This window comes from Parasteatoda tepidariorum, chromosome 7 (genome assembly GCF_982258835.1).
Source record: "Parasteatoda tepidariorum strain Cologne lab strain chromosome 7, Ptep-v5.0, whole genome shotgun sequence".
Classification (NCBI taxonomy): Eukaryota; Metazoa; Arthropoda; class Arachnida; order Araneae; family Theridiidae; genus Parasteatoda; species Parasteatoda tepidariorum.
In genome coordinates, this window is record NC_141761.1 from 4,452,164 (window position 1) to 4,596,342 (window position 144,179).

At 30.0% G+C, this 144,179-nt stretch overlaps 3 protein-coding genes, 1 long non-coding RNA gene and 2 pseudogenes across 8 annotated transcripts; 3 read left to right on the forward strand and 3 right to left on the reverse strand.

The window, feature by feature from the left end:
- Nucleotides 1–4,727: 4,727 nt before the first annotated feature.
- Nucleotides 4,728–43,587, reverse strand: LOC147806748 (uncharacterized). The gene is made up of 13 exons (XM_087168520.1): nucleotides 43,576–43,587; nucleotides 43,291–43,313; nucleotides 43,086–43,152; nucleotides 41,061–41,133; nucleotides 26,644–26,891; nucleotides 24,267–24,652; nucleotides 18,771–18,999; nucleotides 15,648–15,800; nucleotides 15,095–15,172; nucleotides 13,573–13,699; nucleotides 10,664–10,740; nucleotides 8,495–8,601; nucleotides 4,728–4,998 (listed from the first exon to the last, which is right to left on the reverse strand). Exons 1-5 carry the CDS (start codon nucleotides 43,585–43,587, stop codon nucleotides 26,695–26,697), a joined length of 372 nt encoding a protein of 123 aa, XP_087024646.1. The 3' UTR covers nucleotides 4,728–4,998; nucleotides 8,495–8,601; nucleotides 10,664–10,740; nucleotides 13,573–13,699; nucleotides 15,095–15,172; nucleotides 15,648–15,800; nucleotides 18,771–18,999; nucleotides 24,267–24,652; nucleotides 26,644–26,694.
- Nucleotides 30,447–35,163, forward strand: LOC147806749 (uncharacterized). Of its 3 annotated transcripts, XM_087167143.1 has the most exons (4): nucleotides 31,621–31,760; nucleotides 33,267–33,585; nucleotides 34,021–34,229; nucleotides 34,841–35,163. In XM_087167143.1, the coding sequence occupies exons 2-4, from the start codon at nucleotides 33,325–33,327 to the stop codon at nucleotides 34,848–34,850; spliced, it is 480 nt and encodes a 159-aa protein (XP_087023269.1). In that variant the 5' UTR covers nucleotides 31,621–31,760; nucleotides 33,267–33,324; the 3' UTR covers nucleotides 34,851–35,163. The 3 variants fall into 3 exon arrangements, with proteins under 3 accessions (XP_087023271.1, XP_087023269.1, XP_087023270.1); XM_087167145.1 differs by lacking the exon at nucleotides 33,267–33,585 and having other exon boundaries at nucleotides 30,447–31,760; XM_087167144.1 differs by lacking the exon at nucleotides 31,621–31,760 and having other exon boundaries at nucleotides 33,156–33,585.
- Nucleotides 43,400–65,993, reverse strand: LOC122272945 (uncharacterized). Its single transcript, XM_087168521.1, has 9 exons — nucleotides 65,952–65,993; nucleotides 63,369–63,400; nucleotides 62,209–62,284; nucleotides 55,863–55,915; nucleotides 54,681–54,765; nucleotides 50,393–50,436; nucleotides 49,316–49,421; nucleotides 45,689–45,757; nucleotides 43,400–43,744 (listed from the first exon to the last, which is right to left on the reverse strand). Exons 1-9 carry the CDS (start codon nucleotides 65,991–65,993, stop codon nucleotides 43,634–43,636), a joined length of 618 nt encoding a protein of 205 aa, XP_087024647.1. The 3' UTR covers nucleotides 43,400–43,633.
- A 160-nt stretch (nucleotides 65,994–66,153) lies between these two features.
- LOC147806750 (cuticle protein 14-like) lies at nucleotides 66,154–110,524 on the forward strand (annotated as a pseudogene). The gene is made up of 3 exons (XR_015435115.1): nucleotides 66,154–66,472; nucleotides 106,784–106,914; nucleotides 110,009–110,524. The product of XR_015435115.1 is annotated as a cuticle protein 14-like (transcript).
- LOC147806751 (uncharacterized) lies at nucleotides 71,413–99,794 on the forward strand (annotated as a pseudogene). Its single transcript, XR_015435687.1, has 3 exons — nucleotides 71,413–71,732; nucleotides 97,532–97,592; nucleotides 99,223–99,794. The product of XR_015435687.1 is annotated as an uncharacterized LOC147806751 (transcript).
- A 9,595-nt stretch (nucleotides 110,525–120,119) lies between the features above and the next one.
- LOC147806752 (uncharacterized) lies at nucleotides 120,120–127,342 on the reverse strand. Its single transcript, XR_015435121.1, has 4 exons — nucleotides 127,119–127,342; nucleotides 124,704–124,824; nucleotides 121,828–121,933; nucleotides 120,120–120,300 (listed from the first exon to the last, which is right to left on the reverse strand). It is a non-coding gene; the product is annotated as an uncharacterized LOC147806752 (long non-coding RNA).
- Between the last annotated feature and the right edge of the window lie 16,837 nt (nucleotides 127,343–144,179).

Sequence of the window (144,179 nt, forward strand, 5' to 3'; positions counted from 1 at the left end):
GCTTAGGAGTGTAATTGCATTCATCCCATTTTCCATGTTTAGTTTCCTTCTCACACATTTTGATTGTTTCGTATTTTTACATCTATTGAGTTTAAATGTTTTAAATATTCAACTAAAAAGACTTAGGGTTTTGGTTGCCCTTTATTCCATATTCTGTGTTGAAGGTTTATTCCATAGATTTCAAATGTTTCATATTTTCTTATCTTTTGGTATGAATATATGTATTGAAATATGGTGTATGGAAAAAAAAACGAAACCATCGAAATGAATGGAAAAAATACGAAACCATCGAAATGAATGGAAAAAATACGAAACCATCGAAATGAATGGAAAAATACGAAACCATCGAAATGAATGGAAAAAATACGAAACCATCGAAAGGAATAGAAAAAATACAAAACCATCGAAATGAATGGAAAAAATACGAAACCATAGAAATGAATGGAAAAAATACGAAACCATAGAAATGAATGGAAAAAATACGAAACCGTCGAAATGAATGGAAAAAATACGAAACCATCGAAATGAATGGAAAAAATACGAAACCATCGAAAGGAATGGAAAAAATACGAAACCATCCAAATGAATTCAAAAAATACGAAACCATCCAAATGAATTCAAAAATACGAAACCATCGAAATGAATGGAAAAAATACGAAGCCATCGAAAGGAATGGAAAAAATACGAAACCATCGAAATGAATGGAAAAAATACGAAACCATCGAAATGAATGGAAAAAATACGAAACCATCGAAATGAATGGAAAAAATACGAAACCATCGAAAGGAATAGAAAAAATACGAAACCATCGAAAGGAATAGAAAAAATACGAAACCATCGAAATGAATGGAAAAAATACGAAACCATCGAAATGAATGGAAAAAATACAAAACCATCGAAATGAATGGAAAAAATACGAAACCATCGAAATGAATGGAAAAAATGCGAAACAGTCGAAATGTATAGAAAAAAATTTGAAACCTTCAAAATGAATGGACAAAATACGAAGCCTTCAAAATGTATGGAAAAAATATGAAACCTTCAAAATGTATGAAAAATATACGAAACCTTCAAAATGAATGGAAAATATACGAAACCTTCAAAATGTATGAAAAATATACGAAACCTTCAAAATGAATGGAAAATATACGAAACCTTCAAAATGAATGGAAAATATACGAAACCTTCAAAATGAATGGAAAATATACGAAATCTTCAAAATTTATGAAAAAAAGAAGACTCCATGCAGAACACGAAATAAAATGCAACCAAAATCTTAAACCATATCAGTGGAAGGGTAAAAACATTCACACTCAAGGAATTAAAAAAAAAACATTCATTCAAAATTTAAAAAATAAAAATAAAACAGAAGTAAATGTGAAATATAGAATACAATGCAAAACAAAATTCTAAACTGTCTCAGTGGAAAGGTGGAAACATTCATACTCATAAGATTGAAAATGCGAAACATTCATAATCAATGGAAAAAACACTCAACACAGAAAATGGATTAAAGGGCAACCAAAATTCTAAGTCTTCTCAGCTGAATGGTGGAAACATTTAAATCAATAAATATAAAAATACGAAACAATCAAAATGTGTGGGAAGGAAACTAAACATGGAAAATGAGATAAATGCGATCCTAAACTTTAATAGTAATAGGGAAACAAGCAATCACATGGTTATGCAGTCTCATTGAACAGTCTGAAATATTTATGTTCAAGGATGGGTGGCATAAAGCACAGAATAAGATGTGGAAGCATGAGTCTTAGTCTTATAGTACCTTAACTTTCAGATCTCGTCCTCCAAATTTTTGGAAATATTTAGCGTTGAAAGAGACAAGATAACTGAAAGACTGGGAATATGGGATAAAATGCGACCAAACTCCTAAACTGACATATTGGTAGGGTGGAAACAAGTAATTCCATGCTTATGTAGTCTTTCTCAACAGGTGGAAATATCTATAGTTTGTCTAGGCTAAGAACTCCTCTCGCCACAAAGTCTAAGGCCGCTTGATGCTATGGAAACAAGAATGGTGCATTTCAGGGAGGGTAGCTTCCCTCTAGGAACAACCCAATAGACCGAAGAAAGAGATTCCCTTTCTCTCTCCGACCAGAGTCGAAACCACTCCAAAACAGTGACCCGGCAACCCTTCTTGAAATAGTCATACCTCGTTACCATGGTCACCGCCACAGGTCCAGATGAATGTCTGGGGGAGTTCTTATTTTAGACCAACTATATGTTCATGGGATGGGAGGTTTAAAACAAAGGATAAGAAGTAAAAACTCACCGGTAAATCTTCGGAAAACTCGTAACTTTTAAAATATTTAATATTGAAAGAGACATGACAAAAACGAGGATTTAAAAACAGTGACATCCAATGGATAAGAGGAAATCACTGATTTCAGTTTGTAGATTGTAAAAATTGCATGCCTGAGAAATAAATGTTTAATTTTTCTAAAATTGCAACGCAAGATTTTGTAGCATTTGTAAAGTTAAACAAATAGCTGTTGAAAGTTTTCTTATCATTATAGTTATTTATTAGAAATATATTCAGTTATTCTTTACTTTGTTACTTTAGTAAAATGTGATAGTGAAACTGTAATGAAAATTTAGTATTAATTAATAGTCTTAGGTAATAACTTTAATAATTAAAAAAAAATTTTTTTAATTCGTTTAGAGAATCAAAGTGTATTAATAATAATAATAAATAACTTTGAATGAAGTGTCTAATGAGCTTTTAGCAGTTTTGATTCTGTTTCTTTTTATGTAGTGGTTTTTTTCTTTTTATAAACATCGAAAATTTTAAACGCTCAATTTAAAAAAAATGAGAGTAAACTTTAAAATCTACCTGGTGTCTCATACATAAGCTAAATACAAAATGCATTTTAGCATTATGCATAACAAATTCAAAATGTTATTTTATTAATGGGTTGAGAATAATATAGGCCTTGGTTAGCTATCTCTATTGATTTGGTAACATGTGCACTGATATATTGGTAATTTTTGTGGAATAAAGCTGAAAATTTCAACAAGTTACTATTTTTTTTTTACTAAGTAATACATTTAAATTTATTTCATTATTTGAGAGGGGAAAATGTGATTGGAAATTCCAAACACTTGGCAGTAGATTTAAGAATTTCATATCAAACATGCCTTCAATACCAATAATGAAATAGGCCTGCCCACAGACTTTTTTTATTTTAACCAAATTTAAAAGCATATGAACTTTGTTGATATATATGAAAAATTTAAATAACTTTTACAATGAAAGTGTTTTATTTAAATGAAAAACAGCAAATTGAGAAAAAAAATTAGATTTCATCAAAAAACCAGTAAAAGTGCGCCATTTCTTGGCTTACCCCATATGATTCCACTACACCCCTCCCTATAAAAAAAACACGCCCTTTTTCAAATTAGGATTTCTTAAGATTCAAAAAATATCCCAAAATTTTTTGTGGCAAAAAACCGTAAAGTAATAATAAAGTTTAAAGAAAACGCCCAACCTCAATAAGTAAGCTTTGACGATTCGCGTTTCCTGATTTAAGAAACATGGTAGAATAATTACGAAAGTTGTGGGTATGTGATAAGGATTTTAACTACTCAGGAACCAAAATACCTTCCTCTGCCTTCTAATTTCTTCTAAATCGCCTTCCTCCTTCCTACAATGGTAATTCCAATTGGCATGGGCAACTTGATATGTTGAACAATTTTGTTATTTAAGTAGGCACCATGAATGGAATGTTAGGTAATCAGGATTACAATGTCTTCCAAGCCTATCTCACACATATTTAACAGGATTGGGATAGGGTGACTGGAAAGGGGCAGACTTGAGAAGAGTGGCGATCCCTCGCACTCTTCAAACCGACCATGTACAACACCAGCACTTGGACATGAGGTCTCTTCTTGCTGGATGTCATTGTCGATGTTAAGAAAAATTATGCACAAAGCAGGAAGAAACAGTTTAAGGACAATAGGCATTCATATGTTGATCAACATGAATCAAACAAACCAGATTATAGTAGGAACACCCCACCTAACTGTTATTTATCACCCAAAATACAGTATCAAACCCTAACTCCTACAGCACACCACCTATGCATAGAGAGATCAATACCGGGTCTTTGGTTGCATTTATTTAAAGCAGGCGATTCTTGAGCCAGGTGCCATTTTCAATTTAAATAGCATTTTTAATTTGCTGAAAAAAAATTGCTGTATCTTCTTTAATATGTTTAGTTCATTTCTGACTAAATTTTTTTCCCCTTTAACTGAGCGAATTATGCCAGCAAATTATGTTCATTTAAGGCTTTGTCATTTGATTGCAAGCAAAATTTAATTTATGACAATGGTTTGCAGATTAACTTAGAAAATTTTACATCTAAGCAAAGTATTTGTTGAAAACAATCCCTTTAGCTCTTATTTTAACCAAATTCAAGACTACAAGTTCTTCTGAGCTGTTTGCTCTAGTGAAAGTCTAAGTTCATTTTTCAACAGTTGAAACAACTTCAGTAAAAACTTCATAATTCTGCTAACAGTAAAACATTGTAACAGGCAGGATTTTAAGAAATTATTTAAAGTTTAAAAGAATGTATATAAAATTTAAATTCATTTCAAAAGGTTTGTTTTTAACCCCTTGATAACTTAGTTTTAGACATAACGTAATTAGTTTCATTCTCTATTTAAAGAGGAAAGTAGTGTATAATAGAGTTTTATTTACTATTATTATGTTTTTCATTTTGTTTATTAGGTAGTTAAAATTTGAACAAAAACTCGTGCATGAAATTATTATTTTTAGTCATGTAACATTATATTATATTATAGCCATTTAAAAAATAGTTATTATCAAACTGTTCTACAATTAAATTAATTATCAACTGGACTAATATTTTTTTTAAATTAAAAAACTCATAATTGGTATCAAATAACAAAATAAATGGACAAAAAGAAACGAACTTGTTCGGGCTGCACCCTGAAGGCATCTTGCATTTTGTTGCAACACTGAAAAGAAAAAATGATTTTAGTTACAATTATAAAGAAGAGAAATAATTTCATTTTAAAGAGAATTTTTTTTCTGCTCGCAACAACATATTTTCCTCAATTCTTATCCCAACTGTTTGGCAGTTGGGTTAGACCAGGGATGAGCAAACTTTTTTGGTCGAGGGCAAAAATCGAGAAAAAAAAAGTTTGGTGGGTCGAGTAAGAAATTCTAAAAAAAAAAAAACGATATACAAGTTTTAATTTAAATATTTAATGAGAGGAATGAAATTGCAATTTCCTTTTTAAAAGTATCTTATATTAAGGTTCGAAGTGAGATGTGCTTATTTTAAGGAACGAGGCTAAATGGTCTGTTAGTCTACTTCTGAAATGATTTTTTCTAAGGTTCATGTTTGAAAACACTTGTTCACATACATAAGATGAAGCAAACATAGCACTCATTTTCTGGGCATAAGATATTAAATTTTGAAACCTAGCTTTTGGTAATGATTTGCAAAACTCAAACTTTGGCATGTTTAGAAACAACAATAGTGGGCAATCTTTCCATACTCAATAAATAATGTTAGAAATCGCCCCGGCAGAAAAATCCGCTCGTTGGTGCTTAAAATGCTGCCACATGTAAAGCACAATTCACCTATGTTCGATTCCATATGTCTGATCCCGAGAAAGGTGCTAATCTGCAGCTATTCAATAAAGAACTTCTGCTTTCAACATTTTGCAAAAATTGAAGCTATCTGTGCTAACTATTTCCATCAATAGAGAAAGTAAAAACGTCATCATTAAATGAGTATGTAATAAACAAAATTATACTAGACAGTGTTTTCACTACAGCGCGAGAACGCGAGAATCTCGCATATTTTTTTCTTTTCTCGCATTAAAAAATTATTACGGCGAGAAATTCGCGCATTCTATAAACCAATTTCAAAATTCGCGAATTTCTCGCATTTTGAAAAAAATTTCTCATTGCGCCATTTAGAATAAAATGCGTTTCACTTTTCTTCCTGGATCTTTCATTATTTTCAACATCTGCCCCATTATCTAGCTTCCCTATTTACCAGTATTGTTCAGAACCTTTAAGAACAACAGAATATCATCCCTCCGAACCACGGAACCTCTTTCAGAACGCATTTCTCTGTAACCACATGTTTACCGTAGGTAAGGTTTCTCCATGTAAGAAATTCAAATTTTTTGCGCATTAATGTAAGATGGACAAATACCTTGAAAAGGCAAGATCTTCTCCGAAACGGACAAATGAAAATGAAACAAATGTGGGTAGAAACAATCAGAACGAAACAAACACGCATTTGATCAACCTAATGAGAACAGCTGTTGAAAAAGTAGATGTAGAACATTTTCCATATGATGCAACAAAAATATTAAATGCTTTAAAAATTAGAAGATATTAAAAACATATTATAATTAAAGAAATGATTTTTTTTCAAGTCTCTGTGTTTTTTTTGTTTTTTTTGTTTTTTTTTAAATTTTTAGAAATCTCACTTAACTTTTTGAAATCTCACCCTGTTTTTGAGAAAGGGTAAGAAATTCTCACCCATTTTTTTCTGCGATGAAAACACTGCTAGACCTTAAAATGACTGATTATCTCTTTCAATTTAAAGGGAAAAAAGACAATACTAAGCATTTCAGAAATGAAAGTATCCATTAAAATATATTTGTTAGACAGTTGGTTAAGTGATAACACTCCATGAATTTTCCTTAAAAATAAGAATTCTTTTAATTTATAAATCGAAAAGCTAAGAAACTTATAGTCTTTCAACAATGAGTTTTTACTTGTAAAAAAGTATTAGATTTCCTTATTAGATTTAAATTCATTGTAATAAAAATTGTTATCAAAATTACATAACATATATAATAATGAATTTATAGGTGCGCAGTAAAAAGAAATGTAAAAAATTTCATTTTATTACAAATTAACTTTTACTATTCAGATAACAGAATTTTTTACTAATACAGATGAAAGCAATGCTAGTGATTACCTAGTTACTATTAAATAAGGAGAGTGGTCTTGTTTAGTAATATTATTCAGACAAGATTAGACTGATTTAAACTATGGTTAAAACAAAACACATGAAAAAAAGCATAACTTTTTTAAATAACTTTTTTTCTTTTATTTAAGTAAATACCATCAGTTTAAAAATAACCAAATTTAAAAAAAAAAAAGAGTTTTTCAATAAAATCTTTCCGTTGGAGTCCTAATGTGATTACTTTAAATGAAATGTTTATAAATTATTTTGCTCTTCTAAAAAATAATTTTACGAAATAATTCATGCTAGTAAATGTAAAGTCATAATGCTACTAAAAACTCTTGAAAATAACATCACCTAATAATTCATGTTCTGATAATTTTCAAAATTACTTTAAAAATGCAATTTTCAGACAAGTTAAGAACGAAAGCTTCGAATCAGTATGTTAGACTAGGTTATGCCTGTTTTTGAAAGGCAATAGGATATTATGTAGAATATAATTATTCTTTTATAATATTAACACATTCTTTTATAATATTATTTTCACAATTATACTTTATAATACCTTAATCACTTTTAATTTAGAAGATTAAGTAATATTTAAAACTTTGCTGTAAATAATCCAAATAAAATCTAGTTTGGACCAAAAAAAAAAATTTTTTTTCGGTCAATTTGAAAAAAAAAAGAAGAAAAAAAACTTTTTTTACTTGCTTGCTTATGTATTTTTAGAGCATAATTAACTTTACTGTCTAGAATTATTATCAGGAATCCAGATTCTTTTCATGAAGCGAAATAATTTAGCTACAACATAAGCTCTAGCAAAATTAGCAATCATCCAATAAAGTGTGGTTGGGAGAAGACTTGCTTTTTTCTTACTCATAATCCTTGACAAACTTTTCAGAACATTTAAAAAAACTTATAATTGAATAGTTTTTTTTTAAAAAAAAATCTAATTTAGGTTTTGTATTTGTTTAGCTAATTAAACATACAAATTGTTTTGTAACAAATAAATTTACATAGAAAAAAAATCCTTTTTATATGTCATCACCTTACAAAACATTTTTTATATGGTAATTTATACTGTGTATAAGTAAGTTTTATACCTATTTCCTTTCGAAAATTTGAATCTATTTCCTATTCTCTTAAAAGCTTAGTTTAAAAAATAACCATAAGTAATTTTTTAAATATAATTCGTATCTTTAATAAAAATACTTTAATTATTCAGAGGAATATATTTTTGTAAATTTTTTAATAGCACTGGTAAGCTTTTCTTTAAAGATTTTAACTCTACTCTAGTCAGTAAAATAAATTCTAAAAAAGACCTGCATTAATAGATGTTAAAGCGTAATAAATTTACATTATTAATACTATGTTAATTCAAATAATATTTTCTTTCCTCAAAATATTAATGCAGTTACTTTGACACGAGAAATAGATGTGTTTTTTGGAAAGATACTTGTAATTAATCATGTAACAAGAGAAATATTTCACAAAATATGTAAAAATATCCTACTTACTGAAATCAATCAATACTTCTATGGATAGTTAATGTTATTCTAGATCATTTTGATAAATCATTCTCAATTCCAATTTCAATTTTCTGACCAGAAGATTTTTCTCTTTCCTGGAAAAAAAAGTAAACAAAATAAATACAAAAACTAAAATTTTACTTCGAATTAGACATTTTATGAAAGGGTGGATTTTTTAAATGTTTTTATAGCATGAATGATGTCTTAAAAATTTAAACATAAAGAAAAAGGGAGAAAATATTATAGATTTTTAAAACAAAAGATACAAAATAATCGGTGGTAGGGAGGCAAATTTTTTACCTCCATTTTATTTATCTGGGAATTCAATTGAGTTCAGAATTTCCTTAATCAAATAATTCTAAATTAAGGTATAAACAATCTCGAATTGAAAAGACAGTGAATATGCCATTTTCAATATCGTACACAAGTGATTTTAGTGGATGATCTCTCAAAAGATTATTTAAAATTCTATGATACTGCATTCATGATTGAAATCTATAAAATCACATGAAAGAGACTAGTCAATTGTGAAATTATAAGTTCACCCTAAAGATCTGTTACTGCATTAGCGTAAAATAATAATTATGCATAAAAATTTGATGATTTAAAATCGTTAATTTAGTTTCTTTTTTATAACAAATGACTGAATTCCCAAATTGGTTTAAGCAATAAAACATGAAGGTAAGGTTATATTTTTGAATATAATTTTAAAAAAAATTTCATGTATTTTACTGATTTATTTTGATTTATTGATTTATTTATTTTACTGGTCTTTCCTATTCTTTCTTATCCTTATTATTATTTTTTCTTATTTTACTTGTCTATCTTATTTTACTATTCTTTTGATTTATTTTACTGGTGAATTTTACAAATTTCATTGATAGTTGAGAATGTTTTCAAATAAGTTTGCTGCTAAGCATGGCATTACCTTAAAACAAATGGAAACAATTTTTCTGATGGGTATTAAAAAATAGGCATTAATGAATAAAAAGTAGAATGGACTAAGCCAGGAAAGTGGAAAAAAAATAAAACTGAGATTCAGCTAAAAACCTTAATGGGCGAAAATGCTACAATCAAATATTACTACTAAAAAGAAATTACAAACGGAAAAAATAAATGCATACTACTGTATTTTTATCTGACACTAAAATATGAAAAATGTTATAAAAATTTAACATCACTAAATACAAAGCAATGTAAAAATCACAAAATTTTAGGCTAAAACAAACTGAACACATATTAGAACAAGTCATTCTTCTAATTTATGTCGTACTTCTTTTTTTAAGCATTTTATTTAAAAGCTGAAAGGTCACAATGCATAAGAATTTTTATTCTAAAATATTTAAAAAAAATCAAAAGCTGAATTTTTATCAAAATTTGCAAGACAATTTTATGTATTTTATAAATTTTAGCATTATTTGCAGCAGAAATGGAATACAATTTCACAAAAACAATGTGTAAAAAAGCACTTGGCAAGGCAATAACAAAATTTGAAGCTTTCAAGGCAATAACAAAATTTGAAGCTTTCAAAGCAGATATTAAAATTGCATATTCTATGTCAAAGAATTTCAATAATATCTAAATATCTTTTGCTCAGAATTTATTCCTGGTAAGTCTAGCTTTATTATCTTGAAATAAAAGTTGTTTTATAAATTAAGAAGAGCAAAACTTTTCTAACCTGACCAACCTGTCTATCTTTTTTATTCACTAAAGTCAGATTTATCTTTGACTCTATTCTTAATTCTTCATTAGTTGTCGAAAGAAAACTTCTTAAAAGTTTTCAATGCTGCTATGTTTTATATTAGAATATTCATTAATAGGTATAATTGTCCTAAAAGCCAACTTTGAATGGATTCCAAAAGAAAACTTCAAATGGATTTTGTAAAATATAGGTTTGCAAGCATAATAAGAAATTTAAAAATGTTGAAATGAAAATCATTTTCTAATTGCATAGATGTTTTAGTGTACTGATACTATAAGATTTTATGATACTGATACACAACTACAAATATTGGTGTTTAGACAAATGACAGTCTTAAGTCCTTTACTCTGAGATAAATTCTTAAAATGCATAAAAACTAAGGAAAATGTAATGCAAGAAAAGGAATGACTCCATTATATTATACATAGCAATAATTAGATTTAAACGAAAATTACCTTTTACCATGTAATCTTTCACATCTATGTACAATTTTCCTTAAAACAGTTTCGTCCATTCCAATACAGAAAGAATTCTAAAAGAAATATTTAATATCCTATGAAAACTTAAAATTGCAATAATTTAAAAGTATGATATTTTTACTTAATTGCTCACAGTGTCTAAGATGTTACAAAACTTCAATAGTATCAATAATGCCTTCAGGAAATACTTTTATTTTCTCAATTAAACAGGTTTCTTTAGTTTCAGGTATAAACATTTTATTTTATAACCGCCGTTGAACAGCCGACCCAATTTTGAGCTAACCTCTACCAATGTTCAACACCATAGCCTTGTAATTTTGAACCCAATCCAGAAGACAAGGAAACTTCAGGATCAAGAATTGGGATTGGATTGAATGTAGAAGTTTTATGGCACAAGATCCAAAGGAGGATATGCTGCGCCAAACAATTTGGTGAGTTAGATCTAATGGTAAATTGCACACAATAGTTCCATTGTCATAAAATAAATGAAACTAATAAAATAGTTTATCTCAAGACACATATTTTTAAAAGTTCATAAAAATCAATAAAAAGCGTAATTTTATAAAATACACAGAAAAGGTAAAACGGTTCATGGGTAGGAAATAAGAGTGAATAAAATCAGGTATAACAGTTATATACAATATAAAATACCAATAGCTCGCAGAAATGCGAAAATGTTAGGATGATGAATATCATCTAACAAATCCTTCATACATAAAATCGAGCTATTAAAAAAGGTAAGACGATGTTGGTTAAAACAAGGACGAATGGTTAAAATGTGATGAACCATAAGTAAAGTATTGCAAGAGTCGCATTTGGGAGGAGATTCTCCAAACAACAGATGAAGATGCGTGAGTCGAGTGTGGCCGATTCTGAGGCGATTAAGCTTTACATCTGCATTACGTAAACGTAATGATCAAGAATTGGGAGAAATTTTGGGAGAATTTACTTCATTGGAAGGAAAGCGCTCTATCCCCTGACCAACCACAGTAACTGACATAGATCAATAGACTATTGAAAATTTCTTAAAAAGCTGTTCCAGAGAAGGTGCTTCGCAAAATCCCAGGATTCTACAGAAAAGTCCCAGGGGCACCGAAAAATAAACATTTTCTCAAAACTATTTAAGATTTTTGAAATCTGTAAATATATATTTAAATCCAATAAACAATCCATTATCTATTTAATATTTAGGTTATTCTTACTAAATTGTATAAATAAAATGTCAGTAAAAAAGAAATTCTTTCACAAGAATATTTATTTCTAATTACAACATATTGAATGAATGATGAAAAATATTAGCATTTATAAAAATATTTGCAGTAATATTTCTCAAGCGTTTCAAAATTCCACAATAAAGAAATGTGCTTCTTTAACAACCATTCTAAACATAGATATTTATTTAATGATCATTATTCATTAAAAAAAGCTATGATTTAGCTTATTTTATTCGTTTTAATCTAATTAATACACTAAACAAATTCAGAGCTAGACTATATCACGGCACTCCAGAGCTGCGAATTCAAATGTCTAAGCATAAAATCTAATTTAAAAAAATATTATTTATAAAACGATGAAAAGATTGATGTTAGAATTTCAAGAATATTAACAGTGTTTCTTTGATTAGGATTTCAATTGATTAGGATTCATTTGATTAGGATTCAAAGCCCTAAAGAAGTATATTAATTGAGAAATAGAATTATATATTGATTAGCAATAGGTATAAAGATTCCTTACATACATTTTAAGATGTTGGATTAATTTATTTAAATATTAAGATAATACATTAATGTATTATTAAGTTTTACATTAATATATATTTGAAATAAAACTTCTTCGAGGACACACTTCATTTAAGAAAAATGAAAATGCAATTTTTGAATTACTGCTTTTTAGTTGCTTATTTAAGATCAGATTGAACTAAAAACTCAAAATGTAAGTTAAAACATTGGCTCTTAATGTAAACAGAGACAATTAGTTTTGCTCTTCTTAAGAGACTTAATTTACAAGTGAGACATTCTGAAAGCTATTGTTCTCTTGTAGGCAGAAAAAGACTTCAGCGTTGTAAAATAGATGCTTCAACAAGACTTCAGACACCACATTAGCTCATAAGGCCAAAAAGACAAGAGTGGTGCGCATTTTCTGGACATGATTATATTTCGGAAGAATGGCCACCCTACTTGCCAGATCTCAATCCCATAGATTTCAGTGTATGGCCCATTCTAGGTTTTTCAGCTCATGGCTAGTCTAGAGTCTGCACTCAACCACACTAAAGTGTGTTATCTATTCATTATTAAGTCATATCAAAAATGTTAGTGCTGTTTTTTCAACATCCTTTATAAGAGGTATAGGATCTAAATTTCATAATTAACAAAAATGGATCAACGGCTATTCAAATAATAACTTAAAATAGGGAGAAGTTAAATAAACCTGATTGAACCTGAAACTAAATGCTTATACCAAATGAGACAAGTAGAAATAATTAAACAAACCCAATTTAAAATGATTATTTTAGAAATTATTTAGAAGAATCAACTGCAAAATTATCATGGTAATGTGGTAATCCATGGTAATTAACTTTTCAAACTGTTACTAAATTCGTCTTTTAGGTTTCAGATAGTAAAATATAAACATTTTTATTTGAAAAACAATAAGCACCTGCTCATAAAATAAACTTAAGTATTTATATAATAGAAAATTAAGTTATTTAAAATAATTTTTTTTTTTTAAAAAAAAAACCAAGCTTGATTAAAAAAAAAAGAAAAAAGGTTTAAGTAAACAGTGGTTTAAGCAAGTCGGCCCTGTACAAACTTATTGAAGATAATAACGTTTAGAAGATAATAAAAAAGTTTACAAATGTAATAAATCATTATGAAAAAAAAGCTTACCACCATCTTCACCATTATATAGACGAGAAATCGGCAGCAATTTTCAAAAGTCTGTTTCCAAATCATAAACAGAATTACATCAATGATTCAACAGCTTTGGAGTAATAGTTGATAAATCCATTGGTTGCTGCAAGTGAAAAAAAGTACTTAAATTAATATCTCCAATATTAAGAAAACATAAATTAAATCTATGAACATTAAAAGTCTAAATATCTGACTATGATGTGGACTTAATGTTAGATTCAACAAAATTAAATCTGAAAATATGTGATTGGTACAAAGTAAAAATCTATTATATCACAGCTAACTTTTTACGAGCAAACCCAGGGTTGCACTTATATCTGTAAAAAAAAATAAAAAATCCCCAGTGTTTTCCCTGAATATATGATAACCAATATATTAAGATGAAGTCCACAATCCCTGCACTCTTGTAAACTATATTAAGATAACAATGCTAGTTTTAATTGCTTGAAAAACTTTAAGAAATAAGAAACAGCTCAACATAAAACAAGTATACTATAATAAATTAAATATAATATAGTATAGCCGAGCTATCGTCTTTAAACATCCCATAGATTGCGCTTTGAGAGCTCAGCATATTTTAAAAGAAAAAAAATATATAAATAAAATTCCCTGTTTTCTCCCAGTTTGTAAGAAAAAATTCAAAATTCCCTGCATTTTCTCTGATATTTTGGCTGATTTTTAAATTCCCTGTATCTTCAAGGCTTTCCCTATTCTCCCTGCGGAGTGACAACCTTGTGTGATCAATTAAGAAAACTTCAAAAATTGATTAGAGAAGAATTTTTAAGTTATTGATCTAATGACACTGATGTTCACTTCTAAGAAACCTACTCTTGAGAATATTGAAGCTGAAAGTTAAGCTATAGCAAAGGAAAAAAATTAATAAATAATGAAAGCAATAACTACAGATGTGAAGAATTTCAAGTTAATTATGCACGATATATTAAAAAGAAACCCGAGCTCTTCTGTGAGCTATATTAGTCTAACTATACTAGTTTTAATTGCTGGAAAAACTTAAAGAAATAAGAAACAGCTTAACATTCTAAAAACAAATAATGCTACAATAAATGAAATAGTTTGGTACAGTAGAAATATCCCTTAGAATGTGCCTTGAGTGGTCACCAATTTTTAAAAAACAAGAAATAAGTTTGTAAGGAAAAACTCAAAATTCCCTGCCTTCCCCAATTATTTTTAGGAGATTTTTAAATTTACTCTTTTTTCCATATTCTCCCCGTGGAGTGGCAACTCCGACCTATAACTTAATAAGCATGCATGATCTCTAATGATTTTTTCACAAAACGAGCAAATATTGTGTTCCCTTTAATGATCGTTACAAGCAACCCTATAGAAATTAACATTAAATTATGAAGAGTACCACAATCTACAATTAAAATAAAAACTATAAGCACAAAAACCACAAGGGTACTTGAACAAATTATATTTAGGCAATAATACTCTAATCTCAATCAAACAGAAAGTTAAAAAATTAAAATGAACTTACGATTCCTTTCTTCTATCCGATGTTCTCTTTTTTCGCTTTAACATTACATCAATTGAACTTCTTGTCATGACCCAGGGTCTGAAATTAAAAAAAATAATGGAACACAAATTTACGTAAGCACAGAATAATAATTCTGCAGACCCATTTTTCCCTTAAAAACTACAATTCTAGCATAAAACAAATGTTTAAATTTTAAATAGGAACAAATTTTACAAATAATGCTGTTAAGTAATTTTTAGCAAGCAATTAAAGATTATGCTTTTAAACAAAAAAAATTTTTAAATTATTAAGAGATATATGAATAAAATATCTATTTTTCATAAGTATCCTACAATGATATTATTTATTTGGTGATGAACTAAATACTTATTTGCGAAGCAAATTGTTACTAAACAAAATGTTTGGAAGTAATAATCTGATCAAGCAAACATAAAAAGCAAACAGCAAACTACATACACATATGATCAAACCTTTTTTTTTTTTTTTAAAAATTGAATAACTTTTTTAAATAAAAATATGTTAACACAAAAAACCTTGTTTTCAATGTACTTACAAATTCCTTCTTTGATTCAGTTCAAAATTAAAATTATTATTGGCTATTATGTAATTTGTCAAATAATTTGTCTCCTCTCCTCTTAAGATTCTGAATTCCTCTTAAGATTCTGAATTCCTCTGTAATTCCTCTTAAGATATCTGAATCCATGTTCTGAAAAAAATAAAGAACAAACAAATAAATAAATGCAAAATCATGTGTAATGATAATTCATTCAGAATAAAATCAAATTTTTAAACAAAATTCCTAAAAATATATTTTTAAAAAAAATCTTTAATATTTGTTTATTTTTAACTTATCATCTCTAAAATACACCACTGTTTATTTACTCCTAAAATGTTAGTTATAATTTTAGCAAAGCTGAAAGCAAGTAGCTTTTCAGCCGTGTCAATGAAAATTTTTAAATTATTTTACCAGACTTCAACTCATTGGGAGTTAAAATATTTAGTTACATATTTGCAATTTTTGAGATAGATTGTTGTTACATATACTTGCAAAAAAAATCAAATTTTTAAAAGCAACTATGTTATCGTGACAGTATAGACAAAGAGATTAGAGTAAAATAGTTGTAACCTCATTCTTTCTTGAGCACTATTCCTAAACAAGCAATTTACAATTCTCAGTTATTTTCACTAGATGGAATCAAAATGAACAGAAACTTCATGAAAATCATGGTGTTTTTCACCGAAAATACTCATGAAGGAAAATTTTAAATCTGTGGCTTATCAAAGCACATAGCTGTCATCATGAATAGGAAATAATCCAGTAGATTTTACGAAATATAAATTTCATGATAATTGTTGCACAATGTACTAAATACACATAAGGAATTTTAGGGATTTTTATAGTCATCAAAATAGAAAAACTGCAATATTTTCCAGTTATGATTGACATTAAACATACTTGAAATGTTATGCATTAATAATACTCATAATTTTGAATTTCAATAGGCATTTAATTCACCAAAGATAGTTAAAAGATTTTTTAATTTAAAAGGAGAGTTCTGAATGAAAATGAACAGAAAATTTTAGAATAAAAAAGTTTTGAACTGATTTCTATAAATGAGGTTCCTGTCATTATGTATCAGAGTAATACTTATTTTAATATTCAAGCAAACAATAATCTGTTCAAAAATTCTATTTCAGTGGCGATTTTCTTAGGAAACTTACTCAATTTTAGAGAATTTTCTAAAATGTACAAAAACCAGGATTTTAACAATTTTAATTAAACCAGTAGACCAGGAAAAACTTTCAAAATCCTGTAGTCTAATGAAAATCCAGTAGAGTTTGCAGCTATGATTATATTAGCCATTCATAAGCACTCATCAAGAACGATTGGTTTCTTTTCAGGAAACCAATCGTTCAATCAATTTTTTTCTTTTGAATATAAATCTCAACTCAACTTATAGCAAGATCTGACTACATCCCTGCACAACAAATTGGTTTTTTACAACACATGTGGCTAAGCACTATTTGGCATGGAGATGTTTTAAACGCTTGCTGCATTCCTTCATTATAAATTTTTAATTCAAAGTTATCTTAATGCAAGGCATGGTTAGATAGAACATTTATCTACCAGTCCATACAAACTAGTGACTAAAGGATATTACTAGCTCATACACATTTACAATGGTTACACACTTACAATGGTTACACACTACAATGGTTGCTGCATTCCTTCATTATAAATTTTCAATTCAAAGTTATCTTACTGCAAGGCATGGTTAGATAGAACATTTATCTACCAGTCCATACAAACTAGTGACTAAAGGATATTACTAGCTCATACACATTTACAATGGTTACACACTTACAATGGTTACACACTACAATGGTTGCTGCATTCCTTCATTATAAATTTTCAATTCAAAGTTATCTTACTGCAAGGCATGGTTAGATAGAACATTTATCTACCAGTCCATACAAACTAGTGACTAAAGGATATTACTAGCTCATACACATTTACAATGGTTACACACTTACAATGGTTACACACTACAATGGTTGCTGCATTCCTTCATTATAAATTTTCAATTCAAAGTTATCTTACTGCAAGGCATGGTTAGATAGAACATTTATCTACCAGTCCATACAAACTAGTGACTAAAGGATATTACTAGCTCATACACATTTACAATGGTTACACACTTACAATGGTTACACACTACAATGGTTGCTGCATTCCTTCATTATAAATTTTCAATTCAAAGTTATCTTACTGCAAGGCATGGTTAGATAGAACATTTATCTACCAGTCCATACAAACTAGTGACTAAAGAGGATATTACTAGTTCATACACATTTACAATGGTTACACACTTACAATGGTTACACACTACAATGGTTGCTGCATTCCTTCATTATAAATTTTCAATTCAAAGTTATCTTACTGCAAGGCATGGTTAGATAGAACATTTATCTACCAGTCCATACAAACTAGTGACTAAAGGATATTACTAGCTCATACACATTTACAATGGTTACACACTTACAATGGTTACACACTACAATGGTTGCTGCATTCCTTCATTATAAATTTTCAATTCAAAGTTATCTTACTGCAAGGCATGGTTAGATAGAACATTTATCTACCAGTCCATACAAACTAGTGACTAAAGAGGATATTACTAGTTCATACACATTTACAATGGTTACACACTTACATACAACTATTTGAATTTCTGTTTACGCAAAAAGTTAATAAAGTGAATTTAAATGAAATATTACAATACAGAAAATGTGTAACGCTCACAGTTATTATTAAATATGATATTTTTGAGACAAGAACACAAACCAAAACATGAAACTGAAAATCAATCATCTAAAATAACATCCTTTGCATCATATCTTGTTGAATTGGGGGACATATCATATATGATTGTCCAAGTCAAATTTAGTTCCATACATAGTTTAATAAAACCATAAACTATCACAAAAATTATATTTCAATCGAATTGTAATTCGATCTATAAGCATAATGTTTTAAAATTTTAACAAATTTAACTGCAACTCAACATCTATGAAACTAACAAGCCTAGCAATTAAACTTTGTAGAATAGCAACAGAACAAACAGAACAAACAGAAAAAATACAGAGTGTGAATCAAGTTAAATTAATTTTGTACCTTCATGGTTTCTGCAGCATCATTTCCATCACATAGCATAAAAAAAGTGGCGCATAATAAGAGATTATGAATCCAAATCCCAAAAACTTGCAAACCAATATATATCTGTAAAAACTATTTTCTTGTAAACTGAAATGCTCCAAAAAACTATCCGTTGTATCTACCAATCCATCAGTCTTTTTAAAAAGTTCAAAGTCTGGTTCTCGCAATGGGCTCCCAATTCTCTTTTCTAAAAACAAAAATATATGTATACATAAATATATGTATGTATATTCACATAAATTACATGCGTTTTATTTAGAGCAGCTTCAATCAATCTGAGGTATTTCATAAAAATTTTTAAAAAAGTTAAAGCTTTAATTTTATACATTGCAAAACCTTATTTAATAGGATTGAAATATTTTAAACATTTTTTTAAACCATTGGGATTCATTTCCAAGATTTATACATCATTTGTGGAAAAAATTTCCCTTAATATCCAAAGGAATCATCGCAATAGCACACAGCTATCAAATATACCAGTTTTTTTAAAAAAATGAGGGGAAAAAATGGAAACACAAACACCAATGAAAATTTATCCATTTAAACCATGCAAAACTAAAAATCACATGCATCAATACAAAATTCATTATTCTTTCGAATTATAGTATGAAATCATTATCAGTTTAGAAAATGGGCAAAAATGCGAGAATGTTTCACCACGCTATCTTATAACAAGGAAAAACTGGTTTTGCAATGCAAGAAGGTCAAAATATGACTTTTTGCATGCCATCAGTGAGTTATACTATATTAGGATATACCGACTCATTAATATGCTTACAAACCAAACTCTTGAGTTAAAAGAATTCAACATTTTTAAGAATTTTTAACAAAAGACTGTTTATTGTAAACCAACCGTATACCTTGAAATAATTACTTTTAAAGGCTGTCGTCCACAAAATAAATCAAAATCCTCATTTAAATAATAATTGTCTCTTAAAAAATTATTAAAATATTATAATTGATAAGTTTTAATAAAATTCAACATCGTGAATTAAGGGAAACTTATACCACTTCCAAAAAATTACACATGCAATCGCTACAATGATTTTTAAGATTTTTTTATTTCCAATGCAGCAGGCGATATAGACATTATCCCAACGCCTGATTGTATGATTTTTAAGTTGATTATTATTTTTTAAATATAATCAATTATATGCTTATTGCTGTGTTAATAAATTTTAATTAGTAAGATAGCATTAATACTTGCAGTACTTTTTAAAATGTCATTTTAAAAATCTTATATTTCATTTGAATTTTTCAAAATACAAATAAAGAAAGTGGAATCTTTACACATGCATCAGCTGTAAAGAGTAGTTATTTAATATGGATTATTTTTTTTTCTTCAATAAACATGATAGTAAGGAATATACTATTTATTCCTTGCTCTAAAATACAATCTTAAAAACTACATTTTATTGCAAGTACATTAAATATAATTTTCAATGTTCAATAAACATCTTTAAAAAATAAAACAATAGTTAATTCATTCTGAAAATTTAATATTAAATTTACTCAGTCAATGCTTTAGAAACATACTTTCAATAAGTTGTATTAGTATAACATTAATGAACTTCGAAGTAGATTTTTCTCCAGGCTGAAAAATTATAACCGATGCCGCTATTTTGTCCAACTTTATGTTACTGCTGCACAAAAAGCTGTGATTCATAAATTTGGCACAATGGATATGTGTAGAAAAATATACAAGTGCAATGAAATTAAATATTCGATCAGTAATTTCTGAATTATTAATTTTTAAACCACAGGAAAAAACATCTTACAACTCTTCTGGCATCATGTATAAGAAACTTTCCTTTTACAGTTTGACGGAGAAGTTATAATGTTTGTCTGTGGAAGAAAATTTATGGAAGTTTCTTTACGTTCTAATTATTTGTATTTCACCATCTAAACATGGTGAGAAAAAATTAGCAAATCATTCAATAAAGATACTTAAGACGTAAATGTCCGAAATAGTATTTTTAATACTTGGAGAATTCAATTGCAAAGCTAAACTTCGTTTTTTAAAAGTTATAATTTTTATAAAATGCTCATCATAAGTAGAAAACGAATGCAAACCATAAAAAAAATTTATTAACATCTCTATCTGTTGATAAAAACCATAAGCGAGGCCACTGTTTTGGGTGAACATCTTTACTTCACATTTTGTTTTGCCGCGTTAAAACTATAAGACTTATAGAAACTTGTGAAACTTATAGAAAAAACTGAGGACGATAGAATAAAGAAAAAAAATAACATTCGATTATTAGTTTCAGATGGAATAACTGTTAAACTTGTAGTAAAAATATACCATGTAGACCACTTTTTAGATATAAAATTTCACTTGCTAATAGGACCATTTTTCTTAATGAACTTAGCTCTAGTTATATTTTGAATTTCTAATGTATTTGAAAGTTTTTGCAATTTTAAGTGCTTTTCTTTACACTTTTTAGTTTTAAATAATGAATATTTATACATTATTACACAAAAATTAGTTTCTCTCGAGGTCTTCATTTTATAAGCTCCATACAAAAAAAAATTTACAAATATGATGCAAAAAATAAGAATAAGGGAGTAGATATTGTAAGATCTTAAAATTTTTTCGAAGTTTTTAAAATATATAAAAACTTCCAGAGAGATAAAAAGCTCTTTCTAATATTACCAGTTATATGATAAAAGGGTATCGCTATATATTGTTAAAAATTAAATTGCTTCTCATTTATTACATTTTAATCGCATTTTATTGTGTCATACATACATTCTAGGTTCCTAAATGGAATTTATTTTTCAAGCGCCGTTGATTATTTTTCAAACGTTCATTTTGTTATGAATAGCAAAATGTTGTAACATAAAATTTAAATAATTGTGCATTTTATAAACAAAAGGATTTTTTAGAAAAAATATCGACTCTGTTGGAGGGAAAAAAAGTATGAAGCAGTAACTGGAGTGAAAAGAGCATGAGGTGTTCTAAAATTTAAAAGTATTTCCTCGGTCTTAATCTAGCCCCCCGAAATGCGTGTTTAAGAAAACGGACAACGAAAGAGGATGCAACAACTAAATGAGAAATTTCGTTCTTACTTTTCATTACTTATAGGCAAAGTCCAGGTCTTTAGGGGGAGGACCACCATTGCCGAGTGGTATCCCCCTAAACGGTGTGGAGCTAGTGGGTTCGAATTTCGCTGTTACCCTGGATGTATCTTCGTGCTCTGTATTGTGCTATCTGTTCATTTTACAGGTAATCAAGGTTGCAAAGGTTTATTATCCTAAATTGAGCATACAAGCCTGCAAATGTATATATAATTCCAATTTGGGGGTCAGGATCATCACAAATGTAATTTTTATGCGATGTCTTTGAATACAGATCTTTTATTGTAAAAGAGAATTTTAAAAATCAAAATACTTACAAAGTAAATTAATTACCAAGATTATAAATTTTTAGGTCCCATGGCAATCTTGTGAGGACAACTATTGACTCTTAAAATCTTTTCAAAAAAGATAAATTTAATAAGATGTTACAAGCGATTTATGCAAATGGGCAATATCACATTACAAATTTATGTGAATTCATTAGTTTATTCGTTAAAAAACCAGAACAATACTCAGTTTGAAAAAAAGATTCAAATGCTATGTCACTATATCTATTTTCTTCATAATGCCCATTCCCTGAAACATGCATTTCTAACTGTGTCCAGAAGAAAAAAAAATCTCATCGACGATTTGTTGTACATCCTGAAGAATGTATGTCTAACCCCCTGCTATTTACTAAAAAGTGAGATTTAATGATTTATTTACAGTAAATACATTCAAGCTTTCCTCATTAATTACTTTAAACTGAAGGCTTTTTAATTCAAGCTCAAGAAAATATTGAAGTCTCTTTGAAAGTTTTCACAGGAAAATCGCATTTTTTCATACAAGCCAATCTGGATTTCCTTTTTCGTTTATGCATCTTAATATTAATATTAAAGATGTTTTTGAAGTTCTTCCCGTCATAAAAGCCAACGCTAATAATATAATAAAAAATCAATGTGCTAATTTTATGACTTGTGATTTTATAACAGCTATTTTGCCCATTCCTTAACAGCGAAAATATCATTTTTAAGAAATGCCACAGTGTCTTAAAAATAAAAAGCATTTGTGACCTAATTTTTTCAATGTTTAAAAAGTTATTTCAACAATATATTCCCAGATAGTAGGCAACTTAACGGCAAACGCTGTATTTTTCATATTCATTTGGTTGTCATAGAAAGATTGACAAAGTAATCTCTTTTTAAACTTAATTGAAATATTAGTATACCAAGCTTGTTTCTCTTAAAGATTGAATAAAGGCATACTAAAAACTATTTAAAAATACACTCATCTTTCAGCTTTTATTATAAACCCTGTTTTTGCCTTTTTTCATTCTATCTTTGCCCAGGTTCTTAAATGCAGCATTTTGTTTTTGTTGAAAACTTAATGATAGAGTCAACCTACACGTTTAAAGTGCTAAAAAAAATAATATAGAAGAAAATGCAAATAAATCTACTTTTAGTGATTTTCATAAATTTTAAAATAAAACTTTAACGAGGTGAATTTATTGACGTTTTGTGAACGCTTTCTACTTTTGATTTACAAATGATGATTTATCCTTGATTTCAGAAAGTTTTTCTTTCCTAGTTTTAAAAAGTCAGGTTTAATCCCGAAATAAAAAGGCCTCGCATGTAAGCTTAATGCGAAACTCAGAGCAGATCAATTACCATTGTGAAATTAAACATTGCTTCAAGTTTGGAACGCTTAATTGCTAATCATTTATAAACCTTGTTGAGTTTTGTGATAAAAGTTGTTGCTGACATTAAAATCAACCTTACACTCATGTCTGGGTTGTTTTGAAATCACAAAATATATGAAAGAAAAAAAAATCACTTCAAATCACCAGATAGTACTTTCATATACAGTTTAAAATTAAAATAGACAAACTATTACAGTAAATAACTAGAAAACCATTTTTCTTCCAAATTTGTTATTCAAAATAACTTTTTCAGAATGATATAAAAAAATTTTTATAAAATATAATTTAAAATCTTTTGATCATTAATAAATTAAGTAATAAAAATTAATATTTGCATGAAATTATTTTCAAAAAAAAATTAGTTTAATAATGTGTGCAAAAAATATTGATTCTCAAATAATATTTCAAAAAATATTTTTAAAAAATGCAAAGAGTAAAATAAACATTAAAGGATTTAGGTTGAAACTTTTGACAACTCCTAAGTAAGCTATTAGGATCCCTTTTCTTTAGACTGCAACTTCTAGAAAAAAATATGATTCCATAGCTTGAATTATCGATAGCACTAACTAATAAGCATATTTATCTACATTCAGAATCTTAAAATGATGTGTGATCTGTAAAGGAAAAGTTATAGAGGTGTTCTTTTCTGTACTCATAATAGAATTCTATAAGACACTGAATAAAATAGAACTTACCATAACATGATCACTAATCATCATCAACAAGTTTCATCTGTCTGGCACATGAGGCTCGTTCTCTATCGTTTGCAGTCCAGTAGCATCTTTAGCTGAGCTCCACCTGAACCATTCAAGCACATCGTCCACTATCCTTCTTCACCACACAACCTGATCCATCAATCCAGTCTTTCCTGATTTTTTATCCATCCAATGTCCAGATGAGAGTTAATGGCCAGTATTTGCAGACACTTCAATCCTCGATTTTCTCGGTAATGGGTCTTGTTTTGGCTTCTCGGTATAGCACTCGGTACATAATCACTTCATCCAAAGAATAAAATGTTTTTCATTTCATTGATTTCAAACATTTGATCTAACTTCACAAAAAAAAATCAGCAAAAAAAAATCTGAAAACAATTTTTCACAAATTAATATTTTCAACATAGTACTTTATGTTTCTAAACAAAATTTTGAAACATAGTATGATAAAATTGAAAAATATGAAAACCTAAGGGAAATAAATAAAAATTATAGGAATATATTTCATAAAGAGAAGACTGCTTAGTGTGCAGCAAATTTTACAAAATTCTTTCACAAAGGAAAATAAGATTAGTTTCAGTTTAAGTGTCTCACACTTCAGGCAAAGCTATAATGTTAAACTATACAAACCATTTCGCTATAAAAAAGTTTCTGATCGTTAAAATGGACTAACAATTTAAATATTTTTTTATCTAGATAAAAATTATTCAATGTCACAAGTTTTGCCGATTTTTAAAGCCAACACAATGCAGCATTACAGTAACATTTTAAAAAATTTGAACACTTTTTAGTTTCACGAAACTGTGCTTTTTCTTAAAGTTTTATGCCATTTTCAGAATTAGCATAGGCTAAAGGTAGGGTAAACTCGACCATGAATAACACTTGCAAACTCGAAACTAAAAATAGCATATTGTTAACAAAAAAACTCCCTATTATTTCACGTGACTAAAAGCATTATTAAAAAAAGCCTAGCGTTTACAGCCTTAACTTTTTGTATAAATGCTATTTGAGACAGTTAAGAGTATCAAATTATCTTTATTATTTTAATTACCTGTAAGCTTACTTAACAAGAGGATAGATTTATTACTAATGTATTAACAGTTAAGAAAAAGTAGCATTCTAAAAGCATTCAAATTATCTTAGAGTAAAAAAATATTAGTAACTTAAATTTTTCATTTAATAATTTTAAATATCTATATAAAACTATCAATACAATTACGAAAGAATTAAGCAGTAAAACTGTCCAAAGAAACATTTGTTTCATTGATACAATATTTAAAATTTAGACGATAGTTATTTTCTTGACAAAATGTTTAGTACAGATAATGTTAAATGTTCAATACACAAAAAATAATCAGGATGATGACTGTTATGGGATATAAATAATTTTCACACAAAAAATTATTACAATGTGAACATAAACACTAAAAAAATTTCCATTTTTCAGATTCATTTTTATGAATTTCTCTAATTTTGTAACTGTTGGAATTAATTAATGCCTTATTTTTATGCATAAAAATAAAAAACAAAACGCTCATATTTGCCATTAGAGTTGAAAATAAGCAATTCTTTCTAAAAAATAATGTATGGCCATTTTTTTGGGTGGGGGAGGAATGTATTGGACCTTTAGGTACTTCAAACTTCCAACTAATATGCCCTTAACATTTTAGGCACTTTAGTCAGGATATATATATTTTTTTAATTTCCTGATAATTGGAAGTTGATAAAATTCTCAGCCTTTTCTCATTTCCCTGTTCCGATACATTCTTTCATTTAATAATAAAATGAGTCATTCCAACAGAACTTAATAAGGGCAGAGAAAAATGAGTTATATGATGGTTAAAATTAAAGTAGGTAATACAAAGAAGCATGTATACAAACGTCTAAATTATTTGCTTAATTATCTTATATTTTTACATATTTGGATTACTAACCCACAAAATAGGTAGAATGTTGAAGAGATTGAATCATAAATTGGAGGGGGGGGGCTAAGAAGCAATAGATATTTTGCGCTAGTCCCAAAAAACAGCCTAGCAAAATCGCACAGCAAAGGAATAATTTAAGATAATCCATAGACTAATTTAAGAGAGCTATACCTTATTTTACTCCGTTGCTAAGCAACCAAGTTCAGGCAAGGAAAAAAAATTTAATCATTGATATAATTGAATATATAAACCTAACAAGGAAAAAAACTTTAAGTGCTATTCATGATTGAAAGAAACACTATTTAAATAAATACTTAAAATAAATATTTTGCATAGACCTAAGTATTCAGAATTATTTTCAGGAATGAATAACTAAAACTAAATGAATTTTTTTGAAGAAAAAAAATCAAAACAAGAAACAAAACTTAACTCACCAGAGAAGAGATGGATGAGATGAGCACCAGGGTCAGACACCAGGTTCTCATTTAACACATCCCCTCATAGGAAATGTCCCTCCTGGGTCTTAACCTGGGCTTGGACTCGAGCATTCTTTTGGCAGAAATCTTAATGCCGATTTCCTTGGTGTATTTTCGAAGCCGCTCAGCTTCAGAAGTCCTGCGTCCTTTTCTGACCGACTTGACGGAGCTTTGGTAACTAGCAGATGAGGCAGTAGACTCTCTACCTATAAAAGAAAAATACAAAATTAAACGAGATGATAAATAACATAAGAGGGGAGAGTGGCAGAGTAAAACTGTTGAAATTAGTTCCGTTTTTAAGTAAACCATTTCATGGAGTCTGTGCAGATATTTTACTTTGTCGACTATCTAATGTTCTATTGTTTTTAAATTATCCTTTACAATTTTGCCACAGTCCTCGTAAGAAGGCTGTGGCAAACTTCAGACTATCAACAGGCCATGACTGCTTGGCAGAGCACCTCAACAGAATATCCTTCCATCTAGTGAGTGCCAAATCTGCAATTCGGGAACCATGAACTCAGACCACTTGCTTGCATGCCTTTTACTGGACAAACAATCTCAAGAGCGGGGTGATCTCTGTAAACTTTACTGGGATGCCAGAAATCACATGAACTCTCTGTAAAGACTACTCCTCATTCTCCCCTGTATATATATATATATTTTACCTTAATTTTATCTTTGTGTTCTTTTTGTGCTAATATGCGTTTGTCATATGTTTTCTTTGCTTGTTTTTGTAATTTTGTTCCTTTTTACTCCTTGTTTATGTCCATTTAAAGCTGAACATTGCATATGGATTAATATTTTCATTAAAGCCATATGTAACAACAAATTATCCTTTAGTATGGGGCATTACTGTAAAAATAATTATTTCAAGATCAGCTTATTATAGCCAGGTAGCAAAACGATATTATCTAACATTAGAAAGAGGTAATATAATACTGCCGTGATAGAAACTCATGAATCCTATCTTCTAATATTAGAGTTAATGTAATATAGCATTAAATTGTATTCAATCTAACATTCGAGCTTATGAAAGTATCATCTATTTCATTAATTTTGTCAGCGACACTTTTTGTGAAAGGACATCCCATATTAATAATAAACAAACATTTATTTATGAAGGAAAATGATTTACATATTACTTAAAATATCATTTTCAGCCTATGCAATTTTATGCCAGTAGACACAAGAAAATATTAGTTAAAGCAAATTCTGCCCTCGAACAATATAAAACTGGAAAAACTTTTACAACTGTTGAGTTGTAATTTCTTCACGGTTGTTTACTTCACATCACCATTTTTTTTGTGGTCGGCAAACTGGTATGAACCACTTCAACTTCTTAAGGTATTTATAATTTAGTAAACTTTATAAATTTCAACGACAGTTACTTAAAACCAGAAAGTAGTATCGTAGATATTTTTTTCACAAGTTGATAATCAGTGAGAAAAGTAATATAAAGCACAATATGTAAAAATGGAGATGCAATAGAAACATTCAGTGTGCTTAATAAACTTTACCGCTTAATCAAAACATTTAAGAATTAGTTTAATGATCATGTATCTAATAAAGTAAATATTATGAATTGTGATCATTATTGACATTGTGATCATTATAGTTCGTGCGTTGACTTCTTTGTTAAAACGTGTTGTCTTGCTTTAAATATTAGGTAGCTCAGAATATGCCAGTAAATCAACGTTAGCTTTATTAATCGTCTGTGACATAATTTTTCAGCTAAAATGAAAAAGATAAAAAAAATAATTGTCTGTTTAAACATTTAAAAATTAATAATCTGCCACTTTTAGCTCAGTTAAAACCGTTACATTGTAGAATGTTTAATGCAAACAATATTACTATACTAAAATTTCCATATTAAAATTCCATGTTTAAAATATTGTAAAACATTGAATTTAAACAATTTTATTTAAATTTCTTGAATATAGACTGATTTGCATGTTTTTGATGCTGTCTTATAGGTCTTGCCAAAAATTTTCTCCCCTACCTGAATAATTGATGGAGTGGGCAGAGGAGCTCTATTGAAAAAGCACACCTGGTCCTGCAGATCATTACTCGCCAAATCTTTATGATGCCAAAGACCATAAAGGCTCTCAAATGGAAAACCGATTAACCTCGGTTTTGAGCGACATAGTTGATTAATTCTTCCTTTAGTCGGAGAGTGAAACTTGGGAAATTTTTCGGAGGCGCAAGGGATTTTTAGGGAGAAAAGCTTTCTTTTTCAGCTCTTATTCTCACATGACAAGGGATAAATCAGTAAAAATTAAAGAAATTTAAGATTAAGATTTTAAAAGACGCAAGCTTTAAATTGCTCATTCAGTTGTCGTAAAATTATTCTCTCGACCACTCCATCTCTTTAACAAAATAATCTTATTTTCACTCTATAATTAAATTAATTGAGTTAAAACATTACACATAAAATTGAGTTAAAAACAAAAAATGGAGTGAAAACATTAAACAACGGTGCCGAGTGTTACTGTCATGGGTACGTTCAAATGACGAGGAGGGGGGAACTCCGATGCTTACTTTTTGAAGATTATCTATACATATCGTGTGTTTTTGTGCTTTAATTATTTTCAAATTTAAAGGGCATACTGCATTGCATTATCCGATTGAAAATGCTGGGAATAATCAAACTATAGCATTTGCTTTTTTCTTTAAGCCTTAAAATGATAGTGAAAAAAAATCAGTATACTACAATGATAGTTATTAATAACTATCACTGTGGTATACTGATTAAATTTATGGAATTCAAGTGAAGATGCTACTGTTCACAAAGATGCTTATGAATAGTAGCATGGTATTACTATAAAGATGCATTATGATTAAAATTTCCTTACAATGTAATATTCAAAAAACTCAAACATTAAAAGACTATTAAAAATTTTTTTTTACAAAATAATAAAAAAAAAAAAGATTAACAAAATTAAATATTTTTTGAAAAAGATATTCGTGGCACATAAGTTTTATAAAGGATTGCTTTCAATTTTTTTTAAAAAATAATGCTTTCATTGCTGTTGATTCATTTGTCGTCTTCGTCGTAAAGTGTAGGCGAAAAATTACAAAGGTAGCATATTAATAATCTTTTGACGCAGATTGGAGTGTCCGTTTTATAATTTATTTTCTGACGCTCCAATTATAAACAAAAATATATTTAGGTATTTTTTAATTATATAAAACACTCGAATAGTTACTAAAAATTCATTTAGATTATCAGGAAATAATTTTCTTTTTAAAGCGTTATTTGAAAGAATTTTTTTATAAAAGTGCATCAATAATTCTTATTCAAAAATATATCAATAATTAATTTTGTAATTTCAATAATGAATAACTGTTTGTCTTAATTTAAATCTAAATAAGTGCGTGCACATTTGAAGATTGTTCGGAAGTGTCATGTTTGGAAAATTTTAATGCAGGAAAGACAACGGTGTTTCATGTTGTATTTCGTAACCATAAATTATTAAAATGCTAAAAATAATATTTTCACTTATTTTGACTTCAATTATTATAAAATAATGAGAAAAATATAAAAATTCCAAGTAAAAAATTAACGATTTAAAATATTGTAGTGTAAAATAAGTGAAAGAGTAAGAGTGAATCAGTACAGGAATAAGAAGTATTAAAAATTAACAAAACAAAAAAATTTTCTTTTATGAGCACCTGTTATATTGGGTATGGGTAGATAAGGAGTTGAATTTCCAGTTTTGTTTGTAAAAGAGGGGAGAGATAACACCACTATATTTATCACTCTTTAAGGTTGGTCCCAAGATTTACATGCAAACAAAATGGCTCAGTTTGAGTATGTCGAATCAATTCGAGGTGGTAAATAAGTCTTATTTAATGAATTTTTATTTAGAATAAAGATGAAACACGGGACGAAAATCTATTATAAGTGTATTTCAGATGATTGCAAAGCTTCCTTAATTCCAGAAAATGATCATATAATATGTAATAAAGCTCAGCATAACCATGCGCCTGATAAGGGTAAAATTGTAAGGAAAAGTTTTTATAATGAACTGAAAAAAAGATGTTGGACAGAATTCTCAAGATCAGTGCCCAGTATATATAGGGAAGTTAAATTTACTCAATTTCATTTTTTTCTTACTTCTTTTTCTTTACTTAGTTTCATTTTTTTATTTTGAAAAAAAATTATACATATCTGTAAAAAGTATTTCATAGAATTACAATTACTGAATCAATTTAAGTTAAGGGTCAGAAATATACCTGCAACTTTCAAATTATTTATCTAAATACAAAATATTTTTTGTAGATAAAATTACATTATAATTAATTTTCCTATCATGTAGTTAGATGAAAGAACTCTCATAAAAATAAGTTTTTAACCTCAAAAGCACAAGACAGAACATATCTGACTCAGCTAGATTATATATATATATATATGTATGCATGTGTGTGTGTCTGTCTGTCTCTGTGTGTGTATGCATGTTTTTTTTAACAGTGAAAGTATTGGCTTTTTTCAAAGATGGACCTTCTTAATTTTTTTAGACTTAAACAAAAAAGGAAATGGTTAACATGCATATTAGTATAAATAATTTTATGTTACGAATTAGCATCTTTATAAATGAGAATTTACTGAAATTATTTAAGATTTAATCTCTCATGATGATCAGATAATAATAATGTTAGGTTTATTACAAAAACAGAGAATCCAATATTTTTCATTAGAAATAAAGATTTGAAAACAGTGAAAGACTGTGTTAGTAAAGAAAAAAATCTTTAAATATAGAATAGACAGAACATTAATTCATAAAGTTATGAGCTGTGGTCTCAGGCATACTCATAATCTCAAGTGAAAGATTGACAAAGTGACTTAATATTCCAGAGACACAGTAGCAAAATTTGCTTCATCCCTAGAGGTGGCATCATACCTGCCAAGTAAAAATACAGCAATGGCACCCATGTACCAGGCTAGATCAGATGCTTTGCCTCCAATGCCATCAACTCTGGAAGAAATTATTCTAATAGATGACTGGAGAGAAAGAAAAAGTGGGGAAGACTTCCTTTTAATTGATGAAATATATGGAGAAAACAGCAGAATACTGGTATGTATAATTTTCTTTGCACGAGACAAACCTCATATTATTTATATTTATTCTCTATTTCACAGCTCTGTTAAGTAATCTTATTGTTCTTATAAAATATACTTGAAATTTCATAAACTTTTAACAATATTCTTAAAGAAATGGAGATGTAATAGAATAATTCAATGAGTTATTTGTGCATCTTTTTGTTTCACAAAATATATTTTTAATTTTCATAAAAAGATTAAGTATCTTTTAAATTGTTTCATTTTACATATTTAAATAATTGCATTTCTAATTGCCCCACCGTTTAAAATGGAGTTTACAAAGAAAAAAACATTTTTGCTTGTGAATGTATATATTTCCTGTTTGCTTATGTTAGAGAAATATAGCTATACCTCCTCTGTTTGTTCAATAGTGATTAATTGTAGAAAAAGCGAATTTCAGTTTTTCTTTTTAATATATGAATAAGATATGACACATTAATTGATATCAGAGTATACAGCATGTGTGTCTGTCCTGGCCATAACTTTAATTAAAGGTTTGCTGTTAGCACATCCATTGGGTCAATCCAATTCATCATCACTAGATGTTGATACCATGGACCATGGTGCATCGCATCATAGCCGTATAACATCTCTGTTTTGTATTTGCATAATATCTAACTCCTTAATTCATATAAAACAAGTGATAATTAGTGTAACCCAAATGCAATTTTTCATAAATTAATATCTTTTTTATTTGCCAAATCAATATTAAAAACTGTTGCAGAATTTGACTTTAAAAAAAAATGAGTAATACAAAACTTTGTCACCTTTAGAAAAGTTTATTTTTCTGTTATTTTCTTTCAAATGAATCTTTCAAATATTATTTTTAAAAAAAAATAATTATTTTAGAGAACAATTTTTCATGAAAAGAAAAAGCAAGTGATACTTTAAATGAAAGTAAAAATTAAAGTTAAACAATATAATTTATTAAATGAACATTATAGGTTGATAAGTGTTTTCTGAATACCTATTGAAAGGTAAGAATACCATTTAAAAATTTCTTATCAATACTATGGAAATATTAATGAGATTAAATTTAAAAATATATGCTATATTAAATATGCAAATACAAACAATTTAAAAAAATAGTTTTTAAAAGATAGTAATTAATATATTTAGCTTTTCAAAAAATTGCTCTGATGTTAGGTGCATAGGGCAATATATAATTTAGGACCTCTCTTGGTTTAATATAAACTTTGATCACAAACTTAGTAAACCTTTACAATTTTAGCTGGAAAAAAATGAACAAATGGAAGTACCAATTGTTTAAAAAAAAATTTCACATTAAGAGTATATAGGTTACCGATCCATATCGAAGCATTTACTTTTTTAATTTTTTAGCCACAAATAACAAAATTATACTTTAATTTTTCAAAAAATTTTTGATATTATTTGCTATAATTAAAAAATTTTAATATTCCTATTATTATTAAAATATTACTTGCTAATTTGAATAAAGACAATTTTATTTATTTTTCAGGCATTTTGCACAATGGAGGGCCTAAATATTCTGTGTTCTTGTAATAAGATTTTTGTGGATGGGACATTTAAAATGGCCCCAAGAATATTTACTCAAATCTACACCATTCATGGGGCATAGGAGGGGAAAATTACTTTACAGCCTTTTACCAGATAAACAGAAAATCACATATAAGAGACTGTTTTTTGAAATAAAACTTAAGGCTGAGAGTAATGGATTGGTATTTTGCCCCTCATATGCAATGATGGACTTTGAATGCCTTAAAAGACCATCTGTAAAGATTAAAGGATGTCACTACTCGCAATCAATTTCGCCAAAAGTAAGTTTTGATTTTTCACTACTTTTTGCAGTCACAGAACAAATACGTATTTGGCAGTCAGGTGACTTAATCAAAAATGCTAGACCAATGGATCAATAAATTCAATGAAATTGACTGTAAAACACCACATTGTTTCTGACTTAGTTGCGTTATTACAAACAAGTTATGATTCATAAATAAATGGATGATATAATAAGGTTTAGAAACAAGTGTTGCACTAAACATAATTAAATGTAAGATTTATGGATGTACAACATATATGCTTACACTACAACATGAATGCATTTCAATTATAAGTATCTTATTTAGTGAAACGTAAAGAAATCACCATTAAGAAAAAAAATATATATGATTAATTAAAATATAAGCAATATTAGTAAGATAGATATAAAATTTATTGAAACTTTTAGAGTTGTTTAAAAGATTTCTTTCCAGGTACAAGAGTTGGGACTGGTATCTCATTACATTAACTGTGCAGAAATCAGGCAATTCATTTGTAGCTTAATGGCAATGCATTTTGTACCCATGGGCCAGGTGGATGAGGCATTTCTTATATCAATCGGAGAAGTAACCTGGACAGCTCCCATTACACATTTGATTTCCTATTACACTGATATTTGGTTAGAAGAGGCTTTCTTCAATGTGTGAGTTTTAATTTTAAAGTACTATGGTATAGTAAAGGAATTTTACCGTAAAACAGAGGCTTTTATTTTTATAAATTATGTGCATACAATTATAAATGGTATTTACGAAAATTATGTTACAAGCATAATGTTATTGTGTACAATTTATAAGAACATTACATTATGTTCTAATAAATTATGCATGGTATTTCAGATTTTAGAAATTAACTACTATAATTATTTAATAGTTAATTTCTACTAATTTTTTACACATAGAATTTTATTAAGTTCTAAAAAAAATGAAGTTTAAAAATTACGACAATATACTGGCAGTATTACACTTCTGATGAAGTCAAATTTAGATTTTTTCCTCCCTGACAGTAACATTAATGAATTTACTAATTTCAGTTGAGTAACTATGTTTTAAAACTATGTTAGGAATACAATAGTTTTAAAAAAGACATTGTAGCCAAGTCACAATGTATTTATAAATATCAGTGCACTTTAAGAAATATAGGTATTAATAGAAGTGTATAGAGAAAAAAAACATTGACAAAGATTTAAGTTTATGGTTAAGTTTATATAATCTAAATTTTTTTATCTTTCAATATATATTTTTTTTTTATTTTCAGAGATATTTGAAACCATTTTTCCACATAGGACAACATTTGCACAAATAACAAAGTTGAAGGATGGCATTCCAAGCTTCAAAAAAGTGTCACCCAAACCAAATATTTACATATTTGTAAATAAAATGAAAGAAATTGAGGAAGAAGAGAATATTGCAGAAAGAAGAATGTCTGAGAATCCTCCAACAGAAAGCTGTTTATAAGAAAGTTAATGAAAGATTATATTCCTTAAAACAAAGATTAATAAACCAAAATATATCTTTAAGAGCCTACATGGATGCTTATTGTGAAGAAAAAATAAAAAAAATTGATAACCATGTAATTATTATTATTTTTTATTAAAATAGAAATCTGATTTAAAAAATCATGAATTTTGCAAACACTGGGAATCATATAATTCCAATAAAAATTACAAATATAGAGTAATTAATTGATAATAATTCATAAACTACATAAAAAGTTTGCAGACGACCACAACTAGGAGAACTGCATTTTTGTCACAAGTGATACTACATACCATGGTATTACAGCAAAAATCTACATAAATGGTTGGTTTATTTTTGTGAATAGATGTAACACAACTCTAATAGCAAACATAATTTCAACTAGATATTTTTCGCGAAACATTGCTCATGAAAAATGCTTTTGTGTGTTCTTATAGATTTAATTTTCTTTCTAATTTCCTAATTTCTGTGTTAAAAAAATCGCCTTTTAAACAGACAACACACATTAAAGAATACCAGTGAGCTGCAACGTACAACACGCTTGCAGCTTACATATTTTTAAATGTTTTTTTTTTTTTTTTAATTACAAAACTCGGAACTTTTTTTAATCTATGAGTTTGGTTGCTGTTGTTATAGTTTATTTACGCCGCACTGGAGCTGCGCAATTGGCTATTGGCGACGGTCTGCGAAACATCCCTGAGGATGATCCGAAGTCATGCCATCACAATTTTGATCCTCTGCAGAGGGAATGGCGCCCCCGCTTCGGTAGCCCGATGACCTGCACGAGAAGTCGAGCACTTTACGGTAGAACAGTTTAACGAGGACCAATACCGCACACCCTCGGTCCCTACGCAGACTGATCCAAGTGGTCACCCACCCGCACACTGACCGTAGCCAGTGATGCTTGACTTCGATGATCTGCTGGGAACCGTGCCTTAACGATCAGTCCACTGCGGGACTAAAATTTTTTAATAAATACAATTATTTCATAAAATTATTGATAATTATTGTAAAAAATAGTTTCATCTAAAGTGACTGCTTTATAGTTAAAAAATGAGTTAATTTTAGTTAATTTTACTCCTTTCTACCTACCTTAACCTACATTTTTTAGTTAATTTTAAAGCGGTTTTGAAAATTGTTGTCATTCCCTGGGAAGGATAGCTACGAAGTCTTTTTCTTTTTATACCGCCAGATGGCGTTCTTTTTAAATTTGTATGTGTTTGTTTGCTTTTTGTTAATAAACTTTTACTTTCTGTCTGAATCTCGATCCACGGACTACAGTTGGCAGCACGGCTGTGGTTTTGAAAATTATGACGCAGTAAAAAGTTTCACTTAGTTTCGCCGTGATTTACATCGTTTGGATTCCAAAATCAAAATGAACAGGGATCTGCCGAGTATCCCACTGCTGAACAGTGAGAACTTTTATCAGTGGAGTATTAAAGTCAAGGCTTTGCTGACACTTAAGAAAATTGCTAATGTGCTAACTGAAGAAGCCCCCGTTGATCCAAAATTGCGGGAACAATGGACATTAAACAATGATGACGCAGTTGCATACATACAGCTATCGCTTTCTGACGACCAAAGTCTTCAGTTCGCAAACGAAACTAACGCAAAAACTCTATGGGAAAAAATTCAAAGCACATTTACTGGTAAAATCGAAGATCGAAAAATCGATGCAAGTAACGAAATAAAAAATCTTGAAATGAAAGAAAATGAAAATGTGTCAGACTATATTGCAAGATCACGTGGACTTAAAACGAAATGTTCATCACTTGGACTGCAAATTACTGAACGAGAACTTGTTTATTATACTGTTAGAGGATTAAGAGGAAAATTTGCAAAAATAAGAGAGATCCTGAAAACCCAACGTGAAAAGCCAATGGATGAGATTTTAGAAATACTGCGTGAAGAAGAAAACATCTTATCAAAATTAAAAAATGAAATTCCTAAACGAACAGAAGCATTCGGAGTAAAATATAAATATGAAAATAGAAGCAGGAAAAAATGTTTCATCTGCCATAAAACGAATCACCTAGCTAAAGACTGCTATTTCCGAAACAAGAACGAGGGAAATCAAGACCGAACATTTCAAGAAAAAAGAACATTTACGAACTATAAATCGGGTATGAACAAAACCAAAAACAATAACGCTCATTGTGCATTTGAAAATCAAGATAAACATTCTAGTGAAAATTTCGCACTTACCGCTGAACAAGAACAACACCAAATAAATTCTAGTGCTACTGATAAAAACAAATCCGTTTTCATTTTGGATTCTGGTGCTACTTCACACATGGTAAAAGATATAAACTTTTTTGAAAACTTAAATCATGTTAATGGGATAATACAATTAGCAGGTAAGAAATCAAATTTAATTTCAAAAGGAATTGGTATTGTAAAAGCTACAACAACAGTTGATAATTGCAGTAAAAATCTAACAATATATGATGTAATATATGTACCAGATTTACGAAACAATTTAATTTCAGTATCTAAACTAATTGATAAAGGTTATAAAATTAAATCTAATGGTAATGATATTTTGATTTTAACTAATGATAATCGCAGTGTTTTAAAAGCCGTAAAAGTAAACAATCGTTTTGAAATTTTAATGGAACCATGTAATAACATTTCACCTAAATGTTTTTGATTATAACGATGTAAATAATTCTGAGTTAGAATGTAATGAAGTAAGTAATTTGGATACTTATAATATTTGGCATAAAAGACTATGTCATTTAAATCCACAATACATGGTTAAAATGCAAAATGTTATTGGCATAAATTTTAAAGATTTTGAAAATTATCATTGTGAATCTTGTGATATAAGTAAAGTAACTCATAAAAGTCATCCAACAATTAATATTGCACAAAGTAATTCTGTATTAGAGTTAATTCATGCGGACCTAGCAGGCCCAATAAATTGTGATTCATTAGGAAATTCAAGATATTTTTTAGTTCTAGTGGATGATTTTTCTGGGATGTACTTTTCTTATTTTTTGAAACATAAAAATGAAGTATTTGAAATGTTTTGTATGTTTAAAGAAAGGTATGAAAATTTAATGAATAAGAAAATCAAAAGATTCAGAACAGATAATGGTCTAGAATTTGTTAATAACGAGATTGATAGTTTTCTAGAAAAATATGGGATCATACATGAAAAAACAGTACCGTATAATCCTTCGTCAAATGGACGTGCTGAGCGAGCCATAAGAGTATTAGTAGAAAGGGCTAGAACATTATTATATGAAAGTGAATTACCATTAAAATTCTGGGCTGAAGCGATAAATTTTAGCACTCACATTTCTAATCTAACACCGCGTAAAAATAAACAAAATCTTCCGATTGAAATATGGTCAGGAAAAGAACCTAAACTTAACTACTTAAAAGTATTTGGATGCGTCGTTTATTTTCATATATCTAAACAATTCCGAAATAAATTTGATGTTCCGGGAAAACGTGGAATTTTCGTCGGTTATTCTAGAGAAAGGCGCGCTTATAGAATATATGATGTCGATAAAAATATTGTAATTGAAGAGCGATCTATTAAATTTAACGAATCATTAAGGGGAAGTAAATTTCTTACAAACAAAAATGAATGTAGTATATGGAACATTGAGGATTTGACCCAGTTTAATATAACTCTACCACAGATCGAAACTGAAACCCAAAACTCCCCTCCAACTGAATCAAGCAGTGAACATTCTTTTTCTCATAAATCTTCTCAAGAAAGTGCTGATTCACAAAATGAAAATAATCAAAATACTCCTGCATTAAGACGTTCCGAAAGAATTAAAAATAAAATATCCGCAAACGCGAACGTAGCCTTGAAAGGATCATCTATTCCTCAAAATTATGACCAGGCGATAAATAGTAATAAATATTCCGAGTGGAAAACCGCAATGGAAAACGAACTTCTTTCGATGGAGAAACATAAGGTTTTTGAATTAATTGAGAGGCCTAAGAAGGAAAAAATAATAAAAAGTAAATGGGTGTATACAATTAAAAATAACGATAAAAACAAAATTTACAAAGCGCGACTGGTTGCAGCAGGGTTTAATCAAATTAAAAATGTTGATTATTCTGAATCATATTCACCTGTGGTAAATATTGAATCATTCAGGTTATTAATTGCTTTAGCAGCAAAATTGGATTTATTTGTTAAATTTTTTGACATTAAAACTGCATATTTATATGGTGATATTGATGAAACTCTGTATATGGAAATACCTCCAGGCTTTGAAGATAAATATGGTAAAAATAAAGTGTGTAAATTAAATAAAAGTATTTATGGTCTACCTCAATCTGGTAGAAATTGGCATATAAAGTTAAAAAATGAACTTAAAAAGATTGGTCTCACTCAACTTGCATCTGACAATTGCGTATTTACTAAAATTAATGATAATGACTTTTTCGCAATTTGTGTATACGTAGATGATTTGGCAATATTTTCTAATAATTCGAAATTATACAAGGAAATTATTTCAAAACTTAATCAAACATTTGAATTAAAAGAAACAACTAACGATTCAAAATTTTTAGGCATTGAGATTTCACAAAAAGAAAACGGAATTGGTTTATCTCAAACTCATTACATTGAAACTTTAATGAAAAAATATGGTTTGGAAAATTGCAAGAAAACAAATACTCCCATAACTAAAGGTGAAGATAGATGTTTTAACCCTACTGATAATTTAGTAGATCAGACTGATTATCAGGAAATCGTCGGTGAACTTTTATATTTAGCAAATAGAACCCGACCAGATATTGCTTTTGTAACTAGTTATTTATCACAATTTAATAAACGTCCTGAAAAAAGGCATTATGTTTTGGCCAAGAGAGTTTTGAAATATTTGAACGGTTCAAAAGATAGAGTCTTGTTTTATAGTAAAGAATTTGGTATTTTAAACTGTAGTGCGGATGCAAGTTGGGGCAATGCAGAAGGAGGAAAATCTTTTTCAGGTTGTGTAATTCTGTTAGGTAATTCTCTTATAACATGGAAAAGTAGAAAACAAAGATGTGTAGGACTTTCAACATGTGAAGCTGAATTATTTGCTGCAGCTGACACAGCTCGAGAACTTACTTGGATAATAAATATGTTAAATGAACTGAACTGTAAAAAATTTATTGATGCTCCTGTTACTATGTTTTCTGATAGCCAAGCAGCTATTGACTGGTTGAATAATGGTAAATCTTCTAACAAAACCAGGCATGTAAACCTGAAATTTCATTTTGTGAGAGATATGATTAAAGATAAAATTTTAAAAACTGTTTATAAGAATACTAATAATGATAATATTTCTGATTTTTTAACTAAAGCTGTAACTTTTGAGAAGTTAATTTTTTCTTTGGAAAAAATAAGTTTAATTTGAAATTTATGTTAAGAGAATTAATATTTTTTATGTGTATGTTGTTATATGTGTTAAAAAGTAAAATCCTTCTCGCAGGGGGAGATTGTTGTCATTCCCTGGGAAGGATAGCTACGAAGTCTTTTTCTTTTTATACCGCCAGATGGCGTTCTTTTTAAATTTGTATGTGTTTGTTTGCTTTTTGTTAATAAACTTTTACTTTCTGTCTGAATCTCGATCCACGGACTACAAAAATAGTAACTTGCGTATGTATTTTTTGTGTTATTAACTGTTACTGAACTTTGCATGAAAACTTTCAAAAAGGCATTTAATGTCTGCTTGGATATTGTGATTTTTTTTTAAATAAAATAAAATTATTTTGCTATGAAATAGATGTAATGTTTATCCTGTTTCTTTAAAATGTAATGTTTATCTTGTTTTGAATGAAATATTTTTTCTTTCTTTTGAAAAATGGTTCTATTCGAACACTTTTTCGGAATACAGTCTTAAATCTTCAAACGCGTTTTTTTTTTTTCTAAATTTTTCTTCTTTTTACACAAAACGCAATGTTGACGACTTACACTCTGCCACATTCGTTTTGTGAACACTATTGATGATGTTAATTGGCATATATAAAATAGCAACACTCACGTGCATTGACTGCAGAAAGTGACACGAGAATTGGAGATGGAGAAACTTGTCCAGCAGCTACTATTTGAGGAGCCTGTAAGGAAAATGAAAATTTCTAATTTACTGCTCTCAAAAGCATTCATTTATGACTAAACATATTTAATACAGCCAAATAGTATATTTTGTAATTGATAGTAAACACTTTGAGGGCTATTTTTTCTAGAAATGTGTTAAGTTTAAAATATTGTCTGGATTGATATTGATTTATAAAAAAAAAATCCATTCAGCATAAAATTTAAATAACACTTGAAATTAGATTTTTTTTTAAAGTAATTTTTTTTAATTGGAAATTTTACCTACTATAAAGAATTAACCAAGAAACCAAGCTTACAAATTGAACCTAGAATGAATTAAACTAAATTTATAAATGCTAGGTTTATAACTACAGATGAATTTGATGAGAGATGATTAAAAGATCGAGGCAGAAGAGAAAATAGTTTCAAAAACTACCTCATAATGCTAACTAGCTTCCTCTCGTTAAAATCTACTTTTTAAGAACATAATTCTTCGATTGTCTATAGTTCTTCTATTTCTTCTATGTTTTTAAGAAATTATAAAAGCTATAAGTAAGTCCAAATTCAAACCTTTGGTGAAAAATTTCTCCCACTCTACATTCAAAAACTACGAAAATGTGTGGGAAGTATATTTCACATGGCCTTATAAAGGAGTTAATCGGCTTATAAATGGTTAATCGGCTTATAAATGGTTAATCGGCTTATCAATGGTTAATCAGCTTATCAATGGTTAACCAGCTTATAAAGGGTTTAGTAAATATTTATAGAAATAAATATTTACTAAAACTTATTTTTTGCAGGGAATTTTCTTAAGAAAAACGAATTTTATACTTGAATGCAAATCACTTTCAATTCACTTAAAAAAGACGGAGAAAGTAAAATTACCAGATTTTTGACCATTCTCCTGATATTGGGAATATATTTTTCATATGGCGTCAGCTCCTAAATTTTGGGGATCAAAAATCCGCCAAAAGAAAGTCATGTTTATTCAGAGAAAGCAATTTTTGTGTATGATTTCATATTTTAAAATATTATTTACGCAAATTAATAAACATATTTGAAATCATCCCTCGAACCATTATGATTGAGTCCTAAAATCTGATAATTGGGGAAAGAAAGTTATTCTTTTCACTCAGTGCTTTGTGCTCATAAAATATTTAAGATTATTAAGAAGCTTGCGTAAACTCTCAATGAGACTAATTTTTGATTAAACTATTCTACTGTTGAAATAATTCAAAAGTAGTTTAAGATAAATTAAATACAATCTTGTTCTTCTCTCTCAAAGTTATTCGAATGTTGAAATTGCGGATCTACTTTTTTCCAGTTTCATTAGTTTTATAGGCAAATAATACTTCAATGCAAATTTTTCAGAATATTTCCGAACTAAAATAAGTTTTGTTAAGCAAATAGTTCGCTCAATGGTCAAGTAATCCGAAACCAGTTCCCGATGTTGCAATAAGGACAGCAAACTAGATCAGCTAAGTGTAGTTAATGGGAACAATCAGGTCGAACAGAGTCGCGATGGCTCAGGAGCGCTCGCCTTCCAATGAGGTGAACCGAGTTTCGATCCTGGCTGGTCGATTCGAATTCCGCATCCAGCTTGCACCGACCACAGTGCTGATGTGAAATATCCTCAGTGGTAGACGGATCATGGGTTAGAGTCCCTTTGTCATCAGGCTAACAGTGGGAGGTTCTTGTGGTCTTCCTCTCCAAGTAACGCAAAGTTCCATCAAAAAGCCTTCCACGAAGGCAAATTTCTCATAATACTTGATCCCTAGTCTTCTGGATTGGATTCAAAATTACAAGGCTAAGGAGTTGAACATTAGTAGTCGTTCCCTGGATGCTTCCTTAGTTATAAACAACTCAAAGATATCGATCGGTCAGAGATGGAAAACTGAAACTACTGATTAAAACCTACAAAAAACATGCTAAACAGAATAGAAAATAATAAAAGTTAGAAGAATGAACTCACGTTTTCAGATGATGCTTCGCTCAACGAGCACAGCCTGCGGTATTGAGAAAGTCCGACTGGACGGATGCTAAAAGAAGAAAATTTAAACAAAATAAGTAAAATAGTTTCCAAATCATGAAATTTCAAAAATTGTGTTTTTAAATTTTCGTTCCTCAAAAACTGATTGATTTTTCCTACAAATAGGTATTTTGTAATTTTAAATTACCCAGTTAAAAATGGTGTCAAAATCTGTATGACTCACAACTCAATAATTTTCAACTTATACAACGTAATAAGTAATATTTCACATGGGATATATAGGGAAAAATAAATTTTATAATTGTATTTGCAAATACACATAAAATTAAATCAACATGAAAGATTCTACCGAAGTCGAAAATCCAAATATATTAATTAAGAGCAGAAAGACAAAATAATATTTTAACTGTTTGAAACTGTTAACTATTTAATAAATATTCACCAAAATATGTAATAAATTACAATATTTGACTATAAGTCCCATTTTACCCTATGAAGAACTGCGTAATTAAAGTCGAGTAAAAGCTTATTTACATTTCATGTTCTACAGATGAATCATCAGCAGCATCATCATCTTCATCATCAAGAGCATCATCATCTTCATCATCATCATCAGCAGCCTCATCATCCTCATCGTCATCCTGAAAGTAGAAAAATAAATAAATGCACAATCCTTCGAAGTAAACAAGTGGAAAACTATTTTAAAACCAAACGAAAAATTTTTTACTCACAATTAGGACTGGGCGATGTAAGAAATTTTAAATCGTGAAACACTGTCTGTTAGACAACGCGATATCGCGGTGTATCGCGAATCAGCATATGTGCAAAACTTTTCTATTAGAAATCTTTAAATCAATCAAAAATAGATAAAAGGAATAAATCTATTACGAAAAAAAGTTTTAATTCTAAAAAAATGTTTCCTCTGAAAATGTTTAATTCTAAAAAAAGCATTAAAAGCATTGTTTAATTTTTTTCAATCAAAATAATAAAGATGTCTTAAAGTAATAACAAGCACAAGCTTTATTTTAATCTTTTTTTAAATTAAAAATGACTTCAAATTTATTGGTTTAAAAATAATAATAAAACTGTAACAAAATATTTTACAATCATGCATTATAATTAATTGAAAAAAAAAACGAAAGTAAAAAACAAACCAAAGAAATCTTCGTTTAGTAAAAAAAAATTAAAATTATTTCTGAAAAAAAAACAAGGTGTTTTTGAATCCTTTTACCTTGTTTTATTTATTTACTTAAAATAATAAAGTTGTATTAACCAATGGTCAAATTCAATACTTAATAAAGTGTAAAAATAAATGTAAGTTTTTTATTTATGAAAGATTATTTTCTTTTTTGAAAATAAAATCGACTAAAGATTTATTTGCTTAAAAATGATGCTGACTATCTAGCAAATTATGAAAAAAACAAGTATTGAAAGAATTTTAAGAAAAATTAAAAGAAAATTTTTTAAAAAAATACTTTAATTACAATTGTTAAATTATCAAAACGAGTCAAAACATTTCTTAATTTTTTATTTAATGAATAAAAATTATTTGTTTTAACTAATAGCCAATTTTTTTAACAAAAGATAACGCAAAATTTGTTTTAATTTTCTCAAAAATTGAAGCAAATTAAGTAAATTTAGACTCAGCTTTATTTTTTTTCATAATTAAAAACGACTGAAGATTTATTGGTTTAAAAATAATCAAATTTTATCAAATAAATTTTAAAAAAAAAACTTTTTATAACAAAGCTAAATACAAATTACCCATTTTAAATTGTAACCCTTAAAATGAAAAACAATAATTAAAAAAATCAATGAAAAATCTTTTTCTTTTTTTGATTGAGTTCAGAACGAAAAGTAACAGTAGGTCTAGTAAAAATAATTGACAAGAATCGTTAAATTCCGACAGATAAAAAATCGGAAAAAGAACGGAGAAAAATGTAATGCTTTTACCATAAGGAAGTTATTCTTAATTTAAAAAGTTAGACACATTCTCATTCTCGGATTCCTTTCAAAAATTGTAAACAAAAAGTTTGTGTTCTCTAACATTTGAGACTTATTGTAATATTTAATTATTTCTTTTGTTATATTATAATGCTTTTATTTTTTAAAATTAAATATTGAACAAAGAGAAGATTTTTTCCATTGCAACTTTTATCGAAATGAGTGATTATGTTTTGCAATTGCATTTTCAAGTTTGTAAATTAGCTAAGTTGTGAAGTATTTGAAAGTTAAATGAAGATAAGTCAAATTCTCTTATGAATATAATCTTATGAAATTTAGATTATTGGTTTGATAGGTTACTTTTCTAATAATAATTATCTTATATTATTTGGTCCGGGCCTGACTGTAGCATGATCACCGAAGCACTCGCCAGAATTAATAGGAAAATTCCCAAGTTCACACCTGCATAAATGATAAAAAGCTCCTTTCTGCTTTTTTTTTTTCAGATTTATTGATTTGCTTTTTGTTCTCGAAAGTAATAGAAACAATAATAATTAATTCTCATTAAACAAAAAAAAAAGAGTTGTTATTAGGAAGTTAAATAAAGTAGTATAAAAAGGCAAGTGGCTTATGATACTTACAAGATCTGCTAGAGAGATGGATACTCTCCGTTGAGGAACAAAGGGAGGGGCATCTTCCTGGAATTCAGCCTAAAAAGTTTTTTTTAAGAAAATACATAAAAGATAATAATAAAAGCTGTATATATAGTGGTATTTATATTACTGCAATTATTTAATTACAATTCACTAAGACATGCTAACTCATATCTTGAGGTAACTTTTGATAGCCATTAGATTTTGATAGACAATGTTGACATTACCGGCAGCCGACGATTGGTGAATAACCAGATGTTATTTGAACACACCGACAGAAGCACCCGCTTCGATTTAAGTAAGCCTATTTCGATAGATGGTCTATTGGTGACATTGACCACCTCCACATGCTGTTACTACTCAATCTAGATCTCATGCAACGTAGGCCTGTATGCATTCGACTGCTAATGGCAACACAGAAGCGACCATGACCGTCGTGAACTTAATGGATCTCGCATGATGAGCACTCAAAATCCGGTGATCTTAATACAGCTCTCCCGGCTTCTCTCAAAACAGCAATGAATCAACTGGCGGTATCCATTCATCGAATTATCGGTAAATTCCTGGTGGGGGAGTGCTATAACTTGTCTACCACGACAATTATTTTACTCAAATTCGTTAATATATAAGACACGATAACTCGACTGTATGTCGGGGTACTTTTTCATAGAAGAAGGTTGAAGTTGGCCATATATTTCCCCCACATTAGCAATGTAGCGTATCCACCACCACTATTATTCATTTCACTAGTATAAAATACATGTTAGCTCGATATCATGTTGAGGTACCTTTTCTATGCCAGGATATCTTGACTCTATATCGGGGTACTTTTTCATATAAGAAGGTTGATGTTGGCCATACAACTTTGCCACATTAGTAATTGGCGTACCGCCATTTTCCAATTCTCTTGTATAAAATGCATGTTAACTCGATACTATGTTGAGGTACCTTTTTATAGATGAAGGATGACATTGTCTAATATCATCCTCAGAACAAGTCAATATTTATCATGTAGATCAATATGTAAATCAATATCAACTCAAGAAATATCTACCCCATTCTGTTCACTTTTTGCCAGTTTAAAATTAGGTAAATATTTGTATTCCTTTCAATACGAAAATTTTTTGCGAAATATGTAACAGACAACGAAAAAAAATCAAAACATTTCAGCCTAAGGAATTATGGGAATTGAGCCTTAATCAAATTTAAAAGCGGGAGTATTTTTCTAACCATTTCTTAAGAACAATTCAATCAACTTTACTTATTTACTTATTTTTGAATTTTTTTCAATTAAATTTCCTTAGATTAAAATGGCAGAAAAATACGTATACCTTACAATTCAAAATTTTTATTTCATTAATATTTCATGAATAAAAAAAAAAAACATAATTAAGAAAATTTAACGTGGGTGTTCGGTAAAATGAATTTTGCACAATTGCGTATAAAAATTTTTCAATTAACACTAAACATACCCAACACTTAATACATACCTACTTCTACCATAGCCATAACAAAATATTAAAAAAAATAATGTGCAATAATGAAAAGATAAAAAAAATTTATAAAAAACTCCTTTTTTAGGACGAATTTTAACTAGAAAACTTCCTTATTGGCACTACAGCCCAGGGTGTGCCTCAGCCTGTCGCACAATAATTCTCCAGGCAGCTCTTTCCCTGAATTTGGTCTTCCAATTGGAAATTTTTAAATCATTCCAGACACCATCCATCCACCTTTTCTTTAGTCTGCATCTCGCCCTATTGCAATGCAGGATCTTTACCACTCGAGGTAATCTGTCAATGTGACATGAAATACTCGGTGCTTTGGTGAATTTTACAATATTTCTATGCTTAATAAGAGCTTTCAGCTCATCATTAGTTCTGATTTATTAATAATTAATAGTTAGCTGTAATTGTATTGGGCCATAAATTTTACTTTTAAGGATATTTAGTTCAGAAATTAGTAAGTCTTTTTGTGTCACAGTTCAAATCTCGCAGGCCTATGTTACCACGGGACGGATGATTACTACGTAAATGTTTAGTTTAATTGCTCTTAGGATCAATTTTATTTCTTTTTTACGTATGCTGTTAAAAAAGTGCTTTGGTTCCCCCTTTCTGAATTCTAAGAAATTTCGTCTGAAATTGTATTTGAAGTGTTTATTACTGAGCCTAGATATGCAAGACTATCCACGGTAGCACATTTAAAATTATCAACATTAAGAAATTGATTCACTGTAGTTCCTCGTAATATTAGTTTTTCTTCTTCATAAATATTATTTTTTGTTCTTTAAGTAAAAGGTCGGCTAAGCTTGCTACTTCTATTAGTTTTTGTTGATGCAATTAAATCATTTATAATTTCCACCCAGTATTGTGTCATCAGCAGAGGCACAAATTAAGAGTTGTTTTACTGGTAATTAAGCCTCTGATATCTACTTTTCTAATATCGGATTCAAGTACTATATCATCAAAGGCACTAATTGGAATCGTTTTAGTGGTAATCAAGTCTCTGAAATACGATTTCTTAACGGCGGATTCAAGTATTAAATTAAAAAGTAGAGGCTATAATGAACACCCATATTGATGTCGAAAGTTTCTGAAAAATCATTCTGCGCAGGAAGGATGGCTTTAGATTCTATTTAATAAGATGCTTAGATCCAAATTGATTTGAAATTTTGTGTGAGGTTAATATACCTATCAGGGCCGAGGACAGGCGCACGTCCGCCTGTCCTCGGCGGTCAAAAATTCCTTGCGGACAACAAATTTCTCGAATCCAACGTCCGCGCGGACGGCCATTTTTCCGTCAATGTTCGTGATACACTTTCAATTTTTGTTATCTTACAAGAGTCTAGCGCCTCACTTCTAAAATGACCCTCTAATCTAGAAATACAGCAACATACTGTGCGTGGTGGAATTAATGTTTTCTGGGAGCACTGCAGCGATTGAAAGAGGCTTTTCAGCAATGAACTTACAAAAAAAAAACACATTACGTACTGGTCTTAAACAAGAGTTAAATGCAATTATGAACATCTACCTAAATGGAAAACCCCTTTCAGATTTCTGTGCAGAAGCCTCTGTAAACCATTGGCTTGATTGTGGAACTGGCAAACGTCATATTTGATTCATTTAAAAAAAGCAGTACCCTCGAATAAATTGACATTCCAGATAACTTGACCTTTGTCATTTAAATTATTTCCTAAAAAAATAAATTATTTCATAAAAGAAATACTAGGTTTTGCGGTTTTGCTATTAGTAACCTAGTATTTCTTTTATTACTGTATAATGTAATCCTAGTAACTACTAATTCATTGTGCAATTTATATAAATGTTAGTAATAAATAAGAGAAAATAATATTTTTATTTATTTAGAAGCTACGGGTTAGTTTCAAAGGAGGACGGGTACATTGTTGGACAAGCCGTCCTCGGGGACGGGTAAAATTTCTGAGTTTTTTCGAGCCCTGATACCTATCAAATTAAGCAAACTAATCCAAATTACTGAAGAGAAAATTTACTAATTAAATTTAATACTTATGCAGCGTTTTCCGCGGCTCATTTGTGGGGCGCGTCCAATGGACTGTGAACATTTATTAAAAAAGTTAAAAAAACAAACAAAAAAACTTACAGCTAGCCGTCTTCTTTCTTCTTCAATAGCTTCAAGGATTGCTGACCTTTGACCTCCAATTCCCTGATGTTGTTGAACATATTGCATGTGGATGCCGAAAGCACCCCTGAAAAGAGATCACATCATGTTTTGTTAAAATCCATGCTCAAGATTGTGACGTTTCAATAATAAATAAAATTTAAAAATATCATGCTCGAGTATTATAAAATTGAATAAAATTGAAGCAACTCTCAATAGGTGTGAAAAGTTTCAAGTCAAAACACAAATGGTCTCATTTTATACAAAAGATTAAAGCTCTTCAAATATGACAATCAGGGGTCTGTCCAGACATTTTGTGAAAGGTCCGTTTTTCGTGAAATTGTGAAAAAATTACTCGCATTCTTTCAACCAGGGTCCGCTTTTATGAATTTGTGCAAATAGGGTTCGTTATTGCAAAAAAAAACTTTTTCAAGGAGTTTTTAAATTGTAAAGATATACAAGATTATGCTCAACACTGTAAAATTATAATTAAAAAAATTAAATTTTAAAAAATAAACAACAATTGCTGCTTCTAAATTAGAGATGCAACATACAAATATTTGGTATTTAGCCTATACTGCTGAACGCAGAATAATAATTTCGGACGAATAATGGAAGAATCGTCTGCCGAAGACAAGACTTAATTCGTTTACATCTATCACTCTTGTTTTCTGCCCTGGAAAGGGTTTATTCGATTAACAAAATAACAATGAAGATAAACAAATTTGTGAAGGGTCCGATTAAAAGAAAAATCATTTTGTGAAGGGTTCGTTTTTAAGTTAAAATATTTTGTGAAGGATCCTTTAACGAACCCAAATTTCTTCTAAACAGACCCCTGACAATGGCACCTGAACTCCAAAAAATTTAAGTCTGAAAATAAAAAATCTCCAGAAAAATATTAACTTTTTAAGCTTATCACACTTTATAAGAGTTTTGAAGTAAATGTACAGTGCGAATCAGTTTTAAAAACAGAGATTTATGTCTGTTGAAAAGAGTTAATTTGAGCAATTAAGAATTTCAATATTTCCAGTATTAATAATAAATCAGTTGAATACTTACAGGTGGCGGTGCTCTCTCTTACTGTGCTTGATTTTTTGAGCCTCCTAAAAATTAAATTGAGATTATATTAGAAAATTATGTAAATAGATTATTTTTTACTGCTGTAAAAGAAAACGAAAATTAAACACACTGCTTTTGAGAAATTAAGTTAATTTTATTTATATTGCTATTCACGTGCGCTTGAATAAAATTTACCAGTTATTACAAAATTATTTTTGGTAGAATCACAGTGGAATAGATAGTAATCAATGTATATGTAGATGAAGGGGAAGAATGGTTTATGCACATGAAAGCTGATTCGAAGAAAAAAAACCAAACCTCAGCACGGCCCATCTTAAATTTGTAATAACTCTCGGAGAGAACCACTTTTCCGCGTTATAGATTTGAGTAAAAGAATGCTAGCCAGAGTTGTAAGCGAAACAATTCTTTCAAAGCCAACGATAATTTGGAAGCCTCTTTTTCAAATTAAATATAATTTAATAAATAACGCGAGGTTGTAAAGAATATTGCAAATAATAATAATAATGCTGTTTAAGAACTACATTTAAAACCATATAAAACTATATTGGTGCACTATATTTTGCAACCATTTTTCAAATAGTTGTAGAGTTTATAGATAAAAATTAATAAATTTGTGGAAAAAAAGAGCTAATAATATTTTGCATGAAAGTTTCAAAAATTTAGTTTTCTCACTGGCGTAAAGTTATTTAAAACTATTATAAACCATAACTACAAAAAAGGTATTCATCCCCTATTTCGTTGAAAATAAAAGCAAATTCAACACATTTTAAATTAAGAAACTTAAAATACACGAACAAACCAAAACAAAATTTAAAAAATATATCGAATAACTAAGTTTTCGTTTTAAATTTGCAGAAATGTCATGCAATTTTTTCTTAAAACTTATACATAGAAAAGTCTCAACTTTCAATTAGTTTTTTCTATTTCCATCTTTATTCAAAAAATACTTTTAATGTTGAGCGTCAGTTTTCATGATTTTAAGTGCATTTCTGTCGGTAAATTGAGATCCCTCAAGAGCCTTTGAGGTAATTAAACGCAGATCATTTGTTATGATTATTATTTTATATCAAATTGCATTCTGATTTACATGAAGGAAGTTTCATTCAAATTAAAGGAAGAGATAATTTTTAAGCCATCTCGAAAATACAAGAGATACTGCTATAACTCTTTCTTTTAAAATTCCTCAAACCATTATAAGTTCCCATAATTATTTTGCTTTATGGAGCAAGAAATAAAGGAATTTAAACGGAACATAAAAAATTTCTATACTGTGGAAACAATTCAAGTACCATTCTGATAGTGAGTGGTTTTATTAAAGAAAAGTATAATTTTGCTCTGACATTTCTATTTAGTTAAATGAGGTATTTATTGTATTCTATGGACAGTTGTGCTTTCATTAGAATTGAGGTTAAACATGATTCATTGGAAGTTACAGTTTAATATTTGCAAGAATTTTTATGTAAAAATGGGGCAATTTAGCCTTTTTTTAAAAACATTTTTTTGACTAGTAATTAACCAGTTCCCGGTCAGCAAAATGGACCAGCTAAGTTTTGATAATGAGAACATTCGCTTAGGATGCTTTCACAGAATAAAATTGGGATAATAAAAAAAAAATCTGAATTTCAATAATTAAATTAATAAAATTCGCATAATTAATCATCGAATATTTACGAATTTGGGATATTCTTTCCTGAACTCTAATGAGAGAATTATTATCTAATTTAATATCCATTTAGTTTCTGTAACTAACAGCTCTTGGTCTTTTTGAAAGATGTATTTCAAGGACAAAATTTCTAGGATCACTAAACAAACAGCATGTTTGAAGAGACATTGCATTCCGGTCGTTTACAAGGCAAGAAAAGATTTCAGGGCATTGTTTCCAATTTGTGTTGACTTATTTTTTAAAAGTCTGTCTTCACAATTTCCTTACAAATAAAAACAATTCTAAGATATCGATTTAATATAGAAAGTGACTTTGAAAGCAAAAACTCATTGAGACACTTAATTACAATTCTATAAACCGCTTTCCTGATCATTCCGAGTTAACTCGGGAATGTATATGTCACGGGCAATGTAAATAATTGGGCATTGTTTATAATGCCCGGGCAATTTAAAAAGTGCCCACAAGGATATGACAAAATGATAAATTATGTTGTAATTATTACATTGCCCGGTCATTATGTATAATGCTAAAAGTTAAGTGGGCAATTTGTGTCACACACAGCCACAGGGTGTCTTGGGATATTCATCCACTTTTAGATGCACCTGGATAATTTTTTTTTAATTTTTTCCCATACATGCACTGTATAAAGCTACTACTTCAATTACTCTTATCTGGCGCAGTTTTTATTATTATTTTTTTAATTTTAAAGGTTTCAGATTAAAATTGATTCAAACGCTTTGTTTAATTTTTTTTAAATATTTAAGCTATAGCGAAAGTGGCACTAGACCTAGTATATATTTCGGGCATTTACCAAAGGTCTAGTCATACTAGGTCTGGTTTAGTGCCATCGCCCGGTATACATTTGCCCGGTATACCCTACACTGAGGGTTTTTTAAGGTTCAGTGCCACTGCCCGGTATACATTTGCCCGGTATACCCTACACTGATGGTTTTTTAAGGTTCAGTGCCACTGCCCGTTATACATTTGCCCGGTATACTCTACACTGATGTTTTTTTAAGGTCAAGTGCCACTGCCCGATATACCCTACTCTGATATTTTTTTAAAGTCAAGTGCCATTGCCCGGTATATATTTGCCCGATACTCCAAACACTGATGTTTGTTCTAATCTATCGTCAGTAAGTATTAAAATATCGAATAAATGTAATTATATCCACGAATAAATTAGTATCAAATTGGATGTAATAAATATTTCGGACATTCACCAAAGCGACTAATTTGATTGTCAACATTCACCGGTGAACATTGGCCAGCCAGAATCACACCACACGCACGTGGTTGTCCCATTGCTGTCAATTAATCAAAGTGCCCAAAGAAATAATAGCGGTATTTATAATGACCGGGCAATGTGAGAAATTATTGTAAAGTAATTCAAATTTATCAAATTGCCCAATTTTAATGGTCATTATTCATAATAACTAAGCATTATGAATACTGACCAAAATAATTACATTGCCCGTAACATATATATTGCGAATATATATTATGCCGAGAAAACTCGGGCATAGCAGAATTTGTTAGTACGGTTTGTTTTCTCACGTTTTTTTCTCACATAAGAAAAAAAAAAGAAAAATAATAATCAGCTGTGATTTGATCTTTGTCAAAATTTTTTTTGGTGTTTTATTGTTGAACTAGGAGGCTTCGCCCCCTGCTCGCTGGCGCTCGCCAACTCCCGGAACTGCTTTCGCAGTTCATTTCGGATTGCTTCGCAATCCGATGCTCGCTTTGCTTGCGCATTGGATACGTTCCTTAACGCTTAGCTCTTGTATACTTTTTTGAACGCTGAAGTTTCGAAAACTTTAACTGTAGAAAATTCTAAACCCGTGCATTTCAATATTAATTTGAAATTGCAACAGTTTACATATTTTTCTTAATAATATAAATTCAGTTGTTGAGAAAAGTAAGTTTTGTTTTAAAGTCTCTCCCACCAGAGCTAAAACCATGTGTTGTAAAACAATATGAAATAGTACTGAAAGCATCGGCTTCGATGAAGATAATTTTGTGAGAATTTTTTTTGATAATTCGGTGAGAATTCACCCGATTAGACATATGATATGCTCACTACGTGCTCTTGCGCGCCGAAGCCTATCAAATAAAAATGAAAACTGTTGCCAACGCGAGAAAAGAAATATCATCGGTTTTATTGATACATACGTATTAGCGTTTTATATAATATAGATCGATAGATTATGGGACAGCACACGTCTTTGTTTCTATTGTGTTTACGATGGTTGCTGAATTTACAAAGAAAAAAAAATAGTAAAAAAAAATGACGTATTACTTCACTGGCGTTTGCCCCTTTTTTTTTAAAAAAAAACTATCATACAAAGATTAACTTTTTTTTCATTCGTCCTAGATAACTCGGAATAGATAGTAAATTAAATGCTTTTTACACATAAAAAAATTTAAATTTTAACTTAAGACTTGTGCATTAATTTTGTTTCTTTACATTTATTAATAAAATGAAGAAAAAAAAATATGTTGATTTTTGATTTTATTTTCAAAAAAATTTATAAGGGAAGGGGTTAAACAAAAGTGCAGAAAATATTAAAAGGGATCCATTACAATTCAGAAGAATGAACTCACTTCGTCCGAGTCTTCGGTGGATGAAGAACTTGACCTTTTGCGTTTTACCGAAGTACAACAAGGGCATCTCGGAAGAAGTGGCTCGCTAAAAGAACAAAAATATTAATATAAAAATCATGCATACCAATCAGTAGAGTAGCTTTAAAAGTGACCATGAAGTTTCAGAAGGCATAAAATTTCATTCGCCATTTTTTTAATAAAATAAACAAAGTGCATTTTTTTGTACAGATTTATATGCACACATGCTGCCAACAAACCTCTTACGATATCTAAACATCTTTAGACTAAAGATATTAAAGAACAATTAAAACTCTTCTATCTTGATGAAGGTAGAGATAAGTAACAGTTTTAAGGGATTTTGGAATATCAGACGGAAGATTATTTTTAAATGTAACTATGAATTTTCTTCCACTGAAATGACAAAGGACTTAACTTGAAATGAATAAAGTTTTAGAAAAATGTTGCAAGGAAGACGGAAAAAAAATATTATTTGAATTTTTATTTTTTTACTTAAAGCTAGTCATATCTGAACATGCAATTTGTGAGAAAATAATCAAAATTTTAAATACTTTTTTTGTGATTTTTTTTTTAAGTATTGACTATCCATTGTTGTAAAATTTTTTCTTCTTTGCCTCGATTTCTCTCTTACTTAATCGCAATTTAGTTGATTCCAAAAGTAATAAAATATTACCAGTTATAAAACTAAGCATTTTAGTGAAGTTTTTAAGAATAAAAAAAAAAACTTAACATAGCCGTTCTTTGTTGTATGCTTTATGTATATAATTGATAATTTTTTTTTTCTTATTCACTCAACTTTTACCTCTCGCTTACTTTTCTATTGACTAAAGTTGCATTTTAAGGGAATGTCAGACTAACGATCATTTTTGAAGATTAAATGGAATTTTCTTCCACTGAAATGGCAAGAATTCTCTTGAAATAAAGCATACAAAAGTGTACAAATCAGGCAGACGATTATTTGTGGGAGTATAGAAATGTCAAATACTTAGAAAAATATAAACTTTAGTTTATTAAACTTGACCTGTAGTTTTTATGCTTAATAGACTTATAAAATATATTTCGGAAATCAGCAATAAAAGCAAAAAAATACATTCATACTTTCTTGCATTAAAATAATAATCATAAATCTTACAATAATAATAATAATTATAAATGACTACTTACTCTAATCGTGATGGGCCTGCACCATCGTTTACAGCCCTCCTCACACCCCTCTTCTGAAAATTAAATTGAGCTTTTATTAGAAAATTATGCACATTTTTTAAATGGATTATTCTTCACTACTGAAAAAAGAAAACTAAAATTAATCATGTTTTTGAGAAATTAAGCAAATTTTATTCATTTGTTACACGTTGCAACCATATGTTGCTCTCCACTTGCACTTGAATAAAATTTACAAGTTATTATAAAATTATTTTGTTAGAATTAGTTGATTAAATATTATAACCGTAGTTGAACAACCGAGCCATTTGGGTTTACGACTACTAATATTTTACTCAGTAGCATTGTAATTTTGAATCCAATCCAGAAGACAAGGGAACACTTGGATCAAATATCGGGAGAAATTTTGCTTTGGGGAGGTTTTTTTTTATTGAACTAACCTGCATTTGTGTTACATAGGGAGGAAAACCACGATAACATTCCACGGTTAGCCTGACTGCAAGGGAAGTCCTGATCTTCTGAGCTACAACGGCTCGACTTGATTAATAATAAAAAATGGTTGCTTATTAAAAATAATTTCATGGAGATAATGGTGAACATTAAGCTGGAACATTTTCGTGGCTTTCATTTTCGTGTATCTCTAAATTTGATAATCTTGATTTCAATTTAATTTGGTTTAAATAAATTATTTATATCACTATTATAAATATTGTTTTACACTGATACTTAAATTGCGAGATACTTTGATTTTTGGGTTGAGTTAAAAATTGCAAAAAATATGAAGAGCATCTCGTTATATTCACAAAAATGATTGACTGTCTGTCGAAGAGGCTAAAAAAGGCAAGGGAACTCAAACCCATGATCCGTCTACCTCAGAGGATATTTTTCGTCAGCATTATGGTCGGTGAGAGGCGGGTGCGGGATTCAAACCCGATTCACCTCAGTGGAAGGCAAATGCTCCATCCCATGAGCCACTACGGCTGTAACTGTAATTTATTAAATAATAATAATAATAAACAAGGTGAGGAATGAACGAAAATAATGGAAATACTTATCGAAAAATTCCCTAAAACAGGGGTGGCGAACCTTTGTACACCAACGTGTCATTTTTTTCTAAAAAATTGTTTAATTTGGTCAAACAGTTTTGACTTCGTGATTATTGGGAAAATAATAACACTAAATACTATCAACTCTAAACTCTTCATTTACTATGAAAAAGAATACATTTAGCAATGTCTCAGTTATACGCGTAATTCAACTTAAAGTAACATCAGTGTGACCTCTGTTGTTGCAGATTAGATGACAAATAACTTATATTAGGTTGTAAGATGTTATTTTAAGCAGGTCTGTTGATTTCTTTTTTGCTAGTTATTTAGTGTTAGCTTGTTTTTTATGTTAATTGTTTTTTGGCATTAATTCGTAATTTTTTGTTAATAATTGTTTATTTTTTTATGTTTGTTTTTGTGAATTTTAATTTAATTGGTAAATTGCTTCACAGTGAACTTCGTGATCGGTGGCGTGCCCAAAATATTATGTGGCGTGCCATTGGTTCGCCATCCCTGCTAAAAAGATATCGAGTTATAAGAAAAAACTTTTAATTTTCACCCTCCCCTATTCACCCACCCGAGAGACATTATCTCCACTTGTTTACCGCAGCAACTCAAATCTGGAAGAAAAAATATTCCCTGTGTTTTCCAGTACATATTATACACAATATATTAAGAGGAATTACAGTGTGAGCTATATTGGGTTAACTATAAAAGTTTCAATTGCTGAAAAAAAACAGATGAACATATTTAAATAATGCTATAGTGAGTGAAATAGTTTAGTATAGCTGAAATATCACGGTTAAATATCCCATAGATTACGCTTTGAGTAGTCGTCATTTTTTAAGAGACAATATTCCCTGTATATTCCCAGTTTGTAAAGAAGGAAAAAAAATCTAAATTCCCAGTTATTTGAGGTGATTTTTAAATTTCCTGTATTTTTCAGGTTCGAGTGACAACCCTGGTAACCTGATAATACTTTTGTAACACACAATTTTTACAGAACCCTCGAATAAATAAATAAAAATTTACGATTATTTTTTCCTATTTAATTTATTTACTTTTAAAGGTCAAAAGAAATATTCAGTTGGGCACTTTAAACAGCGCGACATCAAAACATCGACCATGAATGAAACAACAAAAGAGCCCTTCAATCTTATCTTCCATTTCAAATATTGCAATTTTCTCTGCAACAGTTCTGTCTTATTGAGTCCCTTTCTTTCGAGGAACCTATTTTTTTTCTAGATTCCTAGGCGACGACGGGGCAACAGGATCAGCAAAAATAGTGGGATCATCCGTTTCACAGGGTTGCCACAGTAAAAAATGAACAAAAATAGTTGCTTTTAGTAGCCTCAAGCATGAAAATAGTTGCCTAAAACTATGAAAATAGTTGCCTGAACTGGAACAGAAATTTATCAAAAATAGTAGCCAAATAACTATCGCTTATTATAGCTTAATTCTCAAATACTATTATTTGGGTGATGTCAGAAATTTTAAATCATGATACATCGACAGTTAGACATCAAGATGTAGTAATGTATCGCAATTTAGTATATGTTCAAAAATTACCTATGGGAAATCGTTAAATCTATCCAAAAAAAATAAAAAGGAATAAATCTAGTGCAAAAGAAAATATTAATTCTAAACATATTCTACTATGACATCAATATCATTGCTTAATTTTTTCAATTAAATTAATAAAGAAGTCAAAGTAAAAGCAAACCCAAGCTTTATTTCATTTTTCGTAAATTAAAAATTATTTAAGATTTATTGGTTTAAAAATAATAACAGTGTAACAAATTATTTTACATACCTGCATTAAAAATTAACTGAAGAAAACAAACGAAAGTGGAAAACATACCAAAGAAATGTTCACTTCAGAAATTTTTTTTTAAAACTATTTGTTGAATAAAAAATATGTTTTTGAAACTTCGTTAGACCCTTTTTTATTAACTTATTTAAAATAATAAAAAGTAGTATTAACTAATGGTCAAATTCTGTACTTAATAAATATAAAAATATTTGCACTTATTTATTATTATTTTCATTTTTAAAAACAAAATCGACTAAAGATTTATTTGTTTAAAAATGATACAGACTATCAAACAAATTATAAAACCAACAAGCATTGAAAGAATTTTAATAAAAGCTTTAAAAAAATACTTTAAGTACTAATGTTAAATTATTAATGTTAAATTACGTCAAAACATTACTAAACTTTTTATTTAATTAAAAAAATAATTGTTTTAACTAATAGCGAAATTTTTTTAAAACTTTGTTTTCATTTTTTTCAAAAATAAAAGCAAATTAAATAAAGGTAAGCTCTGTTTTAATTTTGTTATAATTAAAAACGACTGAGCATTTATTGGTTGAAAAACAATCAAATTTTTATAATTAACTACATTCAATAAATTTTAAAAAACTAACTTTTTATGATAAAGTTAAATACAAAATACCCCTATTAAATTGTATCGCTTAAAATAAAAGACAATAATTGAAAAAACACAATGATTTGATCGATTGAGTTCAGAACGAAAATTTAAGATAACAGCAATTGACAAGAATCGTTTACCCAGACAGAAAAAAAATGGTATGAAATAATGCAGAACGAAACGATCGCTGCAAAAGTCTCACTGAAAATAATTTACAAGAAACCCGACAATTATTTCCGACGAAATAAAATGCACAACGATTGCAAAATGACTTAAGTCCCATTGAAAATAATCTTCAAAAAACGCAAATTTCCAAAGACAAAAATGTACATAAAGAAACCATGCATTGCGTTCGATATTACAACGATGATCCTCGCACGAAACCGGGAGTTCTGATTCAATTCGCTCTTCGTCATTCAACATCACAAAACTAACATCATCTTAATAGCAAAACGCTATCTACATCTCTTCAGCTAGACGAAATCAAAATCGTCTTCGTTAGTGTGGCAACAGAGTTAGCCTAGTCAAGGATCCTTGTATATTAAATCTTTAAACCGCGATTGTAATCTAATTAAGGCGGCTTAAATCAGATTTCTAATGCATCGCCTAAAACGAAAGTCACTACATCGGCCTACTGATATATGCGTTAAATCGATATTTCGCGATACATCGATTTATCGCCCAGTCCGAACTATGCTCCAATTAAAAAAAGTTTTGTACAAATATAAAAGGTATACATATTAGAAAATAGGTACCTAAATAAAAGTCGAATTACAATAAAATATGAATGTTAATGGAAGGAAAAAACAATTAAAAATAACAAAACTGCCCCTCAGAGAGAACATATAACAAGTACTTTATTAAATCCAACGGAAATTTAAATTTTTGGGTCTTTGGACATAAATGATTGTATAAAAGTTTGCTTTCTTTTATTAACGTTCTGAAAAGTAACGATCATTTTTGCGAAAAAACTTCGCCAAGAGTAAAAAAAGTCTCCTAATAGTCGCCTATTCCTGAAAATAGTTGCTTTCTTAGCCTTTTCAGGCAAAAAAAGTCACCATAGTCGCCTAAGGCTGAAAATAGTAGCAAATAGTTATATTTTAGTAGCCTGTGGCAACCCTGGTTTCATCATCTTTTTTTTTCTCCAGCCGAGAAACATTAGAACCTTTCGTGTTTAGTTATCGTGATTAATTCGAAGAGGAAAAAAGACATTTCTTCCCATCTTGCTTCATTTCCACTTATTGGAAAGAAATAATTCCAAATTTGCCCTCCTAACCTATTAACCAGGGAGGATGCATCCCAAATTTAATTTATTCATACGCTAATGAAAAAAGGGAAATAATCACGTGTTGGCAGAAATTTGCCTTCGCGGAAGACGTTTTGGTGGAACTAGCCCGATTACATGGAGAAGAAAACTTCCAACGGTTAGCCTGACAGCAAGGAAACCAAGATTCGTCTACCAATGAGGATATTTTACGTCAGCACTGTGGTCGGTTCAGGTCGGATGCAGAATTCGTATAGACCAGCAGCTGCTGGGATTCAAACCTGATTTACTTCATTATAAGGCTCTATCCCAAGAGCCATCATGGCTCAGTTAATTAAATAGTAATTATCAACTTAACTGTAGATCGTAGGAGAAAAACCATTGAAAGGGATTAATTCGAAGAAAAACCAAACCTCGACACAGTAGCAAAACCACGACGTTATGAATTTGTCTAACTTGGGAAATTTTTGTGAAAAACGGGCATTAACTATCATCTTTATATTGGATAGTGTTGTAAGAGAAATAATTCTTTTGAATTGTAATAGGAAAATATAATGTGAGGTGAACGAATGACAAATTTTCAATAATTGCAGTTTCATACTGTAATTTTTCCAATCACAGTTTGGTATCTTTATGTATTACAGTCGAGGCCCGTGTAGCGAAAAAAGGAGACGATAACTTAAGAGCATCTCTTCAAATTCTTAAAATCAGCTTTATATATGTTAAGAGTTTTATGTTAATTTTATACTAAACTTAATTTTACTTACAGCTACTTTTCTTTAAGAAAATTTATAAAAATGGTCATTGTAAAATACAACAAAAAAAGAGGAAAAAGGACAGCTGTTTGAATTAAACTTCAATACAATACGTATTTTTAAACACTTGCAAAATAACGTAGAGTTATTTATAAAAATAATGAATTTGAGCAACAAGAAAAACTTATCGAATACTTTGCATGAAAGCTTTAAGAACAATCAGGTCAGACAGAGCCGCGATGGCTTTTTGATTTCCTTTCCCAATCCAGGAGTTCCCTTGTCCTCTGGATTGAGTTCAAAATTACAAAGCTACGGAGTTGAAAATTAGTAGTCGGATAGATGGGGGCGAGCAGGGGTTAAGCTTTGATTAATAATCGTGAACTCAATATCGGGTCGGCTGTTCAACGACGGTCATAAAATAAAAAAAAAATCTAGACGAAAAATACCCATGTAATAAATGGTGACTGGTGCACGTTGAATCTGTTGAGTCACAAAGTCCTCCATGTTCCCATAACAAATGATACCTTTGAGGTTACTTATCCAGGAATTTCTTTGTCATCTGGATTGGTTCAAAATTACATGGCTACGAAGTTGAACATTAATCGTAACCCCGAAATTGGGTCGACTGCTCAACGACGGTTATAAAAAAAAATTAAAAAAAACCTGCCGAAGACTAGTAAATGGTGACTGATGCACGTTAAATATGTCGAGTCACAAAGTCTTCAGTAATAAACAACTCCAAGATATCGATCGATCAGAGATGGAAAACTGAAACTACTGATTAAAACCTACTTAAAAGTGCTAAACAGAACAGAACATAATAAAAGTGATCAGTTAGAAGAATGAACTCACTTTTGCAGAGGACGTTTCATCATCGCTGGAGGAACACAGTCGGCGGCGTTTGATGTTAAGTCCGACTGGACGGATGCTAGAAGAAGAAAATTTAAACACAATAAGTAAAATAGTTTCCAAGTTGCGAAATTTCAAAAATGGCGTTTTTAAACTTACATTCCTCAAAAACTGATTGATTTTTCCTACAAATAGGTATTTTGTAATTTAAAATTACCCAGTTAAAAATGGTGTCAAAATCTGTATGACTCACAGCTTAATATTTTAAGATTAATACAGCATAATAAATAATATTTTGCATGGTATATGTTAAGAAAAATAAATTTTATTGCAAATACACATAAAATTAAATCAGCATAAAAGATTCTACCGAATTCGAAAATACAAATATATTAATTAAAAGCAGCAAAATAATTGTTTAACTGTTTGAAACTGTTAACTATTTAATAAATATTCACCAAAAATATATAATAAGTCATAATATTTGACTATAAGTCACATTTTACCCTATGAAGAACTGCGCAGGGGTCTGTCTTGACATTTTGAGAAAGATCCGTTTTTATAAAATTGTGAAAAAATTACTCGTAATTTGTAAATATAAAATAAACGTTAAGTCACATTCTTTCAACCAGGGTCCGCTTTTGTGAATTTGTGCAAATAGGGCCCGTTATTGCAAAAAAACTTTTTCAAGGAGTTTTTAAATTGTAAAGATATACAAGATTATGCTCAACACTGTAAAATTATAATTAAAAAAATTAAATTTTAAAAAATAAACAGCAATTGCAACTACTAAATTAGCGATGCAACATATAAATATTGGTATTTAGCCTATACTGCTGAACGCAGAATATTCATTTCGGACGAATAAAGGAAGAAGCGTCTGCCGAAGACAAAATTTAGTTCGTTTACATATGTCTTTCTCCCCCCACCCCTTCCTGGGTAGGGTTTATTCGATTAACATAACTATAATGAAGATAAACAAATTTGTGAAGGGTCCGATTAAAAGATTAATTTTTTTGTGAAGGGCCCGTTTTTAAGTTAAAATATTTTGTGAAGGGTCCGTTTTTATAAAAAGATATTTTGTGAAGATTCCGTTAACGGACCCAAATTTCTTCTAAACAGACCCCTGCTGCGTAATTAAAGTCGAGTAAAAGCTTACTTACTTCTGTTCCTCAGCAGAAGAATCATCATTTTCCTGAAAGTAAGAAGAAAAATAAATAAATGCACAATCCTTTAAAGTAAAAGAGTCGAAAACTATTTTAAAACCAAACGAAAAAATTTTTACTCACGATTTTAAGATTCATTTTCTTATAAATTTAGGCGTTTATCTTTTACGTTTTAGAAGATGGGAAATTTGCCTGATTAATTTTTTTTACTATTAGTAAATAAAATAATAAAAAATTATTTTTTTGAAATAATTTTTTACATGGAACTATCGAAAACGAATTTCATAAGTCAGAAAAAAAAATTTTAAAAATAAAAAATTATATTTTTTTTTTGTTAACTCCCGTATCATGACATATTAGGCAAAAAGAGAAATGGATATAGTATTTCCGTATCGTGATCTGACGCATCAACTACAATCGCTATAATCGATAAATTGATTTTAAACTTGTAAATTTAAAAAAAAACACGTATATGTTTTCCTGGTGGTGGCTACGAGTTATACATTTCGAGTTGGAATTTTTTTCTGTTCTTGCGGGCCGCTGCCCGGAAGTTGCGAAGGCTTGCCGTTATTCTGACACTTAATCACGATGTGGAAATTTCCCTAGCAAAATTATCATTTTGGTGTCTTCCTACCCTTATCTTGACTACACTATTGAAAATTTGTTCTGATGTTGGCAATTTCCGGAGCCCTCATATTTTCAGGGTTTAGAACCAAACTAACGCGTACAGCTATTCCTGTTTCATTTTTTATATTATAACCGTCGTTGAACAGCCGCTCCAAATTTTTGGGTTTACGACAAATGTTCAACTCCGTAGCAATTTTTTTAATATTGAACCCAATCAAGAAGAAAAGGGAACTCCTGGATCAAGTATTGGGAGAAATTTGCCTTCGTGGAGGACTTTTTGATGGAACTAACCCGCACTTGCGTTACCTAGAGAGGAAGACCACAAGTACCTCCCACGGCTAGCCTGATCATCTACCCAGGGCTTAAGACAATAGAACGGCTGGTTCACTCCTTTAAAGAAACTATCGCCGCGCCAATTCTCCTATTTTCTCTAGTGACGTCACTTTGGCTCAAAACTCGCACTTTTACTTCAAGAACAGAGCGTTCGGCTTTACTAGCTCTAACTAATATTGGAGCATTTCTTTTTGTGACATATTCTAAGACATTTGTTATTTTCTATAATGACTTTCCTCAGTTTTTACCGTGAATTTACAAAATTTTAAAACTATTAACGAAATGCCAGTTTGCGCGATTGCAACTTGCAAAAATTTTGATAGAAAAACAAAAGAAAAAAATATAATTTTCATCGTGTTCCCTAAAGTAAATGAATAACTATGTAAAGAATGGATTCCGAAATGACACAGTTAATATATAACGGCAATACGTTTTTTCTATCGTTAAGAACTTTTATAAAAATTCGTTATCTAAATAGAAACCGCCTCGTTACTTCAAAAAGAAAGGCATATGAAAAAAATTGAAAAATGGATAAAGTCGAAGAAAATTAAAACGTAAGTAAAAAGTATAAATAAAATATATAGTGTACAGTTGAAATTCTCCTAATTTCATAACTTATTTTTCTAATGTAGTTATTCTAAATATTTATGATTCTTTTAAAAATTATATTCTCTTGAATTTAAATATCTATAAATTATATCATCTTAAATTTAAATATCTATAAACAATTGCAAAATTTCTAATGTCATTATGAACCTAAATTATTATTTTGTTTCAATAATTAGCGTTTAAGGTTGATGTTTCTTAATGATTAAGTATGAACAAATTACTATTAACGGCATATTTTAAAATCGGGGATTCTAAATTTAACTCAACATATTGTTATGAAAGAATATGCAGATAAAAAAGTGTCGATAAATGCTTTCATTTTTCTTAATAATTAAAGTTAAAACAGAACTTTTTAAAATAAAGTATTTGTAGTGTCATTTTCGCCAACTAGTAAAATATTTTTATAAGATTAAAATGGTATTTTTTTAATATAATGGCCAAGAAAGTTTTTTTAAACTATGTTTATGAATGGAAATAATGTGTTAATTACGTAAAGTTTGAAAGCTAATAACCAGAAAAAGTCTAACTTATTTTTACAAAGAGAAAGACGCAAAGTTATCATAATATCTTTGCGTGCGATCTTCCGAGATCTGTGAACACAGTGACGTCATGAGGAGGGAAATCATAGCTTCAGCTCTAGGAGCGGAGTGAACTAGCCCTTCTATTCTCTTTAGCCCTGCGATCTACCACTGAGGATATTTCACGTCAGCACTGTGGTCGGTGCAAGCAGGAATTCGTATGCCACCCATCGCTGGGATCGAACCCTGGTCTACTGGATCCAGTAGTCTACTGAAAAATCCAGTAGAGTTGGCTGCTACGAGCAAATTTTTTGAAAACTTATGAACTCTAAATGTGTGAAGTGAAACTGTTTTAAGGCTCTTAAAAAGTAGCAAATTTTTCATTTTCAAATTTTTATCAGACATATTTTTAGGATTTAATTCAACAGTAGTATAAAAAACACTGAAAACAAAATTATGTCAATTATTTTAATAAAAACAAACCACAACTTACCCTTGCCCGCTTTTGGGGCACAATCTTCTTTGCTCTTGCCATTTTTTAATACAGCAACTAAAAAAAAATAACATTCAATTTAAATTTCATTCACCTAACATCATTTAAGAGTTCAAATAATCAGGAAGCTCATAAATGATTTCTTTTTAACACTAGTCTTACGGGATGCATCATTTTGACTCATTTCGAATTTTATAAGGAAAATTACAAAACCAGTTTGAATTTTTTTTTAATCTCCTGCAATGACTTTTATCCATTGATCGAGGTAAATATAAATATTGAAGTCTATTTTCCTCAAAAGCATTGAAATATTGAAATTCTCTTCGTGGTATAGGGGAGAGTGGGGTCAATTGTAACAGGGTACGATTGTAACAGAGCAAATATTTCGAGTGTCGGGTTCTAGATTTGGTTCCTAGGTGGCGAACAAGGTGTACTTAATAAATCTACATGTACACCCCTGCTGGCAACCATTTTTATGTACTTTTGAAAGAGTTACACCACAAAAGATATTTTCACGCTATGTAAGTACTTTTTTTGGTATTAGAATATTATATTGTAACAAAGTAATTTTGTTTAAACAAATAAAAATTATTAACCGAATATGTAAGTGGACACCTTAATTAACATTTTGAAAAAAAAAGATTAGTTTTGTTAATTAACTAGCATTTTAACAAATGAAGCTGAAATGGCGTCTTGGGGACAATTGTAACAATAAGTAAAGGGACGATTGTAACAGCTGAAAATAAATAATTTTATGTTTACAAACCATTACTTAACTCTTTAAGAACCACCAATAGTTTCCTATATCATTTATATTATGTTGCATGTGCATTATTTCATTTGTCACCTTTCACAGCATAAATTAAAATTTTTAACCCCTTAAAGTTTAACCCTTTAGGACTCTGCTCATCATTATTTTGACTCCTAAAATATCATTACTATTTTGATCAATAAAAAAATATATCACAACTATGATAATTAACTATGTTTTAGTTGAATTTATGAACTGTTACAATTGACCCCGTAAGTGGGGACAATTGTAACAAGTGTACGACTGTCAAAAATTGTTAATAACTGATATAATAACATTTAAAATAAGGTATTTATTTATTTTTTCTAGTAGAGGATAGTCTACTTTACTCGTCTGTCAATTAATACTAATAATATATTGGAATTTTTGTCAGTTAAAAATAGTTAAGTAAAAAATGATACAATTGACCCCACTCTCCCCTACCTATCTCTATGGATATGCGTCAATTTGACGCGATCGTAATTTAGACAAAAGTTTGAGTAAACATCACACCAATAATAAATAGGAATGTACCGACAATACTTCGACCCGTTATCCGATATCGTTATCTCAAATGAAACATGAAAAAACATACCCCAGGAACAAAATCATATTACAATGCGTCGACGTAGTAGACCAAGTGCCTCGCAAATATACCACCAAATCAGCATCTTTTCGATGGCCTCTCCAGGTGTTCAGCATTTTAGATTTAGCGGTAATAAACGAATGGATCTTACACACAGAGTGTACTGGGTCAAAATTATCCAGAAAGGATTTTATATTTCAGTTGGCCAAGGAACTTGCAAAAGGAGAAAAGAAAAAATACACAAAAACAAAGATTATAATCACCCACCATCTAGTACGTTGAGAGAAGGCAAGCCAAATTGGCTTTTCCAAAAGAAACAGGAGCAATAACACATGTCAAAAGGTTGTTTGCGGAAAGTGTACAAACAAAATTGAGGTATTTGTGTAAAAGATGCGTGAAATAAATGTATAATATTGAAATAATGTATAATAAAATTATTGAATAATAAAAACTTTCCCTAAATATATATCTCAAATTTCAATTTTTTTTTCTTTACATTGCTTTCTAAGTGCTATTATATGTATTCGTTCATGCGTGAAATTGACACGTGTTCGTAGAGATAGGTATATAAGAAACGTCCGTAAACCTAGTGTAAACGATGCTTGCGAGTTTTTTAAATTTTATACAACGATAGTTTCCCTTATAATTTAGAGGTTTTTTAATTCCTTTTTTATAAACTCGTTTTACTGTCTTTGATGATGAAATCGAGAAAGCAACTCTGCTTTCTGACTAGCTAGAGTAGAAAGATTATCAATCCAAATAATATCCATAGGAGTAACTAGACATTTTATTAAGGTAGAGTTATGAACGCTTTCACAGTTTTATGAGACTTCAAGTAGTTAAGACTTTTTAGAAATCTGATTTAACTTTATTGTACCTCATGTAAGTTTGAGTCAGGAATCATATTATGTGGATAATTCCTAATATATATATATTCCATTTAGGATCAGTCTTTCTGGTAGGGAAAATCTTGCAAAAATCCGAAAATGTCTCTATTTAGGGAATAGAGGGAAATCTTAGAAATTACTATTGGTTAATGAGCTTGCTCGAGTGATTCCCACGGCTTAATAGGGAAAAAAGTCTACTTAAATTTATGCATAGTTGGGCCAAAAATAGAATTAGAAACAGGATGTAGCTATTAAAAGTGTGAGAAAGCAATTCAATTTGAATAATTAATTAGTAATAAAAATAGGAGTTGTTTTATAGCGAAGCATGATTTTTACAAATTTTTTTAAAGTATCCTCATTATATTTTATGTGTGTATTTCAAAAAGTAATTTTCACTTATTACCTAAATAAGGAAAAAAAATTTCATAAATATTAATTAAAGACATGCTATGAGACAATTTCAGTGCACACATTTTTTTTTTCAAAAGAAAGTAAGCTGAAAAAAAAAACTACTTTTTATAAACAGCTTAAAAAATTCTTTCTATATTTTATGCTGAAAATTAATGGAAAATGAACATTAAGAGGTAAATTTTTTACAAAAAGACACAGGTATTTACATAAAAAAATATTTTTAATCACTTAAGAAATTTATTAATATACCTCTATGAGAAAGAAAAAGAATATTATGAAAATTTAACTATTTGCGAATAATCCTAACAATGTTAATATTTGTAATAGCAATCAGAATTAACCTATAAACACAAATAATTTTTCCGTGTAATTATTATTTTAACGGTTAATCATTTTTTCTTAAAAATGGAATGTGTATAAGGAAATAAATGTTTTTCATGAGATGATGACTTATTTTTTTCAACAAAAAAAAAAGAGGGATCAAAATTGCCTCATTTTTTATAAGGAGCTTAGGGAATCCCGCTATGAATATTCAGTGAACTTATAATAAAATAAGGTGGATTAAAAGTAATTTTTGTAACAGGTTGCGTAGCCAAATCTTTCACACAAAAAGTAAGCACATTTTAAGTACTTTTTAAGCGCTAAAAAATATTTTAAAGCACTTATTATGATATTCTCGCATTTCGTGTGAGGGGGCACACAAATTATATCCTTCTTCGCATTTTGTAAATAATTATCACACTAAAAATTATAATTAAAATTTATGAAATCCGTAGTAGTAATTGCCGAACAAAAAAGATCGACGACGAAATGGCGCGAATCCTCAAAAGCGTGTTTCGTTTCGAGATTACGTTGTTGTAATAAATTATATCGCATGAAAAATATCGGATATAAAAACTATGGAGATCACAATAACTGCCAAAAACTCGATAGAATTATTGCCTAAATACTCAAATGCACGATTCGAATTTTCCATATTGTTCGAAATATATCGGAATATTTCAAATCCACGTGAAAATCAATATCAATAACTGCCGACAATACAATCGAAACATTAAATTGATTTACAATACTATCGTCGTAAATTGAGAGTGTCAAAAAGTGATTATCTAAATTAATCATTCAAATACTCAATAGATAAAAATGAGTGAATTAGAAAAATAAGAATGTAGCAAATTAAGAAAATAATTTCGCCGCATAATGTAGCACATTAATGTCGCCGTGTGGCGGCGATTCTGCCACGGGACTTCAAATGGAATTGCGCTTTCTGTTTCTTAAATTTATAATTACATTTTAAAGTTATGAAAAAATTTATATCTAAACATTTACAAAAATTAATAACATAAATTATGAGTGTTTACTTAAAAAAACATGAACAAGATTATAATACGTATTGATCATCATACCGAATAAATAAAAATAAATAAATTAGAAATATAAGAATGTAGCAAATTATCATAATTAACTGATACTGGAAATGTAAATTAGTAAACGGTCTATTGTGTCTTCTTAAGGTGCACTTTAACATTGAAAAACTGACACGTAAAAAAAACATAACATTCTAGCACAATAAAACAACTGATTTTATGAATTGGCAAAGATTAAAATGCATTTATCATTTATGTAACTACTTTTCAATACATAACGAGTATGAAATCAGCGAAAATTCATTTGATTTCGTTCAGCTAGCATTATTTATAGACGTTGCAGTAAATTTTTGGCATTATTTTATGACAGTAACTTTTACATTATGCAATTTTGCTACATTTCAAAAATTGTAAATGAAAACAGCTTATTAAGAACTGTCTTCAACCGAAGTGCAATTTTTTGTTGAACAGGTGTCAGTACATCAAATAAGTTCATTTTGTTATTAAATGTTTCCATCACCGAAAAAAACTGTCCAAAACACCACAAAATTATGGGGATTTATCCGATTATAAACTAGACGTGAACTGTGCCCGGATCAATTGTGAATTTCTCAGGCTGACTAACCGGGATATGGACGAATCTAACCGGGATTTTGCCGAATGAGAAGAACTAATTTCTGAACTGTGCTGATCAATCCTGTGATCATTTGTGAATTATCCAGCCTTTGTGGCCGACGCACCTGAACTGAGAAGGAAGCTTCATGATATCTCTTCAAAAGTAGAACATTTTATTTTGAAAATGGCTTATCTTAGTAGATCTAGAAAGATAGACTTGATAAACTTACTTAGTGAACTTGAATTGAATGCACCAGAAAATGCCAAAGTGCCACAATTAGTTAAAATTATAACAGAATCGGAAAATTATGATGAGGAACTAGTGAAAAATTTACTATCAACAATAACTTTTGAAAGGGAAAACTCAGAAAAATTAGAAAAAGAAGAACGTGAATATAATTTAAAGAAACTAGAATTAGAAAGTAAAATTGCAAATAATATCCCCAAAGCCGATACAGCGAATACAGAAATGCTAAGATTTCTCAATAAATACGAAAGCGGTTCGGATATTGCAATTTATTTGTCACTGTTTGAAAAACAAATAAGTAGAGCTAAAATACCGAAAGAAGATTGGGTTCATTTTTTAGTAGGATTACTTCCTCTTGATATAGCTAATTTAATAGCACGTGAACCCGATCAATTTTCTAATGATTTTGATTATATAAAGAAACTGTTATTAAACCGATGTAAGTTGACATCAGAACGACTAAAAAATAAATTTTGTAACGCAAAAAAAGAAGCTACAACATCGTGGAGAGATTTCGGATTTAAAATTTCCACTTATTTCGAAGAATATTTAAAAACTATGGAAGTTAAATCCTTTGATGAACTTCAAAATTTAATGATCGTTGACCAAATCAAGACCAAAATTCCAAATGAAATCAGAGACAATATGTTAAATGAATTACCGATGATAAAAGATGTTCAAGAACTGACATCTAAATTAGATAACTATGAAACTGCGAGGTCTCATATTAAAAAAGAAACGAGTAAATATGCGCGAGATCCCCAACACAAACCAGATATAGTTAGGGATAATAAGAATACATCACGTCAATATTTCCCTAATAGAGATTTTAGAAATAATCCTAATTCACCAGTGTTTCATGTTCAAAGAAATGATCAGTTTTATGCTAGTAATTCTAATCATAATACTAATCACTCTAATTATTTAAAGTGTTATAACTGTTTAAACTACGGTCATAAAAGTACTGAGTGTAAATACAAAAGAGAGGGTGTAAAATGCAGAATTTGTTCACAATTTGGACATACCGCTAAGAACTGCAACGTTAATTTAAATACCGAAACTAAACTTTCTTATGCCACTAGAATAAAAAATAATAAACCCATTAAAAGAGTTCAATTATTTGGTAAAGAATGTCAATGCTTAATAGATACAGGGAGTGACCTATGTCTTATTTCTAAACAGTTGTATGAAAAAATTAATAGTCCCAGTTTAAGTTTTGATAATGTAAAGGTAACGGGAATTAACGGAAATCACCCAATAGAACCAGTAGGTTTCTTTCATTGCGAAATTATCTTAGATAAAAAATTAATATCTGTTGATTTTTATGTATTGGAAAATTTGACAAATGAAATGATTTTGGGTTTTAATGTATTAAAAAATGTGAACTTTACTTTCTTTAATAATGAAATTCAGATCTCAAAATCCTACCAGGAGGAAGTAAATGTCGAAAATATCAAACACATTAATTATGCGCGGAGCCAAAGTCAAGCTCATAAAATCCCTTCCCATCGTTGGAGTAGTATAAAGAATAACAATCCTTCGTTTGAAACTCGAGGTTCCCAAAACATTTGTCTTTCAATTAAAGTAAAAAGAAACTCCACTTTGAAAGCGGATCGTTCATTTCAGGCAATTTATGATTCTTTTTCCCAAACAAAATCAGAAGCAAAACATTTTTCTACTCTGTTAGGAAATTTAGCAGATGCGATAAGTATTAATGAGAGTTAATTGAGTCATGTGAAACAATGTTTAAAGCCCCAACTGATAGAATTAATAAATAATTATTCTCCTTCTCAAATAAAAACCACAGACGTTGAATTAAGTGTTATTCTAACAGATGAATCACCCATAAGTTTAAAATCGCGTAGATTAGCAAAAATAGAACAGGACTTTGTTGACTTACAAATACAACAATGGCTTAAAAACGGTGTAATTAAAGAGTCGTGCTCAGAATTTAATTCTCCTATTGTAGTTTGTCGAAAAAATTCAGGTGATTTTCGATTATGTATTGATTTTTGCAAACTTAATAAAAAATTAGTTAAAGATAAACATCCGATACCCCTTATAGAAACAGACTCTATGTCAAACGCTTCGTGTTATAGTAAGCTTGATATCCGAGATGCGTTCTTTAGTGTTCCCGTAAAACCAGAAAATACGAAATATTTAGCATTCTCGACAGATAATTCGCAATATGAATTTCTCAAAGCCCCTTTCGGATTGAGTACGTCGCCAAATGTTTTTCAAAGACATATAAACAGAGTGTTTAAAGATTTGATTAAAGATGGTACATTAAAATTATACTTCGATGATATAATCGTAACGTCGGAAACTCAAGAGGAAAACCTCGAAAAACTTAAACGTGTCTTCAAAGTAGTGTCAGAATACGGAGTTGAATTTAATTTTAAGAAATGTGAATTTTTAATGAACGAAATTGAGTTTTTAGGTTATTTTTTTAAAAACGGTACGATGCAACCGTCTGCTTCTAAACCGCTGCTGTTCAAAACTTCCCTACCCCTAAATCGGTTAAACAAGTGTAAAGTTTTTTTAAGACTTCTTATTTCCGCAAATTCATTAATAACTATTCTAAAATTGCAAAACCCTTGAGTGATTTGTTATGAAAGGAAACGAAATTCTATTTCGGTCAAGAACAAATGGAAGCATTCCAGAAATTAAAAGATATTTTGAGTCAAAAACCAGTTTTACACATTTTTCGTCAGGGATCAAAAATTGGAATTGCATACTGATGCTAGCAGTAAAGGATTTGGAGCAATTTTAACGCAGCAGGGCGATGATGAAAAATTTCATCCCATATATTATTTTAGTCGTAAAACTTCACCTCACTTCCCGACTAGCTACAGACTTCAAATTTGGCACATAATTCAGAATTGGATGACAATGCATGAAAATGAAGAGAAAGAAGACATACAAAGTAAAGTAAAATTAAAGAAAAATTAATATTTTCGCGATTGTCTTTTGTTGTCGATTCGATTATTTCAAATGAGTGTCACATGTCAATTGAAAAGTTTTGTGTACAGTGAGTGAAAAAATTGAGATTTTGGAAGTGAGTACAAAAAAAAATCAAAATCAAAAATTTTATTTTGCGAAACGAAAAACGTGGAGCGCATGAAATACATAACAGTACATATACACATACATATACACATTTTCTTACTCATACACATGCACATCCACATACACGTGCATATACACAAACATATTCCACATTCAGATACAATTACAGATATACAGACACATATTCTCATGAGCACACATACACACACTAATATAACATTACTGTTATGTATTTCAAGAGCCCCACGTTTTTCAAATTTTTATTTTGTAATTATTATTCTCCCTACAAAAACGTGGTTTTTAAAAATATTATTTTTGAGTTATTCGACAATTATTGCAGTGACACTGCTGTTTACATTTTCTTATAAGAAAAATCCTAATGCATTTTTTTATACAAATTTATGACACGTGAAACTCAAATAGCTTATTGATTATATATTGTTTACTTTAAATGTGACAATTTCATCTTTTTAACGGCAGTTATTTTATTTTATTTTGCAACCGTCGTTGAACAGCAGTGTTCGAAATAATGAATATTAATGCAGATATAGATTAAATTTTGATGATTTTGCCTTGCAGGTGGTCTTTTTTTAAAATCTTTTCCTTCTTTGCTTTTTGATGATTGTGGTATTTTTAAAAAGGTTTCGGATTGACTGGCTTGAATTATATTATTTTAGTTACTTTTTACAAAGAGTGATTCTAATAGACCATTTCTTTTAATGTTGTTTTATCACCTCGTTTTCTTGTAAGAGGGAATTTTTGTTTATGAACTTAACAAATTTTGTTTCCGTCACTTTTTTTTAAAATTTTTATTTTTATCGGCATATGTATTGCAGCGCAGCATTTTAACAGCTTTTTTTTAAGCTTTTCTTATCCCCCATTATTTCTCCTGATTTTGTGGTTTCGAGGTTTTCAAATGAGTTTTTGTCAAAAGTTTAGTTTCAAGAATTAAGAACGATATTTCGTTTTCTTTTTTTCTGTTTTCGTTTTAATTGCTTAATTAAACTTTTGTTTAATTAAATTTTGTTACTTTTTTTGTTTAATTAAACCTTGTGCGTACTGTTTTCTTTTATTATTCTATAGCGCTTCATTTTCAAGAATATTTTTATACATTTTTAAGAATGTCATGGCGTTTGTAATATCTTTTTTTACTCCGATTTTTTTATTAAAAAAATACTGCAATATGGAAACATGATTTTCAAAACTATGCTTTTTTTTAGTTTCATTTTAAAAATTAAAAACTATTTTTGTTTAAAGAAATATTTTCCGGTGGTCATTTTTAAGAACGTTTTTGACACTTTTTCTATGGTCATTTTCCCCCCTTAAAAATGGATTGCGACGGCTCAGTGGTTAAATGCACTGAGCTGTCCTTGTGAAGGTCTGGGGTCAATGGTATAGATTGAAGTACTTCAGATTGGAGGGAGCTTTTCCGAGAAATAAAGATGGCTCGTGCGCAATACTGATCACATTGCCACAATTATATCGCTGTCACGAAATTGTGTGGCGATATAATTGTGGCAATGCCAACACATGCCAACATTTTTGATGGTTTTCAGATAGATAGACATAATATTTATGGTAACCATCAATAATTCCATCATGAACCATTTTATTTTTGGATGGTAAAGATAAATAATGTCATTACAATGCGGACTGATTTATGATGGTTAAACATTAAAAAAAAATAATTTTTTTTTTGTTTTTTAATCGGCTCTTTTATTAAGACCAGACACTTTCAAAGTTAACAGCGTGATTGTAGAAAACAGAGAAATTCGGTCTTAGCAAAACAAAAAAAATTCAGTCGGAGTAGAAAGTTTAAAAACGAAATTATTTCTCTGTCTCTTGCGTTTCGGCTTTAATTTTTTTGTTGATAATTTAATTTATTATTGTTTTTTACTAACTATTTTACGGTTAATTATTTATCTTAATAAATTTTATGAATAACTATAATAATTTTCTCGTTATCTTTATCATTTTTTGTTAGAAGTGCTTTTGATTTATCTTTGTTTTTAAATGTTTCCTTCATTTTCTGGCATATTCTCTCACTATTGAATTTCGTTTTCTTTTCTTTTTTTAAATCATTATCTTTTTCTTTGTTCGGCATTTTTATTATAGCGTGAAGTTTTTACAGTAACATAAAACTTCCAAGTACTTGGTGGTCAAATAAAAAACAAACAAATGAGAATTATGGTCTAATTATTATGATTTACCAATATATAAATATTATATATTTATATATTGTAGTCTAATTTATCCAATCCTCGAATTTATGTTATCTATCGTTTAGTTTCACCAATCGATACACGTACGTAAACTATACGTGTATCGATTGGTGAAACTAAACTAGTGCAAAACGCTTTTGGTAGCGCAAAAAGCAATAAAGTTGTATAGTATCATCTGTTAATTAAGATTTTACATAGAATCTTATAAAGCGTCAAATAATTTGGCCAAAGAATGTATCATCGGCAAGAATTATTATAAATCACAAAAGGACCAGGGTTGGGTTTTTGCCGTCAAAAACTGGTTTTTGACATGACAGTGGTAAAAACCGTGTTTTTACCGGTAAAAACTGTCAAAAACCTACTGTTTTCTTACATTTATGGCATATAGCGGACAATATATTATTTTCACATAATTGCCTTTATAAATGAATGATGTAAATGATTGCTATGATTTTGCAACTATATACATGTATTCTTATAGAAGGATATACATTCATATAGAAATATTGTTATATACTTATTGAAAATAGTGATACTTTTATCATGATAGCTTGGTTTGCAAAGGATTCAAAATTTTGCACTTCTTAATTGTTAGAAATAAACAAACAAACTAAAAAGCTTGGAACTATTAATAAATTCAAGAACTAAAAAGAAGAATTTAAAATTTGGCATTTCTTAAATATTAGAAATAAGCTAAGCAAAACTTTCAAAACTTGCAACTACTAACAAACTGTAAGTCAAGAATGACTTGACATTCTTCAGTAATGTAATATGCCAAACAAAATGATGCTTGGAAATGTTGAAAATTTTGTTTAGTATCCTAATATTTTACTTCAAATAGTATGTTTTGATATAATCATGTTGGGAAAATGCAAGAATCTGTTCTTAAATATCTTTTAACAACTTTTTTTCTAATTTTATTGCCCAAAAATGAATTAATTTTAAATTATAAGCAGTTAAACTCAAATAAAAATAGTTTTACCAAAACATGGGTTTTCGACAGTTTTTGACGTTTTTGACAGAGGGGTTTTTGACATGACGGTAAAAACCATGGTATAAACCGGTAAAAACCGTCATGTTTCAAAAACTTGCCAACCCTGAAAAGGACAAAACGAAATTTTCCATGTTTAACTTCAGAAAATATAAAGGGGATATTAAACGAATTATAAAATGTACTAGAAGAATTTATCCAGCTGTGAATAAAAAATCATTATGCTTAATGTTTTCCGTTTAAACGTTTCAAAACTCTTAATTTCGTCATTGAAATCGATACAGTTTCGTAGCTTTAAACAGAAAATAAGAGGGGGGGGGGATGTACAAATTCGAAGAAAATAAAAACCTGAGCTTTAAAAATAAAAGTTAATGATGCTTGAAAACTCTTCCGATTTCATAATATATTTTTTAATGTCATTATTTAAAATATTTATGTGTCTTAATTATAACGCCGTAATTTTTAATGTTTATGAGTAAGTGTAATATTTCCATTATTATATGCCCAAAGATTATACTTTTAGTTATTAGCATTCAAGATTTTTGCTTCCTAATGATAATGTATAAAAAATTGCTATTATAACTATATATAAGAAATATAACACACTATAAGGACATTTTTATAGTTAAATATTGTTATCGGACAATATGTTACTATAAAAGCGTTGTTAAATGCTTTCTTTTTATTTAACAGTAAAACTTAAAAACTAGAATTAAAAAACGATAATGACGACAAACATTGAGATATTTTTCTAATTTCAAAATCTTTTTTTTTAATACTATGAGAAATACCATGAAAATGTATGAATACTGTATTTTTCTACAGAAATAATTTGGTAACAGTGTAAAGTTTGACAGCTGTTATCAGAAAAGTGTCAAATATACTTGTTGTAATTGTTTTTTACTCCTTAAACACCGATATTATCTACCAAAGATCCAATATTTTGTTTTCAAAATATGCAATCATTTTGTTAACATATTAATCGTAACGATTACCTTGATTAAATGCAATCATATGAACTTGATGAGAAAATTTAACCTAATGAACAGAGAATGTGTGATTCAACAAGAAATAAAAGATAGTTTCATTTGTTGACGAAACTTGTAACAGTTTAAATAGGAAACTGTTCTTATCGCTCTAGATTAGTTTTTTCCCCTCCATACCTTCGTAATTTCAAGTTTCTAAGTCTTATTGAATTTGAGCAGCTAAACAAACTGTAAAAAAAAATTTAACTCAGTGGCGCGACAGCCCATGGAGGGCCAAGGCCTACTGTGCCAATCTCAGTTTTCTTGACCTTGAGCTCTGGGGTGCAGGAGCAGATGTTCCGGTTAGATGGTCAACCGAACGCGGAACCCCCTGTGTTTAGTTCCCAAGCATGATTGGTACTCATTTATCGACCCACTGAAGGGATGAAAGCTGAGTCACCCTTACCCGTCAAGAGGATCGAACCCAGGCCCTGTGGCACGGGAGCGCGAAGCGCTACCACTCAGCCACCGGGCGTCAAACAAACTGTAATGCAAACTTAAAAGTAATAAGAAATTCATGAAATAAGCTTTCAATGTCAAATAAGCAAAATAATAATCTAATTCTTTTGATTTTTGACGAATTTGTACGAAAATTTTTAATTTATAATTTGAAACGAATTTGTAGAAGCAACTGGAATTTTAATCGTGAAAAAGTGAAATGCATTTGTATTTTTAATTTATATTACTATACAATACAATAATTACATTGTAATTCCATATTTGCATGTTTTTCACGAGATTCAAATTAAATGTAAAAAAGTTGCGATTCTAAAAGAAACAAATTTCTAAATTTTTGCCTGGTTCCATTTTTATAGACTTACTTTTGTCTTACGGTTTTGCAAAACTTTAAAAAATATTCAATAAAATTAAACAATTTTCAGAGCAATTTTTAATAATTATCATTTGAAAATGATAAATTTAAAATCTGCGTAAGCATTTAAAATAGTTTTGCTCTGATAAACAAAATTGCGCGGAAAACCGATGTTTCTTAATATTGTAGAGAATCTTAATAACTAATGAAAAGTCGGATGTGAATATCTTACATTTTAAGTTCAAACAAATTTCTAAGTTCATTCTTTAAAGTTCAAACATTTTCTTGTAAATTTTGGTTTCCGTATAGATGAACAAAACAGATGAAGAATAAATACCTTTAAAGTTATACTTAATAACTCATAAGTATCTATTTTTGACTAGTACGAAGAGTGTGTAGAACGAATTTGTAATTTAACAGTCTTAGGGCACTGATTAAAACATAAAATATATATACTTTCACGCTAAACCTGATTTTTTGATGAAAAAGAAATGAACCTTTTAATAATCTTCTAAATAATAAATCTGGATATAAACCTTTTTTCTTTTTTGTAAAAACCTAAATAAAATTTTTGCTTTTAAACTTAATAACATAATTATACATTTTAACTAGTTTGCACACTAGCATGGAAATAAGTTGATAAAACGAGTTCTGAAATATGTATACTTCTGAACAATTTTTCGTGTGTGATATATCTTTATAGTAAAGGAGTAAATGCGGTTCTGAAGTAAAATAAGGAAAGAGTTAACTCCTTTTGAATAAAAATATAACGATAATTGGGATTGAACTGAATAGAAATTGGGTTGAAAAATTCGTAACTTGGACGGAAATTTGTGTGATAAAAATCAGGTTTTGGAATTTGTAAGGAAATTATGATTCAAGCATTATATATATATATATATATATATATATATATATTAATCACACAAAAAATACTTTTAATCGTTTTTCAAAACAAAAAAATCATAATTAGGATCTGCAGTAACGAAAAATTATTTTTTTCTATCGTTTAAAGTTCGTAATTTATAAACATGAAATCAATAAAATTTAAAAACTTTACATAATCATTATATATGATATTCTGAAAAATATTGCAGAGAAAATTGCGAAAAGCATGCATTAGTTTGTAATATAGAACAGCAATCGACACGTTGAAAAAAAACTTTCTTTTTAAAAGATAGAAAATTAAGCACTTTTTACAAATTCCGAATTAAATTAAAATTATAACTGTAGTGATTTACATACCTTAATAAAGATTTTTCCTTATTAAACAAACTAAGCTAATCTTCGACGAAGTTTAAAGATGATTTACACGAGTGTAAAATATCAAAAAAATTTTAATTTGGAATACGCAGCGATTATTTCAATCTAACTTTCCAATATGAAATAGTGAAAACAAATAGAGATGGGTAATATTTTATGGAACAGGTATTTTGCACCTGTTATTTAATCATACCTGTAATAAAAATAACAGGTTACTTCCAAAGGCCTGTTACAAAATACTAGGCAAAAATTGTAATTTAATTATCTTGCCAAAAATTTATTTTTCTGCTTTTTGTATGATGTTTAAATTTTTTTTAAGCCATCTTTGTACAGTTTAAAAAAAGAAAAGATCAGCTTTTTATTTATGTAATTAATACAAGGCCGTCGCCAGATGTTGCGAGGAGCCCTACAAGTTCTCTATTTCTGCAAAATCTCCAAGAAAGTAGATAGCTCTGAATCTAGTTAGATTTTCATTTAAATAATTCATCTAGATATATTTCTTTCCGATTTATTTCCTAAAAATTGACAAAATGAAATTTTTATTCCATTATTATGATTTCTTAGAGCTGTTTTAAATCTAATAATTTAACGAGTTTGCTAAAATCAAATATTTTTTCATAGCTTATTTTCGAGAAATGTTTTTATACAGCTTATTTTCTCTAGTTTAATAGCTTGCATTTCTATACAAAGTTTTATTTATTTATTTTATTTTGCCTGGTGCCACTAAACTGCACTCAACCATGCATAGGCAATCTTGTATTTCTTTGGTAAAAAAATTCTACTATAATATTTATAATAAAGCGTGATAATAATAAAGCCTCTAAAGCACGAGGCACTCCACGAATTTCCCCCTCCTCGTGTCTTGAAAACTTTAAAACTCGCCTTTTTTTGGAAGGGGGAAGCACAGCCTTTATTACGGAAGATTGTTTATTTTAAGGTAAGCAATAAGTTACGCTCTTTATACTGCTAATATATATATATATATATATATATATATATACCTATATATATACCTATCAGCACCTTGTGTAGCATTGATTCCACAAGGTGCTGATAGGTAGTCTGAGGTATCTGGTACTAAGCGGTCACCCAACTTGTCCTGCAATTCCCTCACATTGCGAAGGAGTAGCGTGGCAGCATGAATTTGGTTTTCCAAGTAGGACCACAAATGCACTATTGGATTAAGGTCAGGTGAATTTGGGGGCCAAGATATGACTTGAAAGTCACTGGAATGTTCCTCGAACCAATCCATGACGATTTGACCCTCATGACATGGTGTATTATCCTGTGGGTAAGCACCATCCCCCGCAGTAAAAATTGTTGCCATGAATGGATGAACCTGGTCTGCAACTATGTTCAAGTAGCTTACAGACGTCAGGGATTGTTCTATGAGGATTATGGATCCTAATGTGCCCCATGAAAACCTGGGCGAGCCCATTGCTATAGATGGAGGGTGATCATAACGTAATGGTTATATATATATATATATATTATATATATATATATATATATATATATATATATATATATATATATATATTATATATATATATATATATATATATATATTATATATATATATATATATATATTCGGTATATATATATATATTTTGAGTGCATATATATATATTCGGTGTATATATATATATATTGATATATATATAACGTCGTTGCCGAGTGGAAGGATTAAAACAGGTCTTAGGCCGGGAAGGTCCGGGATAGAAGCAGTCATGAAAATACGTAAAAGAGAGCACGAAAAGTTGCGCTCCTTGGTTATATGTTAGGGAAAACCTTGCAAAGTAAAATTCGTAAAATGTCTTAATTTAGGGAAAGAGGAAAATCTTAGTAGTTGAAATAAATAGATTAGAACAGGAAAATAGATTTAAGAACAGGATGTGGCTTTTAAAAGTGTGAAAAAATATTTCGATTAGAATAGTTAATTAGGATGAATTTTTAAACAAAGAAACTAACATAACAAAATCAATAAAAATTCAAGAAATTGTTTTATGAGAATTGTAAAAAAAAATTAACACAAAGGATGCATGAAAAAGTTTGAATTAGTCCAAGAAGATATTTTGAAAACCGCAACATCAGAGATGAAACTTGATAGGAAAAAAATTTTGTTTCTTCGATTCCAAAACACATTATGAAAATCACAACATCAAATGAGAGTTGTTTTTGTTTCTTTTTTAAGAGGAATCATAAATTAACACCGAGAGTGAAGGAGAAATTGAAACTTATTTTTCTTTGAGTTCTGAGTAGGAGGGAGGGAATGTCGAACATCGAATGTTGAAAATTATTTTATTATTTGAGGATTCCAACTGGGTAGCATAAAATTTTTTTTCTCCAAATTGTACATAGTTAAAAAATGCTTTTATTTTGAGTTTTTAGGGTAATCAAAATGTGTTTAAATTTGTTAAAATTATTGCATCATATCTTAAAAATGATTTATTTCATATATGTGAAGTTTTTTAGTTCGTTTTTAAACATTATGATATGTTATAGGGATCCAAAATATTTTTTTGCCCGGGGGCCCTGCATTGCTATTAAGACAGTCCTGGGTGCGGCTCCCTTTTTCGACTCTTGAGGACGAGATCGACTCTATCAATATCTTTACACGAAGGCGTGTCCTATATTTCCCTCGTAGTTATTAATTGTAATAATTCAATCAATGTTCTATGGTAAGAATGATTTGTCATTGCGTTGAATTTTGTCCAATCGCATACAAATAGGCTCTCTGGCATTGCCTATTATTTCGTTACCTAAGAGATTTATTTATTTTAAATTTTTGAAGAAAATAAGTCATATATTTTTGAATGATAATATTCTGCTGGAAAGGAAAAAAATCTATCACAGTTAATTTGGCGAATTTCTTTTCTTATTGTTTTGAACTTTCCTTTGACATTAAGATTACCATTAAGGCTACATAGTTTACCATTAAGGCTACATAATATGTGATATTTTGAAATTAATGTGCTGATTGTTTTGAAAGAAAAATATTATTTAAATATTATTTCTATTTATGTTTAATTTGCTAAATGTTTTAGCTGGTGCAAATTAGTAAAGCTCAATCAATTACATTTTAGTATAAATATTGTTTTAGTTTAAAACTATTAAATGATGTTATTCGAACTATTTAGAAAGTTGCGACGAGGTTGCAATGCATGCAGTTAGACTATTTCTAGGTATTAGCTTATATTAAATTTTTTTTTTGACAACTTAAAATTCTTAAAACTCTATTTCTTTTCTTTTTGTAAAATGAAAAAATGCTGGCTATTTTGTCACTTATACAGAATATAATGTGCAGCTCCTAAATTGTTTTGATTTAAAAATTATAATACACAATGTTGTATTCTAAATTCTGAGATAAATTTTTTTTAAAATTTCTAATTTATCTCAATACTTATGAAGTTCCGTTTTTTCCCTCGCTTAGAAATGAGAAGATTCTAGTTATATCGTCAAACAGAATGCAATAGGGAACTCTTAAATTATTTTTATTTAGAAACAATGTACATTATAATATTGCAAAACTTAGTTAATTCTCTAAGCAAATTATTTTATGCTTGTTAAGAAGAGGCAAATTTTCTAAAAGAACTTTATCTGTGTCACTCATTTCTCCTAAAAATGCATTAAAAAGAGCTATATTTTGTAACAAAATTATTGTTTCTGTTATTATTCATTATATTTGATTACACTAACGAAAATGTTGTTGAAGTGTTTTTGGCCATTTTGAACTACCTGATCTCTTCAAGTATAATCACAAAAAGAAAAATATATAAATGCATAAAAAGGGACGAAATATAGTTTTTTCACCGAGCCTAAACAATAGAGAATAAAAGAGAAATTAATATGTACCTGCTTTCTTTTTGTTTAAAAAATAACCAGAAAAAAACTTCGCAATGCTTTCCTACTCTTAGAAAGAAAAAATATTTTTCCTAACAACTTTGTCAAATTAATAGAAAAATATGTATCTGCTACAAAAATACTTGCCATTCTAAACTATCTTTTAAATATTAAAAAGTTAAATTTTTTTTTCCGCCTTAGATCTGTTATTTTGGAACAATTATTTTGTATCGTAACAGCTGGAACCTGTTATTTGAAAATACCTGTTATTGCCTATCACTAGTAATTACTAAGATTTCCCTTTCTCCCTAAAATATAACAATATAGAGGGAAATTCATTTGCTATTTTCCCTAGGATAAAAACTAAAGCACACAGTTTTGGAATGCGAATTTGAGCTTCGCCATTGATAGAAAATGTTTTAAATATATTGTTTGAAGCTAAATAAAATATTTTTTGCCTATATATATATATATATATATATATATATATATATATATATATATATATATATATATATATATATATATATATATTATATATATATATATATATATATATATATATATATTTATATATATATTATTATATATATATATATATATGTATATATTTTTGTGATTATATATATATATATATATATATATATATATATATATATATATATATATGTAACATAAAAAGCTTCAATTAATCTTTTTATGTTAGTTTTTTTTATAAAACTTCATCCTAATTAATTATTCTAATCGAAATACTTTCTCACGCTTCTAAAAGCCACATCCTGTTCTTAAATCTATTTTTGGCTCAAGTATGCATTTAATACGACGCTATATATATATATATATATATATATATATATATATATATATATATATATATATATATATATATATATATATATATATATATATATATATATATATATATATATATATATATATATATATATATATATATATATATATATATATATATATATATATATATATATATATATATATATATACACTGGTTATCATAAATTAAGGAAAATTCACAAAAATCGCGATAACTCAAGAAATTACACATGGAATTTTATGAAACTTACCCACAATATACAACACATAGTAAGGTATTAAACAACATAAAAAGAAATTATCAGACATTAATAGTAGTATAGAAATTAGCACATGTATAAAATAAACAAATTGGAAGTATCGGTTTGCAATAGAAAAAGTACCTTTAATATGGAATATGATTGCCTCTAGAAGCAATACAGCACAAACAGCGATGTGTGATGCTTTCAATTATGCGGTCTATCAGTTCAATAGGAAGTGAGAGCCATTGCTCTTGTAAAGCAGTTGCAAGCGTGGCAAGGGTCTGAGGGGGCGGATTGATGGCAGATACACGCCTCCCTAGAGCATCCCAAACGTGCTCGATAGGATTCAAGTCCGGGGATCGAGCTGGCCACTCCATGCGAGTAATTGTTTCCTGTTGAAGATAATCATCAACAATGCGAGCTCTGTGTGGTCTTGCATTATCGTCCTGTAACAGGAAGCAATCACCAATTGCCCCGGCATATGGGCGCACATAAGCATCAAGGATGTTGTCTCGATAAACCTGAGCATTCACGGTTCCCCTTGGAAAGACATGGAGGTATGTGCGCCCTCCTAAGGATATGCCTCCCCAAACACAGACACTGCCTCTTCCGTATGCATCTCTTTCACGGATGTTTGATGGATGATAACGGGTCCCAGGTTCTCTCCATATCAAATAACGTCTACTGTCACTTTCTAGACTAAACCTGGACTCATCCGTAAAGAGAACAGGCCTCCATTGATCTGACGTCCAGTGGACATGTTGTCGGGCCCACTGCAAACGGTCTCTCCTATGGCGTGATGTGAGCGGCACGCAAATGGCTGGTCGTCTCGCATACAGACCACCTTCGTGGAGCCTTCTGCGCAAAGTTGACGTTGACACCAACCTTCCGGTGGCTGCAGCAAGAGAGGATCTAAGATGTGTCGGAGTAGCGGTTCTATTCCTGCGTGCACTTAATGTCAAATATCGGTCATCGGCACTGGTCGTAACAGTTGGCCGTCCTTGACTGAACCTCCTAGATGCCGAATCTGTGGTTTGAAATTGCCTCCAAAGTCTATGAACCACAGATGGACTCACATTTAGCCATCTGGCCACTTCTGATTGACTCTGCCCTGCCTCTAGTCTCCCGATGGCTCTCCATCGTAGTTCTTCAGGCAAATGATGCCTAGAGGTCATTATTACGAATTGGCTATCTCAGATTTTCAATGTCGCAATCACAGTAAAATTTGTGTGCTTTCTCTCAAACTTGGACTTTTATGCTCCAGGCAGATGACGTAAGCCGAGTGCAGCGCCACTAATTTGCATATTGCAATTTTACTCAGCTACTCTTAGTGGACAACATATGCAAATTTTGCACGGTTTGGCTTACTTTTGAAAGAGTTATCGCTATTTTTGTGATTTTTCCTTAATTTATGATAACCAGTGTATATATATATATATATATATATATATATATATATATATATATATACACACACACAAAAGTTTAACAAAAAAAGTGCGATTTTTAAACCATGTGATTATAAATCCCGATGATTAATTTCGAAATTGCATGAATGTGAATAACTTAAATATGAATTATATGCAAGATTTTAAAATCGTGTGAATAAGTATTTCAATATTTGATTTGAAAATGAGAGAATATGAAACCCGATATGTGGCTTTTAAATCACGTGACTATGAAACTTGATATTGGATTTCAAAAATCCGAAAATACAAATCATGATGCGTAATTTTTAGATTGCGCAAAAATATGAATCACGATGTATAATTTTTTAATCAGGTGAATATGAATCCCAATGTCTAATTTTTAAATCACGTATAAGTACGAAAACCGATGCTTGATATTACAACCGCATAACTGATCATGGCTGTCATGGACAACATCAGGCCAGGTTTTTCGGGGGAGCTCGGCTGTGCAGTACCTGTCAGCTTGTTGAGGATTGGGAACATATATTAATCCATCGTACAAATTTTAAACACATCAGAGAGAAATTTTTACGTTCGAAAACCACGTATGAGTTTATTAAACAGCATTGGTCAAACCCTAAAATAAAAAAGGGGATTGAGGAAATAGTAAGAAAATTGTTCAGTAACAAGGGACACCATGGGCTGTCAAGCCATTGATGACGATGATGAAGCTTGTTGGAAAAAATACATTTGTACAGAAAAAACAATTCTTTTACACCTCAGGTTTTTAAAATGTGAACAAAAATCTTACTTTTATCAGTAACTTATACTTAAAAACAAAAATCAAGCAATTAGTTTTAGCACTCCAAAAAGAAACCAATACGTCAAAAATTTTCATATTTTCTACTCTACTTCTTTTTTTATTTTTAAATCAGAATTTCAAAAATAAATTTCCATCCTGATCCTCAGAATTTTTTCTGAATAAAAAAATTGTTTAGTCGTAGCGCTAAATTTTCTGATTTTTTTCTAGAAAATTCTCATATCTTGATAAAAAAAATTAGTATTTATTAAGCATTAGCTAGGAATATCGATATACGTCTAACGAAGATTAAGACCCATTAATTAAATTTTTACATGCCGTGACGCAAAAAACGCTCCTGTTAAAAAAGCGGTTATTATTTTAACTAAATAAATATTTTCTACTGTTAGCTACTATCTGATTTTTGAATGGAACAAAAATCACCTGTTTAATCTAAAATCAGTCCTGTTTCAGATAAGAGTTCTTGTGACATATATGTCACACTAGGTCAATATGGGTTTTAACCTAATTAAAAAAAAAAAATTAAAATCTCAAGATTTATGGATATTATGGTTTAATACAACGTATCTAATATCGGTTATACTGTGGCAAGATTGCATAACAGTGCGAACACAAGTTAACAAATGGTGCAGTAAACTATGTATGGCGCAAAAATAAAGGAAAAAGCAAATAAAGCAAAACAGAATCAAACTAGAGAATTTCGTGGTCGAGGAACCCGTGCTGGCTTATAAAAAATTAATTATAAATTAATTTCTTTTTTTTGGGGGGGGGGACACCAGTTCGACTAATTATTGTGGTACTAATGCTTACTTGAAGAAACTGTGGATTCGATGAACGTTTGAAAAAAATTAAAATTTTTATGAAGTGTTTGCCTTTCCAGTGTAATAACAATAGTAACCTCTAAAGTTTGAACAATCACATAAAACCTGTGTACTTTTATAACGCTAAAATTTTTAAAAAAATACAATAAACTACTGAAGGTTTTAATCGCAGTAACTAAGTTATTGAAATTGCTTTAATTTAAATCAAAGCAAACAAGCATAAATATGGGAAAATTTATGTAACAAATATCTTAAATGGGACGATAAAATAAAATGCAATCGAGAACTTGTTCAACGACAATTTAAAATAATATGAGCTTTCACAAGAATGCGTTTGCCAAACTAAAAACTTTCATGCTAATAAAACTACCTCCTTCATTTAACAATGAGCTTTTTGGAAAAGTTATTGCTACATTTTATAGGAAGACTTTCGTTCATAATAAAGGATATGCCAGTAGAAATTGCCAATAAGTTATAGAAAAACATTTAAATCGATAAATTTTCAACATTGTAAAAAAATTTTAAAATAACTAAATTAACTATTTCACACAAAAAATAATTTTCTACAGATTCTCTATCTAACTTTTAGACTTAGCAGTCACAGTAAAAAAAATATTCGACATGAAATTTTTCTAAATAACTTTTTAAAGTGTTTCATTTCCTTTTTTCCGAATGATTGATTCTGAGTTAAATGAATTAACGTAAATATAAAGGTAATATCAACGTAATACAAATATAATACAAATGAAAAGAAAATATTATCATAAGGAATTTAAAGTTCAAATGGATCGTTTTTCAGGCAGGTTTTCAGGTTAAAATGAAAACCGAAACTTGTGCATTTTTAATTACACTTTTATATCGATGTGGAAATAAAATTTGAGATAGTTAGATAAGGTGTTTAATGTTTTTTTTTTAATTAAGTCTTGGTCAAAATTGCAACTTTCATTATTCGGTATTTTTTCCAACTAAATTAAAAATCATGAATACTTGCTCTAGCAAAAACTACTCCATATAAACAATAACAAATAGAAAGAAAGAAAACATTACACATACTATTTTCTAGCAAACTTGAAAAGTCCATTTACTTCTTACTTTCAATAAAAAATCTACAGAATTAACAGAAGCGATGGTCAGAAATTTACTACAGTGTAGTTGTTAAGTATCATCGGGCTAACCAATAGAGAGTTCTCCGTTCCGCTTAGTCAAGGGCGGATTAACCGCTTCCTTTACCAATTTTTTTTGGAAAAAAATATAGAAAATCAAAATGCTTTTTAATTTCATTAATAAATACAAGGAGCTTAAACAAAACATAATACACACGTTCTAAGTTCAAATTTTAATTTTTTTTGCGTGTAAAAAATATTCAACTTACCATCAGTTTTCAATCTCAAATTATCTCGGGTAAATTAAAATAGTTAAATATGAGTCTTTGTATATGTTCACATCTTCATAATCTGAAAAATCATCTGCATTACTTTCTCTCGCGATTTCTTTACTCTTTTTTTCTATATAAATTCACCAACCATCGTATATACAATTGTACAAAACACGCCTGCAGTCTCACAAATAGCAAAGCTCCCCTAAACGAAAATTGGCAATCATAGCAGATTATTGTTTTTGTTTCCGGCCAGGGCCGGATTAACCTATAGGCACACTAGGCACGTGCCTAGGGCCTACGAAATTCAGGGGCCTACGAAAAACTTGGGAGAAAAAAATTTGTTGACAAAAATAATTTAGCTTTAAAAACAACAGGTGTATTTTGCACAAAATTATGAAGATACAAATAAAAATATAATATTTTTCGGTAATAAATTATTTTGCAGAATCTTATGATCTAACAGGGGTCCCCAACCCTATGCCCGCGGGCACCATGGCGCCCGTCGATCGATCTAGGTGCGCCCGCTGCTTGTGCCCAACGATAAAATATTTCAGTTTTCCATTTTCCCAATAAATGCTATGCAAATACATATTGAGGTACTCTGGTTCAGTAATGGCAAAGTACTTGATAGATTTCTACATTTAATTGGAGAAATAAAAAATAATCTTGCAGCCAAAAATCAAACATTTTTGGAACTGAGAGATCCTCTTTGGCTAGCAGATTTGTCTTTCATAATGGACATAATGGAAAAAACTAAATAATTTAAACTTGGAGCTGCAGGAAAAAGACAAACATAAAGCAAAAATGATAAAGGCTATAAACTCGTTCAGAGCTGAGCTAGTTTTGTGGATATCACATTTGAAAATGAAGTCTCTTGTGCATTTTCCAAACATGAAAAAAATGTTAGGTGACAGTGAAATTGACTTATTAACATTTGTCATCAACCTCCAATTGTTTAAAGATCAATTTAAAAAGCTATTTCAACAATTTAATATCATCGAGCCTTTGATAACTTTTTTGTTAATCCTTTTACCAACCAAATAAACGTTACCGTAATAGCAACATACGTTTCAGAATTTCTTTGAGTAAAGCGAGAAGAATCGAAGATAGAAATTCTGGAATATGATTGAAGGAATAAATTCCATTCTTAAAAATAGCATTATATTCTCCCAATTATCTAGCGCTGGCCAGCGAAATGCCATGCCTAACACCACATTGACTGTATTTTATAAATAATTTTTATATTTCAAATGTTTTGAAAGCAATTTAGTAATTATTTATTTTACACAAGAAAATTAATACTAATTATATTCATATGTTAAATTAATTTTTAAAATTTAATTTTTTTGTGCACTATATGTAGTGTGTAATATTACCTATGTATACCAACTATAAATTTATCTTGAAAAAATAAATGGTGCCCGCCATTCGACCAATATTCCGGTATTTGCTCTTAGGTACAAAAAGGTTGGGGACTACTGATCTAAGATATTACTTTTTTGCGATTTTTGGATTCAACGAAATCTTGTATTATGTTGTCGAATTGCAGATAAAGTTTGAAAAACAAATTTTTAAATTAAAATCCATATTAATAAAAATGTAAAAAAAAATATGCAAGAAAATTTTAGCATATATTTTGAAAAGAGGGAGGAGTGGGGGAAGGTCCAAAAACGGCTGTGCCTAGGGCCTACGAAAGGCATAATCCGGCTCTGCTTCTGGCCGAATAAAAAAATGTGATAAAGCAAAACGTGTTGAAGAATTCTGCTTACTGAAGAATCCGAATAATAAATATTTGCAATGCATACCAGAATTAACTCTGGAATAATCATTGAAGCGGGAAAAAGAAGAACAATTTTTTTTAATACTACACTGCAAATAAGAAAGATTATATGTTTGTGGAGAAATTCAAGAACATTTGAGAACACATGTTAAAATTTGAAAAAAATGTTTTGTCCTCAAAGAAAGGGAAAATTTTTGAAGGCAATCAATAAAAATTGTGTATTGTCCTCAAGATTTAAGAACGTCAGGTGACCTTAACAATGAAAAATAAAGAAAATTGGAAAAAAGAAATGAAGAGCAATATTTATTTCTTTTTAAGTTTTTTATTTTATCTAAAAGATGATTCATTTTGTTCTCTTATCAAACTTTGAGAATTAAAAAGAAAAAGAAAAGAATAGGAAATATATTTTTAAAATTTTTTTTTTTTGGTTTTATTATTTTATTTTTTGTTTTGTTTTGTTTAAATATTGACTTATTTTCATCAATCAAATTGTTTTACCTCTTTAACAATTAAAAAAGGGAAAAAAGAATGGAATTTTTTCTTTTGTTTTGTGTTGTTAAAAAGAAAATTAACTTCTATCGTTTAAATTGAAACACTATTATGGCAATTCAACAAAAAAGAAATGAAAAATGTTTCTATTTAAAAGGATACTAATTTTTTATACTTAAACTTAGAACCCCACTATGGAAATTTTTCAATCAAATCAAAAATCAGTATGTTATATTTTGTTTAAAAAAAGAAGACTATTTAAAAAAAAGTTTTAAACAAAGGAGTGATTTTTTTCTTTATTTCGTTATTATTTAAAAAACAATAAACTCTAATCACATAAATTCGAACAACGGCCTGGAAATTTCTAAAGAAGCTTATTTTTATTAAATTAAAAAAGGAAAACGAAACAAAGTTTTTTTTCCTTGTTTTTCGTTTATCTAAATGGATACTGTTTTTATATACTTAAACTGAAACACCATAATTATATTTAATTATTATTATTATTGATATTTACTTTTCTTTGCCTAGTTACATTTTTAAAGTATATCCAATTTGATGGTTTAAATTGGAATAAAACAATGAAAAACTAATAATTAAATAAATGATAATACTAAGTAAAAGTGATTTTTTTATACATATTTGGACAAAATACACATTCAGAAATGTTTCCTTATGATGAGTGTTAACTCCATAAGAGTGTTAACTCATCATATTAATAAGAAGAATTTAGTATCGTGGGGCTTTTAACATATTATTTCAAAAAGAATCTCACAATCAGCATTTCTAGAAAAATATTTTACTGTTGTAACTTTGACTATTAGAAAAATATCTTTGTGTTGGCGTAATTTTCGTTAAATGAATTTTTCAGTGCAATTTTTAAATAATTTTAACGAAAATAATAGTAAATGGCAAAGTACAAAATTTTAAAGAAACCAGTCGATTAATTCTAGAGAAATCAAATTTTAACAATACAATAATTTTTCAATTTTGATAGCTCAAAAACTATTGACCCTTTCAGTTTTAATTTATCTCAAATTATAAACGTGTTCTTAAAAAAAATACAAGCACTAAGACTACATAATTTGAGTAGGAAAAAAATCCTCTTTTGTAGCAAAAAACAGCAACAAAAAAAAATTCATAAAATTTTGGAGCATGCAAACTTTGAGCGAAATCGGTGGAATGGCTTTTGATAAATTTGATATTGCGAAAGCATTTTGAAGCATATAAAATGTAAACAAAATCGGTCAAATAGTTTTTGAGTAATTAAATTTTAAATATACGACTTTTTAAAATTTTACTAACTCTAAAACTAGGTGTCCAAATGAACATAATAAAAACAATCCTTATATTTTCTCCACGATGCACTCCAAATTTAAAAACGTATTAAAATTTAAAAAAACAATACATATATTTTATCACGTACACAAGTGAAAACCATAAATTTTGTCATTGGAGATTATCATTAAATTGTATAATAGCGGGTAATTCTCTGTTAATTTTCCTCAAGAATGCGTTCATAAAAGGCGCTTCCGTCAAAAATGTTCAATTCGTCTACGGAATCTGAAGACGTGAAGGTTAGCGTGATAAGTCAAATTAATCCAATTAGTTTATACCGTTTATATATTTCAACTATTAGAATGGAATTTGTATCAACTCCACCAAATGGATTTATCCTCGATTGTCTATTTAGTGATAAAAATTTCGTTTAGAACATTTATTTACATTTTCTTACTTAAAATAAAACAAATTAGTTTTAGATCTCATTCCACTTATTTTGAATATGTGGAATGATATATATTATGTTACCTAGAGAAAGATCTAAGTATAAATTCTCATGTTTTCTTATATATTCGACTCAATATTCTATAAAAACATGGTAAAAATTTTTATGATATAACAAAGTTTATATAAATGTTAAAAATCAATATGAATTAACAATAGAATAAAAATTAAATTTACAGAAAAAACATCTTAAACAAAAAGAATGAAATATTTGTAAGTTATTTATAGAAAAATGCAAAATATATAATACATTTTTTAAAAAATTAAATCAATTTAAGATCTGAATAAAAATAATTTAATCAAAATAAAAGAACAAATCTCGATATCAAAAAAATTATTAAAGAAGATGTAATTGACACTGTTGTTTTGAGTGTATAAATTTCGTTGTATTTCGTTTTGTTGCGCAAAAACTGAAAAATTGAGAAACTTGAAATTGGGAATGTGGAGAAAAATGTACAAAAAATTAACGTTTGATAGTTAATTCGAGAATTAATTTTTAAACTTGTAGTAAAAAAATATTCTCCATAAGCTTTGAATTTCTGAGAAAAGCAACTACGTAAATTCGCCATGATGAAACAGGCATATTTACTCATTAATTTTGCACGAGTTGTTGCTTATATATATATATATATATATATATATATATATATATATATATATATATATATAAATAAAAACAAAAAACCAGAAAAACAACAAGTTTTATTTATTGCGCATAAGCTACAAGTAAATCGAACTCAAAATATAGGTTCAAAATGTAAACAAGGGAAAAATTATAGAACAATGAAAAAGGGGAAAAAAGAAAAATAATAATAAAAATAAGAATAACAAAAAACAGGAAAAAAAGGACAAGAAATAAAAGATAATCTTTTCATCAGCTCACACGATTATATCCGCATGGTTCTGTAATTTTTCCCTTGTTTTCTCTACATTTTGAACTTTGAACTTAGAATCATAATTATATATATATATATATATATATATATATATATATATATATATATATATATATATATATATATATATATATATATATATATATATATATATATATATATATATATATATTTCAAGGTAATATATACACCGAAGAGCCATTACACTATGACCACCCTGCTAATAACATGTAGGACCATCTTTAGCCCTCAAAACTGCTAGCACCTGCCGTGGCATTGATTCCACAAGGTGCTGATAGGTAGTCTGAGGTATCTGGTACCAAGAGCTCACCAACTGGTCCTGCAATTCCCTCACATTGCGAGGGGGTAGCGTGGCAGCACGAAGTAGGACCACAAATGCTCTATTGGATTAAGGTCAGGTGAATTTGGGGGCCAAGACATGACTTGAAAGTCACTGAAATGCTCCTCGACGATTCGACCCTTATGACATGGCGTATTATCCTGTTGGTAAACACCATCCCCCGAAAAACTGTTGACATGAATAGGTGAACCTGGCCTGCAACTATGTTCAAGAAGTTTACAGACATCAGGGATTGTTCTATGAGGATTATGGGTCCTAATGTGCCCCATGAGAACATTGGGCGAGAAACCATGAAACCTTGGGCGAGCCCATTGTTATAGATGGAGGGTGGTCATAATGTAATGGCTCTTCGGTGTATATATATTACCTTGCTATACACGTATAATATTAATTTTTGTGGATATAGTGAACCGAAAGTAATGTAGAAATTGAATATTATGCACTTTTTTCTGTCTTCGACTGATTTTTTTTCTTCATTTTAAGGTAATTTTGAAATTTCTACATAAAATACCGATTTTTAAAACCACCTATTGAGTTGAATGTAGCATTTTTTCGTGTTTTCTTTTTCTATCTCAGTTTCACATTCCTAAATAAAGGGTAACCCTAAATTTTTTGTACTCAAGACGGAGAGTCATGAAAAATAAAAGTTAACACATTTTTTGTTACAACATATTGTTTTTTAATCATTTTTGTGTTTATTTTTTATGGATTTTTTATTTAAATAATGTGTAATAAAAGTGAGCAGTTCGGAGTTAAAATTGTTTGCAGTATGGATATAGTGAACTCCCGGTTATAGTGAACGGTCCCTTGAAGGTTTACTACAGCGGGGTTTGACTGTAGTTAAATCGGAAACTCATTAAATTATTACTTTTAATGTTTCTTCCTCATTGGGCGTAATTTTTAACACGAAATTTTATTTGTAGATAACCCCCTTAAGAGCACAATAAATTATTTTCTTATTACCACAATAATTACAAATTATTTAAAATGGTTATTTATGGCTTTGATTTGAAAAATTGTTGCGAAATTTCCCTACAAAAAGACAAACCTAGCGATGGATTCTCTCATTCATTCCAAAAATGAAGGTAAATAACATTTTATATATTTCGTATAGTGTTTCTTCGATGTTTTTAGTTCATGTGTTTACCAATATGTGTTTTTGTGTGTTGTATCTCATTAACTCCAAATTTAGCCGCTAGGATGCGCTGTTAAAAGTTACTTAATATAGTTCATTTATTTTACTATAATCTAGTTAATTTTCTACATGTCATGTCAATTGCAGTAAAGAAATCGTTTATATTTTAAACAAACTCACAGTTTCTTTATAAAGTTTTATCATAACTTTTCAGCAATTTATTGTCATCATAAATTATAAATACTTTTTACTTAATATTAGCATTAATTCCAAATTGTACAGCTAAGATGCGTAATAAGAAGATAATGTAAAAATTAAATTTTAATTATACGACTTTCTTAAAATTTGATAACTTAGAAACTATTCGGCTGATTATTCTCAAACTTTTTTTCTCGTCATTTAAAATTATATTCTCTGAAATGATGCAAAAATATGTTTACCATACAATTCAAAATATTTTAGACTGTTATTAAATGAAATTATAGAACATAATAAATAATTATTAAGAATTATTTCCTTTATTTAATTTATTTTGTATACACGCTGTATATTTGTATATTTATAAAATTGCTGATGTATGACGAACTACGCAAAAAAGGGAAATTAACATTAAGAAACACACTCTCCTCAAACAATCGGCATCCTATTTTTCAGTTTAAGACTATTCGCATTATTCGATTGTCAAAAATTAAAAATTCGTCAAAAAGTTCAGTAAAAGTACGCCTTTGTGTCTGATTCTGTACCTTGAAATATCGTCTTGTATTGTTTAATAAGCATATTTGAGATCACCCCTTTAAACTATTTTGATCGGTTCGTTAAAATCCTATCATTAGAACTGAAGTTGTTGCTGCCATTAAGGCAGAAGCGGTGAGATTGTTCTTGTTTCCCAGTGGCGCCATCTATGAAGAAGATTGAGACTTCTGCCACACTCATACGTCACACCCGTTTATAGGGCGAACCTATTCATTCATCCACCGATCGTTTTGACCTGAACCAGAGAACCATCAATCTTTAATTCAACACCCGAACAGGTATAATTTGTTATGAGAACGTAGAGGATTTTGCGACCCGATAGATTTAACTGCCATTCACCATTTACTACACGGGGAGTCTTCGTCTTGCTGGGTTCGAACTCCCGTTCTCACAAATGGGAGTTCAGCTCCTGCCAGATAGACTATCCCGGCCCAGAACTAAAATTATTCATTTTACAAGTTTTTTTTTATTTCTTATTTTTTCTCACTGTACTATTTATTCCTTTTTGTTTTGAGACTCTTTAATCATAGAAAAATACATTTGACAATAAAAGTCAAATTAACTTTGTTTTACTGAGATAGAAGAGTTATTATTAATCATGTTTTTGGTTATGTTGATAATTCAACTCAATCGATATGTTGCAGTGAATATCTTATAGCATTTATGCAATACGAAAGTTTTATAGGACTCACCTGAATTTGGCTTTAAATGTAGGCGCTGTTGTTTTGTGGCCTATTTGTTTCCTCTGAAGCTCTACCTGTTGTGCGAATGCCTTGGAGGCAGGTGCAAGTACTCAATATAAAACGGAAGACGTAAGTGCAATTTATTCTATTTAATTGCATACGAATAGCAGAAATATTGAAAATTATTTCTAAATCTTACGTGAATTCTTTTTTGCAAATTCTATGTTGCTTTGTTTGAACACCCTTAAAACATGTGGGATAAAACAGGAATTTCCCATTGGTATTAAAAGTTATCAGCACTAATTATTGCTCGTAATCATCGCTATTGAGAATTACTATTAATCATTGCTATTAAGAACTATTACTATTAATTCTTACTATTAGTGAAATTAATTATTAAAATTATAATTAAATTATTAGAGATATTAATTATTATAATTATTATTAAATTATTAAAATTCAACTTTCGTATCGCTGATTTAAAATCTGGAATCGGTTTCTCTGTACAATTTTTTTTTAAAACTGACGTTTTTAGTGTATTTTTTTTGTTGACAAAATGTGGTAGCTTAAAAGCGTTATATGGAGCAAGGAATCGCATAAATGTCATGACAAGCTTCTAGAGAAGTTAGGATGCACATCATCAGTATTAAAATTGCATAGGAACCCGTGCCTGTAAAAAAATCATCTTAAGCCGCTAGGGGCGCTTCCAAATAATGAACTGTTTCTTCATGGGTTTCTGAACAGGTCATTATAGGAAAACTCCCCAAGCCGCATATGACGGTAATTCTGGGCTTAGGTTCTCATGCAATTTTAATCCTGACGATGTGCGCTAACTCCCCTAGAAGTTTGCTGCTGAATTTATGCAATCCCCTGTCATAGATAAAGTTTTTAAACTTGTACATTTTGACGAAAAATGGATCAAATATGGCATTTAAAAAAATCCTCACACCCGAATTAAACAAGATTAGGTATTTGTATAAATGCAATGAAAATTTTGCAACCCAGTGTTATTGCTTTTGAGAAATTAAGAATTAATACTATTGCTATTAAGATCTATTACTTTTAATTTTCACTATTACTGCTATTAAACTACTTAATATTAAAAATCAAAACTATCAATTTACTATTAAAAATATTAAAGACTCAAAAGAGTAAAAAACGGCTTCTAATTTGAACTGTTATAAGGTTATCGTTATAGATTATTAACAATTAATATTATTTCGCATTTATTGCTTCTTATTTTGTCACACATTCTGTATTCATAAGTTAATTTATTTATTTCAAGTACCGTTGATTATTTTTCAAATCCAGGAGAATCTTTATTTAGTTAGGATTAACATAACAATAAAATATTCTTACCTAAAATCATAATAATTATATATTTTACAAAAGAAAATAATGACTCATAAGGGAAAAATTCAATGATGAATGCGAAGCAATCACGTAGGTTGATAAACGGAGGATCCGAAATACTTCGTAAAAATTAATAGGCGTCAGAACTTTAGCTGATTTTCCCACTCTCCACACTCACCCCTTCTGTTTTTTTTCCCTTCTAGGAAACACATTCGAATTTCTTATCGATATGGGGAAATGGGTAGAGAATGGGTAAATCGGGTAACATTGAGACGTCTATTCACCGAGCTTATAGTAATATGAAAATTAATATTCTTGGTTATGTTTTTTTTTTTACCAGAACAATAAAAACAGAGATGTATCAGTATTTCTTCTTCCAAATTGAGTCATCTTCCTTTCCTTTCAGAATCACGGAAATTATGCATTTGGCTACTCCGAAGGCCACACAAGCGGAGGAAGTCTTCGAAAAGAAGTTGTCGATTCTCTAGGAAACAAAGTTGGTTCCTACGGACTCCACAACGCTAACGGAAGGACAAGAGTGGTCAACTATGTGGCCGACAGTGCCGGATTCAGGGCAGATGTTCATACAAACACGAACCGGGGGTTGACGGTAGTCAGGACAGCGCCCACACAGCCATCAACAAGCCAGCCATCGCAGCTGTGGTTGCTCCAGCAGTTCTCGCGAAGACAATAGTTGCTGTTCCAGCATTTGCGCACCATGTTCCCATTTTTCATCCCACACTGTTCCATGCTCCCCTCACTTTATTTGTACAAGGAGGCCACATTTTGCTGTAGAGTTCTCGAAAGTTAGGAGGAGGAGAAAATGGTACAAAATCATGGAATTTATTCTGAATTGAGTGTTTAGCAGAAATGTCTTAAAGCAATACAACTAACAATCATTCAGTTTTTGATAGAGTCTGAAACACAAAAAATCTTGAGAATTTTTTTATTATTATTTAGAAACTTTATTAAAAAAGTTTCTTTCGAACGATGTAATTTGGAATGATATTACATCAATATCGTTTTTGCCTACATTAGACTTCAACTGTTTCTTTCTTTCAAAATCAAGTTTAAAACAATATATCTGAAAAACGATAAAGATAATTACTTGAAATGCGTAAATATTAAATATTTTATTTTTCTGCATGGGCTAATTGTAGAAAAATAGGTAGTTTACGATTTAAAACTACTTTTAAAAATAAATAAATAAAAATAAACACTTAGATTTAAAAAAAAAAATCTTAAATGAAAAATTTTGATGCTGAATTTAACGATAGTTTTTATTGAAGACAAAAACAATTTATCCTATTGTTTATATATATACTACATCATACTACATATTGTTGATATATACTACAACAATTTATTGTTGGTCTATAATACCAATTTTTTTAATACCTTAAAAAAATTGGTATTAAAACTTATATTTAGTTACGTAAAAAATCGGAACATCGATTTACGATTTTTGTTCGGAATTTCTCGATTTTTTTAAAAAAAATTTTTGAAGATTGTTATGAATTTCATGGTGTTGTATATTAATATAAAAACTGAAAACTGAAATTCAGAACAAAGTTGTAACGTCATTTGTTCAAAAACTTAAAAAAAAAACATCTAGTGCTAAGAGAATTAAAATTTAAACCGAACCCATAATATCATGCTAAAGTTATTTCTTTTATTTCTGTTTACTAGAAAGATTACTTTTTAATTAAAAATATGTGATAAATAATATCTCTTTAAATATTATTGCTTTGAGTCATTATTTTTAATGAGCATATTTGATAAATAAGTTTTGAATGGCGTTACATTTATTATGAAATTTTTTTTGTGGGTTTAATGGCAATTTATGTGTACATATATTCTTTGTTCTTATGGCTATCTAATCATTTCTCTCAATTTTAATTACGCCTTATCTATAACTCATGCATACAGGCATCTTGTGTTTGTAAGGTTGTGGTATGCTATTTCTGGAATTGGTTTATTTCTAAAAGAAAATATGGCAGCTTTTTATTGCCAACAAAAGTGTGTCTTAATTTTAGGGTGTTGTTTCCTTTCTTGTTACGTTGCTATAATTTTGTTGTAAATAATAAAATAAAATGTAAGACTTTGTTTTATTTTTTAAAAAAATAATCATACAACGTTATCAGAGAAATAGTACATTCCTGGCTCATCAACCTAACTATGCTCTTTGTGAATGGAAACCGCGTAACGTCTCAATGTTCCTCGATTTCCCAACTCTCTACAATTTTCCCCATCTCCGTTAACATAGTTTTAGTACATGATTTTTCTACCGACGTTTACGAACGTTTAAAATTAAACTAAATGTATTGAGTTGCACTGCAATCGGAAAAAAATCAAGACTTATCGTAACCATGGTAACAGGAAAGGGGAAAGTATGGAGAGTAGGGAAATCGTGTAACTTTGAGACGCCCATTCGATTTGCAAGGAGTACAAAATAATAATAATAATAATCTCCAAATTAAGGTAAAATTACCCATATCACATTCTTATTTTCTTAACATAAAAACAATATCCTATTACCGTCGTCCAAATACAAATTTAAGGCATTTATTCCATTTAATTTCAAATACAACTTAATGAACGAAGAATTTAATCCAATTAGTTTATACCGTTTATATATTTCAACTATTAGAATGGAATTTGTATCAACTCCACCAAATGGATTTATCCTCGATTGTCTATTTAGTGATAAAAATTTCGTTTAGAACATTTATTTACATTTTCTTACTTAAAATAAAACAAATTAGTTTTAGATCTCATTCCACTTATTTTGAATATGTGGAATGATATATATTATGTTACCTAGAGAAAGATCTAAGTATAAATTCTCATGTTTTCTTATATATTCGATAAAACTCAATATTCTCTAAAAACATGGTAAAAATTTTTATGATATAACAGAGTTAATATAAATGTTAAAAATCAATATGAATTAACAATAGAATAAAAATTAAATTTACAGAAAAAACATCTTAAACAAAAAGAATGAAATATTTGTAAGTTATTTATAGAAAAATGCAAAATATATAACACATTTTTTAAAAAATTAAATCAATTTAAGATCTGAATAAAAATAATTTAATCAAAATAAAAGAACAAATCTCGATATCAAAAAAATTATTAAAGAAGATGTTATTGACACTGTTGTTTTGAGTGTATAAATTTCGTTGTATTTTTTTTTGTTGCGCAAAAACTGAAAAATTGAGAAACTTGAAATTGGGAATGTGGAGAAAAATGTATAAAAAATTAACGTTTGATAGTTAATTCGAGAATTAATTTTTAAACTTGTAGTAAAAAAATATTCTCCATAAGCTTTGAATTTCTGAGAAAAGACACTACGTAAATTCGCCATGATGAAATAGGCATATTTACTCATTAATTTTGCACGAGTTGTTGCTTATATATATATATATATAAATAAAAACAAAAAACCAGAAAAACAATAAGTTTTATTTATTGCGCATAAGCTACAAGTAAATCGAACTCAAAATATAGGTTCAAAATGTAAACAAGGGAAAAATTACAGAACAATGAAAAAGGGGAAAAAAGAAAAATAATAATAAAAATAAGAATAACAAAAAACAGGAAAAAAAGGACAAGAAATAAAAGATAATCTTTTCATCAGCTCACACGATTATATCCGCATTGTTCTGTAATTTTTCGCAATTTCGTAATTTTTCTGTAATATATACACCGAAGAGCCATTACATTATGACCACCCTGCTAATAACATGTAGGATCATCTTTAGCCCTCAAAACTGCTAGCACCTGCCGTGGCATTGATTCCACAAGGTGCTGATAGGTAGTCTGAGGTATCTGGTACCAAGCGGTCCTGCAATTCCCTCACATTGCGAGGGGGTAGCGTGGCAGCACGAATTAGGACCACAAATGCTCTATTGGATTAAGGTCAGGTGAATTTGGGGGCCAAGACATGACTTGAAAGTCACTGAAATGCTCCTCAACGATTCGACCCTTATGACATGGCGTATTATCTTGTTGGTAAACACCATCCCCCGAAAAACTGTTGACATGAATAGGTGAACCTGGCCTGCAACTATGTTCAAGAAGTTTACAGACATCAGGGATTGTTCTATGAGGATTATGGGTCTTAATGTGCCCCATGAGAACATTGTTCCTGGGCGAGAAACCATGAAACCTTGGGCGAGCCCATTGTTATAGATGGAGGGTGGTCATAATGCAATGGCTCTTCGGTGTACGTATATTACCTGAAGAAGAGATTAAGTTCGAAATACTGTTCTCATAAGAGCATTACGACAGACAGCAGAAATTTCCTTCTAAGAATGCCTTCTAATCTCCAAGTTATAATTCTAAGTGATATGTGAGAGGTGATTAAAGAATGATGAGTGTTGACTAAAGTCCTAAATTCGAAACAAGTTTTGAATCATTCTGTCTATTGCCAATCTTATGCACCATCTTATGTATACAAGGTAAAGAAATCCTTACATTCACCACACAAAACGTCAAAATTTCTCATTCCAACAATTCTTCTACAGACCAACTATGAAGGTGAGTAAAATTCACGTTTTGCATAGAACGAAAAATCCCATTTTTGTTCGATAGTGTAACGTATCTATTTTTATTACTAGTTTTGGAACTTATATAAACAAATAAGTAAAATGTAACAAACGACTAATTAATTTGTGTATTTCTATGTAAGATAAGAAGATAAAGTTCGAAAACCTTTTTCACTGATGCTAGCAGCACCTTATTGGCTAGAAAAGTCATGTGATATGGACCTTAATTAACAAAGAAGAAGAAATTCTATGAATGTCGTTCGCTTTCTCACTTACTTATCCTTTTCGTGCTGAACTGGCACATAAGACCTCGAGTTTGTTTCTCCACACACTTCTGTCTTTGGACAGGCAACGCGCTTCTTCTCTTCCAGTTAATCCTACTCTACTAAGATCTTCCTTCATCCGTCTTTGCTATGTTAGTCTCGGTCTCCCTCTTTTTCTCTTTCTGTCAGGTTCTCATGAGCTTGCAACATTTGCAGGATTGTTTCTATCTGTTTTTAGTATATGGCCGAGTCAAAATTTCTTCATTAACAGATGGGATATTAGCTGTTGTCAAAAGGTCTTTATTTGTTACACTATTGGGCCAAAAGATGTTTAGTATTATTTGTAAGCAACTTTTTTTGAAAATTTCAAGTTTTTCTTTTTCTGATTTCCGGGGACTACAGCATTCGGCACCATACAGAAGAAATGAGAGCACAGTAGCCTTATTTTTAACTTAATATTTTCATCATTAATCTTTATATTTCCTTTAATTCTATGAAAATGTCTTCTTACTCAGTAAAATTTTACTTTAAGATGTTAAATATTAGGGGGATCAGAAAATAATGTCGTTTCGGTCTATTAAATATTCGCTAGCTTTTAAAACCAAGTCATTTTTTTCGATCCATTTCCATTCATTTTCAATCCGGCATTGAAAGGTTGTTGCTAACGAGGGTGGATACATTATTGACTAAAAAAAATCGTGATAACAATAATCAAACGCACCGAAACGACATTGCTTTCCGGTCCCCCTAATATATTTATTGATTTAGTAATTACAATACAATATTTGCATTCATCTAAATGTCAGCCTCAATATTTCAAACAAATTTTTTTTTCTTGAATTATCCTCTGTTTAAATTCTTCGAAAAATTTAAAAAAACAAGAAAGGAAAAAAGTAACTTATATTTTTCAGGATTCAATAAGTTTCCTTTCCTTATATGTGAAATTTAAAGATCCTTTGTGACTGTGTAATTAATTAATTTTATTTCCCCCTCCCCTCCCTTAGAAAATATGTTTCGGGGACTACTCTAGAGAGAGAGGGAGATAAGTTATTTATTTATCTCTTACTTAATGTCATCTTTATTCTGATGTTGATTACAGAGATATTTAATAAAGTTTTAAAAGTAAAAACGTTCAGAATTTATCGAATTATATATAATGTAAGTAATCGAACAACATGTATTTATTATACACCATTTTAGGATAAAGATATACAGTTACCCTTTTATAATTATACTTAGAAAAAGTATATCTGAATACAGAATTACACGTGGCTAAAGTAACAAATGCGAAATGATTATTTAAAAATTTGTAAGTAATAATAAGAATCAACGCTTTAAATCGCTAAATATGTAACGAGTTTTTAAAGAAACCAACATATGAGAAAATCAAAAACAGTTTTCTTCTTGAAGTTGCAGTAGTAACCAACAAAAATTATTAGGTTTCAAGTTTTATATCATTTGAATCGAACACTAAAAGTGCGGAACCCATTTTTGAAAAACACAATTGTGGGGGCTAAACAAGCAGTTTATGAAGCTCTTTAACTAATATGAAAGCAAATAATATTTTTTAACGTCTATCTAAATTAATCTAAATTTCTAATTATTTTTAATCTAGTGGAGTTAAAACAGAGTATTATTTTAATAAAAAATTCAAAATAAAAAAGTAATATTTTTAAAAACCACGTTTTTGTAGTGGAGAATAATAATTAAAAAAAAAAATTCGAAAAGCGAAAAACGTGGGGCGCATGAAATACATAACAGTAATGTTATATTAGTGTGTGTATGTGTGCTCTTGAGAATATGTGTATGTACATCTGTAATTGTAATTGTATCTGAATGTGTATGTGGAATATGTTTGTGTATATGCATATGTATGTGGATGTATATGTGGCTGTGCATGTGTATGAGTAAGAAAATGTGTATATGTACTGTTATGTATTTCATGCGCCCCACGTTTTTCGTTTTTCAATTTTTTTTTAATTATTATTCTCCACTACAAAAACGTGGTTTTTAAAAATATTACTTTTTTATTTTGAATTTTTTTTATTTTGAATTTTTTTATTTTAAATTATAATTTTTTTAAATTTTTATTTTATATTTTTTAAAAATTATTACTTTTTAATTATTATTCTTCACTACAAAAAACGTGGTTTTTAAAGTTACATATTTTTATTTAGATTATTTTTCTTAGTAAAGGTAGTCAGGACTACTACAAGACCACTACTAAAATAATAGAACTTTCATTTTAAATTAGGGATACAAAAATCTTTATAGAAAAACAATACTTCTACGACTTTCATTAGTTTTATGCTGATGACAACCAAAACAATCTGGAAATGAATAAAGAAAAACTGGATCCTACCACGTGATTTTTCAGCCAATAAAAATACTCCGACAATAAAAATCTTTTCACCTGACATGTAATACTAATTTGAAATAATGGAATCGACAACAAAAGACAATCTCAAAAAAAAAAATTTTTTTAAATTTTAATTTTATTTTACTTTGTATGTCTTTTTTCTTTTCATTTTCATGCATTGTCATCCAATTCTGAACTATGTGCTAAATTTGAAGTTTGTAGCTAGTCGGGAAGTTAGTTTAAAATCGATTACAAAATTCCACCCGGACAGACATACACGAAGGCAAGTTTATATAAACGTGGTAATAATATGTATGAGCTGTTTCATGGAAGCCAATAATGTTTGTAAACTGAACCAGATTATTACGTTTTCTTATTTCTAAATTTTGAAAGCAACTACCACTAAGTAATTTGTTTGGTGCAATTAAAAATGGCTCTCTTTTGCAGATTCTTGCAGCCGTGCTTGCAATTGTGCTGTCTTTGAGTTAGCCCAATCGCAGTTCGATTCCAGTGTTTCCCAAAGTGTGGTACGCGTACCCCCAGGGGTACGGGAACAGTTTAGCGGGGGTACGCGGTACGCGTTCTTATGCGAAATATCTTACAACAAACGAAAATTTCAAAAATTTTTATTTAATAACAAAGCTAGCCATGAAAATTTACGATTACGTACTTTTCTATTGGCTATTTTTTGCAGAGTTAACAGTTAATAATTAGTGGTGCATACAGCCAGTTGTGATTTTTAACTTTTGTGCAATTTTTCTATAGTAAAAAATACATTAATTTTTTAATTAGTGGTACACAGCACTAAGGAAAATTTAGAAAGGGTACACAAAAAAGGTAAGTTTGGGAAACACTGATCTATGGCAACAACGAGACTTGGAGATGACGGAACTTCATCGATTACTCAATACCATAGAAACGACGTAAGTAATATATCAAAATAACTCCATGTAACTGTCATTCTACTGTATCGTACAATCTATCATAGGGCAGAAATTATCAAATGATAGGGTTAATTTATTAAAAAGGAAGGTCCGGAAACTTCTACCTCCGCATATTATTTTCTCTGTTCTGTCAACAATAAATATTGGGAGTACAAATTAGTTCGGTCCGTTTTTAAAAGATGGCTCTGGTTGTTATGAATGTTTCATAGTGACAGCTGGTTTCGGTGGTTTCAGAGAGGTTAGACATCTGTCAAAATAATATTCAGTTCATATCGCTTTGAGTTTCATACAAAAACCCTGTTTTTTAATTTGTAGAATATGTCAAATTTTGTGGTAACTAAGCAGTATTTGAAGGAGGTTTTATACTTCTGCTTTAATTTTAAGAAAAGTGCAGCTGAAGGGCATCAAATGCTTGTAGAAGTTTATGGTGACAACGCTCCAACTGATAAATTATGTAGGGAATGGCTTCGACGTTTCAATAATGGTGAGTGGTGTTATGAGCTGCTACAACCTGGCGATTCCGGCGATCGGTATTGGCTACAATTGATTCATTCAAGCCGTGCATTACGGAGTCATTACAAAGTTCATCTTCTGCATGATAACGGTCTCATGTCGCAAAAGTCATAAAAAATTATTTGGAAACGCTCAAGTGGGATATTTTACCGCACCCGCAGTATTCGCCGGATATTGCTCCTTCTGATTACTGATTGTTCCGACGGATGCAGCATGATTTTGTAGATCACCGGTTCACTTTGTTTGCAAAAATGGAAAATTGATTCCTAACTTGGATCGCCTCAAAAGAAGAGACATTTTTTTCGATATGGAATTGCCTGATAGGTTGAAAAAAGTAGTAGCCAGTGATGGACAATACTTTGATCAATCTGTTCATTCTTTTTGTTTTGAAATAAATGCATTTTTGACCACGAAAAAAGCGGAACGAACTAATTTGTACTCCCAATATATCAAACTTTTGAAATAAAAATAGGCTCTAAAATAGCTAAGTCTCTGACATGATGATATATTATTTTTATCCGTTATAATTGCAGTTGTTTGTTGTAATATACTAACTGGCTCAGTCACTTGCTAATATTATGGTTATAATTTTTATGAAACAAATTTAAAACAATATTTCATGTTTTATTAGACTATTTCGATTTTGGAATTTAAATATTTATCTAATATCTTCAAAGTGAAGCTTAAGTAATTTCAGAAACTATTTATAAAGTTTCAAGTAAATTTTTATTTACAAAGTTTAAAAAAAACTTATGATTAAAAATTTACAAATATTTTAGAACGGTTTAATCAAATCCTTCAAAATTACGATGAAATCTGTTCAGTTGCAACACTATAACTTCTGTTCTCAAATTCTAAATATATAATCGGAATAAGAATCGAAATTATTTATCATAAACATTCTCTAAATTATTCATAGTTTTTATTAACGGTATATAATAGTAAACCTCATTTATAATACCTTCTTAATATTTTTCTCTGTTATGTTTATTTTCATTGTTATTATTATTCAAAATAGAGAAATTATTACAAAACTAGAGAATACTTTAGACTGTTATTAAGAAACAACTAAAAGTGTTGTTCCTCCAGTAAGTGTTGTCCATCCAGTATTAAGATTATAAAATAATTACATTATATTAATTATTATGTAACACTGTAAGACCAAGAAATTTCGCAATTATTTAACAATTATTACACTGTAATAATTGTTAAAGTTTTACTTACTTTTCAACAAGTTGTATTAACTTTCAAAATAAATTTTTCGCAAAAAACGTACACAGTCGACATGGGCAAGTTTTTAACAGCAACCGAAAATGTTACAACTTAAAAAGATGAGGTTAATGAAACGAAAGATGATCAGGTTTGAATGCTAAGAAACTAATTTCGATCATTTTAAAATTTTTAATTTTAGAATCTTAAACTAAATCTACGTTAAATAGTTTTAAATAAGAGTGAAACGAAAAGAAATTTACAATTCTGCGTAACAAATATTTGCTTATCTACTTTTACTCTTGGAAAATAAAGTAGACGTTACAAGATCTCACGATTTCTCTACTCTCCACACTTTTTTCCTCTCCGTAACCGTGGCTGCAGACAATTTTGCTTTGTACCCACTGTCATATATTTCAGTGAGAATTGGGAGTGTATAGTTTGTCTTCTGGTCAGAACTCCCCCCTGGCCATACCATTAGACGTACTATAAGATTCTATGTAAAATTATAATTGTCAGGTGATACTATACAACTGTATTGTTTTTACTCGGATGAAACCGGTTTGTTTACGCTCCTGTATCAATGGGTTAACATTGCGTTAGAAATAAATACAAATAGGAAGTTTAGAAAAAATCTCCTGAATCCTGAACCCATTACATTTATGTTTAAATATAAAAGTATTGTATCGTGCAAAACATGCAATTATTAACAAACTACAATGCGTCTAATAATTTGATCTAATTATTATAATATACGCTAATATAATAAACATTCTATATTTATATAATATATCGTCAAATTAATATTAGATATCGTCACATTTAACCATACACGAAAGTAAACAAGATTTCAGTCACATAAAAACAATAAAGCTGTATAGTATCACCAGATAATTAAGAATCTTACAGTGCGTCTAATAATTTGGCCAGGTACTGTAAGTCTGACACAATCCTCTGCTATAGAAACAAGAATAGCATATTTCAGGGAGGGTAACTTCTCTTCACTCTAAAGTTAACACAATAGACCGAAGAAAAAGGAACCCTTTCGCTCGCCGACCTAAACCAAAACCTGACCTAAACAATGACACCACACCCCTACTAGAAATAGTTATATCTTGTTACCATAGTTACCACCAAGGGTAAAGACGAATGGCTAGGGGAGTTCTTACTTTAGACAAACTATAATGGCGGAAGGAAAAGGCAAACTTTTTGAATATCATGGTTACGGAGAGGAAACTGCATGAGTAAGGAAATCGCGTATTCTAATCGCGATAAGCTGTTCTATTTACATTTGTTTCGTTACTTGTTTTAGATTGTAATATATTCTATTGAAATTTTATTTTTCTTGCAGAACCAGGGCAACTACGACTATGGGTACAACGAGGGACACAATGAGGGCGGGACCTTCAGGCGTGAGAGGGGTGATGCATTCGGTCGCAAATTCGGCACATACAGCTACACGAACAACGAGGGCCTGATCAGAATCGTCAACTACATAGCAGACGAAAATGGCTTTCGTGCTGAGCTCAAATCAACGGAACCAGGAGTAGACGAAAGAGAACCAGCATCCGTCATTGTTTTCAAAGAAGACACTCCCACCCTCATGACGTATCCAGGGCCAGAAGCAGCATCTGTTCCAGAGTCAACTTTCCGGGAGTGCCTCCTGTCCAACCCCAATATGCACCTCCGGCCTTCGGAAACCAACCATTACAATTTGCAGCTTCTGCATCAGCACCCTACCCCGTTGCTGCAAACACTCCTCAACAGCCAGGGAGTGCAAGAGTGATGGTGTCTGGACAGTATGGTGGCTACTCTTATAATTATTAAGAGCTTTTGTAGAAGAAATTATTAAAGTTGTTGAATTTAATTAGATTGTTATGTCTAAATATATACTATAGTTCGTTCCCTAAGGGATGGCACCTAATTCTACTTCCTCGGACGAAGAGTTAATTTCGGCGAGGAAGTAAGAGGAGAAAAGTCTCCGAGCTTGAAATTGAGACACCTTAATGCGTGCCAAAAGTAAACAGTGAATTATTTTTCAGTTACTTACTTCGCTTTAACATCCGCTCCTATACCTTTCGCTACTCTAGCGAATTAAATATATATAGCAGCAAAATGTCTCAAAGAGGACAAACTATTCACTCAAAAGAGAGAAATATCAAATTCATGAAATATTTAATGTTAAAAATGTTCGCATAAAGATTGCGAAATAAATGTTTTTGTCATGCGATCGCCAAATAGCAACCTTGTTTCAGGATTGTTCACATCCTTCTCCCAAAAATAGTATCGTCGGATACCAAGTGATGGAGGCGGAGACAAGTTCCAACTCCTGGTATAATTAATGGGCCATAAACTAACAACTATATTATACAAACTATGCACTAATGGCAATGGATTAATCATGAAAAAGTAACGTCACTGAAACATGCACGAGATACACTATTATATCTTAAACATACATAGTTACCCATAGGAGGTACACATTATAGGCCAATTAGAGGGTCCGCAATTTCCTTTGGTAGGGTACTATAGAACCCTGTAATATAATACCTAGCTTAGTTTGAACATTATGGATCAATATTAAGTGGAGATATAGGGCCAAATATGACTACAGTATATTAAGCTTGAATTGCCTCATTTTCACGCTATTTAATAAGTTCATAACGTAATTCATAAATATTCGTTTAGCGATCTATGAATATATTTAGGTCATCTTTCTATATCTCTCACATTAAGAGTCGGCGTATTTTAAACAGTATAAGACGAAGGCTTATGAATCTTTGGTAAATGTTATTCTATCCTAAGTGGTATGATATTCTTGAAAAGGTTAAAAGCTAGTGGGGTGAAAATTTTAATTCTTCAGAAACTAAAATGTCAGCTGTAATACAAATTTTCTACTGGGAATATTTTTTTTGAAGAGTACAGAGTGTGGATGAAAAATTTCCCACCTCTTATTTTTGAATGGTTAAGGACATTAAATAGTTCCGAGTTACTTTTGATCTTTTCAAGAATCAGATTTTCCCCAATAGAATAGCGAAGGAATTTTGCAACAAAAAGTATGCTTCACTAAACATTGCACTAAGAGAAAAAAAATATTTAGAATATATGCAGTCGACAATGAGGCAAACGCCGTAGAAAAATAAAAAAAGTCTATTTCATAATCATAAATTAAAATTCTAAATTAATTTTCACCGTCTTGACCTTAATACGAAATTTTTTTTTAAAAAACATTTGTTTAATTAAAATTCTGCGTCAAAAAGCAAAGAACACTTTTGGGGGTTACACTGGATTCCAAAAGAGGTAAATTCTAAATTTAAATATATGGCTTAATTCTTAGAGGGATGAAAAATAAAACATCTTCAAAATAGTTTTAATATTGGTTAAAAATATTTCATTCTTGATAATGAAAATCTTGCAGTTTATGTCTAGTTAATTAAATTTGATTTCTCACCAAGACCAGGAAAACACTTCTTTAAATGTTTTAAGAGTAAAGTAAATGTTGCCAGATATGAAAATAACTCTAAAACGAGTGTTCCAACGTTAAACTCAGTCAAAGCAAATCTAGATTTCATCAAAACTGAATTAACTATCCGTAGCTATAACTATCCGTAAAGTAATTATAGATAAATCCAACTATAATCCTATTATTTCCTTGTAAATTTTAAGTAAAACCTGAACATAAATTTACCAAACCCTTAAGTTTTAAATTACCACTTCAGAGGTATTAACTTATTTCAGTCTGGAGTAAATAGAAACTCTTATGTATAAGAAATATGAAACTAACCACTTAGTGTAACAAATATTTATTAAAAGAACATTTTGTAATACATATAACTATTCAAAACCACATTTTGACATTTACATATTACATTCCCTCATTTACATATTAGTGTTAAACACCTTCCTTAATTACATGGAGCTCTAATAACAATGGAGTTTATTTACACAGCCTTTTACATAAACTGAAAATTTTACATCAAATGAAATATTTATTAACATGGATTTCTTAAAGAGTACGTTGAGGTATCAAACAGTAAACTGGATATTTAATTGCATAATGCAAGATTATATTGAAAATTCCCCTTGTAAAAATCTGCATCAATACATAAAGAATGAGCCTTAATTATTAAGCCTGAATACATTACAATTTTTAATTGAAATTAAACAATTTTGTCATTCTGAAAATAGCGTCTCAAAAAAGAAAACAAATTTAAGATTTCAAAACGTTTTTACTTCAGAATTAAAAAGTTTCTTTTGAAATTGAAACTATTCATTAGTTTTTGAAAATTTACGTATGAAAAGCAGATTTGTGCACATTTAGCGGTTAGTTTTTAACTTTAAACTTCAGACTACAATTTTGATGAAAACTAGCTTTACTTTTTACTTTAAGTTAAATGTAACAGTTTATTAAAATTAAAAGGCAGAGAAAAAAAGTAAATAATCTGAAATTTTAAAAATTTTTAACCGGATTTTTCTTTTTCGGCTGGCTTATAAATTCTGTAGACTTACAGCTATTAATCTAATTTTTACTATAATTAAATAACGTTAGAGTTCTGTTGAACACACGATCAATATAGCGAAATAAACCAAAAAGGGAACTATTAACTATTTTGTTTAAGTGTCTATGCTGAATGAATATATAAAGTAATAGCTTGTTTCGAGTTCTTAAACCAATAGACACGACCGTTAAAGATTTAAGGTCTCTACACAGTACGAGGATACTAATCCTCCACAAAAGAGTGCATCGAGAAGTTCCGAAACGGCTGGACGAGTGTGAAACATGACGCGAAAGCAGAACGGCCGTCTTCCACTTCCACGTCATATTCCACACTAGTCTAGTATAAGGCTCCTATACTATCAGAGCTGACCTATCAAGCAATATTGGAGCAAACAAGTTAGCAAGTTAACGTTATGTTAGTATTAGTTATGTTATGTGCTTATGTTAGCTCTTTGCTCCAAAAATGAATGATAAGTCAGCCTGTCTAATTCAGGGGCTCTAGTTTAGAACATACCGAAACTTCCGATTCACGCTTGCACACTTATGCTGCAGATAGATGTCCCCAAATTGCGTAGACCTGCTATATCATCGACAATAACCGCGCTAATACTGGCTGTTTTTCATTGAGCTGTCTTTTAATTGAAGTTTATTGATAAATACGTGCAACTAGGTTTAAATTTTGCTCTCTAGAACAATATAAAATGCTATAGCCGCAATTTCTATTTAAAATTTCAAAATTTACTTGGGTGGAAGGAATGTTAACAGCGTAGAATTAGAATTTCGGTGAAATTTTACTTCATAGAAAGCATAACAGTTAGCTATCCCAAAAGATAGTTAACATTTCGTACTATCTCTAACATTTCATTTAAATTTGCATAGACTATTTCTCGTCTGTTAACAATGTTCAGCTTAGGGTGGAACGAAAATGAATTTAGAGATTACAAAATCTATTTTAGAATTTACAAATCTGCATTTCATATGGTCAAGTTTTAATCTCTAAAACAGGCTTATTGTTATCTATGTCATTAACTCTTATCGAAGTATTAAGCGCAATCGCAACATACTATAAGAATAAGAAAAATTGTTCAAAATTTTACTGTTAAAGACTTAAAAATGAACACATTAAGAAAGTTTCTACATTACCTCGTGGATTGTTTCGGCATTTTTTCAAATTGGCAAATTTCTGATAAAAACTTGAATCGACTCCTCCGACTAAGAACCTATATTTGCAGTACTTTTGCGCGGGAATTTGAGAAAAACACACTGATACAATTACTGAACTTGCTAGATTTAAAAATATGCGTTCACGAACTTTTAAAATACTCATTTGAATCAAATTCTATATGTATATTTGCTTTACGTAGCACCAAACTCAGATATTTGGAATCTTACATTGACAACATTTGAGTTATACGTAAATACGTGGAATCTATTTTAAAGCATGTAAACACTTACTAAGTACCTATTCTTTTTATTAGAAACATATACACTCTGAAAGATTTAAATTTCCTTAAAAAATATTTTAAATAGTTATAAGTTATCCTGAATTTGGATAAATCTTGTAGCAATACTAAGTTAAAACATTCACAACTCCAATGGTTTTAAATTTTCGAATAGACTTGATTTAATTCACGTTCCAATTTTGCCATCTAACCTAAATTTAAACTTATTTATAAAGTAAATTCTATAATTTGGACCTTTAAGGACGTTATGATTTATTTTCGAAATTAAAATATATTCTTTTATCAGACTATGGGATATTCTGCATTCTGAAAGGATTAATTTTGTAAGGAACCTATTTTTAGTAATCTCTACCATGCGTGCATCGAAAACTAATTTGTCTAGTACCCACTTTTTTCGTTTTAGATTAGTTTAATGTCAAGTTAAGGATCCTGTACACGAAGTTCCTCATTGCGTTATGCCTAACAGTTAGAATTCATTATCCTTTAATGGCTATAAAAGTTTTAAAATGTGCCGACTACTTTCCAGAATGTTGAAAACCTGGTTAGAACAGATTCATACTGTGGATAGACGGCTCCAGATGCAGGACCTAGCTTACTTATAAATCATACTTAGTCAATCTATTATGAAACTAGTTTAATATTACAAGAGAGACTATTTAAACAAACTATTGCAAACTATTTAAATTGATAATTATTCTGCAAACTATTTAAATTGGTAATTAAGGTTTAAGTTACTTCGTCGACCTAAAATATCACTTAACTAGGCCCATCAGGTTGAGGAATTAAACATTTGGAGTCGTGCATCCACCATCCGAATTTAATCGCTTGTGATAAAATTCTACATAAGAGTTAAATCTGAGAAAAATTTCAGCTATACATCTTTTAACAAGTTTATTTGATCAAATTTTACAATCAATTTATTTCTTCCCTCAGCTGGCCGAGCGGTTAGCGCGCCTGACTTCGCTGACTTCGAAGCCAATGGCCGCGGGTTTGAATCCCGCTCTGGGCATGGATGTTTCTCGTGTGTTGTCCTCTGTTGTGTGTGATGAGTGAATGTGGCCCAGCCTATGAACGGGCAGTGTGGCGTGGGCAATGTTACTCCCCTCCGTGACTTTAGTTCACAGATGTCCACTGGGTAACGCGAAATGAGTAACAACTCTGGCATCTTCTAAGGCGAAACGAATAAAGTTCAGTGCCTGCCATTCGAAAAAAAAATTTCTTCCCTTAATTGCGCATAAGTGACCATTTAACAATTCACTTTCGTATGTGTTGACTAATGTAACATTGGATGAAAAAAGATTGATATGGAATATTATAAAATTTGCGATAAATTTTAAACGTTACCCTTTAGTTACAATTTCCCAGAAATATCGCGAAAAGAAAACAAATCAGAAGTTTGAGGTAAGAAACGAGACAGTTTCAGGCTATTATTTAGGGTGTGTCTAATAGAAATGATTTTCAAAATTAAAGCTGTCAAGTTAAATTTTTATGTTTTTTTATTTTATTAATTTTAGTTTCCGTTGGTATAAGTACCATAAGCTCTCCAGTCATAGTAGAAGTCGCTAGTTTTTTTTTAAAATGTCTACCGAGTTAAAAATTTGTTTTAGTTTAAAAATACAAATTTAAATTTGATTTTGTAAATACTTATTACAACAGATCCACGTTTTTAAAACTCCGCTGTCTACATCTTTAATTTACCGGTTTTGCAGTATTTCATCAGAATTAGAAATTTAAAAATTCGAACAAAGCTGAATTTTAATAAAATTAGTTTGTTTCCAAAATATTTCTAAGCGTTCTCTACGCGTGAATTTCACTATTTTATAACTGAAGATTATTCAAAACTGCTTAATTTCATAACTTTAATTACAAAAAATTTTAGTGCTTCTTAATTCATAAAAATTTTATTATCTTATACCGCGTCATTGTGCCCCATTCTTTAAACTTATTTAACCGCCGAGTCAATGAATCAATGTTAGTTTGTGATTGAAATATATGTTATAGTTAGTCGCATGTTAGTAATTAGCCAGAATAATTGTACACAAAAATATGAATGCATAACGAAATTCCTTAAACATGAACTGCTTTAAATTTGCTCATCCCAGCATATTTACATTAAAAAAAGAGAAAACTCAAAAGTTTTCTAAATTTATTTACTTTTTAATATATCCTTTTATCACGTGCTATACTCATAGCCCGTTTCTCAATTAAACTAACTGAATCATCTGTAATAAATATTGTTCAGTGTTGAAGTTTAGTTAAACAGATACTTTTGGGAGCTCAAAATGTATCATTAAAATGCTATAAGTATTTAGAGTTGAGATGAAGCAAATTCAGGCATATCCATTTAAAGATTTTCGTTATGCAAATAGACTCGGCAGAGAAATAAGATTAAAAAGCAAGACTAGTTTTGTAGAAGCCCATTTCTAAAAATATATTTTATCAGAAATATAATTTCCGTTTAACGTAAGAAATCACCTGACAAGTTGAAATATTTGTTACTATCAAATTTGTTACCTATCTAATTCATTGTAGGAGAGAACGAGTATAATTATTTTAAACTACAGATTTTAAAACTTAATTACTAAACAGTTACGTTTAAATTTTCTTAATCATTTCGTTCTTAAATTTGATATAGTTCTCATTAATGTTTTTAATTAATAGAAAACGTAGAGTTGTTATTGCCTATAGATACTACAGAAATGCTTGAAAAATTATAAATTTAGATACGTTTGTTTAGTGTAATTTATCCTAACACACTTATAAATACGCAGATAAAAACAAGACTGTAGTATTAACACGACAAACATTCAACATTGTGTTTTCAATTGAGGTACACTATGATTAGGGCGAGCCGGCCAGGTGGCCGAGCGGTTAGCGTGCCTGACTGCGAAGCCATAGGCTGCGGGTTCGAATCCCGCTCTGGGCATGGATGTTTCTCTCTCTTTGTGCTGTCCTCTGTTGTGTATGTGTATGATGTGTGAATGTGGCCCACCCTATAAACGGGTTTGTGGCAGTGTGGCGAGGGCAATGTTGCTCGCCTCCGTGACTTTGGTTCACAGGTGCCCACTGGGTAACGCGAAGTGAGCAACAATTCTGGCATAGTATAGGCAAAGACTCAAATTCAGTGCCTGCCATTGGCAAAAAAAATTAGGGCGAAAAGAAATTTTGAAAAAATGCGGAGTTTTGATGTGACAGCGAGTCTTAAGCCTTAAGGGTTTTAAATATAAGCGATGATTACACAGGCAGATTTTGAATTATCATAAAAATTTTATTTGGAACAGTATACACGTTACCTTAAATACTAAAACTGCTACTTAATAATAAATTACTAATGAGGTAGTATTTATTCATTGCTATCAATTTGATAGTTTGCTTTATTTAGGTAACAAAATGTGCGATAATGCATATTCTGTTTTTTTTTGGTATCCAAACATGTTGTTACTGCATAAAAGTTCTGAAATTTAAAATGAGAGTTTAATTATACCGGTTTTCCCCTGCTCACATTGATTTGTTAAAATTAAACCAAATATAAGAGTTACTTTAGTATATTTTCATAAATTTGGAGTTGTGAATTTTATCAATTAAACGTTTCATTAAATCATTTTTTACTCAAGTTATGCTTTAAATTTTCAGATTGATTAAGTGTATTTTAAACGTAGATTTTGAAACTAGCACATTTACTTCAACCGATTCTTTAATGTGAAATACGTATCTAATAACACATTTAGTGGAGAATAAGGGATAATTTAAAAATTAGTAATACCAAAAAATTCGATCTAATGTTCTATTTATCTAAGTATGCTTAGTCTGAGAATTTGACGAAAGTACTTTAATTTTTAATTCCCTGAATTTAATGCTTTGAAACACAACTTTAACTGGCACTCAAAAAATTCCTTTCAATATTAAAACTTTAGATTTTAGCTTCTTTTACAGTTTAACGCAAAAACACCAAAAAATTTTAGTTAGTTCTTTAGCGTTGAAAGTTAATTTTTCTTAGATATTAAGTCATAGCTGATAACGAGTAATAGCTACCAATAAGCTTGCCTTAAAAATTTTAAGACTTGCCAGTACGTATATATAATACATATCCGAGATATTCGAGAAGGTGCGACGAATTTGCAAACACTAAGACTAACTGCAACTAATTTTAGATATTTAATGGGTAAATATGACTCTTTAATGAATAAAAATTTATGTATGATAAATAAAAAGAATATTAAGAATTGAATTTTCTGTATGTTTAAAAAAGCTTTGAAATAAATTTTAGAAAAAGGTACCTAAAATTGCATATAACTTATGAGTCTGGATTTAGATTTAATTAAAAAATATATAGCTCAATTCTTAGGAGAAATTTAAATATTCATAAAATAAGAGTAGAATTTTCATATCATTCAAGGAGAATATAAAATAAACCTCTTGTTTAGTTGAAGTAAAGTACAGTGAGCGCTTCTGTTATGTCGTAACGACAAGGCAACTAAAGTAGGCCATCTTGGTAGGGAACGATCCTCGTGGCAACTGGGTCAGTCATGGAGATCTTGGTAGGGAACGATCCTCGTGGCAACTGGGTCAGTCATGGAGATCTTGGTAGGGAACGATCCTCGTGGCAACTGGGTCAGTCATGGAGATCTTGGTAGGGAACGATCCTCGTGGCAACTAGGTCAGTCATGGAGATCTTGGTAGGGAACGATCCTCGTGGCAACTAGGTCAGTCATGGAGATCTTGGTAGGGAACGATCCTCGTGGCAACTAGGTCAGTCATGGAGATCTTGGTAGGGAACGATCCTCGTGGCAACTAGGTCAGTCATGGAGATCTTGGTAGGGAACGATCCTCGTGGCAACTAGGTCAGTCATGGAGATCTTGGTAGGGAACGATCCTCGTGGCAACTAGGTCAGTCATGGAGATCTTGGTAGGGAACGATCCTCGTGGCAACTAGGTCAGTCATGGAGATCTTGGTAGGGAACGATCCTCGTGGCAACTAGGTCAGTCATGGAGATCTTGGTAGGGAACGATCCTCGTGGCAACTAGGTCAGTCATGGAGATCTTGGTAGGGAACGATCCTCGTGGCAACTAGGTCAGTCATGGAGATCTTGGTAGGGAACGATCCTCGTGGCAACTAGGTCAGTCATGGAGATCTTGGTAGGGAACGATCCTCGTGGCAACTAGGTCAGTCATGGAGATCTTGGCAGACTACGATCCTCGTGGCAACTAGGTCAGCCATGGAGATCTTGGCAGACTACGATCCTCGTGGCAACTAGGTCAGCCATGGAGATCTTGGCAGACTACGGCCCTCGTGGCAACTAGGTCAGCCATGGAGATCTTGGCAGACTTCGGCCCTCGTGGCAACTAGGTCAGCCATGGAGATCTTGGCAGACTTCGGCCCTCGTGGCAACTAGGTCAGCAATGGAGATCTTGGCAGACTTCGGCCCTCGTGGCAACTAGGTCAGCAATGGAGATCTTGGCAGACTACGGCCCTCATGGCAACTAGGTCAGCAATGGAGATCTTGGCAGACTACGGCCCTCATGGCAACTAGGTCAGCAATGGAGATCTTGGCAGACTACGGCCCTCATGGCAACTAGGTCAGTAATGAAGATTTTGGCAAACATGGACATCTAGTCAGAAATGGAGATCTCGGAAGCTGTCCCCAGGGACACGATATGGCGATGAAGTACTCAATACACAGCCTAGTGTTAAAATATAAACTGTCCTTACTTTTATGGTAAAATTAACATAGGTCTTTTAGTCAAAGAGAGACAGTGTGATATCCGAGCGTCGAGGGAAAGTATGACCATTAACATTATGCACAGGTCTCCGTTAACCCCATTTGTAGGTAGGCCCTTGAAACGCAAACCCCAGTCTGCATTATTTCACTAAAATGTTCTTAAATCTTATTACGGTGGTCATATTAGTCCGAACATGTAATTCGTACTCGAAGGACCACTGAACTATGTGCGTACTTTTCAAATCGCTGGAGTAAAACAGAAATCTATATAAGCAAATGCAAACCAATTGCGAATGAAAACCCCCGAGACTAACAATGGTGCAGTCAAAATTTCAATTATCCAAAACTTTAAATAACCATGAAATTAAGTGATATTTTTTCTTTTGAGTGAGCGGGGATTACTGAAATCTAATATTTGATAAAACTTTTGTGACGGTTTTAATTTTAGAGCTTTGTGGCGAATAACTAAATCTCATCAGTATCCTGACCATTCTAAGCGGATTTTCAGTAGAAGTTGAAAATATCCCTCACCAAGAAACTGAAGGTGAAAATTAATTTCAGATATGAAAAATATAACGTAGGGCTCAATACTGACGCAGCGGTAGAGGGATCATGGCTAAAAGCTCCTTGCCGTCGGGCTAACCGCGGAAGGATTTGCACAATTTTATAAGGCTAAATTTAGTAAACAGTGTTTCAAAATTAAATTTAAAGTTAAAGAGCGCACGAAACACTTTTTTTAAAAGAAACTAGATCAAAAACTACTTTGTCATGCTATGCTAACAGTTCTAAAGTCAATTGTAACACATCAATTTCAAAATCTCTATATTAATGTTAGAATTTTGAATCTTAAATTTCAAAACGACAAATAGAAATAAATATCAACATTGAATTTATAAAATTTAATATACTTAATGCTTGATAAAAAAACAAATATACACTTGCATCCTAGCGTTTAGTTCAGCGCTAAAATTACACAAAATCTAAAAGCAAAATTCAAAAGTTTACTTTAAAAACGTGTCGAGTAAAGAATCAAAATCAGCGTTTTGTAAAATTCCTTTAAATTGCACGAAAATTCTAACAAAAATGAATTAGAGAATATTGTCTTTATATAAATTAATATAATACTTAATATATTAAAAAAGGAACCTTTTAATTTACTCAAATAAAGCATAAAAATATGAGTTTCTACATCTATTTTCATCAGTGAGCATGAAAAAATTACTATATCATTTCTAAATATCGGAGTTAAAAAATTTAAAAGGCTTTGGAAAGCTAATGAATTAAAGTTAAAGTGTGAATAATAAAAAAAATTGCTGAAATTACCCATTTTCACCTAGTTTGATACCTTCAAAATGTTTATTTTATTAAATAGTTAGATGAGTCAAATGTTTTATAATACAATCCGTGGTAAAAATGCTACAGAGTAAATACATTAAAATTTATTAAACAAACTACTTGAGTAGATCAAAATAAATCTTAACTTACTTACCCATGCATATCTGATAATTCTTCTGCAAGGAATATATTTTCAATCCAGTATAAGCAATCTTTTTGTAGTAGAGTCAAATAACACTTTTAATGTAGCTTCCTGGATCCTGTAACAAATAAATTATACTGTGGTGTATCTTTTATATAATGTAATTTAACCCTTTAATGGGCTTTTTGTTTCTAGGAAAATTAAAGTATTTTTGGAATTGAAATTGTTATAAGAAAAAAAACTCATTTAGTTAATAAAAATGCAATTTCTTTGTGGTAAGCATATTAAGCACGACCTATTCCAAACTTATTTACTTATTTCTCTTTATTTATAAAATAAATTTCATCAATGCTACAATCTTCCAAAAATTATGCATTTTATATTTTTTATAAGTTCTTAAACTAACAAATGGTTGCCAATTTTATTCAAACGCACTTCAAGAAAGCTGAAGTTATTCACAAATTGAAACCTAAATTAAAAATGGTAAAAAAGTTCACCCTAGTCTTTAAAAATGGGTGGTAAGTACACCACCTTGGCCTTAGAAAGGGTTAAGTTGGCTGATGAACGTTGTATACTCAAGACTAATATATCGATAATATTAGACAATTCAACGACAATACTAGAGTTCGGTGTTACATATTTATGTGGTTAAGTTAAAATCTCTAATTCCGAGAATTTGAGAAATAATTAAAAAAAAAAAAAACCTTTCGCTCATTTTACAGTTTTCTGACAAATTTATTTTCTAGTCTGAATGACATTTCAACTATTTTCGAATTTTTAAAATCTGTTTACTTTAAGTCGTGAAAAAATTACTAGTTACAGAAAATTACCGAACGACCCAACATAATTTTAGATATATGTTCGTAGCTAGCCAGGGTTGACCTACGAAGGAAATACGCAGTAACATAAACCACCTATTCTTAGAAAGTTACAACGCATTTCTTTACACAGTTTCAAAATCATGAATAGATTGCTCATAAAATTAAAATAAGCCAACAATGTACGCAAGATCTTGAATGTATACAACTAGCAATTTATATATAACAATCTGATAGTGTTTTAGTACGAAATTATTTAATATATTTAGCTAAAATTATGCTATTTACTGATTTTCATGCCCTTTTAGATTTATCAGGATACAGTTGAATCTCCCAATAGAGAGATTTATAATCGGAAAATTAGATAGTATTGATATCTATCATCTTTCTATTCTAATTTTCAATTTCGAAGAAAATTGCTTCAGTTAGCAATTTCTATTAACCATTGCGTTAGTAGCCATTATTGATGCCAGGAGTTAAACAGATGGACTTTGCTCCAAAGTTCGTAAAATTTCTAAATTTAAATTGCAATTATTTTGTCTGCAAACTTTTATTTTACAATTTATTGAATTAAAAGGATAAAATTTCTTTGAATTTAATCACACCAGCTGGAAAACATTTGCGCAAATGCTAACGAACTATATCACTGCATAACAAAATTAAATGCATAAAAACCTTCAATATAGAAGACATTTTGCTTTTGTTTAAGCAAACATGTTTTCGCTTCTTGAAATAGTTAAAAAATTTGGTATACGCTAATCGTTACTAAAATATTAATATTTCAAAATATTGGGATTAAAACTATTTGGAATATAAAAGGAAAGAGTATGCAACTCAGTTTAACTTAGTGAGTACCCTTGCGTAAAATATACAAACGTATAAAAGGTATAAATATTTTTTAACAATGAGTGGAACTTACATTTAAAGTTTCAAACAGTGAATTAATTAAATACTTGGAGGGAAAAAGGATAAAGTTTAAAAAATAAGTACAATGTTTTAAGTACGTACAATGTCTGGAATCATTCATTAACTGCTACTAATACTCAAGTTACAGGCTGTTAAAAATATAACAATAATTTAAATTTTAAAATAGCCGTTTCGTAAACTTTAGTTTGTTTTCCATAAAAGAAAATAAGCAATACGATAAGTCAGTTTTGCACAACAATATAAAACTGGTTTTAATTAAGCGTAACACTGCAAACTAATAATCAATTTGAAAACTAACACTTTAAGCAGGCTAAGATCTTGTCAGAAAATTCAAAGAAAATTATTTTTAAAAATATCCAAGCGAGTACGTTAATAAACTAGGTATACTAATTATTCTTAAGAGTAATCCCAAATCATTGAAAAATACTAGCGTACTATCAATCTCGAAAGTTTAAAAACGTGTACAAGCTAGAATTAAAAAGACTAACTTTTGAGTTCGCGAAAGAAAAAGTCACCAATAAACAAACTTCAAAAATCTTGCAATAGCGGGTAATACATTTATTACTATTTAAAAGAAAAGAGTTAAAAATGAGATCTGTGAGCTAAAATGAAAATAATGTAGAAGAGCTTCCAGATTATGAAGCTGTGAACGGAGACTAATATTAATTTTTTTCATTTGCCCGAGATGATTTGGGATAGTAAACTGATGGTGAATTAAATATTTCTTACACATAAAAAATTAAAATTAAAACTTAGAAGTTATGTATTATGTTTCGTTTCCTTGTATTTATTAATGAGACAAAAATATGTTGACTTTTCTCTCAAAACATTGGTAAGGGTTAGCGGTTAATCTATCAGCATGAAAAAATTACTATCTCATTTCTAAATACCGGAGATGAGAAATTTAAAAGCTTTTGGAAAGCCAATAAATTAAAGTTAATGTGAATAATAAACAATTTTCGTCGAAATTACCATTTTCACCTTGTGTGATACGTTCAATATGTTGATTTTATAAGATAATTCGATGTTTAAAATTTTTTATAATTCAAATTTATGATGAAAATGCTACACTAGAGTAAATACATAAAAATTTATATTAAACAAATTTCTTGAGTAGATCGAAATAAGTCTTAACTTGCTTACCTGTCTATATCTGATAATGATAAGCAGCATTCTTCTGCAAGGAATAGATTTTTCAATCTAGTATATTCAAACTTTATGTAGTAGAGTCTCAAACATTGATTATAGGGAAACTTCTTGGATCCTGTAACAAATAAGAAAAATAAATTAGGCTGCGTACACAGTGGCGTACCTTTTTTATATTTTTAAGTAATGCACTTTAACCCTTTTATGGGAAATTTGTTCCTAGTAAAGGTAAGTAAAAGTATTTTTGAAATTGAAATTGTTAAGAACAGCAATTGATATAAAAAACTCATTTAGTTTATAAAATTGCTATTTTTTGGTGGTAAAGTATATTTAGCACGAGATCTATTAGGAACTTATTGACTTTTCTTTATATATATATATATATATATAGAATAAATTTTATCAATACTACAATCTTCAAAAGGATTTATGCGTTTAATATTTTAATAAGTTTTTTTTAAACTAACAAATGTTTACCAACTTTATTCAAACGCACTTCAAGAAAGCTGAAGTTATTAACAAATGGAAACCTGAATTAAAAGTGGCAAAAATGTTCACCATAGTCTTTAAAATTTGTGGTAAGTATACCCCCCCCCCTTGTTGACCTTATAAAGGGTTAAGTTGGCTGATGAACGTTGTATACTTATGATTTATATATATCGATAATATTAGACTAATTCTACGACAATTGTAGAGTTTGGTGTTATTTATACGAAAAAATTAAAATTACTAATTTCGAAAAGAATTGGAGAAATTAAAGACTTAATATTTTAGTTTTACAGTTTTCTGACAAATCTCCTTTCCAGCTTGTATGACATTTCCACTATTTTCGAATTTTTAAAATCTGTATTTAAGAAGTCATGAAAAATGACCAATACAGAAAATTACCGAACGACCCAACACAATTAGATAAATGTCGCAGCTAGCCATTGTTGACTTACGAAGGAAATTCTAAAGTACTCAGTAGCCTCCACAATCTATTTAGAAAGTTACAACGCATTTCTTTACACAGTTTTAAAATCATGAATATATCAGACATAAAATTAAAATAAACCAACAATGTAATGCAAAATATTTAATGTATACAACCAGCAATTTATATATAACAATCTGATAGTGTTTTAGTACTAAATTAAATATAATCTGTTAAAATTAGCAGAAGATTTAATGATTTCATGTCCTAGTAGATATATCAAAATACCGCAGAAAATTTATAATCTGAAAATTATACAGCATTTTAATATTTTCCATCCTTACATTATTTTTCTAGTCTAATTTTAACTTTTTGAAGGAAATTGCTACAGTTAGAATTTCTATTGACTAATTTGTTAGTCTCCATTATTTATCTCAGGAATAACAGATGGAATTGGGAGCAAAGTTCGCAGACAAAGTAATGACAATTAAATATAGAAATTCTATAATATTTTATTATTTAATGACTTATTGAAAGAAAAAGTTAAAAAATTTATTTGAATTTATCTCACCGGTTAGAAGATATAGCACTTGCGCAACTACAAACTAACTATATCACTATGCAATAAAATTAAATTTTGTACAAATATTTTACCGAAAGAACAGTGAAGGAGAGGAACGATCCTCGAAATGCATAGGGTTGTGAAACCGAATGAAAATGAATTCGTGTGACTGATAAAAATAATTTGATCACAAGAAGCCTTCAATATAGAAGACATTTTGCTTGCTTAACCAAACATGTTTTCCCTTCTTAAATTAGTGAAAAAAAATCTGCCATTCTCTAATATAGTTATTAAACTTCATTTCAAAGTATTAGGATTAAAACTGTTCTGAAGATAAAAGGAAAGATTGTGTAACTCAGTTTAACGCAGCGTATTAATACCATTGCAGAAAATAGACAAACGTATACAAATTTATGAATATACCTCTTAATATTGAGTGGGAATTACGTTTTAAGTTTTAAACAGTAAGTCAATTTGATATTAGTGAGGGAAAAAAAAGGACCAAGTTTCAAAACTATGTACAATTTCTGGTATTAATACATTGTTGCAAATACTCAGGTTATAGCCTTAAAAAAAGAGAAAGCACATAAAGTTTTTCATTTATTGCTTTGTAAACTATATAGTTTGTTTTTTATACAGGAAATTAAGCTACACGATAACCCAGGTTTACACACAATATAAAACTGGTTATGAATAATCGCTTAACAAGTAATTTTAATCTAAACTAATAATCAATTTGAAAACTGATACCTTAAGCAAAGCTAATATCTTATCAGAAAATAAAGAATATTTATAAACAATCCAAGAACGTACGTTATCATACTAGGTATATTAGTTATTATTAAAAGTAATCCCAAATCATTGACAATTACTTGCATACCACACAACTAGAAAATTTTTAAAGACATGTATAAGTTAAAAAAATATAAAAACTTACTTTATAGTTCTTCCAAGAAAAAGTGATCCATAAACAAACTTTAGAAATCTCGTAATCACAGGAAATACATTTATTACTAGAAGACCTTTATAACAAAGCTTCTGTGGAGCAAAGTATAACGCCAGACAAAGAATTATGCACGGTATCCATCTCAGTATTTAAAATGAGACTAACTACATTATGTCTAACTCTTACATAAAACTCAAGCAGCGAAGGCCGTGCTTCGTATTATATATCCCTTAATATCCATAACGATTATTTTCCAGCAAAGTTGACTTGAGTTGAGTTGTTGATGAAGAGGATGTGTAGTACTCGCTTTTTTTAGATAAGCTTTTTTAAACTTGGTTTTTGTTGATTTAATTCATTTACGTCGTACTAGAGCTGCACAATGGGCTATTGACAAGGGCCTGGAAAACATTCCCGAGGATGATCCGAAGACATGACCTCACAATTTTGATCATCTGCAGAGGGGATGGCACCCCTGCTTCGGTAGTCCGAGGACCTGCACGCGAAGTCGAGCACTTTACGGTAGAACAGTTTAAATAGGACCTATACCGCACACCCTTGGTCTCTACGCAGATTGATCCAAGTGATCACCCACCCGCACACTGACTGCAGCCAGTGATGCGTGACTTCGGTGATGTGCTGGGAACCGTGTCCTAACGATCAGTCAACTGCGAGACAACTGTTGTTGTTTTTCTTCGGTTGACCATTTACTAAATGATTATGGTGCGAAGAAGATGGTGATTTCGATTTCAAGTTAGTATTACATTCATGCAGTAAGTGTTGTTTCTACTCCGTTGAAACACTGAGGTCCTACACTGATTTCAGACATGAATTTGAAACCTTCTTTTCAGCTGTCCGAGAGATTAGACACCCAGCTTACCAGTAGACATCAGTTTCACGCTACCTTCGCATTAAGTCCGTCTATGTCTTTCCTCTAATCGTTTCAGTCAGGCCGGGATTGCCTGGTTGGTAAGGCACTGGGCCCATGTCCTAGAGGTCGTGGGTTTGATCCCTACCGGCCGAACACTCCCAGTGTCATAAATTGAGACTGATGCACGTCAAATCTGTCGAGTCACAAAGTCCTCCATGTTCCAATAACAAATCATACCTCTAGGGGTAATGATCCAGGATTGCCTTCTGGATGGGCTCAAAATCACAAGGCTACGGAGTTGTACATTAGTAGTTGTAAACCCAAAAAACCTGTTCAACGACGGTTATAAAATCGTCAAATTGGATTGTCTTTCTGAGGAATGCTCTGAAGCGGGATTCCGTTCTAACCATGATTCTACCGAATTCGTGCAATTATATCTTCGATTTGACAAGGATTTATTACCCTTCATTAAAATTGAGTATGCAAATCTACATGTGAATAAATTAATCAAATCAATTTGATATTCTAGTACCGTTCAGCTTGATGAAGTTTTGCAACGGAATCAAGCAAAGTAGCAAAAAAACATAGAGCCAGCACAGTGATATAGACACAGATTTGTTTCCCGAAATCACTGAAACACTTCGACAACAAAGGGATCAACATTCAAAGTTTTTATATCAAATATCCGTTCCTTCTAATGAACGTGCAAGGCGGCTTATATATGTGTGTAAGAATTTTAAAAAAATATCAAATTTTTAATTATGATTTGTAAAGTTTATTTTTACCGTACGTTTATAAACGTGTGTGATTGATGCATAGAAGATTATACGGTTCGATTCTTCCGAAGAGCTGCAAAAACGAATAACATTCAACCACAAATTCTGAAAGACTTTCATATCAAAGACTAACTCTGAAATCGAGATCCGCTCTTCCCCGCAAATCCCGCAGTGGACTGATCGTATGGACGTGATTCTCAGTAGAACACCGAACTGGTTGCGGTCAATAAGTGGGTGGGTGACCACTTTGATCTGTCTGCGTAGGGATCGAGTGGGCTTGCATGGTGCCATTTCTCGTTAAACTCTTCAACCGTTCGACTTCGCGCGCAAGTCATCATGCTACCGAATCAGGGGAGCCATCCCCTCTGTTGAGAATCAAAGTTGCGATGGAAAAATGACGGTATGGCACAAATATGGGTTTGTGTTTTTCTTATTTTTTGGGGCTTATCTTTTCTTATTTTTCGAACCCCCGTGTTAAACAGCGACAGTTCAGTGCCACTGAGTCATCGCTGCTCTGTAAAATTAAAGCAAAACTCTGAGTGGTTGAGAGTTTCTCAGATAAGCATTAGTTATTAGCCTATTTTTGCTCACAATAGGGAAAGGGGTTCAAAATTGCCAAAAATCAGTATATATTTGAATCAGAATATTTAAATGACCCCCAATTACAAATTATGGCTTACAAAAGTATTTAATGGCAGAGATTTTATACGAATATCAATATTTAACTTAGTTGAAATAAAATAGTTTATATTTATGGAGATTTATTTTCAATGGTAAGCGCAAAATAGAGTGTCAGTTTCGTTAAACAAGTAAAGCATAACTCTAAATCATGGCCTTTTACATAATTTTTAGTTCCCTTGTGAAAAATACTTAATCAATAAGGAAATAAAAAAACACTATCAAAATCTAACGAGTCTTTAACATGGAGGGCGAGACAAACTATCACCAAAAAAACTTGTTTGATAGCAGAAGGAAACGTAGAAGAAATGATATTTAATACTTTATTTTATATAAGAGTCAAAATTTTGATAGCGGTAACACCCAAAATTTGATATCATAATTTTTACATTTTTTGCTGTTTTTTAGGAAGTATTATATTATACAAAACAATAGCCCAAAACGATTTCTTTTTATTTAATTTATTTTACAAGATATTAACAATTAAATTTTAAGGCTCTTTTTAATTAAAAAATAAATATCTAAGGATAAAATGAATGGATTTTAAAAAAAATGTATCTCATTTTACGCGGAAATAATTGAAGTTTTTGATAAAATAATTATAATAAAACAAATGTTTAAAAATGTTAATTTTTATTACAAAATTAAGTTGTAAAATAAAAACAAAAATGTTGTTAATGTCGTACAAAGTTCGAACAAAACCCATTTTGAAGTAAATTTTATTCGGAACAAAACGGCTTTTCAAAAAAAAAAATGGATCGCAATTCCATGACAGGTTATAGCTTTTTTCGCAAAGCGCTGCACCGCGGCGCGCTCTGCCACTCTATACCGCTGATCGCTCAATTGCGCTGTATCAGTTAATTAGGAGGGAATTTAAAAACCTCAACTAAAGTTTCACAAAATAACAAACATTATATTAAATAATAAATATATAATATATAATTTATAGTTTTAGATGAATAATATTATGAATAATTAGTTATTTATAATTTATTTACATAATATTTTTAGTTCAATCTTGGAACTGGAAGAATATATTTTACATTTGAGAGTTTCAAAATTTTCAACTAAATAAGTATGGTATTCTCTAGTTCCATTAATTGTTGAAGCTTTCTTAAATCTTGCTTCCAATTTTTTTTTTTTCATTCTCATGTTCAGTTTTTGTGCAGAAGTCAAACTGAATATTTTCAAAAAATTTACATGTCCAATCGAACAATTCTTTAGGTGTTGTTATATTTTGTGTTTGCAAACTACTCTTTCTTGCTTCCCTCTTCACCGTCCCACCAATACCATCGCATGCCCCTTTGCCAGGAGAAGTGGCAAAAAAGTGCCATTCTGCATCGATATTAAAATCATTTCTTAAAACAAAAGCTTGGATCTTTCAAATCGTCAAAATCACACTCTTCATCAGAACAATTCGATACCACATTTTCGTTATTTTCTAAAATTAACAAAACATTTTAATTATTAGAATTATCCAATTTGAAATTAATATTTTAAATTATTTACAAATCTACGAATAGAATTACTTTTTTCATTAGTAATTATTACGGGTATATTTTCCTGAAAAATTATCCGACGACAAGAATCATATATGTATTGATTTATTAAAGTTGAAAATACCGAACTCCAACTTTTTGTCACAAGCTTAACATTTTTGTAAACACATCGATGCTTTAATTTGTTCAGCGGGTTGCAGAAATGGTTCACCATTTCTTGATTTTATTTGTAAGTTTATAATTAAATTTCGTGATAAATATACAAATCAAATTCTTAGAATTAATGTATTTCTTAGAAATGTAATTTTATGTTTAAAAAAACAATAATTATTACTAAAGTTGATATTACTAAGTTAAATAACAATTGAAACTTACCTTATTTGATAGTTAATATCACGTAGATCAGCACTCCGAATTACCTTAACAAACGTTCGTTACAATTCGAGTATAAACATGAAAAAACGAGCAGCACATGAGGTAATCAGTACCGACCACAGAGCGCGCCGCAGTGCAGCATTTCACGAAAAAAGGCTATAGTTTTTTATGGAATTGCGATCCATTTTTTTTTGAAAAGCCATTTTGTTCAGAATAAAATTTGCTTTAAAATGGGTTTTGTTTGAACTTTGTACGACATTAACAACATTCTTGTTTTTCATTTTACAACTTAACTTTGCAATAAAAATTAAATTTTTTAAGCATTTGTTTTATTATAATTATTTTATCAAAAACTTCAATTATTTCCGCGTAAAATGAGATACATTTTTTTAAAATCCATTCATTCTATCCTTAGATATTTATTTTTTAATTAAAAAGAGCTTTAAAATTTAATCGTTAATATCTTGTAAAATAATTAAGTAAATAAAAAACGTTTTGGGCTATTGTTTTGTATAGTATATACTTTTCAAAAAACAACAAAAAATTTAAAAATTATGATATCAAATTTCGGGTGTTACCGCTATTAAAATTTTGACTCATAACCGTTGTTGAACAGCCGACCCAATTTTTTGGGTTTGCAACTACTAATATTCACCTCTGTAGTCTTGTAGTTTTAAATCCAACCCAGAAGACAAGAGAACTCCTAGATCAAGTATTGGGAGTATTTGCCTTCTTGGAGGACTTTTTAATGGAACTAACCCGCATATGCGGTACACGGAGAGGAAAACCTCCCGCGGTTAGTCGGACGGCAAAAAGACTCTAATATATGATCCGTCAACCACTGAGGATATTTTAAGTCTACACTGCGGTCAGTGTAAGCCAGATGCGGAATTCGTATCGACCAGCCGTCGTTAGGATTCGAACCCGGTTCACTTCATTGGAATTCCCCGAGCCACCACGACTCTAGATAGAAGTGTTACAAACACCTTCTTCAGCAATTAAGCAGGTTTTGATGTTTCTAATCCAGTCTTCCTTAATAGTAATTCGCCAAAGTTAGATAGCGATTTTGTTAGTTCCTCGTGTTTGTATTTTGCTACCCCATTTTCTCAAAGAATTTTATAAATGTGGCTACTAGGAAGGAATAGGTTCGTAAACATCCCGATCTGACAGTGGTTCATGTCATTCTGACGTTTTATTTCTTTACTAAACGAATAGCAAACAATTTTCCTTTTAAATCAACTAATTTACTCTCTTTTTATACTTTTACAAATGTTGAGAATAGTTATCAGAGAAACATACACTGGTTATCATAAATTAAGGAAAAATCACAAAAATAGCGATAACTCTTTCAAAAGTAAGCCAAACCGTGCAAAATTTGCATATGTTGTCCACTAAGAGTAGCTGAGTAAAATTGCAATATGCAAATTAGTGGCGCTGCACTCGGCTTACGTCATCTGCCTGGAGCATAAAAGTCCAAGTTTGAGAGAAAGCACACAAATTTTACTGTGATTGCGACATTGAAAATCTGAGATAGCCAATTCGTAATAATGACCTCTAGGCATCATTTGCCTGAAGAACTACGATGGAGAGCCATCGGGAGACTAGAGGCAGGGCAGAGTCAATCAGAAGTGGCCAGATGGCTAAATGTGAGTCCATCTGTGGTTCATAGACATTGGAGGCAATTTCAAACCACAGATTCGGCATCTAGGAGGTTCAGTCAAGGACGGCCAACTGTTACGACCAGTGCCGATGACCGATATTTGACATTAAGTGCACGCAGGAATAGAGCCGCTACTCCGACACATCTTAGATCCTCTCTTGCTGCAGCCACCGGAAGGTTGGTGTCAACGTCAACTGTGCGCAGAAGGCTCCACGAAGGTGGTCTGTATGCGAGACGACCAGCCATTTGCGTGCCGCTCACATCACGCCATAGGAGAGACCGTTTGCAGTGGGCCCGACAACATGTCCACTGGACGTCAGATCAATGGAGGCCTGTTCTCTTTACGGATGAGTCCAGGTTTAGTCTAGAAAGTGACAGTAGACGTTATTTGATATGGAGAGAACCTGGGACCCGTTATCATCCATCAAACATCCGTGAAAGAGATGCATACGGAAGAGGCAGTGTCTGTGTTTGGGGAGGCATATCCTTAGGAGGGCGCACATACCTCCATGTCTTTCCAAGGGGAACCGTGAATGCTCAGGTTTATCGAGACAACATCCTTGATGCTTATGTGCGCCCATATGCCGGGGCAATTGGTGATTGCTTCCTGTTACAGGACGATAATGCAAGACCACACAGAGCTCGCATTGTTGATGATTATCTTCAACAGGAAACAATTACTCGCATGGAGTGGCCAGCTCGATCCCCGGACTTGAATCCTATCGAGCACGTTTGGGATGCTCTAGGGAGGCGTGTATCTGCCATCAATCCGCCCCCTCAGACCCTTGCCACGCTTGCAACTGCTTTACAAGAGCAATGGCTCTCACTTCCTATTGAACTGATAGACCGCATAATTGAAAGCATCACACATCGCTGTTTGTGCTGTATTGCTTCTAGAGGCAATCATATTCCATATTAAAGGTACTTTTTCTATTGCAAACCGATACTTCCAATTTGTTTATTTTATACATGTGCTAATTTCTATACTACTATTAATGTCTGATAATTTCTTTTTATGTTGTTTAATACCTTACTATGTGTTGTATATTGTGGGTAAGTTTCATAAAATTCCATGTGTAATTTCTTGAGTTATCGCGATTTTTGTGAATTTTCCTTAATTTATGATAACCAGTGTAATACTTTATTCTTGAATTTGATTACTTTATTTCGAATTGAACAGCTAAATGATAAATATTCATTCAATTTTTTATAATTGCATATCTTTTTCATAATTGTATTGTAGTTTAAAAAGAATTAATTCCATTGTGCTAGTGTTTAGATTAACATTTTACTTAAATAATTTAATATAAATAACCGATATATATTAAATAAATTCCGGATTTTGGATAAGATACAAATATAATTATTGCTGGTTAAAAAAAAAATTCCAACCTTCGGAGCCCCTGTGACCCTTCCTATAGGTTCCGCGGAACATTTTTTGGAAACCACTGCTTTAGAATATGAAATTTTGTAACTTTTCCATTTCAGTTTCGTTTTTAGATGTCAATACGATAAGGATATATAGCAGAATTTTATTGTGACGGGTCAGTAAAATATCAGTAAATTCTAGAAAAAAAATAGTAATTATTATTATTAAGAAATTGATAACAAAATGATTACCTACATCTCTGTTTCTAATAAATGTGACAGTGTCGTTGCCATTAATCCCAACAGGTATGACATTTTCTTGAGCCACAGAAAACACAACACACATTGAAACCAGTAATAAAACCTAGAAAAAAGTTAAAAGTTTTTAAATGCCGTGCAGGATAAACCTTGCAATACGCGTTATTAGCTGCGGTCGGTAATAACGCACTACAACAGGTGAAACTACTGTAGTCGCCACTTTTTTTCACAGTTTGTAAAGTAGTGTGTACTTTTCTTTTTAAAAAAAAGTAGTGCAGTGAGTACCAAAAAAAAAGACAGTAGTTTAGAGCATTCCTGCCAACTACTTTTAACATTAGTTTAAAAAAAACACTGTTCTAAACTAATTTTACGGGTACAAATGTTCGCGGGTTCGTCAATGGATGCAATGAAACTGTGACTGCAGTTGAACTCTAACAAGAATTACGTGTTTAGAATCACGTATAACTATAACTAACCATTACGAAAAATTAGGGTCCGGCAGTGGACTGATCGTTAAGACACGGTTCCCAGCAGATCACCGAAGTCAAGCATCACTGACTAAGGTCAGTGTGCGGGTGGGTGACCACTTGGATCAGTCTGCGCAGGGACCGAGGGTGTGCGGTATGGGTCCTCGTTGAACTGTGCTACCGTAAAGTGCTCGACTTCGCCCGCAGGTCGTCGGGCTACCGAAGCGGGGGTGCCATCCCCTCCGCAGAGGATCAAAATTGTGATGGCATGTCTTCGGATCATCCTCCGGCATGTTTCCCAGACCGCCGCCAATATCCCATTGTGCAGCTCTAGCGCGATGCAAATTAACAACAAGAACGAAAAATTAGGAATCGGAAAAAGTTCATTCTTTTTGTAATTTACTACGACTACAGCTTTGTTACAAATATAGTTAATTACAACTACTTTTTTCTTAATGTAGTGACTACAGTTACTACTTCTCTACTTTAAGTAGACGAACTTACATTAAATGCAAAAAAAAAAAAAACAAAAAAAAAAAAATTATGTTACTTTATTCATGTTTACACGAGCCAGTTTGTTACTCTAAAACACTTTTTTTTTTCGAATTTATTCACTTAATCTTCAACTTTTTATGCCTTTCTCGACAGCGAATATTTAATTTAAGAAAAACGAAATTATCAAATGCTCGAAATTTTTTTTATTGTTTAATGTTCTTTTGTTTTCCTCTGGTAAATTAAGCACATCAGAAATATATTTCCTACCTTTGAAATAACATCAATATTTCACGGGATTCGACGCATAGCTTTATTGTTTTTACCCAACTGAAACCGGTTTGCACTGGTTAGTTCTGTCAATGGGTTGAATAAGGCGATATAAATTCGTCCATAGGATAAATGAGACGATTTATTATATAAATATAGAATATTTATTATATCAGGTAGTATATTAGTGCATTATGCTAGATATAATAATATATAGATTGAATAGATAATATATATAGATATGTTATAATAACTGAATCAACATTTTTACAGTGCGAAAGCAAGTAATCATCAAATCGAACAAAATAATGACAACCATATAAAAGAGACTTTCCGATTACATTGATTGTTGTATTTGTACAACTCTCTACTCATTTATTTCCAAATCAAACTAAATAATCATGAGTAATCGAACTAAATAATCCGCGTAAAAAACACTGAAACAAACGAATTTTATATGTCCAGTTTTAAAACTAGCATACTTAAAATTATATTCCAGACAAAAAGAATTTTAAACAAATATTTATTGTTTTTTAATACTTAATTCAGTAATCAAAAAGTGCTTTAATTGCAAAAACAAAAATTATACCTGTTTTTACATAATTTAATCTATGTAATTTTTTAAAATCAAAATTAAAATGCGAACTTAATCATTTGAATAATATTTGAACAATAAAGCTTCAAATGAGTCGTAATTATATTGAATATGAGTCGGTTATTTTGATATGACTCGTTTATTTTATTTCATAATTTTATAACTGTCATTATGTCAAATAACTGACATTTTTGAATCCAACAGCTTTCAAAGGAAAACATAATTTGACCTCCTGGCCATAATTTATTTTAAATGAAAGTTGGAATCATAATCTTTAAAGTTTTCTTTTTACTGCTTCTTTTTAAAGTGAAGAATTCTGAAAAAGAAAAATACAATACCTACATTGAATAAAATAAATTGTTTGAGTGTAACATTGATTTTAAAGTATTCAATAAAAATACTTACTACCAATTACTCAAAACAGTGTAAATATAAGATTAACTTAATGTATAGTATGTGTAAATATAAGATTAACTTAATGTATAGTATGTGTAAATATAAGATTAACTTAATGTATAGTATGTGTAAATATAAGATTAACTTAAATTTATATTTTTATTTATGTAGCTATAGGTACGATTTACGTAAAGAAAATGTTAAATTTCATATTTCTAAAAAAAGACAAAAAGCAAAATAATTTAAAATTAAAAGTTTAAAAACGCTTACATATTAAAAACGGGTCAGTATTTCTGTAAGACAATTCATTTCTTCAATGTTAACAACTTTTTTGCTCTATGTTACGGCTTTCGAAATATCGTAACACGCTCAGTTTTCCATCTATGTAACTTAATTGCGCCAAGTTGCCAATAGGTTTGTTTTCATGATAATTTCAAATTACTTTACCCCGGCAGATAGTCGTTTCCTTTCCCCGTATAATTGGGAATACCATGGCTTCATATCACCTCCAACGATAATACTCGCTATAAATTCTGTCCCATGTCAACAAAATCATCAACACACGCAAATTCCATCAGGCAAAACTCCTCAGAAAGTATTACCATCCTGTAAATCAGTGTATCCTGCAACATTGTGTAAAGCTTTGGCGGGTTGTTTGGTTAGACACAAAAATTCCAAGGGCTTAAATCACATATATTTATTACCTGTTCTTGATCATTATATTAAATGTAATAATAACATATATACAGAACAAAGCAATGCTTAAAACCGAAAAAAAGAAAAAGCTACATTAAATGTTGCTGAAAAGAATTTTTTTAACTACTGTCCTATCGTATTTGCTTCAATTGCGATTATAACGAAACCTGTGGAGACTATATTAAGTCGCAAAGACAGAAAAAAAAACATTTTTTTGAAAAGAGCTTACACCTATCTCACACCTAGCCTTTTCACTAGGTATTGATATCAAAGTACTCTCTTTCAAACAAATGAATATAAAAAATTAGTCAGTTGTCCGCAAATTGACCCCCTAAAATGCAGCAATTGATGATAATAAGTAAATAAAAGAAAACAATGCATGAAACAGTAAATGTCAGTCCTTTAAACATGGCTATACAACAAAAAATTATCCCAGCTATCCAGAATAATTTACAGAATCTCAGATTTAAGCGACAACAGCAGGAGGAGAATTGAAGGAGGAGACTATTTTTAAAAAATGCTTTATACATATTTCTCAGCATATGTATATATTTTTCGTAATTTTGACACCTCTCCTTTGATCTGGTATTAGTATCAAAGTTGTCATTTGAACCCAAAAATTATAAAAAAATTACTAAAGTGTCCATCAAATTATCCCCTTAAAACCGGCTATTAATAATAATTTGAATGCAATTGAGAGGAATGCCAGCAGTCGAAGTAGACGATAGTATACCTTAAATGTATACTATACAGAAATTGTTTTTCTCCTCATATCGTATTTTAGACCATCATCGATCCTAGCGACACCTGTGCTAATTATTGTAAATCGAGTGACATATATAGAATGAAATATTTAAAAAAAATGCTTTATACAGAGTTCTTAGCATAGGAATATATATTTCTCGAAATTTTGACACCTCTCCTTTGATCTGGTATTAGCATCAAAGTTGCCATTTGAACCCAAAAATTATTAAAAATTACTGAAGTGTCCATGAAATTATCCCCTTATAATTGGCTATTAATAATAATTTGAATGCAAATGAGAGGAATGCCACCAGGCGAAGTAGAAGATAGTATACTTTAAGTGTATACTATATAGAAATTGTTTTTCTCCTCATATCGTATTTTAGACCATCATCAATCCTAGCGACACCTGTGCTAATTATTGTAAATCGAGTGACATGGATAGAATGAAATATTTTTAAAAAATGCTTTATATAGATTTCTCAGCATATGTATATATTTTTCGTAATTTTGACACCTCTCCTTTGATTTGGTATTAGTATCAAAGTTGTCATTTGAACCCAAAAATTATAAAAAATTACTAAAGTGTCCACCAAATTATCCCCTTATAACCGGCTATTAATAATAATTTGAATGCAATTGAGAGGAATGCTTGCAGTCGAAGTAGACGATAGTATACCTTAAATGTATACTATATAGAAATTGTTTTTCTCTTCATATCGTATTTTAGACCATCATTGATCCTAGCGACACCTGTGCTAATTATTGTAAATCGAGTGACATATATAGAATAAAATATTTTTAAAAAATGCTTTATACATATTTCTCAGCATATGTATATATTTTTCGTAATTTTGACACCTCTCCTTTGATTTGGTATTAGTATCAAAGTTGTCATTTGAACCCAAAAATTATAAAAAATTACTAAAGTGTCCACCAAATTATCCCCTTATAACCGGCTATTAATAATAATTTGAATGCAATTGAGAGGAATGCTTGCAGTCGAAGTAGACGATAGTATACCTTAAATGTATACTATACAGAAATTGTTTTTCTCCTCATATCGTATTTTAGACCATCATCGATCCTAGCGACACCTGTGCTAACTATTATAAATCGAGTGACATGGACAGAATAAAATATTTTTAAAAAATGCTTTATACAGATTTCTCAGCATATGTATATATTTTTCGAAATTTTGACACCTCTCCTTTGATTTGGTTTTAGTATCAAAGTTGTCATTTGTACCCAAAAATTATAAAAAATTACTAAAGTGTCCACCAAATTATCCCCTTAAAACCAGCTATTTATAATATTTAGAAAGCAGTGGAGAGAAATGCTTATAAGTGAAGTAGACAATAGTATACATTAATTGTAGGCCAAACAGAATTTTTTTCTTTCTTATATCGTAACTTACACCATCATCGATCTTAGCGACACCTGTGCTAACTATTATAAATCGAGTAACATGGACAGAATAAAATAGTTTTAAAAAATGCTTTATACAGATTTCTCAGCATATGTATATATTTTTCGAAATTTTGACACCTCTCCTTTGATCTGGTATTGGTATCAAAGTTGTCATTTGAACCCAAAAATTATAAAAAATTAATAAAGTGTCCACCAAATTATCCCCTTATAACCGGCTATTAATAATAATTTGAATGCAAATGAGAGGAATGCCACCAGGCGAAGTAGAAGATAGTATACTTTAAATGTATACTATATAGAAATTGTTTTTCTCCTCATATCGTATTTTAGACCATCATTGATCCTAGCGACACCTGTGCTAATTATTGTAAATCGAGTGACATATATGGAATGAAATATTTTAAAAAAAGGCTTTATACAGAGTTCTTAGTATAGGAATATATATTTCTCGAAATTTTGACACCTCTCCTTTGATCTGGTATTGGTATCAAAGTTGTCATTTGAACCCAAAAATTATAAAAAATTAATAAAGTGTCCACCAAATTATCCCCTTATAACCGGCTATTAATAATAATTTGAATGCAAATGAGAGGAATGCCACCAGGCGAAGTAGAAGATAGTATACTTTAAATGTATACTATATAGAAATTGTTTTTCTCCTCATATCGTACTTTAGACCATCATCGATCCTAGCGACACCTGTGCTAATTATTGTAAATCGAGTGACATATATAGAATGAAATATTTAAAAAAAAATGCTTTATACAGAGTTCTTAGCATAGGAATATATTTTTCGAAATTTTGACACCTCTCCTTTGATTTGGTATTAGCATCAAAGTTGTCACTTGAACCCAAAAATTATAAAAAATTACTAAAGTGTCCATGAAATTATCCCCTTAAAACCGGCTATTAATAATAATTTGAATGCAATGGAGAGGAATGCCTGCGGTCGAAGTAGACGATAGTATACCTTAAATGTATACTATATAGAAATTGTTTTTCTCTTCATATCGTATTTTAGACCATCATTGATCCTAGCGACACCTGTGCTAATTATTGTAAATTGAGTGACATATATAGAATAAAATATTTTTAAAAAATGCTTTATACATATTTCTCAGCATATGTATATATTTTTCGTAATTTTGACACCTCTCCTTTGATCTGGTATTAGTATCAAAGTTGTCATTTGAACCCAAAAATTATAAAAAAATTACTAAAGTGTCCACCAAATTATCCCCTTATAACCGGCTATTAATAATAATTTGAATGCAAATGAGAGGAATGCCACCAGGCGAAGTAGAAGATAGTATACTTTAAGTGTATACTATATAGAAATTGTTTTTCTCCTCACATCGTATTTTAGACCATCATCAATCCTAGCGACACCTGTGCTAATTATTGTAAATCGAGTGACATGGATAGAATGAAATATTTTTAAAAAATGCTTTATACAGAGTTCTTAGCATAGGAATATATTTTTCGAAATTTTGACACCTCTCCTTTGATTTGGTATTAGCATCAAAGTTGTCATTTGAACCCAAAAATTATAAAAAATTACTAAAGTGTCCACCAAATTATCCCCTTATAACCGGCTATTAATAATAATTTGAATGCAAATGAGAGGAATGCCACCAGGCGAAGTAGAAGATAGTATACTTTAAATGTATACTATACAGAAATTGTTTTTCTCCTCATATCGTATTTTAAACCATCATCGATCCTGGCGACACCTGTGCTAATTATTTTAAATCGAGTGACATGGACAGAATAAAATATTCTTAAAAAATGCTTTTTATAGATTTCATTGCATTCTTGCATTGACTGTTTTGTATAGTTAAAAAATTTAATTGAACTTCAAAATGTCATTTTCCAAGCATGTCCCAAACAATGTTTCCAATAATAACTAGCTACAAAACTTCCCATAACATTTTCAATATCTAATTTTTTTTACCTCAACCGATGTAAGCATTTATAGAATATACGCAGAGGGTATTATTTACAAAAACTTCGTTTAAAATAATTTTTTCTGTCAGTAATTTGTTTGTCCCAAGAAAATCTGTCATTTTCCTGGCTACTCTTATTTAGTGGTTTATAACCAAAATAGATAGAGTCAGCAATCAATATCTTAAGTTAATAGATTTATTAGGTACCCTCGTATATGAACATGTCTTGTTGCAGGAATAAAGAATCAATTTTCTGGTTCAAAATCTATTTCAAAATTTTTTTCAAGATGAGTAGGTTTTTGTGTTGTCATTTTCCTTGCTTCTTGAAATCATTAATAACATAAACTATATAGATTTATCTGAGTTATTTCAAGAAATCCTGTTGTTTTCTGCAGAATGTAAACGTCTTAGACCAAAATATTAAATTAAAGTAAAGTTATATGCTATAAAATGGCGAATTTGTCATTATCCTGGCTGTCAATTTCCTGGCTTATGAAATCCAGGACACTGAAATGTTACAAAATTTTTTTTAACTGCTAATACTGTAAGGCGGAAAAGCAAATATTAACCTAATACAAGTTTATGTATGATTGTTATATGGTTGGTAATATGAAATCCAGGACATTGAAGTGTTACCAAATTTCTTTTTAACTGTTAATACTGTAAGGCGGAAAAGCAAATATTAACCTAATACCAAGTTTATGTATGATTGTTATATGGTTGGTAATATGAAATCCAGGACATTGAAGTGTTACCAAATTTTTTTGCTAATACTGTAAGGCGGAAAAGCAAATATTAACCTAATACCAAGTTTATGTGTGATTGTTATATGGTTGGTAATATGAAATCCAGGACATTGAAGTGTTACCAAATTTTTTTTTAACTGCTAATACTGTAAGGCGGAAAAGCAAATATTAACCTAATGCCAAGTTTATGTATGATTGTAATATGGTTTGATGTTATTCATTTATTTAATGATTGATTATTATGCACAAATTTATTCTGTACATATTAGCAACAAAAAAAAATTGATTCTTTCTACAGCGGATAAAAATAACTAATTTAAGTAATTTTTGGTCCATTTAACATAAGGCTCAAGTTGAGTTACTTACTATTAACTTAAAATGACCATTTTTTAAACTTCTAAGCTATGCTTATGTCATTTTCCTGGCATTCAAGATTTGGCGAATTTCTATTTTTTTTTCCTCGAGTAAATGTCAATAAACTACACTGCTGTCGGTAAGATATTAATAAATGTAACTAAAGAAGTATACAAAAAATTTTTTAGATTACTTCGAAGACTTTAAATTTGAAGAAATTTTTTGGTTCGAATTGTCATTTTTAAAAAGAATCACACATACATGTTTTTGCATATGTGTTTGGAAGGGGGCTACAATCCTGTTTCAGGTGCTTTTAGCCCAGTTTAACAGATTTTTGCGATACACATTATTAGAATTATTGTGTTAATTTAGTTAAATAAATTAATATGCCTAGTAATTGAATATTTTAGATGAATATTATCACTTTTGTTGATTCTATGTGAAAATTTTGTAAACCAAGTAAAATAGGAACCTATTAAATATATAGGATAAACTTTAAAAATTAATTTGAATTTTAAGGCCACTTATTTCGCATTCAAATTTGAATTAGTTTGCTTTGAACGGGATTCAACGTCATCTTAAAGGGTTACCAAAATCTAAAAAAATTACGCCAATTTCAGGAAAATTAGTGCCTGATCAAGTTTTCCTCTTATTTAATATTTAAAAAAATAATGCATAGATTTTGTTGTAAATTTACACGTAACAAAGGTGATAGAATTCTGTTTATTTCCCCCCGGTTTCAATTAAACTTACACTTTTAAAAAAAAATAATAATAAAAATTTTATTTATTAAAATATAGAACATTTCAATGATTATTATTGTTAGAATTTAACTGAACTGTATGTAAAAATGCTATGTTTATTTTATCATCGGCGTTGACCATAAATTCGTGGCAAAAATAATGCATTCATGTTTAACTCTTTCTGATGTTGATTACAACGAAAAAAAGAAAAGTTACTGTTTGTTTCCATTGGGAAACTTGCAATGGCAGCATAATAATGAAGAAAACCCTCCATGGTTCGACCGATCTCATAATCCATATACAACATTTGCAATGAATTTTGTAGCCGAAGATTAGATATAATTCTATTCCTGGGCTAGGGAGAAACTATAAATCTACAATAATTTACTGCTGAAAATAAATATTAAATACAATAAAGAATGAAATGTGTGAATAAAATTTTATTTCTCTTAAAAAAAATATTCTGCTAAAGCAAAAAGTAAGGAAATGAAAATAAGGAATATTTTTTGGGATTCATCAATTTTATCTTTTTTTTAAAAAACATAGAGCATTAAAAATGAAATTTTTAAAAGAATCACCGGATAAACTAAAAATCTGGAGTTAAAGACATTTTAAATCTAACATGAAATAAATTTAACGTAAAATAAAATAAATTGTCATTTAAAACGATATTCTAAAAATTAAAAAGTA

Coding starts and splice junctions, on each gene's coding strand:
- LOC147806749 (XM_087167143.1), top strand. CDS start 33,325: ATGGGACATTTAAAATGGCCCCAAGAATATTTACTCAAATCTACACCA. Junction 33,586..34,020: donor CGCAATCAATTTCGCCAAAA/GTAAGTTTTGAT, acceptor ATTTCTTTCCAG/GTACAAGAGTTGGGACTGGT.
- LOC147806748 (XM_087168520.1), bottom strand. Junction 43,153..43,290: donor TTGACACCATTTTTAACTGG/GTAATTTAAAAT, acceptor TTCTTCTTTTAG/CATCCGTCCAGTCGGACTTT. Junction 41,134..43,085: donor GCGAAGCATCATCTGAAAAC/GTGAGTTCATTC, acceptor TTTTCCTTACAG/GCTCCTCAAATAGTAGCTGC.
- LOC122272945 (XM_087168521.1), bottom strand. CDS start 65,993: ATGGCAAGAGCAAAGAAGATTGTGCCCCAAAAGCGGGCAAGG. Junction 62,285..63,368: donor TCTTCTGCTGAGGAACAGAA/GTAAGTAAGCTT, acceptor TTCTTCTTCTAG/CATCCGTCCAGTCGGACTTA. Junction 55,916..62,208: donor ATGAAACGTCCTCTGCAAAA/GTGAGTTCATTC, acceptor TTTAATTTTCAG/AAGAGGGGTGTGAGGAGGGC.